The sequence below is a fragment of the Haemorhous mexicanus genome, chromosome 1 (assembly GCF_027477595.1).
Source record: "Haemorhous mexicanus isolate bHaeMex1 chromosome 1, bHaeMex1.pri, whole genome shotgun sequence".
NCBI classification, from domain to species: domain Eukaryota; kingdom Metazoa; phylum Chordata; class Aves; order Passeriformes; family Fringillidae; genus Haemorhous; species Haemorhous mexicanus.
In genome coordinates this window covers 129530743-129652638 of record NC_082341.1, presented here as the reverse complement: position 1 = coordinate 129652638, position 121896 = coordinate 129530743, and the positions used below count along the sequence as shown (strand labels likewise).

Genomic DNA, 121896 nt, shown 5'->3' with positions numbered 1-121896 from the left:
GCGAGGCGGTGGGCGGCGGGGGCCGGCCTGCCCGGCAGCGAAATCCTCCCGCGGCTCCCGGCGAAGGCAGCGCGGCCCCAGCGCCCCGCGCCTGGCGGAGCCGCGGCCGGAGGGAATCCAGTCCGGGTTTTGGCGCCGGGGACCGGCGGCGGCGAGGAAGGGCGAGCGGGAGGGGACCGCGCGCTGCGCCCGACAGCCGGGCCGGGCCGGGCCGGGCGGACAGCCGGCGGAGAAGGAGGGCGCCGGGAGCAGGTGGGCGAGCGGCAGGGCGGCCACGCCGGCTGCGGGCCCGCCTGGCCGCGGTCGCGGGCCCCCATGGCCGCGGCGCGCCCGCCGCACACACCCACCGCCGCCCCCCGGTGAGCGCCGCCGCCGCCCCTTGGGCACCTCGGCGGGGCCGCTGCCCGCGGCCGGGGCTGAGCGCGGCGGGAGGCGGCCGGGCCGGGCCGGCCGGGCGGAGGCACCATGCAGGCGCGGCGCTTGGCCAAGCGCTCCAGCATGGGCAGCCGGCGGCTGAGCGCGGCGGCGCCGCAGGTGGACGCGGTCCGGCCCCCCAAGCCCGAGAGCGCCTGGAGGCCGCCCCGGCGGGAGGGCTCCGCTGCGGCGCTGGAGGAAGAGGACGAAGACGAGGACGTGGTGGTTGAGGTGGAGGAGGAAGAGGAGGAGGAGGAGGGCGGCCTGGGGAGCGCCCCCCCGGCGCTGGCCGGCCACGGCAAGGGCCCCCTCCGGGGTAGCCTTAAGGTGCGTCCCGGGAGGGAGCGGGGCGGGGGCGGTCGAGGGGCCCGGGCCGGGGAGCGGAGCCGGTGAGGCGGGCCGGGCCCGCGAGCGCTGGGGGCGGCCTGGGGCCGGCGGCGGGGCTGGGAGCGGGCTGGCACCGGGAGGCTGCGGAGGACTCCGACGCCGGGCGGGCCGGCCGGCCCTCCGCAAGTCCAGGGCGGCAGGGACGGCTGGCTAAAAGCGGGCGGGGGGCGTGGGGAACCACCGGGGTCTGAAGGAGTTTGAGCATCGGGAGTGGAGATTTGGCGGGGTGAAGCGCGCGGCTGGCGGGGGTTGGAGGATGTTCAAGCCGGCCGTGTGCGCAGAGGTGTTCGGAGAACTGTGCCTGCGGGGCGTGCGGGCTGCCGGGGCCGGACGGGGCTCCTGCGAGCGCGGGTGGCCGTGGTCAGGAGGCCTGGGTGGGCGACCTGTGGAAAGTTTAGGAATGCCGCCCTTCTGTGCAGAGGTCCGATTCAAATCGCATCGAAGCGTGCGCGGGCAATGCGCTGAAATCGGTGCGGTTTGGAACAACCTGATGAACACACCCACTGGCTGAGATCCCGCAAATTTAGGCTTAATGATTTTATTATTAAGCGTTTTCTGTAATTTTTTTTTCTTGGGATAACCAGGGTAGTAGGATTAAGTCTATGTAAAGTACTATAGAGGATTCGTGTGATAGATGTGCACTGATTATAGAAAATAAATGTGTTTGAAAATTTAAAGGGTACCCATTTGAATTGATTTTTACTTTTTCCAATCTAGGTGATAATTCTTACTTAATAGGAGTTCTGGGTTGGATAGTTAGGAGTGCTGTATTACCACTGGGGTCCTTCCTATATCCAGAGATGGGGGGGAAAAGAAGGGAACAAATCCAAAACAGTGCAGAAAGGAAAATAGCAGAAAAGCACGTTATCCCCATTACTTCAGAGCAGTTTTGTTACAACACTGAGAGAATCAGTCAGACTGTAGCTCTTCACTGAGTCTTTTGAATGCCATGAGTTGTGATTATGGTGTCTGGGTCAGACCATCCATGGTACTGAGGCCTGACAGGCTGAAACAGCTTTTTTGCTATAGAACCAGCACTTGACACTTGAGTGGTAGCCTTAGGATGAAGAGCACCATAATGGGCTTCTGGTCCCATCATTCTCCCCTTAGTAATGAAGATCTTAAGTGGTAGAGGAGGCTTAGAGGAACTTCCTGGGTGTACCTAATAGGAAAAAAAGAGTGAAATTCTCAAGTGGAGCACAATGAACTCAAAGATAACTGGATTACATAGGTATAATCTGCATATAACATGGGAGTGTACTGTCCCTTGTCAGCCCTCAACACGCTTTCAAGTAGCAGGACTGTTAGAGGTTGCTGGTATTTCTGCCTTACACCTAGGAGTATGTGTACACGCAAAAATATTGTGTTTGCATGTATTTACTTCCTTGAATAGTAAACCTACTTCATAGGTGAGATTAGTGTAGTAATGCCTGTTAGGCTACATTTAGTGTACATAATAAACTGTCAAGTCACTGTTGATAACCAGGTGCACATATTTACCCTCTGGAGGAATGTTTCTAACTGTCGTTACCTGCTCGGTTTCTGCTTTCTCTGTTTGTGCTTTTGAGTATTATAAACTGAGAGGGCTTAAAATTTAACATTGTAAATAAATTACCTTTGGTTTCTGTGTGTATTTCTTTAGAGATTGTGAGTGTGGGAGTTCTCAAAGCTTAATGGGAGGGTTCTTCCAAGTAATTTTGAAGCAACAGATTAAACTTCTCTGCCTTTGGCGTTGTGTTTCTGGGTGCTTTTAAGCCTGAAGTGACTGAACTGCAAACGTGCTTCCCAAAAGTATCTCTGGCTGTGTGGCCCTGAGTCTGTCAGAAGGTGGGTTTTCCAAGCAGGTTGTGTTTCTATTAATGAGAGAAGCAGGCATAAAATGGATATTGAGGTCCAGCTGGAAAGCACTGGGAGAGTAATAGGACTGGCACAATCTGGTTGAGGTTTGTCAGCTGGAATTCCTTCCAAATGGAGAAGTGGCATGGAGTCAGCAGCATCTGACTCCCAGACACAGACTGCTGAATTAGGGAGTGGAAGCATAGTATATTGAATGGGTGTCCACTCCTGAGAGATGGCATAAATTGTTGCATTGACCTATACCTTCATAATAAGAGAAATCCTAAAGAGCTTCAAAATTTATTTGGACTTGAAAGCAAAGTGATCTGGGCTTTGCAGTGTGTACTATCTAGATAATCCAGTTAAGAAGCATCACACGGTGTTCTGGTGTGTTTTCACATGTGTTCACAAATTCACTTGATGTCTGTGCCCTTGGGTGGAATGGCATTTCAAAGCTAGAGGTTTCGGGGGCTTGTGACAAAGTCACTTCTATGGACTGCCTGTGATACATGGATGAAAGCATCATAGGTTCAGCAGTGGAATTAATATTATTAAAAGGTGCCTGAGAATTTGGTCCACTAGTCAAAATCAGCAAAGAACTGCACTATCAGGTCTTACAGCCATATTCTCTGCTCCAGAAAAAAGTCCACTGTGTGGCCGTGCCTTTGGTAGTCTGGTTTTGACCCTCACTCTTAAGATGGGGATAGAGAGGATGAAGTACCTTATTAAGATAAATATTATTTCTCCAGTTTCTGAAGTCGTGGAAAGAGAGAACATGTATGACAAAAAAGAGAGACTGGTGGTCATGGGGAAGATACAAAAATTGTGTCTGTATGTTGCTGTAGCTGTGTAGCTGTCCAGGAGAACACTGGAGCACATTTTTGTTGCTTGTTCTCCTCTGCTGTGCTACCATGCTGGAAGAGGCACGACTATACTCTGTGTTGCTGGTGGGTCATGGCAGAATAGCCAGAGTGTCTTGGAAAGCCTATAAAGCTTTGTTGAGAAGTGCTGTGTCTTCTTACTTTGTCAGAACTAGTTCATTAATCTCTATATGGAAACAAATTACACCAAGGTGCTGATTATGCAGACTCATTTTGCATGTGAAACCCTTTTTGTGCAGCCCGTATTTGCTTTGGCTGCATCTGGATTTTCAGCCATTCAAAATGAGATGAAAAAGTATAAATAGTATAATTGCTAGTACTTTGTCTTGAGGCGTGGTTAATTTGCAGTCCTGTTTTAATTCATCCTTTGTATGCAGCCTAGTTCAGATAGCACAGCCACGTTAGTACCATGCTGGGGTTGATGTAGTTTGTGGAAACTGCTGAGTTTGATGATGGGGAAAGGAGTTTTGAAGTGGGGTCCAACAGTCTCCAATGCTGACTTTATCAGATACTTAGAAGAAAACCCCACTGCAAGCAGCAGAATTATGCTAATTTGTCTGTAAACCATCAGAGTGCTATGATTGAGAATGTGGGCTAGTAGCGAACATGGGCTTGTGATAACATGCCAGCATGTAGCAATATTTTCTCTGCTGTTATGAATAGTACAGGGTTGGTGCTTTCTTCTGTTCAGCCAGGCTGAGTTGCCAGTCTCCAGCCCAGTTTCTGTCCCCAGGCTGAGAGTATGGACACAGGACATTCCTAATCCAGCTGACTATGGATGCTGCACCTATTCTTCACCCATGGAACTACCTATTCCAAATTCTGGCTTGTTTGTGAGCATCTCTTCGTAGTTCAGAAGGATGAATTTCCCACAAGTAGATTTGATCTTGCAAGTACATTTCCCAAATGATGGAAAATTATCATATGAAGAGTCTGAAAACTAAAGGCCCAGAGAGCTGTGCAGTGATGGTAGAGGAATAAAAAAGCCCAACCAATGAAAACAAGACTTTAACTTCATGCTTGCACTTTACCATTGGGTAAAGTTTCACCCACCTTGTGAAGTGAAATTTATGACAGGTGCAAAGTAAGGAGCATGTACAAGTCTGATCCAGCAGTTTCAGTGTGGAGATGGCACACATTGGTAGGAGTTCATGAAAAATTATACTTTTGGACACCGTTTTTGTGGTTTGTTGTGTTTTGGGTTGATTTTTTCACCCTTTTTTTTTTTTTTTTTTAAGATAAAGACATCTGTATGATATATGGGATGCAGAAGAATCTTTGGAGTTTGTGGAAGAAATCAGTTGCCTTTTAATTATGTGTTGTTCAGCTGCATTGAATTCACTCTCTTCTCTTTTGCTCCTTCTTTCCAAAGCCAGGTGTGAATTCATTGCTGTCCTTTAAATCAGACTTTCAGTTTTGCTGTTTGAATGGGCTATATACTCATTGTGGACAAAAAAAGTGGGTTTTCCTGCTTGATTAGCAAGTGTTATTTAATTTAGCTTTCATGTGTGTGTAAATGTATTTTCAGAGGCAATTTGCAAAATACAAGCTTCAAATACCAGCTTTGCTTAGTGGGAGACCTTGCAAGACACATTAGGAACTTAAGAGGAAAATAAAACGTTTCCTTTCAGACTAATAATGATAATGTTATTTTTATAAATACTGCTAGTTATTAGAAGACCAGAACTCATGTCCTGAACTTGGAGCCTGTTAGGCTAGGCTTTGTACAAATTCAGAACAAGCATGATTCTGGTCTGTTCAATTCTACAAAGAGTAACACGAGATATGAATGGACACTGATGGACTGTGAGGAACAACTAAAGGATGAGATGAGAGAGGCAGATACACACCAGCAGCTTAGCCATATTTTTGTAAGTAGACAAAGTTAAATAATTTTTACATTTCAAACTTCGTTTGGCTGCTTCTTGTTCTTGAGTGAAAACCTGTCCAGTGAAGTTGGTGTGGAAAATTCATGGCTAGACTTGGGATTTTTTTCTTTTTTTCCTTTTGAAAAGTTTTAAAAGTTTGTATATAATATGGATTACTGGAGGCAGAGATGGGGGGAGGTGAGAAAATAAGATAGTATTGTTTCTCCACTCTCCCCTAATAAAGAATGAATGGGACTAATTTGCTGGGTATTTTTTCATGTAATTTTGTTGTTGTTGTTTGGACACAGACCAAACAAAGCCACTTTGCTTCTAAAAGGAATTGTATTAGAAAACTGTAACTACATAAAAGTGAAGCCACTAACAGTTCTGACTTTTATTTGCTATATTCTTTTTGGTCTAGAATGAAGTCATTTGAGAGTGATTAGTTGACAGCCTTCAGGTATTCAGTATGTGTCAGTGGATAGAGATGTGCTTCTCAGTCTCTGTTGTAGAATGCTTGAGTTGGGAGGGGACCCTTGGAGATCACCTGGCCCAACCCCCTGGCTCCAGAAGGGTCATGTCCAGATGGGTTTTGATTATCTTCCAGGAGGGACACTCCACAGCCTGTTTCAGCAACCTGTGCCACTGCTGGGTCACCCTCACAATGAAGAAGTGTTTCCTGATGTTCAGAGGGAACCTCCTGTGGTCCTGGTACTGGGCACTGCTGAGAAGAGCCTGGCTCTCTGTTCTCTCCATTCCCTGTTTCTAGACATTTTTAAGATTCCCCTGAGCCCTCTCTTCTCCTGGCTGAAGAGTTCTATCTCTCCTCGTAGGAGATAATCCAGTCTCTTAGTCACAAAATCATAGACCAGTTTGGAATGGAAAGTACCTTAAAGATCATTCCAAGCCTCTTGCCATGGGCAGGGATGTCACTCACAGACTAGACCAGGTTGCTCAGAGCTCCATCCAACCTGGCCTTGAACACTTCAGGGCTGGGGTATCCACTACTTCTCTGGGCACCTGTTCCAGTGCTTCACCACCCTCTGAGTAAAGAATTTCTTCCTAGCAGCTACTCTAAACGTGCCCTCTTTTCATTTTAAAACCATTGCTTTTTTGTCCTGTCACTATCTGCCCATATAAAAAATCCCTCTCCTTCCTTTGTACCTTGGAAGTACTGGAAGGCTGCAATGAGGTTTCTCCAAAGCCTTTTCTTCTCCATGTTGAAATCATTCTGGTGGCCTTTTGCTACACATTCTTTGGTGTATCCGTGTCTTTCCTGTATTTGGGATCCCAGAACTGACCTGTCATTCTAGGTGTGTCCTCTCCAGTGCCTTAGTAGAGGCAGCAGGATCACCTCCCTCCACCTGCTGTCAGTACTTTGCCTAATGCAGTGCAGGACATGGTTCAGCTTTTTGCCACAAGGACTCAGTGCTGGCTTATGTTCAGTTTCCTGTCCACTGGGAGCCCAGGACCTTTTCTACAAAGCTGTTTTCCAACTGGGTGGTCTCCAGCACAAACTAGTGCCTGAGATTGTTCCTCCCTGGGATTGTCCTTCCTCAGGTCCAGGACTTCACAGTTCCCCTGGTTGGGTTTCTTGAGGTTCCTCTTGGCTCATTTCTCTAACCTGTCAAGGTTTCTCTGAGTGGTACCATGATGTCAGATGTATCAGCCAGCCCTCCTTGTCTTGTGATCCCTTCCCAGGGATCAAGGTGAAGAGGACCAGCCAGCCTGTAGTTCCCTGGTTCTTCCTTGGAGACAGAAGTGACATTTTTTTTCATCTTAAAACTTAAGTATTGAGAAAGTGCTTTTCATGGGCTGGTAATTAACATTTGTAATGTGTCCTGTGACAAGTGCAGATGCACAGACCATCTGTGCCTTTGTTGATCCTGTGCTCTTCCAAGCTTTCTTCAGACCCAAGGTTACAGAAAAGTCTAAGAATCCTGTAAATCAGCTTTGAACCCTCAAGTCCTACTCTGTTTTTCCAGCTGCTAGATTAGAAATTCCAGTGTTACAAGAGCACCGGAGAGCTCTTACAAGACTGTGGGATAAATCGGTGCCTCAAAGATGAGAGTTTGGCTGCTTGGCCAGCCAGGAGCATGCTGGTCCTTGCTGGTGTCTGCTTTGTAAATACTGTGTGGATTGAGCAGTTATGCTTTTTTTTTTGTATTCCCTCAGAATGAGTCCACATTGGCTTTATAATGCTTTCAAGTGATTTATTGAATTGCTTATTTCTAAAAATAGTTTAGCAGCTTGACTAATACTGCAGCTTAAGGCCAGCCCAAAGACTACAGAAGGACAATAGGTCAAAAGAGAAACTCTTAAGTGTTTTTATTTATTTACCAAAATTGAACAGGAAATAGAAGGTGAATGAAAAGAACGTTCATTAGCTCCTCTGGGAATCAGCTTTAATTTCATGAACTTGTGTTCATGTTTTTCACTGTAGCATGTTGCCAAGCAGAGCACACAGGAATTTAATGTTACCACTGCTGCTGCTGAACAATCTGTGATAGGATCACTTTCACTACTCTGGCACCTTGCCAAACTTTCCAATCTCAAATGATTATTGCAGTGACATTTGTCGTATTGTATTAAAAAGTACATGTGTGGGTGGTATTTGTTGTTTGACAACAAAACTAATGAAGACAGGAAACTGAACAACTTCTGTTGCTTGGACTTTGAATAAAAATACAGATCTTTTTATTTGTGTTTTTCAAAACACACAGAATTTAATTTCCATAAAATCCTGACCCAGCTGAAGTTGATGGAAAAGTCCTGCTAGTTTAAGCAGATTTAGGATTTCAGCCCAATTAATTGAACACAAGTATAAATCTACTAGTAGACTAAAACTATTTCATAGTGGTCCTAATAATAGTAAAAGACTGTTATGATCACTAAACATAGAATCAGAGGGAAGGTAAAATGCCTCAGTGATCGGATACTGATGCGTGAAATTATATAGCTTGGTGTTTTACCATCTTTCATGCATTTTTTTACATGGTGGATAAAAGATTATTTGAACTTTAGATGGGCAGTGCTGTTAAAACAAGCAGTCAAAATTGCATGGTTACTTAAATTTTATTTTGTGCTTCAGCAGATAAAGTGACTGATGCCTACATCATACTGACATAGAGAGCAAATTGTACAATCACCTTCTATAAACTGGACTTGGTAAAGCTGGCAAGATAAACATTTGAGCCAGCCTGGTCTTTTATGTATGTATGCATATCCCTTTAAAATGGTATAAAAAAACCTCTCATTGGATCCAAAATGCTTTTTACCTCCTATTTCTCAACAGTTTTCTTTCTATAATGCAGTGATGAGAAATGTGAGTACCTCCAGAGGAAAAAAATCTGATTTTTCTACTTTAAAATGCTTTAAAGAGAAGACTGTGATGCAGGCCTTGCTGCCTTTAGGTCTAGGTCAGGGGTGATCTAAAAGGCCATGGACAGCCGTTCACATCTGATTTACAGAGCTATACAGAAGAAGCAGTGAAATGAGTAAGGGTGAATTGGTGGTTGCTAAGGATTTACAGTGATATTTTGCATCAGTATGTGTGACCAACACTGTTTCAGACAATTGTCCCTACTTTTTCAGAGCAGGAGAGAAGTGCTTGGTCTTGCAGGTGTTTCTTTCTCCATGCTGGTAGGTCCATCTGCTGGAGCAGGAACGTGGATAGCATAGAGCACTTTGTGCCTGGGCACTGGATGTGCCACAAACTGGAGTTTGTGGAGTTTGTGTTCCATCAGTTCCAAAAAGGGTAAAGTATTCCTCTCCTCCAACTCCCAGTTACTCAGGCAGCCTTGTGGTTGTGCCAGAATTCGTTGTGTGCTTTTGTGGGTTACTGAAACAGTGGAAAACACGTGCAGCAGCATCTCTGCTGTCCTTCAGTTATGGTGGATCAAGGAAGAGCTTGCCAAACATCTTGATAGTGCAGAGGAAAAGATGGGATATCTCAGCTAGGACAGGCATATGGAGGAAAGAGGAGGTTAGAAAGGGAGCAAGCCCTCATCCTTTAGAAGCTATGTGGCAATTGGACTGTACTTTACTTTGGGCCTGATGGTCCTTCATGTTCTTTGTGAAGGCTTTTCTACTGTGAGATGTTATTGCATCCCTGTAGTGGTTTGATAGAGGGCTGTTCTCTGGAGCAGCTGGAGAAGGTGGCCTTTCGCCTCTGCATGTTTTTACTGATGTTATTCTGTTGCTTCCAGGGGTAATGAGTTGTAACTCTGTGATACTGTTTATTGTGTAGTCAGACACAAAAATAAACTCTTTTTTGGCACCTTTCCCAATCTGAACAGAAAACCTGCTACATGATTTTGTCTCGAGCTGAACTCATACTTGGGAGAATCTTTTGTTGGAGCAGTGCTTCTTGCTTGTTCTACTCTGCTGAGGGATCGTGCTTTCTACTTCCAGGCTCAAGATCTGTTAGAGAAGATAAGGACTTCTGCTTATTTTTTTTTCTTGTAATATCTCCTCCAGGCTTTCAGCATCAGGGATCAGCATTGGCCCTTTCATTCACAGCACTTATTTAATTCAGATGTTAAAACAGTTGCATACATCTGTGAACTCCCTTGGTTTTATTTCACTGAAATGCCATAATTTAAACAAACAAATAAAAAAGAGCAAAGTTCCAGGATGTAAAGGCAAATGGATTGCATTTCCATATCCTTTTAAGTGATCTAAGATCAGCAGTATCTCATCTCAGCTGGCTGCTTTCAAAGTCAGACAATAACTTTTGACCTCAGAAATCTCACACCTACGTATCTTAATTGCAAGAGATCTTGAAAATAAAGCCAACCTGTTTTTTTTCACTAAAAATATCCTACTGTATATCTCTGTCCAGTCAAGAGGAGGAGGGTTTTCAAATGCAGATGTACCAGTCAAGGGGTTTTTTTGCTGAGTAGCAGTGAGGCTGCATTTCCAAAACCTTCTGCTAAGTGTGGAGAGTTCCCCACTGCCTCTATAGTTTGATTTTTGTAAGCTCTTACTTACTTGATCCTGAATGAGATTGTAGAAGTGCTAGTACTTCTTTGAGCTGCTGCCATCTTTGCTGATCCCAGATCACCAGCAGATGAAGAGAGAAACAGGTGGAGTGTCTTGTACATCTTCAGCAATGGTCTTGAAATAGTTAGAAGAAATTTTATTTGCACATGAAATTCAGCTAGTAAAGGCCATATTTAGTAAGACAGTCCATACACAAGGCTGTATTAAGCTACATAAGCTGGTGTATACAACTTTTTGATCTAGACAATTAAAATTAGGGGCAGCAAAGACAGTAGGTACTTTACCAGTGCGTTCTAGGATCCTTTTTGCATCTCTTACAAGTAAAATCACCATTTCATAGAAAATAGATATTCATAGGCACGCCATAAAAACACTCTGACATAAGGTTTCAGAACTTCAGTCAGTGCAGTGGGAACACCTGGTTTGATGTTGCTCACTGCTTGCAGCTTGTAAGTACATCTAGAAATGCAACAGAGATAAGAACAGAAAAGGTTTATTTGAACTTCCCTGCTGGCCCACATTAGCATGCTTGGTTTTTTTTCTCCTATTCCAGGGTTTTTTAAGCTTCCCCAGAGGTAACCAGCAAGACCCAACTGTATCCTCCTCTTTTCTCCTGTTCTTCTTGACCAGCCCAGGGCAGACATTTCCAGGCCCTCATCTGTGTGGGCACAGGTTGCTCTGGTGGCATTGGGCATTGCTTACACTGCTTTCACTGCAGGAGAGGTGAGAGAAACCTGCTGCCTGGCAGGAACCCTTCCTTCCCACTTGCATGGCCAGGCACGTAGGTCCTTGTGAGAAAAAATATGTGATAATTGGTTTAGTTAATTTTAAATTCATTTTCTGTGCAACCAGTAATTGGGAAGGCAATTATGACTGCCCATTCCTGGCCTGCAAGTCCTGCTAAAAGTGTGGTGGAGTACCAAGCTCTCAGTGGTAAGCATGCTTGGCAAAGATTAAAGCAACAGAATTCCTAAATAAAAAATCAACCTGCTTTTTGCAACTATGACCCTCCACTTTCCTCCTGCTTAAGGCTTTCCAAGGTACTGTCTATATTTTTCGATGTTTAGAGGCAGCATGTTTCTCAGGCACTTGTTTTATTTAAGAAAAGGAAAACAGGGCTGAAATAGCTCTGCTGAGATCCTGCCACTGATGCCAAGCCTGGGGGCCAGTGTTCAGTTGGAACCCAGGTAGTTGGGTTTGCAGGGTGGTCATTTCAGGTCACACTCCTGTGTACCCAGCATAGCCAGGACACAGAACACAGAGTTATTTCTCTGAGACTTAAACATTGCAAGCAAATTTTGAAGATGCACACTTTCAGTGATTAGTAGTAAAATTTGGTAGCTGTTACTGATTGGTGTCTGATAATGTTAGAAGGTATGTCATGTTCTTTTCTGTGAGGAACTTACTATGCCTGTGTATGGGATGGGAAAGAAAGCAACCATACTTCCACATCTTCATTCATTTATTGATGTGGTGGAGAGAAAAAGGCACAAATACCTCTGAATTATTTTTGTTCAGACCTGAAAATGGTGTATGGGAAGGACCATGAATTACCAGTGTTCCTTGCTGTCTCCCCTTGTAATCTTAGTGAGAACTTTCTGTCCAGTTTTAATAACATTTATGCTTCCTGTGCCAGTTAGTGTAGTATTTCAGATGTCAGAAGGTGGTGGTGGTTTTATTTGGGGTACAACAGGTACCTGGCTGGGTACTGGATTTCAAATGTGGGAGTGAAAGTTTCTGTCATTCATCTGGGTAGATGCTCTATAACTCAGAAACACCTTAAACTGGTGGTGGGATATGTGGGTTTTGTAGATGAGTTATGTTCAGCCAGGTAAGTGCTGACATACACGTGAGGGTGATGGGAGGGCAGAAACTTCTTGCTCACTCCAGTTCTTGCTGCATAACACTGTATTGTGAATCCAGGCAAGTTAACATGCTTAGAGTTGTGTTTAATACATAGAAAATATATTCTATGGATGGTTTTCTATGTTTGGTCAGATGAAGATAGAGATTTTGTCCTAGTCTGGTTGAAGATGAATAGTACATTACTGTACATTAATGTGTACTATATATTGTAAGGAACACTTACAGTGACCTTTAAATGCATTATGTTCTATATTGTTCAAGACCAACAATTTATAAATGCTTAGAGTGATTAGATCAACATGATTTATATGTAATGAGCAGCTACTGGTGAAGCGAGTAATTAAATGCAAAGTATACTCAAAAATGTAATAATACATTGAAATTCAGGGCAGATTATTTCCAAGCATCATTACGAAAATCTGTCTTATCTCTTTGTGTTCCAGTATGAATAGAGATTTCTGGCAAAATGGAAATTTGATGCATTCTTTCCTTCCAATGAGGACACTGTTTTTGAATGTCAAAAATTAGAGCCTTTTAATGTAAAAAACCCCCTCTGTTATAGGAATCTGAACTGGAAATATTGTACAAAGCAATATGAGTGAACCAAAATCTTCGTCCTTCCAGAGATTTAATTTAATTCTTTTTTTCTTGCATTTAATTTTGGTAGCAAGTTTGGTGTTTCTCATTTTTGCTTGTTGTGTTTTGTTGTGAACTTTATTCCTGATTTCTTTCTTGTTGAGAAAAGTGGCTTATCCCTGTCCCTGGAGCATTCCCTGGCTGTTCAGGCTGGCCTGAAAAGGGCCTTTTTGAGCTCTTGTTTTGGCTGAACATTTTAAATGTGTGTCATGTTACATATACACATCTCATTCTTGTTTCCCATTAACATGCTAGGCCGAAATATATTGATTCCTTCTTTCACTTCCCCATTGAGCTGCCTGTTTGTTCTGTAATGGATCAAAAATGTTGCTAAAGCCTTGTTTAATTTAAAAAAATCCTGGAACTTTTGTTTTCTTACCAGTTGAGAGTTTTATTGGCAGTCCCAAACACTTAGGGTGATTACATCTATTTCAGAAAAGGGAAAGAGGTGGTCACAAAGCCAGAATCAAAAACCTGTTTATGAAAAGCAGCAGAGTTACACAGCCAGTTGGCTGGTGCTAAACCATCTCATAGCTAATCTGTCTAATCTGGTGTTTTTTTAATTGGTGTTTAATCTAAAGAGTTTTTTGATGGAATTAGATCAGCTGATTACATCATAAATCCGATGGAAACCAAAAATCCACATCCAAAACTGTGTCTTCTTGATCAGCTATGCAGTGTTAATATTGTGCATAGGCCTAGGACTCACTGTTAAAATTATTTATCTGTTGACAATGCAAATAGCCAGAATTGGAGCAGTGATTGCTGGTGAGGTGGGGTTTTTTGATATGTGTTTTTTAATTAGCATGTTACACCCACACACACATACCAGAAAACAGCCACTCCAGAAAACAGCCTAGTGTGCTTGTGAGGGATCTTGTTGCTTTTGGAATGAAGTGACACTGGAGTTGAGTCCAGTTAGAGTGGTGTGTAGGTGAGCTAAAGGAAATACAGCTTTATGGGTTGAGGGAGAAAAAGAAGTTTGTACAAAAATGGATACATGAGAACGGCTTCAGGATTATTAAGAAACGGTGGGATTACCTAAACTAGATTCCCAAAATGTATTTCCACTCGTGTGTTTGTTTATAGGGAGCTTTGGATGCAGTCAGCTTTTCTACAGATAAAAATAGTAAAATAGTAAAATTGCCTTGTAAATAGTTTTATTGTATTTTAGAGGTACTTCATTGCTTTTATTGTAAAATTAGCTTTGTTATCTGTATGGACAAAACATAATGGCACAAAATAGGCCACAGCTGGAAGATTATTTACTTTACAGTCCTCTAGGATTCAAAGTGTGTGTGGAAGGGACATGCTCAGCTTTCTCATATGTCTTAGCCCTTCCAGATCCCAGCAGACATTAAGAGGAGAAATAGAAGTTAGCCAGTGTCCCCCCAGAAGGTTAAGGGGGCCTGCTGGGCTCGCACTGCTGTGCTGCCTGACAGTGAGCTGCAAGCCCCTCTCTGCCGAGGCTGTGGTTGCAGGCCTGTTTTTGGCAGGCAGATGCAGTCACGCTTCTGATAGCATCTTCTTCATCTGGTGTAAATCGGCGTAGCTTCATGGAAGGTACTTCATCGAGTCACAGGGGTGGGAGGCAGTGCTCTGTTGAGCTGGGCAGCTGCCATGTGGAAATCAGCCCTTGAGATGTTGATAAAACTGTCAGCAAAGTAGGCATGGTATGTGGTGTGGCAATTCTTTCAATGCTTTGTTGTATTTACATCTGTCGGTGTAGTCTGTTACAGAGCCTGTTAAAAATTATCTTTCTATTCCTGCTGTGCCCAGCTGAATCCACAGGTGTTGCACCAAAAAATAGGAAATTTGAGAGAATATGGGTAGGAGTCAATTTTCACATTTGAAGATATATTTCCATACAGATGGGTCACAATGCTAATATTCTTGGGAATTCAGTGCTTTCCATTGTGTAGGAAACACAGACATCTTAATGCCTGTTAAATCCTAGTGAGCTACTTGTAAATCAATAACTTCAGTTTTTAAGCAGCAGTGTACCATAAGCAAGGGAAGATGATAAAGTCCAGTCAGGTTATACTCAAGGGGTGACATAATAATCTGTCAAATCTGAGTCTCTGTGTTTCCATATAAATGTGATAGGTCTACTTATTCTAGTGTTTGCTGATCCTTTGAATAGGCAATTCAGTACCCGAGTTGTCTTTTTGATCAATAATTTTTTGTTGTTCAGGGTAAAATGCAAGCTGAAATTTAACTGAAATTGGAGGAGACTGAGGTTTGACTGCAATGTCAGCATCTTATCAGGATGTGCTCTTGGGTAGGGCAGAAATTGACTGCACATAAGTTAAGGCGTAAACTACTGAAAAATTGCAGCCTGTTCATCATTTGTAAGGAATAGTGAAACACTTCTCTAAATCCCCCAGTTTGTGTCCGTGTTAAGCATGCTCATTTTGGACAGGACTTACATTGCAACACATGGCCTTGATGGGGAGTTCAGGACCGGCAATTTGGTTATGACAAAATACCACCATATAAAACTTTCTATAGGCAGGTTAAGATAGGTTTTGCAATGAAAACCTATTAATATACTGCTGAAAATAGTAACTGTGCAAATAATCTAGCTGTCGCATGGATTATTAAACTTTGTTGTTTAATTATAATGAATCAAGCTTTAAAGTAAAACCCTTAACTTAAAACCCTCAATCTGAATATATATGATTGTCTTGACAACTTTGAAACAGAAATTGAAAGGTTTTTTTAGTAAAATTTTTACTTAGAAACCAAAGCAAGAAATGGTTTTCAGTTTTTGCAGGATGATTACTGAATTAGTAACACCGCATCAGACCTCAGCTCTGGCACTGCCCCATGCTTGAGCTCCAGTGGGGAAGGCTTGGGTAATATGGTTGTTTCCAAGGAGCACAGTATCAGAAGTCTCCCTTGCCCAATAGTGATGGGACGGGTGGAATTGACAAAGGCAGGCGGAGGTAACTGCAGAGAGAAACAAAACTATTTTTTTTAATTTGCAGGTGGTTTATAGCTCCTGTTTCTGTGACTGAACTTCCAAGTGATGTGGTTGCCTGAGGCCAGGTTGTAAAGAACTCTGTTGAAAGTTAGCTGAAGGTTGCTAATGGCTTAAGGGTGAAAATACACAGTGAATTGCATAGAAAAACAGCCTATCACTCATACAAGTGGCTTGTATGAGTGATAATTCATCAAGTGCATGAAAAGGACAAAAATTTTACCAGTAGTTGATATTGGAGGCAATAAGATGGCAATATTGGAGAACAAGAAAAGCTGACCCATTCGGGAATAATGTAATCATGGAATTTGAGAACAGCAAAGGATGGAGAAATGTGAAGTATTGGAAGTAAGCTGAAATAAAATGGTGTCAAAGTCTTACGTTCTGTCTGTCTGTGAGACAGGCCTAGATAGGTTTGACTAGATCTTCCACAGAATTTTTGCTGAAACATTCTGGACTTGAAGGATCACTCTAAGACTCAAGTGGATAAAAGAATATTAAGGATCTATGAAAAAAAAAGTTACTGATAAAATATGACAGAATAGTTAGCTATCTGGAAAGATATATGGGGAATTATCTTTATTATCTCTGAGCTATGTGTGCTGGTGAAGCAGAGCTTGAAATCTGAGGTGTCCTGGTCATTAATCAGTGTTTGCCACAAAGTGTGGAACCTGATCATTCAAATGACCATGGCCCTCCGCATTCCTCACATCAATGGCTGCTTGTGTAGGTGGTCGGATTTCCAGCAAAAGACACCATACACTTCCAGACAGGGCAGGTGTCTCAAGGGGAAAGGGCTTCCAGAGACATGGACAAATTAAAAGAGAAAAACTGCGTGTGGAGGAGGAGAAAGCTACTGGAGAAAGCCCACCAAGGAAAACTCTTGGCTTTCTCTCATGATCAGCTGCTTCTACAGCAGAAAAGACTCTTTACATGCAGTCACTCTCAAGGGAAAGTTTAGAAAGAAGTTAGTATTTCCAAGCATCTGTTGAAAATTGAAGGTGAGAAAGAGAATTAGTCTAAGCATTGGATTTGGTCTTCTGCTTTTTCTGGCCATTGGCTGAAGAACCTGAGCTGCTTCTGCAACCTAAGCATTTGCTCTGTGTTTTTTATCTTTCCTCACTTCCATATGTATGCATGGGGCTGACTATTAATTGTGGCATATTGACGTATGAAATGTGTTATAACTGGATGTGGATAAATTCAATATATAAGAATAGATAATCTGGTATCACAGTGAAAATATTCTGCTATTTTTGGTTTTGGCTTTATGTTACAGCTGTAGTCTGAGCCTGCAACCTTCTGGTGTCACTACTTAGGGCTGTAAAGAAAACTCAGCAATGTATGGCACAATATATTTGCTGAAACTGAGTAAAATCCTAAAATTTCATAAATAGAAGACAAAAATACCTTTTTTTTCTTTGGTACAGTCATGCATTTAGTGCATTAAAAGAATAAATAAAACCATGCTGATGAAAGCTGAGTTCAGTCAGGCATGGGAGAGTAGGAAATGAGGGAGGCTGTCCCTCTCCCGTGCTTTAGGCGGCATTTTCCACACTAAGGGTTGTAGAGGGTAAGGAGGCAGCTGCTGGTGCTGCCCAGTACTTGTGACACCAGCATCCCTGCCATGCACAGCAGGGGAGCTGCTCCTGCCCCGCACAGAAGCCTCCTCTGCAGCTGATGAGGTGGAAATCCTGGGCAGGGAGGAAGGGAGGTGTGGTCATGCAAGGGAAGACCATGCAGCAGTGGAGGGGATGGAAATCAAGTCTTATGTAAACCCTTGTTTGGTGTTACATAATTTCTAGGGGCTGGATATTGGAACTTGGGTATTTTCAGGCTTTTTTGTTACTTCATTGCATTACTTATAAGTCAGTTTTAATGAAAATTGAAGGCAACTCAGCATTTCAGTGATTCTCAGGCACTCAGAAAAAGGCTAATTGTAAATCCATGAAGTTTTTAAAAAAGATCATTAAATCAGAATTCAATTTGTGTTGTTTATATGTCTTCTCCTAATTCTGTGTGATCACATGCTGACTGTTTTGTCTTCCAGGCAGATTTTCTTGGTAATGTGTCATCTGTTTGTGTGTGAAGAAGTGTAAAGTGTCTAATTCTTTCTACTGTTTACGTTCATAGAATAATAACTCTTGTTTTGTTCTTGAAGCAACTGCTAAAAGCCCCTCAGTGAAAGCACTAGAAACAATTAAATCATCAGTCCTAAATAGTTATGCATTAATGATGTGATGCACTTTACAGAATACAGCAAAATTACTGTGGCAAGTATCTTTCCTGTGCAACTTAAAGTTGCTTGCACCATTTTTGCACCAACTGCCAAGGTTTGAAATCTACAGAGATCTGTGGGGAGAGGAATATATTTTACTACATAAATATGTACACAAATACATTAATTTGTTGGATGCTGCAAAGGAGGAATAAGTTGGAAGAGTTGACATAGGAATTTCAGTTTATTGGTGCTGTTACTATCTGAGTACAATACAGCTTGGATATCTCCAATGTAAAGATCAGCAATAATTTACAAATATTTTAAAATCCAGTTTGCCAGCTCTCAAAGGCACTTGGATTTCTTTGAGCAAGTGCATGTGGTGTGGAAGTACCTCTGCTCAAGGCAGGAGAAGCTGCCACTTTGTTGGGCCCTATTTTGCTTGGTTGTTTGGGTTGGTTGGAGGGGTCACCTCACAGATAGGTCTGCCCCTGTGGAACTGTGGAAGTGTAGCTGTCCAGGGAATGGATTTCACAGGAAATCTACGTCCTTGTGCTTTGTTTTGCTTGCTGGGAAGATGGAGTGGCTTGGTTCTGATGAGTTTTCGGGGTCTTCCCTGCAGCCCTGTAATAGTTTACTTTATAAACAGCAGCACAACAGTGGTTGTGTATTTGTTAAGACACCTGTTTGCTTGGGAAGTCTTTGCTTGTGGGGAGTGGCAGACCAGGAGATCTGGGAAGTGCTAGCAAAGAGACAACCTGGCATTGCTCCTGCTCTGTGATGGCTCTCACAGAGATCCTGCCGCCATCACTTGCTCCCCTTTGCTTTCTGGCAGATGAGTTGGATTGTAGCAAATTATTTTTCTGCTCCTGGAAAACCCCTGATTTACAAATACAGCTTTTAAAGAATCCAGTATGTGGCTGTAGGAAGCGCTTTAATTTTTTGTTATGTTTAATCTGGAAAAATTCTGAGTTTTTTCCTGCAGTTTTGGGAGGAAGGCAGGTAGGATTTCTTTTGCATAGCTGTGCAGCACAGATGTGTGTGCATTAAAGATATGTTGTTTATAATCTGGTTTCTGACATTCTAATGCAAATACCTTTTTGATTTAACATAAAGAGGTTGATAGCTTTATCAAATGGACAAAAATTGCTTATTTTCCTGGCTAGTCTTCAACATTTTTGAGAAATTAATGGCAGTTTCAGAATTTATGAAGGACAAAGAAATGGTATTCACTAATTCAAATAATTAATTAGAAGCAAATGCCTGTGGGTAGTAGGTTGTTTCCCATTTTAGGCAAATTAAAGGAAAATTTAATAATTGCTTTCAATTTTTCAGGCAGCCAACATCAAGCGTGAAATGACCTTCCATGCATTTCAACAGGAGGATGTAAAAAGTGACATCAGTCGAAAACTGCCAGACCAACAATTTCTCCTGTTCACCACAAAGGAGGAAGATTTAAAAACAGCAGAGACCAAAAAACTTAACAGAGCTCATGAGCATGAAAAGGAAAACACTCGTTCTGTTTGTCTTCTGGAACAGAAGCGCAAGGTTGTTTCTTCAAATATTGATGTGCCTCCAGCAAGGTGAGTTTGATTTTTTGTTGTGCTTTGTTTTAAGCTTTATTCCTTTTTCTTCCATGCCATTTTTTTAATGGAACATTAGATACAAGTTTGGTAAACAACACTATGAACTGCTCAGGCTAGTGTTTGTGTCCAGGCAGTCCAAAGTCAGTCACAACCTTCCTGTTTGAGAGATCTGCTAGGAAATTAAAAACACCAGTAGCAGAAAATGAGAGCATCTGCAGAGTAGGACTTGCTATTGCTTTTGCATTGTTTTTGCTTTTAGAATGTCCTGCAGCTGACATACTTGGAAAAAAGGTTGTGTTTTAAGAGGAAGAGATTGTTGACTCAGCTTCACCCCGAGAAGTAATCTTCTAAATTAGATACAAAATCATCTTACCTGCTAGCAATTTATTTTTCAAATGTTTTACTGTCATACTTGCAGACACTTTATACTCATTGGGTATCCTGTGTTGCAAGATGACAAGTACTTTTTCTTGTTTATGTTAGCATAAGTCTGTCTGTAAAGATTTCTGCTTAATCTACGTGGTAAATTTATTTGCATGTAATTCAGTAAAAGGCCTTTCAAGTTTATGAGGCTACTTAAAAAATTTGTCAAAATTTTGTCAAAACAGATGTTTAGTTTTTCAATTTGTTGGCTTTCTGAAAACCAACATAACCAACAGGTTCTACCATATCATCCCGAGCAGGATCACTTGATGTTTTTCTCTGGCTGTCATAGATGTCACTTGCACTGAGTCCGTGAGCATTTTTACAGGATTTCCCCCCCATATATATGTAGTAAAAAGCTATGTATTACAACCTTGAAAATGTTAGGGTACTTATTTGAGATTTTGACTTGTAATCAACCTTGTAATGTCTGAGTGCCCTTCTCATTCATCCTGTGTGTCTCAAAACAAATAGGATCACAAGAACATATAGGTCAGGAGGGACCTCAGGAAGTCACCTAGGCTAACCTTCTGCTCAAACCATATGTTAGCATTTCCATTTAACAACTCAGGCTGCTAAGGTACAGGGTTTAAGTGCATTTTTGTGTGACTTCATGCAGATAATCTACTTGAAGTAGTAGTCAAGCCCCCATTTTCTGTAGCTACAAGATCATCCTTCCTTGGAGGGATGGATATTTTTTCCCCAATGAGCTGGAAAAGAGGATGAATAAACATCTTTAATGCCTTCTTTCAGCTAATTGTGACACCAGTTGTGAGCACAGGATACTTAAGATGATAGGAAATAAGTTCACTTACAAAGATGTCTTCTAAACTTGTTCTTTTCATCTGCATGTATTTTGTTGGGGGCATAAAAATTACTGTGTTATGTTGTTGTGTATTTTCAGACATGCAGGTTGAGCTCCAGCATTAGCAGAATTAAAGAATGAAGTAGGAAAGAAACCTGGAATTTATGTTCAATAGCATAATAAACATTTTTGTCATTCTTGCTACATATTTCCAGTCAAGCTCAAGTTTTGCTTTGTAGCTGAGGTGAATTATTGGGCCATTTGTCCACAGCTGATGGGTAGAACATGTAAACCTTTGCTTGGAGATCTTAAATATTTGCTGTTGTAATGAAGGGGAGCAGCCAGTCTCTCTTCCTCGGCAGCACAGTTTGATCTCTAAGAAGTGTTCTTCAAGAAGACTCCATGCATTTCTTGTCTCTTTCTAGGCCCCTTCCAGTCTTCTGTCTAGGACTGTGCTGAGAGAGTTGCATGTTCCCCAGAGGTGAATTCCTTGTTCCTTTGCCTCCTGCAGGACTCACTGGGTCAGCTGTCCTCTTCTGATGGGAAAATCCACCCACCTTTGCAGATTTGTTATACCTAGTTGTGGGAGGTCATCTTGAACTAATCAGATAGTGTTTACAATTATGTGGGACAAATAAGGGGTTTAATATGGTCTTATTTTCTTGTTGCTACATATACCCTCTTTACAAAAAAAACCCAAATTTTTTATTTTGTAAAGAGGGCATATGTAGTAATAAGTCAAAGTGAAGCTTTATTTTGTTTTAAAACCTTAGTGGAACTGAGCGGAACCCATCTCACTTCAGATGCCGAAGTGAAAGATACCATAACATTTTGCAGTATCCAGCTAAATCCATTACAATGTTTAAGCGATTTTGAGATAGAAGTTTATCAAAGCTTTGGATTCATTATTAGCAGGGGCATATGAGTATGTCCAAAAGAGCTCTGAAAAAGTGTTTGCAAAAGAGCTGTTAAGAGGTGGATAAATTTACTTCACTTTTTCCACAAAACAAAACAAAGGCCATCCTTTCTTAGCTGTTTTGAGGATCTCAATGAATAAGAATGGAAATCTTTGTGAGGCACTTTATCTAAAATAACTAACAGTTCAGCAAAACACCAGCATAATGTTTCTTGGAGCCATTCAGCTTCAGGGCCTTCATTATTGCTTATGGACTCTGACATTTTAGAAATGTTAAAATATCTTCACTGAGTCCTACTGTTTTGTGTGCCTGGAAATAATAGTGAAATAAATACTTCATTGGATGCAGAATTTTTAAGTTTGTTGTTTACATTTTTATTTCACCTTGTGAAAATACTACAGATGTTTCTCTCTATGTTATGTCCTGTACTGGAAGTGTCTTTTGGACTAAGACAGGAGGAGATCATGACTTTCTCAGAATGATTTTTATTTTTGGGATGCAAGAAATGAAATGACAGTTAACAGCATTAATTCTTCCCTTTTCAGATTTCTTCAGTTGGTAATTTTGAACAAAATCTATCTGAGCTAAATCGCGTTCCTTCTTCTGAAATGCAAATAAGCATAAATGAAACTGTTCAGCTTGAGCAAATGAATTATTTGATATAATGAGGAAACTTGAATTCTTTATTTTTCCTTTAAATATTGAATTTATTGTCCATTTTTATGCATAAAGAACTGCAGTCTTGGAAAAAGTGGTCTGGCTTTGAACTGCAGTTATCTCTGAGAATTGAGGTATTATCTGTAAAAGAGTGAAAAATACACTTTTTGTTGATCTCCAGTTCAAGCAGCAGCAATCAAACACAGCCAGATCCATGGATCTGAGTAGTGAAAGGCCATTTTGTAAAAAGAGAGTGGTGTCACTGTGGGACTAATCACCTTGTCTGGTGGGCAGAAGCAGGCCCAGGTTTGCCAGTATTTCAGCCAGCTATGTCTGTAGAGGTCAAGTGTAATCAGAGAGGATGTTCCCAGTAGGCAGAAGTGTGGAAGTTAACAGGACCTTCTTGCTCATTTGTATTTTCTTCAGTTAATTTCCATCATGGACACATAGTTCCAAAGCGTGTCAGAGAGAAAGACATGAAAGAGCCCGGACTGCTGATACAGTGGGTGTGAGGATGTGAGGAGGGACCCAGTGGAGGCCAAGTACACAGGGAATGGCTTCTACTTCTTGGAAGAAGGAGGATAGAAGGGTGGGTGGTGGAGAGGAGGGGATGAAGTTTCATTTTTTTTAGTAAGATGTGAGAATAAATGTTGGAAAATTATGGTGGTGTTAAAGGCCTTTAAAGACTGAAGTGTTTTGAGCAATGGTAGCTGGAAACACTTCAGAACTTAAATGCAGTAAGGTCAGGGGAGGTCCTGTCAGGTGGTCCAGAAGGCACTAGGCACACATCACTACTACCCCTCTGATGGGTATGTGTGTTTGAATAAAACAACATATTTTCTTTTATTAGTTTTCTGCTGCGTGACCTCAAAATATTGTGAAATTTGTGTTTTCCTCTTGATACATCATCCTCGTTTCCCAAGTCCTCCTGTACTCTGTTGTTTCTGAAGAAAAGAACAAAAGACAAATTTTCTAACTGCCCAACTTTTTCTACATAGTCTGTGCTGCTAAAGTACAAGCCACAGCTAAACATCAGTTGCTTAAAGACTTCCTTAGGGTGTTAAAATAGTTATTGTGCAATAAACCCTAGCTGCTGTGCTCTTCTGTTTCACTGCTGTTAAGCAGTGACATTTGCCATGACAATAATATATAGGATTTTGCTATCTTCTGATGATTTTATATTAGAAAAGCTGCTCTATTACTGTGAAATTAATTTTTATTGCTGTACCTATATTTTATCTGCTAATTAGTTTATAATTTAATGGAAAAATATATGAAATAATTGAAATAAAGTAAATGAAATACCTCTAGGAATTCTCTCCAACATTGTCTCTTTAGTTCTTTGTAGAATAGCTACAGAAAGCTGGGGCAAAATGAATTTCAGTCATGTTTCCTGACCATCATTATAAAGAAATAGTACAGATGGTGATGTATTTTCATCCCTAAATGATTTTCTTGCCTGGTCTCTCCAGGAACATAGCTCTGGGCAGCCTTCTGATTAGAGTGTGTTGTTGATCTGTAAGGCCTGCTGGGCATGATTGATTATGCACCATGCATTCCAATGGAAACATTTGCATATTTTCACAGCCAAAACTCTCCAGGAGCCTGACTTCAAGATCAAAAGCAGTATCTGCTTAACTATGATAACTTCACTGGAAGGACTTCCCAATCTGCTTGTAGAGGGAAGAACCTGCTGATCAAGTTGTGCTTTTCTGTTTATCCAGAGGTGGTGTTTATTCAGAGATTGTCTTCTGTTATTTTTCTCCATCTGTTTTAGACTAGTCCTCAGTTTTCTTGGAGGAGCTTCTTTCCTGTATCTCTCACAATTTTTGCTGAGGGGATTGCTGGGGCAGCTTCACAGGGCATCAGCTATTTGTTGGCTGCTGAGGATTTTCAGCTTAATTGAGTGAAAACAAAAGGCCAAGAAACCAGGCTCTGCTTCAGAGTTACTGACTGTAGCTCTGTGAGCTTCTGAGCCCTCTGAATTTGCCTGCTAGCCCATTAGCTTTTCATGGAGGTGTGATATTTTCTCCCATTTTTTCACAATCCTGTAGGTTGAGTGCCCCTGTTTCTTAAGTTTAATTTTCTGTACTCATGCTACTTAGAAACTTTGATAGCAGTTGTTTTTATAAAACAAAAACTATTCCCAGTGTCATTCCCGTATTTCAGAGCTTCTGTAAAAAATCTGATAGTTGGCAATACCATGCATTTAAAAGTAGCTTCTCCAAAGATATACACCAGTGAATTATTGAAGTAGTAAATTATTGCTTTGTTTACTACACTTGTTTAGTTAAATATGTGTGCAGCTTCATTGAATTTTACCCAATCAGTCATTAAAGCTTGATTATATTTAATATTGATGGTAGTAAACTGCTTGTCATGATCTGCTACAAAATGGTGTGGTGCCTTCTAGGATCAAACTGTTGGAAGGCCATCTTCAGGTTAGTTGCCTAGGTGTGCATAGTGTTTGTTGCCATGATAGCTGAACCAGTTTCTTATGATGTTGAGAGAGATGACAGCATTCCTGACAGCCTGCAAACTGCTGGAAACTCACCTTTCAAGTGGTGAGATGCATCAAGTCTCAAACATGCTGGGGAGCAGAGTTGGGCTGTCCCATTTTAGGTGGGGCTGACCACTGGGAGGGTTAATCTTGCTATAATTAAGCTTTTATTTCCTCGCTGGTGGTATGGACTCAGGCATTACTGTTCAGAAGTCCCCGCTGCCAGAGCACCACAGCAATGTGCTGGATAGGATTTTATTGAAAGAGGTGTAGCATTCCCAGCTGAAGAAAAATTTACTCTGAAATTGTGCATAATGTATCTTTATTTTTCAGTGGACCTTTTGTCAGTTCCCCCATTTCTCTCCTTTGTGCTGTGCTGTGTGCAGATTTGACACTTGCAAGATATTTCATACTTGACTGTGTTACTGATGTCCCCACGACCGTCAGGTTCAATCAGTTGCAGCTTCTAGAGGAACCAGTTATCTGACCAGTACAATTTATTTTCATCACTTGTCTTGGTTATGCTGGGTGGCCTACCCAGGAGGATTTTGCCAGCGTAATTTTCTTTTTAAAGTACAAATTTTGGATTAGTTAATGTTTCTCTTGAGGTATTTTTTCCCCAGTAATGTTTAAAGCAGAAGGAATATTAATGTCCTGAATAAAGAAACATGCTCTTGCTGTTCTTTACTTGTAATGTTTCATATTTGATAATGATTCTCACACAATGGGGCATAATTGCAACTATGTGTGATTGTGGGTTTTGAGCATGGTTTACCATAATTGATTCTGTGAGAGCAGGATGTGATTTAACAGGGGTGGACATAACAAGGATACAACTGAAGCTTACTTCTTATGAAAGAGTGACTCTCTCTTTGGTGGGACCTTTTGTAGCACCTGGTCATCATTTCTGAGTTCATTATTCCCAGATTTCCATAGTATTAATGTTAGAAGAGGGAACTTTAACACCAGCTGGTGACTTTGGCCATCTGGATTTTTGGCCAGTGTTAGTTTCCATTTTTTTTTAACTGTGGACTTGCTATTCAGTGAAAAATACAACGTGTGAAAATTTGATGTTTCAATTAAGTGTGGTAAAGCTAAATTGTTCTACAGACTGACATTGGAGTCTGTATTATTTTAGGTAATTATTATCTTCACATTGAGGCTTTGCTTGTGCATGTGTGTGTATATATATATATACTTATAGAAATTAGTTTCCCATTTCTCTAGGAAATCCTGTATTCAAAGAACTGCTTTGAAGATCTGTCTTCATCTATTGAAGTACACCTACTTCTCCTAAAAATCTTCTTCCACTGGTAGCCAGTACAAAAGGCTACATAATTTTGTCTGTGTGATGGAAGTTGCCAACAGACAGTGATCTCATTACGAAGCAAATTTCAATGAATTCCTCAAAAGTGGCACAGAGGAAAAATGTGTCCCTAATCTGCAGCGACCGTTAAGCGCTGGTTGGTGAAGAGCTGCATTCAGTCAGCTCTGCTGCTCTCTGTGTTAGCCATTGATGTGAATGCACGGCTTGTTCTCAGCTCTTCAGTTCCCTTAAAAAATGGAGTGTCATTTCAAAACACTCCTCAACAGCAGGCAATATTCAATAAGAGTAATTTCTTTGTGGTTTGTGTTAGCTATGGCATAAAAAAATTCCTCTTGAAATGCCATCTGTGCTGAGAAAAAGAAAAAAGTCAATGAGTACATGGTTTGAAACTTGTGTATCTGTGAAAACCGTGCAAGAATGGGCTACTTTATATATGGTTACACAGATTACACACATCATAGCTATGTTCATAGCTATAATTTTATTTAAATGCCATAAAATTAAAATATTCTAGTTTCTTCAGTGTTTGATGTTATATCACTGAGGTCATCAAAAACACAAAGCCTCTTTCTGAGAGAAATCATATCACTGACAGTTATTTGTAAAATATACTTAGAAGTTTTTGTCTTTACTCAATTAGCATCATGTGCATGAAAATGTTCATTTAACACATTTTGGAAAAAGAAGATGTTGCTTTTCTCCATTTATAGTAATATGCTTGCATTGTGTGTATGAGGAGTTATAAATGTTTTGTTTATATCCCTAAGACAACTACACTACAATGAAACTCCTGTGACTGATTCATGTGGTGTGTTAGTTGTATAAGTGGTTAGTATATTTTAGGATGTCTTTTATTAATAACTATAAGAAATATTTATGTTATTATTTATATGCATCAGATACCTGTTCTGCCTATTACTACTTCAGGTTTTGTGACAATAAGGGTGTTGTCAAAGAAGAGAGCACTTAATCACTAAAATATATCAGTATCTAGATTAGTATATGTGTGTAAATTAGTTTTTTCTAAAGGACTGTTTTTATTTGAAGCAGAACCCCATCTTCTTGTGGTTTTACTAATCTGCATAGTTTAATATCATTTAAAACTCTTTCCTCTCAAATTCCTGATCATTTTGAGAACATGGTGAAACTGAAGTGATGCTAGATACACAAGGTCTGCATAAAGCCTCTACAAATTTTTATCAGCTATTAGTCTTTCAAAAAAGATGCCATCTGATCTTGTTACTGAAGCAGCATTGGGTAACATGGTGTGGTATTGCACCACACCTGTGCTATGTGTGGAAAGCCTAGCTCCATACCAAAGCTGCTCTTTGGAAGCTTGCAAAAGTTTAACCTGATCACAGTTTTCTCAAGCCAACAATAAACAATAGTTTCTGTTCTTCAAGTATGATAGTCAAGCTCAATACATAAACAGCTTTGCAATTTTGCATGGGTCTCTATTTTAAATTCAGCCATAAGAATTCCTACAGGTGATCTGATACTGTGACCTCAGCCCATCTGTGCTTGGTACCCAGTGACCAGAACAAAGGTAGTAGCATCTTCAGAGGACTGGGGGAAACTGTGCTTAGAATATTAATTTCTGCTACCAGTTGTCCCAGCAGAGAAGGTTCATCCCAAAGTACTTTGCTTCTTTGCTCTTCCATCAAATGAGCAAAATGAAAATAGATTAGAAATTTCACTAAAAATATTTAACATTCCCAAGCAAATGTATTTTTCCACTCTGCAATAAACCAATGTTTAGAAACATTTGTTTGTTCTCATTTTGGGATAAAACATTCTCTCCTAGTGGCTGCATATGTGATAGCCTCCTTGGGGAATTGAGGAGAAAAGTAAAGAATAAAATTGCCAAAATACAGTAGCAGAGTTCCCTTAATTATACATTCTGCTAAACTCTAGATATCTGAGTGTTGTCCTTCCTTCTCTCCAGTTGTCCTACCATTAGCCCACAAATGGCTGGACAACTGAGCTGGTATCCTATGGAAATAGTTGTCCTCTGCAGCATCAACACCAGCATACTGCACCAAGGCTTCTGCTCAGTTGACATACGTATTTTTTTATAGTAATGGCAATATTCCAGATGGTAAATGGAGTCAACAGCCAATTGATGCTTTTAGTAAATTATTCTTATATTGTAAGTTGTTGTAACTGCTGCTCCTAATTTGATTTGGTTTGTTACCCAAAACTTAATGTCATGGCTGTTTGTTTGAGGAAGAACAGAGGGTGATATTTCCACGAGTAGCAGATGTACTGTCATTATCATCAGCTTTATAATGCACTGTAGAGCATGTGTTTAGGTAATGCTTTCCCCAGGAAAACCTCTGTTAAATACTTTGTAGTCTTAATCTTGTATGTGAAGGACATTTTTCATCCCATCCTGTGTTCCCAAGCTTATGCTCCCTGCTGTGTATGTTAATTTGGATCATGTCTTTGTTTTCATTGTGTATGTCCAATTGGTTCCTCCCTTGAAGGCAGGCAGTGACATAAGGTGTTAAAAAAGGCACTTAGTACTTTCCTATAAACACACACAGTGCCACATACTGTGCTGTCACCTGATGGCTTGGTGTGAGGAGATTTCTCACTTGGCTGGATGAGGAGGGAGAAGATGATGAAGAGGGTGTGCTGGGCTTATTTTGAAGTTTCTTTGTATTGAAAAGTGTCTGTGAAAGAAAGGTTTGATGTCACTTCCTTATAAGCCTGTTCTGATGCTTTAGAAATAATGTTTTGGCTGCTCTTTCCTAGCTTAACTCCTCACGACTTAATGCTGAAGTCATGGGCTGTTCTCAGTGCCCTCTTGGACTAAATGATGTGTTCTTTTCTCTCTAGTAGAAAGGCTAGTATATGGAATGTTTATGTTATCTCTTGCTTCTCAGTGTAGCTTAATTTATTTTATATAATGGTTATGGGGTTCACTGGGCCCTTGGCTCCAAGATTACAGATTAGTAGTTCTCACAGTAAGTGAAGAGTAGCTATTAAATAATTTTTATGGATGTATATACACATGCATAATGTTTATGGATGTGTATACACACACACACACATACATATATATATATACACACATACATATTCTTTATTTTTTTAAATTGGGGATAAGCATTTGTTTAGTGACATACTTGTGTGCTTATATCTAGTATCTAGAGAAATGTCTTACTGATAGTTAATCTTTCAAAGTTAATGTTTCTATTTCAAGTACCTATCTAGAGTACTTTTAGATCACAAGAATAATAACAGCAGTAGTAAAGATCTAATCAATGTTGAAAGTCCTTTAAAATATGTCATATAAAAAGGCTTGTGGTTACACTTATTGTATTTTGTGGTATATATTTGATGATGGTGTTGACAGAAATCCAGGGTATTATAAAGGAAGATACATTACTCTCTTGCTAATCTCTGAATAAATTATTTGCAAGCGAATGCACAATTTTGGCATTTTATTATGTTCTGATCTCAGTAAGAAGCTTGAAGAGAAAATCTGCATTGAATGTATAGGATGAGTCTTACCAAACTAGATACGTATTGCATGTGTAATAAATCCTTAACATTAAAACAGTTCAAAACCAAGCTTTCACATCTTGCTTTAAGACATAATAAACATGTCTTTTATTGGTCCTACAGATAGAAGCTTTGAATTACATTATGCAACAAATGTTCTTAGTTATCTTTGGTTGGGTTTTTCCCCCTTGGGATTTTTTTTGGCAACCTGTCGTGCAGACATCCAAACTGCTCACAGTGTTAATTGAGTTTGCCTGTCATTATTATGGCAGAAGAATATGAGAGACAGCATTTCTGTGAGGAGTTGGATTTGAGAGCCAGGGAAAAATACAGTTGCTGTGAAAGAAACCATGACGACTCAGTAGATGTTCCACCTACCAGTGCTACCCATCTGTCTGTGGCTTCCTTCTATGGGACCAGGATGGAGGTCTCAGCAGCTGCTGCCCCACAGTCATGGTTGCAGCTAAGCCTCTGGAGCAGTTGGAGATGTTGGCTTCATTTCACCAGGAAAATGAGTTGACCTCATTTTACCACCCCCCTGAGATGAAGAGGCTGCCTGGTACAGCTGGGGAGATTCTGGCTCCTAGGTAGTTTTTATTGCATATGCCTGGTGAATTATAGTAACCCTTATAACAGGGCTGCAGTTCATGGCAGTACTTCAGTGTCATCAGTACCTTTTAAACTACTGTTGTTACTTGCTTCTCAGTGGTCTTAGAAGAATGGCTTGCTTACTTGCTACAAATGTATCAGAAACAGGAAATATGGAAGATACAATTTTCAGTTCGACTTCAAAACTGAGAACAAGCTGCCCTTCAGATTATTCATATATTCGGGGCAAATTCTTAGCCATTCTCTGTGTTTCTGTCTTTCTTACCTACTTTTTAAAATTAAAGCTTGTCTGAGCTAAATGTATCCCTTGATGTCATGGGAGTACAGAAAGCATCTGGCCTAGAGTGCCCTCGTGCTTTGTAAGATCTGTTTACTGCACTCTGCAGCCTGCCACCTTTTGCTGTGTATTCTCCTCCTCCCAGTTGCTCTGCCCAGGTTCCATCCGTGGGTATGCTTCTTCTCTGGCAATCCCTTAAGACCACCACTGACTCTCCAAACCTCTTCTTCTTTGGAATACCATTTTTCATGGTCATTCTTCTAAAGCATTCCCTTCAGTTCGAGTGAGGAAAAATATTTTCTTCCACTACAAATACACCTCAAATCATCTTAGGCTTCTGTGATGTATTCTATAAACTGTGTATGGAATATGTTGTATTATTAAGGGATTACACAGTTTCCATATCTTGCACTAACTGTATTTGTGTGCTTGGAAAAATATCCAAGCAGCCTTTCCCTGCCCCACCACAGTGTGAAGGAAGGCTTCTGAGAGCTGTGCAAGCTCATGGAGGGAAGGAAATAGCTGGGAAAAAGCAAATCTGGCTAACTACATACATGAAGCTAGTTGTAACTTTTTTGCTACTATTTTCATGAAATAACTAACATTTGGTATATGATTATACCCAATATTTATTTGGGAGAGAGCAGTGAACAACAGACAAAAGTTCAAAATCTGCTTTGGTTGGTGGGAAGTATCTTCATGTCTGTGAGCTAGCCAAAACTAACAGATTTTAATAAGCAAAGGCAGATGTGTATACATGCTAGGATATGTTTTTACACAATATTAAATCACCAACAGGGTAATTAAAATTTGCTGAGTAACGCCTGTGGTGAGGCCACAAAAAACATGCACATTATTTTCTTTATGTAAGCAGTGAGGGACAAATTGTTTCCTATTTCTGTAAACAGTACAACCTAAAGAAAACACTTGACTTTGAAGAAGCTTATCTTTCTAACTACAAACAAACACAACAAATATAAAAAAACCAACAAACTAAAAAATGCCAAACACAAAATCCCAAACCAAGCCCCACAAGCCAAGTGAAGGATAGGCAGCCAAAAGCCTGGAGAACAACCATTATGAGCACATGGCTAATTTCCTCTGTTCCTAAACCAGTTTTGTCAGTATATATTGCTAAGTTTAATGAATTGGGTTTGTTCACACTATACTTGAGACAAAACACACACACATTATCTCTAGACAATGACAGGAGGCTGCCAGTCTGCCAGTTCTGCACAAATGTGAGTGGGTATCTGTTATGGAAATTATCTTTTATGAGCTTAAAGGTACCTTGTTTCCTCCCAGCACACAAAACTAGGCCCTTTTTGGGCTATTGGGAAGTGTTGTTCATTGTAACTCAGTAAGGAAGACAGGCAGGAGATGGGAGTAAGCAGTGCCACGGTGTGCATGAAGTGGGCTGCTCTTGCTCTGCTGAAGCAGAGGGACTCTGCTGCTGTGCAGCCTCCCTAGTTGATTTCAGTGAAATCAAGGTGTGACCACCATCTGCAGTACCCATCTTGCAGAGAAAGGTTATGGAATTGATAAAAGACTTCACAGAAATCTAGGTGGTAATTGATAAAGATTTCCCTTGGAACAAATCCATATGTATGTGCATAGAGTAAATTCTTTATGCTAGAATTTCTCTTGATGGCAAAATGGATATTCTGTCATTGCTGCAGAGCCTTGCCTTGTTGATAGAGAGAATTGATGTTGTTTTAATGGAAAATATTTGAACAGATTTGAACAGCCTTAAACTCATACCAAGTTCTGTTTAAAAATATGCCCAAACTCTATTGCTTAGGATATGCATGACTGCATATTTATTTTTGGTATATTGCCATATTTCCTGTCTCATCAGCTATGCCAAATAATTGCTCACTTACTAACTGGTAGCTTAAATACTGTTGCCTCAGAGATGTGTTTAGAAGATATGATAGATACTGGCATAATATGATTTATAACATTGGAATAGAATAACCATAGGTTAAAAATCCTCCATGGGGCATTTAGATCATGCAAGATAAGTGGTATTTACACTTTTTGATAACTGTTTGTCTAATCTCTTTTCAAAGTCTGTACCTGTTGGCGTGTCATCATTTGGAAGGGCAGTCAGTTCTAGGATTTAAATATTTTTTTCTGCTGTAATTTTTTTTTTCCAATTACAGGTAAAACCTTCATTGTTTTTGCATGCATTGCCTCTTCTCCGTGCCCCAGTGGGCATGGAAACAATATAACCATCTCTATTTATTTATTTTCTCTGCCATTGTTTCACATATTGGAAGTGACATCCTATATCCAATTGCTTTTAATATAGGTTGCATGAATAAAGTTGAAAATTAGCATCCCATGGGTGATCATCCCATTTCCTTGTGTCATAGATGTTCAGCCTCAGGCCTTCTGCCAAGGGCAAGGGATTGAAGCACCCTCTGGGAAGTTGGGGTAGGTTGGGATGGGGATGGGTTGGAATGGGGATGAGACTGACACCAATCAGCACAGACACACAGTGGCAGAAGCCCTTGAGCACAAGCAGGAACCAAAGATGCCTGTGGTTTCTGTGGTGCTCATAAGGAATTTTGTTGGCCATGCATTTTAAGCATCTGTATTTTCTGTGGTTTTATTATTATTTTTCCCCCTCTGCCTCTTTTCTCCAGTTTTAACACAGAAGGTAAAATAGTGGTAGAGAGGATTAAAGGAGCTCCAGCACTGGTTCAGTACCTGTGTGAGGTCAGTGAGTAGAATAACCAGGTGAGATTGATGGCATTTTAGTGTGCTGATACAAGTAACCTGTTCTGAAACCTGAATCCAGCCCTTGTTTTTCCTCATTGATGCATTGTATGGGCACAGCTTGGACCTCACCCAGTCTGCTGTAGTTCATGTACGGCTGGAAGCCAAGAAAAGCACTTCTGTCCACCAAAGAATGGCACAAGAACTAGTTTTGAGAAGGCATATTTGTTGTTCACTTGCAAAGCAGTAGTCTTATCACCACTGCTAGTTCTTCAATTTAAACTGAGTTGTCTGTTTTTTATAATGCCTAGTATACTTCAGCTGTGCTTTCTGCTCCCTCCTCTTGCTTCTGTGCCCCCCAAAATGTATGTAGGCTCCCAACAGCAGAGTGCTGCTGGAGTGAGAGAGGCTTGCTTTGAGGATTCAGTGCTTTGAAGAGTTTGTTTGCAGCAGGTATAAAGCAGAAGCATTATTTTACACTCTGGAGGAGCAGGGAAGTTGGCAACCATCCATCTGTGCAGCTTTGAAACTTGATTACTATTTGTTTGAATAGTGGTGCACTAGATAGGTTTTGACAAACTCCAGATTGCAAACAGTGTTGATGAAGCACACATTTATGTAAGTGTGTATATGTGTGTATAGAATAGATTAATAGATATGCATGCCTGTAAAGCCTTGTGAACACGAATTCAAAAAGTTTCAGGTTTGTCTCAAGGGTCACTTCTATTTCCCCTTCACCCATCCAAAAATACTTCGATTGTCTTCTGTGGGAATTGCGCTGAAGTTAGTCCTGGGAATTGCTGAGCAGATGACCCAGTGTTAAAAGTGAAGGACCATTACCCAGGTATTTTCAAGTGCATCATGCAGTTCAAACTCATGTCTTCCCGGAATTAATTGCTCTGAGAATGGCTGCTTTACTAACTCCATTTGCTGCGAATCGTTTCCCATTTATTTTCCCTTGTCCATGTCTGCACACAGTTATGTACTGCAGCACAGCTAATTAATGTGTGTGTAGTTTAGAAGAGATGATTTGTTGCTTTTTAACTGAACTTCAGACATGCACAGAGAAATGACTATTTTAGGGAAAAAGGTCCGCTTCGGTGTGTATAGGATAGCAACTGTGCTGACAGTAAAAGTAATAGTTCTTTGTACAGCATTTTTATGATTCAGTGCTGTACAGACACTAATGTGCTCTAAACTGGGAACACTAAGCAAAACCACTTTAAAGATGTCCAAGAAGCAATACAGCAGGAGGAAGTGGCTGCCCAGCAAGGCAGGGGCTGTACTAGGATTAGAAGCGGAGACTTCCTGAAGGCCAGCCCTGCTCCTCTCCTCCTTCTTTTAATTCCCAACAGGCAGCTTCTCTTTCTGACATTTATGCCCCATTTACACTTCTCATCTAAAGTCCATCGTTAAAAATTCTCCCTCAAAGTTGACTTGAAAAATAGGGAAAAACCTCTGATCCAGCCACAAAGCGAAACACCTTCTACTCCATATGAGGTCTTACACACTTCTAAAAAAATCTGTGCCATTCCTGCCTTTATGCCAAATGACCTTGGAAATGTCCTTGGTTTCTCTTAGGTGTTAAATTACCTTTTATTTTCTTGTATTTGGTTTCAAATGATGGTCAAAAGCATCTATTCTGAAAACTTTGTTTATTTATTTAAAGCCCTTTATCTTTGGGTGTTTACACAAATTATGTAAAGTGTGGTTTTGAAGCAACTGAGCATCAAGCTTGCAGTTGTCCCAGGCATTTTGTGGTGAGACTTGCACAGGAGTTTATCAAACTGAATCTCCACTTCCTGAAAATGATGGGCTAAGTGAATTGTCTAGGTTGACACAAGGGAGTTGCTAGCCTTAGCAGTACATTCTGACTCTCTGTCCTGCTGCACCATTGCAATTTTAGATTATTGCCAGTCTCTCTGATCAGTCCAGACAAGGTGTTAAATAGCAAATTTTAACAGTGGTCTGACAATAAAGAACTGAGACGTTTATGTTTTTATCTGGTTTAAAGCCCATTTTGCAGCCATATTGGTCTTCAAACAGAAGAGTGTGATTCACAGCAGCTGAGATTTAAAAGCGGAATAAAGACATCATTCATTCTTTCATTGTAGCTGACTTTATGAAGAGCTTAGTGTCTGTGACACCAACCCTTGCACCTCACCAAATATAAAAGTAAATAGAGTGTACATTTTTGGGGGAAGAAAATACATGTTCATGTGTTTGATATTCTCCACAGCTCAAGCCACAGGAATGAGCTGGATGATTCCTCTGCCTCTATGAGATGGGGGGGACGTTCCAAGCCTGTGTACTGTTCTCAGCAGTTATGCGCTTATGAACCTAAGCTACGTGAAAAATTACTAGAAGTGGGAAAGTTAAAATGGGGTGTAGAGCATGTGTGCACATTTTAAAAGTATATATTTATATATACTTCCTATATAAATAAACAGTACTATAGAAGAATACATGTCAGTCACAGTCACAGTGGTAGAAGTGGCTCTGTTACAGCATCAGTGCTTCCAACACTGTATGTTGCTGGTCTCTTTGCAGTGCTTTGTTTTTGTTCAGCAAGACTCTCCAAATTAAGCATCCTATCATAAGGATTGACTAGCATAAAAATGCTTAAAAGACTCTAATCTCATTAGATAAACTCATCATATTTAGTCCACATAATGGAAGCTTCTGAGACAAAGAAAACAAAATTGTGTTTGAAATATGACTGTCTGCTGTTAAACAAAAAAACCCAGGGATAAATCAGCTGAAGAAAATGTGGCAAATGACTGATGTGATGGTCTGAAGTAGTGTATTAGAGTCCTGCAGTTGTTTATCTAGCAGCAGGTATTAAGTTTGGTGTAATGGTGACCCCCCAAACAGAGTATTGCCTTATCTTATTGCAACTGGAAAAGATGCATTTAACCAATATGAACATTCTCTTGCAGGTGTTAGGGACATGCTGAGCTTAGAAGAGCAGCGAAATCTTTATCCTGATTATGGTGGTGCTATTTAACTGAAGAGTAAGCATATTTAGAACCAACAGTAACTTGATTGTGTTTTACATTGAGTAGAGCTGTGCTTTGGTGAACTGGTGATTTTCCCTGTTTAATCAGACCAACACAAGAACTAAGCTGATTTTCTCTTTGCTCTTTTATCAGTAATATTTAATAGTGCTTCACTAGCACATCGAAGAGAAACTGTATAGGCAAAAAAATTAAATGTCTAGTTTGAAGGTGCAATTTTGTCTTTTCTGATGGTTTCTGAAATCCTGAACTAGCCAGGCAGCCCTTCTGCTCTGCCCATTGGCATTTCAGTACCTCTGCTGGAGCTTCCATGTCTCTTAGAGCTTTGTCCTACAGATTGCATGTTTTGTTTCCTGGAGATCTGTTCATTCCCATTTTCACATCCCTAGTCCACTGGAACCTACACTGGGGTGAAAATTCTGTTCTCAGCCATGATTTTACTTCCACTTGGCACATAACCCTTTGCTCATGATCCTTCTTTGTTGTCCACTTTTGTTTACATTTAATCATCATAGCTCTTGAAGTCTTTCTGGTTATTTAATCCAAAAATCCTTTTCTTGCATATTCTGTATATATTTTCCTTGTACCCAGCTGTGTGTTTTTCATGGCTTGTACAACCAAATCTTTCCAGAGATCTTTAGATATTCCTTGAAGTGCCACTTCTGCCTGATGTTACACCACAGCTTTCCCTCTTCTGGTTTTGGGCATGCCTCTTTTTTGCAGCTGGTATTGATGCACCTGCTCATCTTGCATCTTGTGGATTAGATCCCTGCCTGCGAGAAACTGGCAGCAGTCCTTGGTTCTGAGCTTGTTTTATGCAGATCAAAGAAATGTAAATTAACACATCCCATTATTAAAAAAGGCACATAAGCAAGTTTTGCATGCAATTATGGTACTTCTGGAAGGTTTTTTAAACCATCCTTTAAACCATTGTAAGTTGCATTTGCCTGTACACAGTCCCCGGAAAAGATGTTTTATATTCCACAGATTTACATAATAACTTTTACAGAATTAGATTATTTTTAAAAGGTTAATAACAAGTAATGAAAATGCACCTATCATTTTGACTGTCCAAGTCAATGTCATTCTGTATATCCTTTGAAAGCCACAGAAATAAAAAGTCTTCTATGTCAACAGAATTTTTCCATATTGTAATTCTTCATGTATATATTTTCTGCTTGAAGAGACTTATCAAGCACTAAGGGCTAAAACTTTTTGCCATTAGTCACTAGATTACATTAAATACTTGCTTTGTGCAGATGGAAACAAAATGCCGAAGAGCTTTGGTTAATTTTTTTTTTCTGAATTAGAAAAATAAAATTTCTTTTTTTAGGCAGAAGCATTACTGGCACATTTTGTTACCATCTTCTGGGGCAGAGTGATAGCACAGAGAGATCAAACAATCTGTTGTTTCATCTAGACTTTCTAAAGTTTCTCGTTAGACTTTGTCCAGGTTCCAAGCATCCACATGGGAGCTGAGGGCAGGAGGGAAGCTTGGAGAAGGGAGAGGTACAAGCTGTTTAACAATATGAGTAAATATGGAAGGATAAGTATGTTTCCTCAAACTGAGGTAGAATGAAGCTACAGAATTTGGATCTGGGGGCTAATTGCCAAAGACTTTGATGCTAACATGGGAGATTTCCGATTCTTCATAATACAGAGTCTGTTTAAAAGATTCAAAATCTGCACTTGGATCAGAAGGGATGTTTTGGCTTTTTTTCCTTTGCTGAAATCTCATTTTCTGAAATCTTGAGCATATCAATGTGCAGCTGTTTACATAGGAATGCTAGGCAGGATTCTTTGAGATAGAGATGGAAGGAAGATCCTAAGCATTTGTGCAGGCATTGGTTTATGGCATCCTGTGTTTGTACATGTCCCAAAGTCTATAGCTAAAGTATGGGTTCATTAATGCATTTATTATTTTCTGGGTGTATGTATTTTGGGTTTCTTAATCTTGTATCTGAAAATATAATTGGGACTTGTATTAGTTTGGAATTACAAGGTATCCTGCTCGTTAATGGAGGAATTAGTTCACAATTTATTGAACCTCTTCAGTTTTGTTTTTCTGTTGGTATCTGAAAAAGGTCCTAGTCCAGAATGACACCGCTGTATTCAACACTTAAAAATGCTATGCAAAGTTGTTGTACTGAAGTTCTCTAAGGTAAAAAAGTCCTCTAACCTTATGGACCATTTTACTCCTCTGCTTTCACACCAAGCGGGTTGTGTCAAGCTGTAATGATCCTTTGCCCCTCCGCAACTCCTCTCCAACCCTCCTCTTACCAATTGCTTCTGTTTTTTTCAAGTGCTTCTCAAGCTTTTCTGTCCCTTTGGAAATATCCCAGTTGTATTCCCCAGGGAGCAGCCATGATTCCTGCATGGCCGGGAGACCTCTCGTTTTGTGGCACATCTTTTATCTTGGCTTAGGCCACATGGTAATGACTTCTGGGTGCATCCTGCTGCCTTGCATCCTTCATCACTGTCAAGTGTGCTGCTTCTGCAGTTTGTCTGTGGTTGATTTCTTCTCACTTTCTATTTTTCCTGTGCATTTAAGAAGCTCTACTCTTTTCCTTCTGAGACCTGTTTCAATTCACCTCTGTACTGCTGTCTGCAAAGCTCTTCAGACATCACTGAGAATCACTGTGTGCCTGCTTTCTTTCCTCAAACTATGGATATTAGAGAGCATAGTTCAACAGGCAGGATGAGGCACAGAAAATCCAGGAGTTCAGAAAAAGAACTAGCAGACCTGTAAACCTCCTGCAGCTACATTCTGTCATTCTCACGGGAAGCAGAAACTTGGTTTTGGTCTGGACTAAAAGGTGATACTGCTTGTTAAAACTAAAGTACATAGCTTTGGGTATGTTGACTTCAGTTGTTACAAGGATTTTTATAAAGGGAAAAAAAAAGTGAGATTTCAAAATTGCAGAAAGCATACTTTTTATGTGTTTTCTGAGGAATATGTGATGATAGGGTTTTAAAAATTTCCTTAGATTATGTTTCTTGCCTATTCTCATATGGGAGTTTATATAGTATCCACTTAGTGAGAAGAAAGAAACCTGATCTTGGTGTGGGCTGTTTACCAGACCAGTGGATGCTATGAGACTGAGAGGTGTTCCCAATTTAGTTTCATTGAGTGGTATGCTGGCTGCATCAGACAGCTGAGCTGGGCTTTCTACTGCAATCAGTAATTTTATAAACTTCTCCAGTAAATAATAACTTTAATTATTGAAGAGTATGAAATAGACCTAAATGAGCTTGTTAATATTAATGCTTACTGTACTTTCTGAAATTACTAAGCTTGTTATGGACCTCAGCTAACATATTCATAAAAGTAAACAAATGCAGCTGGCCCTTCTGTTCATGGACAAATAGGAAAACACCTTGGATTTCTGCAGGTTTGTATCAAAATTGTTCCTGGACCATTTCTTTCCCATGCATTATTTTTGTGGGCTTTTTATTAACTGTTCAGTTTATCTGTTACCCACTATTAATCGGTTCTGATTATTCATCTGTGTTGCATATTTTTATATCCGTGCCTCGAGTGTCTGACGACTAATTGAAACAGGCTTAGAGAAATGAGAGATTCCAACAGCATGGCTGTATGAACATTTTCTTTTACAAATACATCTCTTTGAGACCTAGTTTTGAGTGTTTTTGTGATCCAAAGGTCATCTAATTGTGTGCTCTATAAGAAAGCAAGTAGAAGTGGTACTCTGTGAAGTGCTTGTAGATCTTATTCAAAGGCATGTCTCTAATGTTTTTAAAGGGTTTTTTTTCAGCTGGACTGATAAAGATGCAGTTTCATTCTTCTCTAAATAGAAAGATGTATCTTTCTTGTCTGTGCTGGACCTGTAACAGAACAAACCCCAGGATTTTAATGCAGGTCCTCCAGCTTCTGTTCCTTCTCCCTACTTATATCACTACAACGATCTTTCGGGGGGAAAAAAGCTGCGTGAAAAAGTAGGAGAAATCCTGTGCGGGGAGGAGGAGACAGGGAGCAGTGTGAGTGCACCCGCGGCTTGCAAGCATGATGTCATTCTAATTTGCACTGCTAGGGGATGAGCTCATCGGGGAGGGGCCTTGCAGATTTACAGCTGTGCCAATTCATCTCTGGTTTGATTAACATTCTCCAGGCTCCCTCCTTGAACTGAACAACAGGCACTGCATTATGAATTATTTAAAGACCTAGGAGAGCTTCTACTAAATAAAAACAAGCATCAGTGCAAAACAAAAGAGTGAACTCTCTATTTTGCTTCCACAATGTTGTTAGAGAATGGCATGTCTGCCATTCCCAAAAGGATAAGCAGGTTGTTTTTTTCTCCCCCCATTCCTGCTACTTAACATTTTTACACTGCTAGTTTCCAGCAGCAATCTGAGTTACCTTTTGTGGAAGGTGGGTATGTAGACCTAATGTGTGTATGTGTATATGTTTCTTGTTTAGATGCAGTGTAGCTCTGGCAAAGCTGTATTATTCCCCTCAATAACTGAGTTTTAATTTCTAATAGGAGTTTAAATCTAAAACTTGGGCTCTTAGAAAAGAACAAGCATGTTCTATTTCTAGAGTCCATATTAAGACTAATTATTTATTTAACTTTTTTTTTTAAATAACCCACAAGAAAGTGCCTGAGAGCCAAATAGATTTGCCTTTCACTACCTTAAGGAATTTGGCAGTGTTTAATATAGATAGGGTAAGCTTTTCTGTACAGAAAGTAAAAAATAATAAGATAAAAAAAAATTCTAAATCCTAGAATGTCTCACAGTCCAGTCTGGATGTTTGTCAGAAACCATGTCATTTTGCAAATGGGTCAGAGCAGCTGTTTGAAAATCAGTTAAAGTACCTGGGAACTGCATCAGCTGCATTCTGCCTCCTGCCTGGCTCCAGGCTAGAGGTGTTATTGTGTTTGTGTACTTAGGAGTCAGTGAAATTCTCCTCAGAAGTGCATTTTAACAGATATTTCTAAAGATTAAGATGTTAGATTTAGATGTCATTTTCAAAGGGTTAATTGTGCCTATCATTTCTGAAAATACTTCAGGACACCTCTAAGAAGTAAGATAAATCTTCAGCATTATTTTGATTTCTTCTAGGTACCTTGTACCTTCTCCCTTAATGCAACACCTGCCTTCTGAGTTGAGGATGGGGTGAACTGCTAAACTCTAATTATTGCTGCTGTCTGTAACAGCTTTATAGAATTATTAATTCCTGATGTAAGGTGATCTAGCCACTTCTTGTAGATGCATCTGTCTTGGTAGCTGTAGAACAATAAGCAATAAAAATAGAGAGAAATCTGAAATAAAATAGAGGTAAGCAGTGGGGTTTGCTCTAAAAGCCCTGTCCCCCTTTCAGATTTGCATTTAGGTTCTGGGGAGAGACTGAATATCCTGGAAGTGAAGAAAAAGATTAATTATTTGCTGGGGAATAATACTCAAACTTGGGGAAAATAACTCAGTCCAAAGGCCAGGCTTGTTTGTCAGTAGGTTCACCAAAAAGTGGCCCACTAAGAAAATCATTGTTTTCTAAAAATTACTGCAGCCTGTTAGAACATGGCAATTTTGCACTGGCTGTCCTCTTCTCTGAAGGGAAAAGAATATTTTTGGTACACAAAACAGGTATTTCTGCCTTCAGGCGGGTTTTTAAAACCTACCTGAAGGTAGAAATAAAATTCTGCTACTGAGGTTGTGGAAAGACAGTGTAGTTCTTACAGACTCTATAACTTGAACAGATGAAGATGCAGGATACATTTCAACTTCATGAAAATATTCTAGAAGCATGGGCAGCAGGTAACAGCCCTTTAGCACCTATGACATGTTTCAGCTGGGAGCCTGCTAATCCTTCCTTTTCTTCTCCCACTCCAGGAGCATTAAGAAAGTCTGGAGGAAAGCAAACAGACTTGCAGTTTAAGTCCTGGCTTCCTTGTAGTCAGCTTTATCTGTGACAGACAAATTGTATATATGCCAGCTTGTATATTTTCAAAATAGTAATCTTTTAATTTCACACCATGAATGGGAGCAGTGCCAAAATACACTTATTCAGAAGTGAACTCAAAATGACTTCAGGACTAACAACCCAGCATGTCCTTCTGTAAAAAAAACATAATCTTCAATAAACACTTTCTAGTTTCCAGTATTTTACAGCATGTTTTGTACAGCTGTGCTCAAGGATGAACTTAATCTTTGCATTCAGAGACAAAAGCAAAAATAAGCCTTCTACACAGATGTAGAAGTTTTGAGACAAGCCCACACCTTGATTTTGTGGAAGTAAAGTTTAATTGATTGTTTTGCTATGAAATGCTGTTGGGGATGCTGTTGGTTCCAGGAGTAACGAAGGAGGGGGATCTGCTCTGGGTTTCACAACTGAATTGGTAGCACCAGCTGATTGTGGTGGTGTAGCTGATGCTGAGCAAACTCCTTTGTTCTTTTGCCTTTCCATAAGTAAAGTTAGGACTATTTTGCTATACTGAAAAAACTAATTAAGAATGGAATCTTCCTTTCAGAGTGTTGGATATAAGTCTTGTGTAAGCTGTTGTGGTCAGGATATCTCCTCAATATAGAGGCCAGTTGACTTTGAGTTCAGTTCATCTTACCTGAAGGAAACAGGAAGTGGGAGTTGGAGTTGGCCAGCACAAACATCCAGTGCCATGTTAGGGGCCATCAGGTGTTTGAGATGCCCGTGCTGAGCTCTGTGTGTGACTCAGGCAGCAGCTAGTGACTGTGGCGGACAGGGGAGAATATGCTAGAGCATCTCAAAGATGCTGGGTACTTAGATTTAAGCAGGCTCAAGCTTAACTCTGCTGGTAGCATCTACCCTTGTGTTTTGCTAATTATTTGTTGACAGTAACAGGAGTGCAGGCATACAGCACCTGAATCCCACCCTGTGTCAGACAGCTTTGCACGTATTTCTAATGCATCTTTTAACAGAAGCTCCATGTTGTATATCCCATGTATTAATGGTTTTAAAAATCCTCTAAAGGACTATTTTAAACACATACTTTGCTTATGGCAGGAGATTCTAAAACATGCTGATGCATTAAAGACATTTTGTTTCCAAATGTGAAAAGGTTTCTGTGAGAGAAGAATTTCTTGAGAGCAACCAAGACTTTCAGTGCAGGTCCTACAGCTGGAGCAGCCTTGGGTGCTGCACCAACAAGCGCACAGTTCTAAGCACTGAGAATAAAATGTGGAGCTTTCAGCAGAGGTGTGCAGAGGGAGAGGCAGTGCTGCTTTCCTGCTAGTCTTGATAAAGATACAAATTGGTTTCAGAACTGTGACTAAAAAGCATCCTTCAATTACAGTAGTTAAGCATATGGAAACTTACAAATCAAGTGTCGTTGCATGTGGCTTGCAGGAGAGTAATAGTGCTCTCAACCATACCCTTTTTGTACCCAGGAAGCTAAATAATCAAGCTGGAGGCAATATTTTACTACATTTAAAAGCTTAAACACAGACATGGATGTCCTAGATTTGTTACCAAAGCCATCTGAACATTTTTTCTGGGTTTTGCTGTATTTTTTAAGATACTGCTGCGTATAGGTGTAATGGGAAAAGATGGGTTTGAGAGTGGAAGGAGGGAAACCACCAATTGGTTTCATCTATTAACAAACTCAGAAGGGTGCAGTTTTAAAATTTGGGGCTGGATTTGGATTTCCTGAGATGCAGCTGCAATTTCCAGAATCCTGCAGTTTAAGATCTTTGTCTGGAAAAGAGGGGGTGCAAGGTTGAACTTTATCTGCTGGCATTGTGCCCAGTGGTCCCTGCCTGGAACTAATCCTGAGCTGTCATGTTAATGGAAAGCAGCAGTGTTGAGCTGCCTTCTCCCCAGCACCAGACATCTTACTTAGGGGGACTTCAGCTTGTTAACTTGGAGATGACTTGTGTGTCTGTGTGTGTATAAATAAATAAATGCTGTTGTGCAGCTGTATTTTAATTTTAATTTGTGTTCCTGTTTAGTTATTCTTTCAGGAGCTCACATTTTGAAAATGAGCATTTCAGAGTGACCTGATGTGCACGTTTGCATGTGGCCATTTCTAGTACTCAGTTTGCAAAATGGTGTTTTAAATTAATTGGAGCATTTTCTCCTGGTTTAGAAATGCATGGCAATTTATCCACTCAACTGTTGCTTAATTCCACATTTCATTTACGTAAATAGATAAATAAATAAATAAATTTGAAGTAGTTCATCAAACTCCCTTTTATAGGGCTTAAGGCATAATACCTATACATTTTAATCCTATAATAAATGCCAAACAGGCATTTTCTGGGTTGATGGAGGTTCTATTTTAGAGGGGAAAAAAGAAGATTTATTTTGGTAGAATTCCTGGTGTGAACTAAATTTTACAGGATTAAATCCTTGATATTTATGACAACTTGAAGAAAATACATTGTTTTCATTAGCTGACTATTTGATTTCATAAATTGGGAACTTCTTGAAGCATTTAATGCATTGCACTGCTGGTACCCTGTGTTTTGGTTGTTTCCACAAGGCTTGGGATAGCCAGTCATGTGCAAAAACATTGATTTTAGCACATTTAGCTTAAAAACAGCACAGGAAAAGGATTGCTTGGGTAAAGGAGCCAAATATTTCTAGAAACTTCTTGTTGAATCTTTTGTGTTCCCTCCTGGCAGTTTTTCCAGTGGAAAATTAATGGAAATTAAATCAAGTAGCAGGTCACCAGGGCTGTCAGCTGATTTCTGAGTGGAGCAGGTATTTATTTGCACTTTCCACCAATAACTATATTCTTGTTCCCACTATAAATGGATTCTAAAAAGCATTATGCAATCAATTACCATTCCACATTAGCAAGCTGAGGTTTACCTTGTTAAACTTCCCTTGTCAAATTATATTCAAACTAAGAGAAGAAAAAGGCAACAAATAACTTAATGAAGTTTCTTGAGTGCCACTATAGGGGCCAAAAAGAGTGCCCTTTTCATCATGTGTGGTTTTTCTTCAGTATGGAGGACTGTAGGCTACTGAAACAAAATTTCAGCTACTGATTTCTCCCAGCAGTCTAATGTGGAAGAATGCAATCAGTAAATGTGCTGAAATCCTCTGGACTCTCTCTGTAACTATTCAGTGTCATCTTCTAAGATGCAGGATTTTCATCTGACAAAAGCTTCCATGGGAGAAAAAGTTGGGAAAACGAATATTCCAAAGCTGGATTTTAAAGTACAGTAAAAATTCTGGCTGCAAAAAAGCTTCTCTAAATGTTTATTTTTTACTGATTTCTGTTCATACAAGTTGAAGCTGAAGTGAGGCTCAAGTTAACAAAAATAAATATTGACCCCACAGATTTTGTCCCTGTGATTTAGCTTTGGGAACAGACGTTATGCAGATCCGTGCCAGAAATAATTAGATAAAGTCTCTCTCTTTAATAGCAGTTTCTCTTCTACCACTTTTTGAAGCAAATGCTGGTTTTTCTTGACTGATATTGTAATAACCCCCAACCCACTCATAAGGACTCAGAAATACTGGATATTACTTTTGCAAACATTTTGCAGTGTTAGAGAATGTGTTGCACATTTAAAGAGGTATGGTTCCATGTTATATATAGAAGTACGTTCCATGTTAGTGAGAATACAGCCTTTTCTTGCTCTGTTTTACTCTAAACTTAAATTACTCGTGAATGTTTATGTGAATGCCACTTCTAAAGTCACATATTCTTTGATTCTAGTGAATATTCTTTGATTCTTTCAATAATGGTATTTTTTAAAAAATCAGCTGACTAAGACATAACTGCTTATTCTTGAGGAATAAAAAATTAGGAGATAAGTAAAAAAACTAAGGCTGTGATTACTTTTTTGATTACTGCATTCAATTGATCTGAAGTCTTGGCTGTTCACCTTGACAATAATGCCACAGCAGAATTGTGCAAGACTTTTGGGCTTCCCTGAATAACTCAGGCTGAAATGTAAAGCCAGCTTTACTTCTGCATTTCTCTGATTTAAGAGTGATGCATGAAGCTGTGTTGATCACATTGATTACAACAACTGATTGTAATGGGGTTTTGGTTTTGCTTTTAACTTTTTTTGGGAAAGTTTTCACCTAAAGGCTTTTCTGAAAAACTGGTTCTTACATTGCTGTGCTGGGTTGTGTGTCCCAAATTATTGGTTATTCTAGATGAAGCATGAGTGGGGACACATGCAACAGCACAGTTCTATTTTGCTTTAGATTTTCATTAGGTATTTTGAAAAGATAACATTTTTGATAGAGCATCCACCATCAAGTGATTAGGGTGGTTCAGACATGGTCCTCTTGACTGGATACCAAAATAGCATTTGTCTGCTGATGTTGACAGCACATGAGTATATTTAAACAGACCAACACATGTAGCTTTATGGTGCACTTGTCTCTTCTCACATTTTAGTTGATAAATTTGTCTCAGGTATGTTGTTTGGGAATGAGGTGTGCTGAAGGAAGGTGTGAATTACAGTAGCTGGCCAAAGCTTTTTTCTTTCTTTTTTTGTATTTGACTGTGTGTTTGTACCCAGCACTATCCAGTTGAAAGTCTTCAGTTTTTAATTATTCACCTTTGGCTAAAGTGTAGGTGTTACTTAAGAGTGTGCTTATCTAAACACCACTAAACTGGGGACAAATCTTTGCAGTTACCAGCAGTTCTGTTATCTGGGCAGAAATACAGAAACCAGGCCAGTTCAAATGTGTGGGAGTCTTACACATTCCCATGCTGGCAGACCAATGGGAGCAGGAGGGAGCAGCTTTCTCTTTCTCCTCCTAGTCTGGATCTGTGCTCAGCCAGAAACAGGCTTGGTCATCAGATGTCAGCCTGGATGAAGGGTCAGGTAGAATAAAATGCTCAGGGATGAAGCTGTTGCATTTCACCTCCTGTTCTGTTGGGTGTTGTGGGTTTTTGCTGCCTTTCTGCTTTGGAAAGGCAGGATTTTCCCAGTTCCCAGTACTGCAGTCCCAGGGGCAATGCAATTGGTGTTGTACTGCCAGGACTCCGTGCACTGCTCTTCACGAGCCAGGTATGGCAGCGAGGAGTCACACAAACGTCATCCTTGGAGTTATTTAAAGAACAAGGAGAGTCTTTACAAAGCAAGGCTGCTGACACTCTTGGCTTTCCTGAGGCGAGCAGTCAATGCCAGCAGAGGAACCACAGATGGACTCGTTGCATAACAGCCTTGCTGGTCGGCTGGTTGACGTATCCCTTGTGACAGAGCATCCCTTCAGCGCAGCAGTGGGCAGGGAGGGCAGGCGGGAGAGCGGGCGGACGGAAACTGTCACAAGCTCAATCTGCCCTTGAGTATCTCCACATCTTCAAAACAAGTCCCTGGTTACAAACTGAGACCAAGAGAAATCAGTCTGAAAGCATGTGTTATTGTTTTAATAGTACTTTTGCTTGTGAAGTGTTCTTTGGAGGCTGTGTTATTACAGATGCTTGCTTCTAAGTGATTTATCTTGCTCTGCATATTGCTGTTTATAGCTGAATATCTTTTGTTAGGAAATCCATTTCTGGATTGTGTATAGTTACAAACACATGACTATGATTTTTCTTCCAGCTTTGTAAATTAGTGCTTATCTTTTTAAGATATTCCTTTAAAGTGAAGGACAAATATACATTGGGTGCATGATTCTTTATCTTATTTTATATGTAATCAGTGAACAAAAAAAATTCCAACTGTAAGGTTTTAGACAAAAGGATGGAATATGAAATGTAAAACAACAACAAAAAAATTGAGTCATAAAAATGTACTTTTTTGTTTTATGTGCACATGCACGTGCTCTTTTTTTTTGTTCCCATTTTGCTCCAATTTAATCTTGTACATTATCTTGTACTTTATCACAACATGAGTAAAAATGTCCAGCTGTTGTAGTCAATGGCTCTGCCATGTATTTCTTCATGGTTAGCAGTCACCCCTGAAGCACAGAAATGCCTTTTTTTTCCCCAATTTTGTTTGTCACAAATATGGTTTTTATCTGATTTAGTTGGCCAAGTTGCGAGACCTATGGTTCTCAAAGTTCCAAGTCAAGCAGTTTTAATAGTTTTGTCTGGTTGGAGTAGTGCCTGAAGCATACAGTCATTCTGGGAAGGGATCTGTGTGTGCTGTCTGAGATTAATACCTTTGTGACAATGCAGACCAAGGGATGAGTTGAACCTACTGCTGAAGCTGCAGCCACAATGATCAGGGCTGTAAGAGTATCATCATCTTTATTTGCAAACAGGAAACATCCTGCTAACACGGACTTGGTATCACTTGGGCTTCCTTACTCCCAGCATGCTCTAAAGAAAGATGCTGGCCTAAATTTCCATGTCTGCTTAGATCTGCAGTGCAAACAACAAAATCCTGTCTCTATCCTAATAAAGGATAGAGAGCAATTTCTACTGCCCAGGGGAGGAGCTCTTTGCTGTGCTTTGTCAGACACTTCTCCATAGTGACTCATGTCAGGTAGATCATACTGGGGATCCAGGAGTACTTTCCTGCCTACATCCTTTCCTTATGGCAGGTTATGTGAGGACTTCGTGCTGGAGATGGAATAAGGCAAAAATTACCTAAAGTTAGCCAGGGGAATAGTGACCTGCCAAGTTGTGCTTGGTTGGGGAAGAGTCAAGGTTGTGTGTGGACAAGAAAAGATTGTTGAAGGGAAGTGAGAGAGAAATAATATGATTTATCTATTTTAAAAAGCCGAAGGGTGATGGTAGAGATGAGACTGCTATCAGCTCTACTGGAGAGTTGCAGCTTCATTGCAGTTTTTACATCTGTATTGAGATGTGTAATGGAGAAGGCATAAATTCAGTCACCTTCATTTTTCTGTGGGGAAAAACAATCAGAAATTATGGATGTTCTCAAGATAGCTTATTCTTTAAATAAAACTGGCAGATTTTCAAAACGCTGTAGTGTTCAGCAAAGATAGTGTATAGCTGCAGTGCTCCAGCTTGCACAAAAATACAGTGTATCTACAGGATAGTAATGTAATCCCCCGGTGGAAGTGCTCATGTTTGTATTGTATTAAAACCTGCTGTCAGGTGAATGCTGCTTTTAGTGACTCATGAAGAAGAAACTCATTCTCCATGAAGGGTGTGTCTCTTTTGTCCAAAGTAGCAAACACACTAATTGTGGGCTCCCCAGAGAGCAGCAAAGAGGAGGCTGTGGCTCTCCAGGACTGCAGAGAGGACTTAATAAAAGCAGATATTAAGCAGGCACCTGCCAGCTGCTCACAGGCTAGAGCTTCTCGTTTTCATCTGTTTTATGAAAAGATTTACTTATTTTATTTATTTATTTATTTATGTCTTTATTTGCCTTAACCTTAGATTTTTCATTAGATCGTAGGGAGTTTTTTCTCCCTGAAATTCTTTGATGGTTGTTGGAAAAGACAGGGATACTAGGGGAAGTCTGGTGTCAGGAAGAAAATAGAGTGTAGAAAGACTGGAGCAGAGCATCACAGTGGGATTAAGATGAGGGGCAAGGATGTTTGAATTTAGGAAAACTGTGGACAGTCTGCCTGAGAGCGAGCAGAGTGGAATGTGATTGCATTTGCTGTCCTCCCAGCTTTCCAAGCCTCTGTTTCTAGTGGGTATAATTTTAAGAGTAAACTAGTAACAGTGCTCCTCTGAGACTCTGTTCTGAAGAAAGAGGTGCTGTTGTTACATATGGAGAGAATTCCTTAAATAATTTTAGCTAAATGTTTAAAGGTAAATGTCTTTCTGACTATAAATACTCTTAATTCATTTGTGTGGAACATTCCACATGCTTAGCCACTTCTACATTTGTGATCTGAAGACAAAGAAACTAGACCATTAGGCAATTGCAAATTGTATGAAAATAGAAAATAAAAGATGGAAAATGTTGTACTTTATTGACTAAGAGTGGAAAAGAGTCCAGTTCTTTTCTGAGAGGAAGAAGAGAATTGAATTCTGTAATGGAACACTATGCCTTCTTGTCATTAAAGTCTGTATTGTCTTTGAGAGATGGAATCAGAAATAAGGTTTGTAGTATCCAGTGTAACATGGACATTTCAGTAAGCCTTTGATAGATTTTACAACGTGCATCTGCAGAGCACTGCTTGCATAGGACCGTATGGAAAATGAAGATCATGTTTTATGTGGTTTCTTTTGGTGACTTTTACGATGGTTGTACTTCCCTCAGCAGCAGAAGTAACTTTATGGAAGTCTGAGAATGGATAACATGAACATAATGCCAGACCCACAATAAGTGACCAGCTGTTTTATCTCATGGTAGTTATCACTTGTAATATTTGTGAGAGCAGTGTTTTCCTAGACAAAAATAATAATGAAAAATAAAGGTGGTGAGCAGGTTTGCTACCTGATTTGAAAACTACAAGAACGTATTCAGCAACTGAGTCTGTACAGCATTATTGTATTTTGGCTTTCTAAACAGTTTCTAACACAAATACATACATTACCAAGGAAGTGTTTCTATCTAGCAGACCAGACTGGGGAACAAGATGGACCTAACTAACCAGAGGCTGGTTATTCTAACCAGAGGTGGTGTATTCTCAATTTCCCTTTGATACCTGCAGGCCACAGTTTTGGTAGTTCTTGTAATGAAAAAAAGGTTGAATTCAGAGCAAGAACACTAATGACAGCAGAGTTAAACCAGATGCATTCTTCAGCTACCACATATTATGTCAGTGGTTTCATTCTTTTCAATACAAAGTATTCAAGTTAAAAAAAGCTTTTTATTCAATTAAAAAGCAAACATAAACACAACAAAAAGCCCAGGACTCATAAAGCAAATATATTTCATAGCACAGTGAATGTTTAATGTTAAAAGCCTCTTGGAAAAGCATTCAGATCAAGAGTACTTATAAATATTCCCAAAACCTCCCTTCAGTTTTATTCCATCTAAATTGACCATCTTGTATGCTTACAATGCTTTATTAAAAATAAGTTTCATAGGACTTCTTAATCCATCTTCATATCTCCAGATAGTTTATGAAGCTCTGCCTTTATTTCACTTTAAATGTAAATATATATTTTGGTTATTTCCTGTAATGGTATTACAGATCATAGATAAATTGCTTGGAAACAAATGACAGGGAAGGCAATAATATGCAGACTAATTTTGCCCAAATCTCCTACTATACTCATAGAACCATATGTGGTAGTTGCTGCCTCCAGCTTTTTCTGCATCCTCTACCACTTTGGAAGGTGTTTTGTGTATTGCACATTATTGAATATCACCCTTCCTCTGGTCTCGCATTGTGTGTTGTCCACCCTCTGCTTGACTATGCAAGCTCAATTGTTGATGATTTGGTATTTTTGTGTTGCAGTTTTCTCAGTTACAGGGTCAGATTCTAACTTCAGGTCCAATTTGTTCCACCAGGATTGTGGCATGTGTTTTGAAAACATAACCAACATAGCTCTGAGCAACCTGGTCTAGTTAAAGATGTCCCTGCCCATGGCAAGGGCACTGGAACTAGATGATCTTTAGTGTCCCTTCCAACCCAGGCCATTCTATGATAAACTTTTTGTTTGGTTGGTTGGTTTTGGTTTTGGTTTTGGTTTTTTCATTGTCATCTCCCTCTAAAAGGGCAATGTTTTCACTTCCCTCAAAGAAGGGAATCAAAGGTGAAAAACAAGAGTTCAGAAATTTCGTGAGGGACTAAGTGACTTCCCTGTGGCTTCAAAGAAAAACCATTGTGTATCCATAATTGTCAGGAATCATCACTCATACTACTGGTTTTTGAGTGCTACCACTGTTTGTAAGTGAATAAGTCTACTTTAAGAGGTGATGGTGGGATAAAAGGTGAAATGCTAATTTAATTTAGGGTAGATCTGAAGGTCTGATATAGATTCTGTAATGTCACATGGTTTAAGTGAACTGTGGCATCTTGCTTGATGGCCTTAGTGCAGTGTAATGCAAAGTAGAGGTGCATGGTACTGTTTTTCCTGCCATGACAAACGTTTTCAGTTCATGCTATTACAGCAAGAATGATCATTCCCAGCTGCAACTTCACCAGATCTATGTGTGAAATATCCCTTTTCACACTGGGACTTGTACCCATGGTATAGTTTAAATCAAAGCTCTAGGTGTAGTGTTGGGGTTTTTAACACTCATTATTTGGGATGCTGGACACTTAACAATACTACATGAATAAAAAAAAAAATATTACTAATCTGCCACCACTTCTCCTTGCAAACATGTATGAGTTAGAAAATTGTACCCTAGGAGAACATCCTGTGCTGGGAAATACAGAACAATTTAAATTTTCTACAGACTCAGGAGGGGCCTTCTACCTCAGATTATTTTAAATTCATCTTCTCTGGGGTTATTAAGGAGGGGCATCTTCAAAGCAGTAGTTAGTGTTGAGTGGTGAAGAAATATATAGTCATGGAGTCTAATACCTGCTATCAATGAACACTGGCTGCTGTCTAGAATAGATAGTCTAGATGGTCCATACTTCCTCATTTTCTTGTTGATATTACTCTGCTGTACATAAATACATACATTTTGGTGCAGTTATTCCTGCCTGGGATTTCTTTGACAGTCACATGCACATGGTGTACAGTGTACATGCAGGGGACAGTGGTCTTGGAAAGCCCCAACTTCTCCACACACCGACTCTGCAGGTGGCTTGCTCAGCCAAAAAGAAAAAAGAAAGCTGGCAACCATAGTGATGCTTTAACATGGATGTATAGTTAGTGTCAAGCACCTTTGGCTCATGCCTGATAGGCCCTACTCTGCCCAGAAGCTTCAGTGGCATTTCCTTGCTGTCCATTCATCTACTCAAATCTTGTTGGTTTGTAGTCTCTGTTTTCATATCCATAATTTTTAACATATCTTTAGTTCTTATTTCTTTGTTCAGCAAAAGTTTAACTCATGGGATGAGGAGATGGCTGTCAAGAGGTTGTATTTGACTCTTTTGGTAGAAATTAAGTTGTTTTGGACCTTTGAAAAGTTTGAAGAGTTGTTTAAAAACCAAGAAGAAAGATGGATGTTTGATTTAATGTATTTCTTCTTTATAAGAGATGGTTTAGTGAAGAGATGGCTTTGTGCCCTAATTGTTTCAAAGTCAGTTGCCCTTGTTAAAAACACTGTGTTGTTTAGGCTTGGAGATTATCTGGTGGCGATACTTCGCAGTTCAAAATGTCCAGTTGAAATTTCAAGTGCTAAGGAAACAACAGAAACCTCTCATCTGTAATTGTGAATTTATTTTTTTTAAAGGCAACCTATCTGAAAATTCTGAAAGACTTAGTGGTAAACTGTGTGTCACCCAAAACAAGTTTATTTGGTGTAGAGCGTGTACAAGATGGTGATGCTTACCGCACAATGTATTTTTAATGTGGTGGGATTTATTTCAGTCTGTAATCAAGCACTCTCTTTCCTAAAAGAGAAGGACTTGGGCCTCCTTTAGCTCTTCAACACATTGCAGTGTGTTGTCAGAACATCAGTTTGTCTCTTGAGTCATCACGGCATAAAATTGGCAAAGGCAGTTCCTTGACACTGGAATAGCCTCAGGGGCTTCACTTTGTATATCATGTGTAATTCAGAGGAGTTGTGGATTGCTATAAAGTTCATCATTGACATCTCTGGCTGACTGAGACATTTTCATTCCGAAACTCCTCGTTTCAACATTAGGGTGTATCCTGAACTGTGGTTTGATAAACATGGAAGGAGCTTGATGTAAAGAAATACTGAAGTTCCTGGATATACTCACATCAAAAAGGCAATTGATAGGAGGTGATGTCATAACAAATAAAGCAATTATGAGCTTGGAGCTTCTGCTCTCCATGTCTGGTAGCATGAAAACAACAGAACAGTTGCAGAGGTAACTAAATCAAACCTGGTACAAGGCACTGTTTGTCTCCTGAATAATGTAGCTAGATTTCTCTGCGCCTTGCCCTGGAATGTGACTGAAGCCCAGATGTGAGAACAATGTATGGAGGAGGGAGAAAATGGGGAGGAGTATAGCTGATAAAAGAGCCATAGCTGATAGAAGATGTATTGAAATATCTAGAATATATTATTTTTGTGCTTTTCTAATCTGGTCTCAGAGTGTAAAGAAATTTGTAGATCATGGGGATAGGATGATACATCACTTGTGGGAATGTCCCTGTTGCATCTTCCTTTGACACAGTTTGTGCTGACTGCAGAGTACTGCAAGTACTGTGTAGAGTCCCACATATAAGGTATGAGATTTTATGTGTTATTTGTACCATGCACCCTACTGCACTACCTGAAAAATATCTGGAAGTGCTGCTATCTCAATAATGATCTTCCCTGAGAAAATGAAAACCAAGAAAGGAAAAGCATTAAAATCTGGCCTGTAATTAGGCTGGGTTTAAAGATAAATGTCAGTTTCCTTCTAAATACAGTATGTTACTGTATTTAGAAGGAAACATTTTCATCACCTGTTCAAAACAAAAAGTTCATTAGCACCAAATAATTCCAACTTCATTAGTTGTAAACAAGTGATGGAGAGAGCAGCAGTGGGGTTCTACTGTTCCTTACAGGTGACTGAGCTATCCTTGTGAGTCAAATCATAGATTTCAGCAGAACAGGAAAATAACAGTGTTCTTGTAGATGATGTTGACACGACCATGTTAACAACACTTGGAGCACCTTTGCTCATGATGGATGTACTCTTATTAACAAGAGATGAACACAGACTTGTAGGATGGTCAGGGAAATGGAAAGAACCCATCTGAGATGTGTACCTGGATGCTCTCCATGAATGTGTGCATAGACAAAATAGCTTTGAATTAGCTATCACAGGTACTGTAGTCCGTGTAGCCCTGCAGAACTGGCCCAAGGACAGGAGATGAAGGGAATTGGGACTGAAGAGGGCAAGATGAGCTAACTGTGCCTTCCCTGTTCTGAAGCAGGTTTCTAATGGATGGAGAAGGACAGAAATACAGCCAGTTGTGAGGTGGACTGTAGTGTGTGTCTCCTGAATGCCTGCAATAGCAAAGAAACCCTGGAACATAGTTTACAGTGCTGTGACCATTTGGCTTGTGCATGCCATAGAAACAGTGGCTTAATGGTCCCACTCTGAGAGGTACAATCTCACTTTGGTAGGAAGCAGAGAATCCTCTCAGAGGTGTTTCTTGCCTGGAGTCTCCAGATCTCTTTTAGCAGTGCTGGTAGCACTGGCCAGCATTGTCCAGAATCAGTGGCTTTTTATTTACAATTCTCTTTGCTTCTTGCTTGAAACAAATAATTATTTCCAAATAATTGGAAAGTGCAGAAAGAATTACATGTAAATATTAGCAATAAACAGAAACTGACCCTTGGGTCATTTTTGAGATTGACTTGATTTCAGCAAAGCATTCACATTAGTGACAGAACAACATGCCTGTGCTCTTTGATTTGGTGAGATGAGGACTTGCAGGTTTTATCAAGTGCTTCATCAATGTATATTTTATTACCAAAAAATTATACTTTAATGGATGGCAGAAAAAAAGTTAAATATTATTTTAAACTTGACTTACAGCAACTGTCTGGAGACAAATTGTGCTAGGCAAATTACCCATGTATGTGCATTAGGACTGTATATATGCAGTAATATTATAAAACATATTTTGGGAATATTCATACAGTGTAGGAATCACACTGTTTGCAATAAATAAGCGGGGAAGAAGGAAAAGCAAAACATTTTTGATCTTGCATTTTCTCTTACTTTGGGAAAGACAAAGTTCCTGTAGCATCTGCTGTAAGGATATCTTCAGCTAATCATTCTTCTCAAAAATTAAGGAAGACTTATGGACTTTTTGCTTTGTTTCTTTTCCATCTTTTTTCATGTTCAGCGTGGTAATTTGTATTGCATTGAGCAAGTGGTCCAGCCCTTTTCCCTGAGGAAAGCATCAGAAGTGTGAAGTTTTCTTTCTGTAAACAGTACCCTGTCAAAGTGATCTCATTTATGAGTGGGGATGTACCTGTGAACAAACTAGAACAGTAGCATATGGGACAGGCAGGAAAGGGATGGAACATGAATATTTTGGATAAATTTGGAATAACTAATCTGTTGCTTCATAGCACTGTTGAGGCTTGGTTTGCAGACAGAGTTATTTGTTGCATCAGCAAGTGGCCTTTAAAGTAGAAAAAATGGAACAGAAAATCTTCCCCAAAAATCCTCAAGATTTGTGGATGACCATAAGGGATAACCATTCTCTGCAGGGTTCTGTTATTCCTTTCTTAATTTAATTTTTGCTTTGCACTCATAATCTATCAAGAGATTACCCTTTATTTGGTTGCTCTGTTTTGAAGCAGACAATTTCTGTGTCATACTTCTACTTAATCTTCAGTCACTGCCCCAAGGGCTCTCCACCAGATAAGTTTTCCTGATAGGTTGCAGCTGTTTGAAAAGTAAAAATTATTCATTGGATTGATCTTTTCAATATATAGAATAAGTTGTTCCTGTAAACTGCAGCTTATCTCCTAGTGTGGAATTTGGCTTGCCTCACTGCTCCTGTTTATGCAGAGCATTTAAAACTGGAGATCTTATCACCAGCCAATAATGAGAGCAGTGTTTTACTACCCATCTTCTCCCTCCCTACTCCCAGCACACTGCATCCCATATTTTATAAATCAGATAGTAAGATCTAGAGTTCAATCCTGTTTCCATATGGCTAGGATAGGTTTGAAATTTCAGTTTTCTTTAAGGAAGTCAGACAAGTTGCTCAAAAAGCAGTAATAAAAAGGTTTCCATGAAAAAGGCATTTTCCATCTGTTTTGCAAAACTTAAGCAACCTTTCCTGGGGAGCCTTTTGGGGGCAAAGCAGCTATTCCTTCCACTGGGTTGCAGAGGGGGCAGCAGGAGCAGAGCATCTCCATGGGATGTGTTTACATCAGAAATCACAGTAAATTTAACATCCTGTTTATTGCTGATGCAGCTCTGCCAGCACTCATGGAGAGGCCTGGTGTGGTGATAGGCTCCAGGGCAGCCTGGGTATCACCACTGGATTGTACCTCCTCTAGGGGGAGGGGGCACTGGGAAAGGGTGCTCCGGGTACTCCTGGGGACACACCTGGCTTGGGAAGCCACCTAGCTTGAGAAGGTGGCTGGGGCAGCAGAGACAAGGGAGAGCCCTGTGTGTGGGAGAGTACGTCAGCCAACCTTTGGAACAAAATACTGCAATTTCTTGGATATCTACACCTGCAAATTGGTAGTAAAAATGAATGGATTATCTTCTGTCAAGTTTTAGTGGTTTTAGTGAAAATGGAGACAATAGAGAAATAGGTGTTTGTAAAAACAGGCCCATTCCTTGTGGAACAATGCTAGATGCAACTTCAAATAAAACACTTTGAGAAACCTGCCTGTGTTACCACTTTCTCTTCAGTTCTGTTAAATTGTATTTTCTGCTCCAGGATGCTGAGAACCACTCTGTGAATGTCTCCCATCTCTTAGGACTGATGTGCAGAGACTTTTTATTATCTTTAAGCCGTTACAATCCAAATGGAAAGTCAGTGTCTCAGTTACTGAGGACTCTGTCAAGTGCTCTCAAGCTCTAACACACCAGCCAGACTTCCAAAGGCTCTTTGGATAACTGAACCACAAAATGCATTAGCTTGGCCAGGAGGAGGTGGAGAACTTTGAGATGATCTTTGATGCATTCTTCTTTTGTTCCTTGAGAAGTTCAGGTATATATATTTTTTTAGAAGAAAAGTTCTTATATTTGTATTTTTATCTGAACTAATTCTAGTCACTGTCAGTATAAAAAATGCTTGTGTATAACAAGGACAGCAGAAACAAAGAAGGGCCTTTGTTCTGCATATGAATTAGTCTGCAAATATGAAGCTAGCATGGAAAATGTTAATTTTATGTTTGACCACTATGAGCAAAGGCAGAAATCCCTAATTTCTAATTAGTGCATTATTAGTGTATCTCTCTTTTAAATATCAAGCACCAGTTCTCTTTTTAAATATGTAAACAGTAATGCTCTCAATGTGCTGAGATATATCATTCTAGTACTGTGCTGATTTAATATAATATTTGGAAATATTTTCCTTTGCTTTTTGCTTTGTTGTGAAAGTTATGGCTTTTACTAAAGAGCACTGAAGACCTTGGACTATTTGTATTGATTATTCTCTCTGTAATTTTTGGTTTTGTGTTTGGCAAGAGAGTAATTTTTAATCTCCATAATCAACAACCAAACACAAGAGCAAAAGGTAAGATAATTTATCTGTACTGTCAGTATTTTGAGTTATTACATGGTAACCAAGTATTATGGTAAATGCAAAATCTTATATGGACTAAGAATATTTTGTAGCATGAAGAAGATCTTTACAGAAGAGTGGTTGTAGGTACTTTCAATACATGGAGTCACAGTCATGTTCATGTATTTTCTTGCTGGTTCATTGTTGGGATGTTGGTTTTTGCCTTTAATGATGAACTGAAGAAAATAAAAATATTTTTATTTTCCCTGTAAAATGTAATTTAGGATTTTCACTTCAGAAGTGCTTCTGTTATTACTAGTATACTGATGATGATGATTCATTATATGATGAATCATATTTTTGGTGTTCAAAGCTTCTAACAACATGTTTATCAGTATTGATGCAGTGCTCAGTATGACATTATCAGTGTGATGTGGCTATAGTCAAGTGACCAGACTCAGGTTTCAGAGGTTTCTTTATGAGAATTTAGCACATGTAAGTATGGGAAGGAGAGAGCAATTTAAATATAGTGTTATTTTGTCCCAGTTATAGCTTATTAAAGCACACATATTTATATGGTACTTCTTACAAAAGGTCCAGGTGTTTTGTGAACCACTGCCATAACCTGAATTTTGGATGGAGGACAGTAGACAGTTAACATGGAATAATAGCATTTTTGTGCTTTACTGCTTCTCTTCTTATCAATCCTAGTTAATGATTTTATTTTCTTTGCTTGAAGTAAACTTGATTGTGTTCTTCAATAGGGTCAACTTTATCAAAAGCACCTGCTACCACTACCACTTTCTCTGCTCTGAGAATATTCTCCAGTACCCTTAAAATGTGCTTGGGTAAAGTAATGACTTAAAATGCAGTCTTTCCAAGAGGAAGAACTGCAGGCTTTTTTGATCTAAGCCAAGCAAGTAATAAAGAGTAGTCTAAAGACTGAAAAACTAGAGTAAAATTTGTATTTTTAGGATTTATTTAAGAGCAAGCCTTAAAAATAGAAAAAAAAAATAGAACTATCATATAGGTGTGTCCAGATGGGAATAATACATAGGAGGGAGTTTGAAGGTAACAGTGGCCAGGAGCTGGCAGAAGAAATGGGACAGTAGGAGATTGGACTCTGCATTGATTTGGAACAGTTGCATAGCCTCGGACTTGTCTGGGACCCTCCTTTTCTCATCTCTTGCAGCTTAAACCCAGCCTTTCCTTGTAGAGAGTTTTGACTGGGGAAACTGTGTTTGGTGGTTAACATTGATAAATTATTATCAAAAATGCAATCAGTTCATCAGCAAAATCAAAGAAAGGATTTGTCAAAAGTAACCAAGTCTGGTTGGCCTTGACTGTTAAAGAAAAGGACACTTAATTGGCAGGCTGGCTAGATCAGTGTATTGCAGGGATCCAGTGAAACCACTCCCCCTGCTGAGGAGGCAGGGAGACATGAAACAAAGAGACCTGGGGTGTTGGTCAAAGGTCTGCCTCCAAGGGCCTGTAACTTCTGCTGCTAATATCTCAGCTGATTCATTGTAATTCGGCTATTTTTCATGTGTTTGGCTTTATAAGCACTTAGAAGGAAAGGATCCAAAACTGCTTGGTTCCCTAATGCAGAGTGGGCTGACACAAATACATCTGTACAGAAATTGGGAGATGGAATTTGAAGACTGGGATGTGAGGTTAGAGAAAAGAAGAAATCTTCATAGTTGATGTAGTAGATGATCTTACAACTGATTTAAATTTCATTGCACCTAATAGCAGTAACATCAGGGCTTATGATTTCAGTCCACAGAAAATCGCCTTAGCAATGGTGAGATAAATGTTTTGGGAACAATCAATGTGTAACAAGTTATTCTCCCCTCTGAGTCCAAATAGTGTTGAACAGCTGCGTGCAGGTTCAGCTTTCCTGTAAAGAAAGCTGGAAAATACTGGGGAAATCTTAAGGCATGAACTCACATGTGATTCTGACTAAATGCAGATGGCTTTAGTGGTTGCAGTCTTCAGTTTTATGCCTTTCCTGTATCTCAAAGGCTGCTCCTGCTGCTGCAGTACTGGCTGTCTGATATATGAAATATGTGTGTTTATATTTATGAGCCAAACTGTAAAAATGGAACAAGTCACATAACTTGTAGCTGCTAAAATTCTTGTGGCTGGGAAGTATGAGCAGAGTGTTCTTGCTTGCTGGATGCAGCTGAGGAGCAGTAAATAGTAAAAATGACTGTCATTCAGAATGGGCAGAGAGAAAGTCCAAAGTTCATTTTATTTGGGCTGTTATCCTGTAAATCAGGATAACAGCCCAAATCAGGAAGAAAAAAGGATTCCATTAATTGCAGGAGTGTGGTTTAGCATGGCTGGAAATGGCAAGGATTCTCATGACTATTCCTTTTCTTTGCCTGCTTGTGAAGACTTCCGCCTTAAGCACAGATGCCAGTGCTGACAATCTTGGGACATCGTAAAATTATTTGGAGCAAGGGCTAGATTTTCAGAACAGCAGTGCTTATCATTATAGAGGAGAGGAAAAAATCAAAATAACTAGAAGAAGTTAGTTATAAACTGCTTGGGGAAACTTTGTGATTAGCTCCTGGTTTAGACTCTGACATCTTGACACCAACTTGGCAAACACTTGCAACAACTGCTGTAGTGTGATTTCGCAATTCTGGAGAGGCCTGGATGGGAATATGTTAGTCCTGTTGCCACACAGGCAGAAGAGCTTTGTTGGAAGGCTGATTGCAAACACTAGGGATCAGCTTCTCCATCTTATCAGGAACTTCTGCTCATTTTGTCCTCATATGTTGCAGAAAGGCAGATAGTAATGGTTCATTCACAGCTGGATAGTCACAGTTGGTGTAGTCTGGCAGGAATGGGCTACAGAACAGGTGAAGCCTTCTCAGAAACTAGATTTTCATACTGGGATATTGGGTAATTGGAAAATCATCTGGCAGTGTTGGTCTTGAGAAAGTGTAGCGTCTCCATGTCAACCCTGAGGAAGGGTCTTCTGAGCCCAGAGGAGTTTGGCATTCTGAGTGAAACACTCCTCTGCAGGCATGAGGAGCTCATGGGTGACAGATTAGGAATTCAGCTGATTATAGCAGACATCCAAGACCTTTCCAATACTTGATGATGACCATATGGCTGCTGTGCTCTTTGCAGAAGCCTTGGCTGGAGGAAAGAAGGGTTTCTACAGATATAATCAGAATGCAGCAGGAACCATCATCAGTGTTTCAGCTCCAGGCACTGATGTGTTGCAAAAGACAGTTGTGAGAGTTAAGCCATTCTGCAGCGTGGGAGAGTGTTCATCAGCATCTGTGTGGGTCCTTGCATCAGCCAGAAAGCAGCTGTGAACCTTTTCATGGGCAAGTTCACGGTTTGCTCACTGAAATATCAAGAGCCTTTCACTGTAGTATAGTTTCCAGTTAATGAACCTTCCACCTGATGTGTGAGATAGGATTCCAGAAAAGGGAGTGCACCCAGCACATCCTGTTCCTCTTGGTGACTTACTGACCAACAGTTGATGGGAAACAGCAGGTAGCTGACCACTTATTATCTTGGGCTTTAAATTAGACTCAGCCTGATCTGCTCAGTAGAGCTAAAGCAGACAAGGCACAGAGATATCTCTAGAGACCTAGAAAGCAGAATACGGGGTGGGGGGGAAGTGTCCTTTTGTAAGAACAAAATTAACTTGATCTCTAGGAATTGAGAAGATGATTTTGGATGATCAGTCATATGTTTGAAAGCAAACATTTTCAAAAAATTGTCTGTTTTGATTCCACCTACAAGGTGGAAATCCCACAAGGATTTCCAGCCCAAAAGGGTGGAAAGCAAAAGTCTGCTAATGTAGTGGGTTTGGTAGTTTTATTTTGGTGCATTGACTTCTCAGAAATTTTACGTTGTGAGAGAGTTACTCTTGGGTAAAAAAGACAGAATATAATTTTTACAGACAAAAAAAAAATTCCTTCCTTGCCTAAAAACCCCCCCATGACTCCTTGAGCAATGGATCACTGAATCCTGGTTCCTGGTGGCATTTGGCATTGTCCAAATCTTCTCTTCCTTTCACTGAAAAGCTGGATGCTCTCCTTTCCCTTATTACTCCTTCTCCATGTCCTCTCCTCTAATTTACACAGGTTCCCATGGAGACCAGGCTGAGGCAGCAGTGGGCCCCTGTGCCATCATGCTGGTTCAGGCATCCATCACACCTGCAAAACAACCTCCTCTCCCTCCCTCCCTCTCTCCCTCTCCCTCTCCCTCTCTCCCTCTGCCTTTCTCTCCCCTACCCTCCTACCCTTCCTGTATCATTTTTATGCCAGTTTCCTAATTACTTAAAATATTTGGGTTTTAATCTGACCAGGAAAAATTTAGGATCAGTTTTTGGGGGAGAGTATGGGAATGTTAATAATGTTAAGCAGAAGCAACGAACTCTCATCTTTTCATTCCAGTTCACAATTTTTCTTTACCCTACAGAGACTAATATATGTTTGATAATGTTGCTAGTAATCTCACCCAACTTTACATCTCTGTCTTTATCCAAGAAAACTGCCTTAAGAACACACTTTGCTCTAAGAATATGAATAGCTGAAATTCTGAAAAATAAAAAAGGAACAAAGCCAAAGTTATAGAGAGTCACAGTAATCCTGAAAATTTTATACAAAGATGTATTCTTTTTTCCCACTTCTTTTCCTGAGTTAGTTTGCTTATAGAAGCCTCTTGATATGCTCAGATTGCCAGAAAACCAATGCTTGGAGAACTCTGTGCAGTGGCTTGTTTTTGTTACTGTGCTGTGCTGGCTTAGGATTTGAGCTGGTATTAAAACAAAAAAAAAAAACCACACTAAAAAAAAAAGGAATTTTTGTTGATGTGTTTCCTGCCTCCCACTCACTGTGTTTCAGGAAATCTTCGGAAGAACTGGACATGGATAAAGTAACAGCAGCCATGGTACTCACCAGTTTATCCACCAGCCCTTTGGTCCGCAGCCCTCCTGTCCGACCCAACGGTAAGCCTTTGGAGCCAGGGGCTGTGGGAAGGGGTGCCGGGGCCCTTTATTGGGGGGCTTGTTTCCAGCAGTTGTGGCCATGGTGGAGAACAAAGGGTGAGTGGCTGTCTTCTGTGTGTTGGGGATCATACTGAGCTTTGCTCTAACCTAGTCAAAGTCTTTGGTGCAGCACTGGCAGAAATTAAAAGAAACATTTTCTTTAACTCTAGAGCAGCCTGGTTTATGAAATGGGAGATGCCCGTTCCATAAATGGGATATAAGTGCTTCAAACAGTCTCTTCACATCACCGAAACACTTAATTTTTCAAAGAGTTTGTTTGTATTTGCACACATACAGTCCTAGAATTGTAGAATGGTTAGGATTGGGAAAGACCTCTGAGATCACCAAGTCCAACCATCAGCCTGGCACCACCACCATGTTCACCTCTAAACCATGTCCTGAGTGCCATATCCAGGAAACATGATAGCAGTTGTTCCTGTCATCCACTCCATGGAAATGAGATCAGATTTTACCCAAAGCCACAATAAGGCAAAGCACTTCCAGATCACAGCCCTTGGCTGAGAGGCCGTGCAGTAGCAATCTGCATAGTATGCAGTGTGCTTCCCCCTGCACCTCCAGTTCCTGTGCTGTGTGTAATTCTCTGCTGCTCTTGCATCAAATCCATAATCTGTTTAAAGACCACTTCATTCATGGTATGGCAGGAGACACAAATAAAAACAAATATAAAAAGTTTCAGGTAATGAGGAGATTGATTATGAAAAATAATTGATCTATGCAAGATTGACTGGAGTTACAATAATTTTTTAGGAGTGTTTTACTTTAAGGAATAATTTAAATTAGGGTACCCTTGTTAGGGTACCTCAGCATTGTTTGTAGGACTGACTTTTCTTACTTGTAACTGCTAAAAAAACCACTAGATGCTCTCCTATTGCCAGTAATTGTGAAGATTTAGGAATACTTGCTTTTCTTCATGGAAGCAGGCATGATCCACTGTATGATGTTCTTAAAGGAATTCATAGCAAATGTCAATGCTGTGGTATTTCCATTTATTTTCAGAAAATGTAAGTTTTATCCATTTAGTTGGAATTCTGGCTGTGAACATCCATGGCCTTTGTTCATGTGCTTTCCAGTGTTGAAAGCCAGAAGTGTTTACTGGAGTGCCACTGCTCTGAGGAGCACTGGGAAACCTCAGGCAGTGACATCCCTGGTGACTGTCACACCTCAGGACAGGATGTTGCCAGCCCCTGGGAAAGGCCAGCAGAAGCGTAAAAGCACACCTGCTCTCCAGCTGCTCAGCTCACAGACAAAACCACAGCTGAAGATGGATCTGTGCTTGATGTGGCAGGCAGGGATTTGGTGTGGCCAAGGCATACACATGTCCCCTGCTGCATCCCTGTCCTGGGGAGCTGCTCTGCTGTGGGTGAAGCAGTAGCTGCCACCTTAGACAGTGTGAGCAGGTGACACTTGCCAGGAGCAGCAGTGCACATTAGCTGCAGCTGTTGATTGGAAAGATCTTCCAAACAAGCCCTTTTGAATTGCTAATAGGCAAATGGTGGCTGTTTAACTGCCTTTGATATTTCTCAGCATAGTCTGAGTGCTCTTTGATATTTCTTCATATAGCTTGTCTCCTTGTTTCCCAAAATCTGGGAAGACTAGCCTGAAAATGTAATTCACATGTTTTCAATAGTCACAGACAAGATTTTGAAGCTGGTTTTGGGCACCTTTTCCCTGAATATCTTAGTTTTGCCTTAGTCAAGGCTTACTAAAGAATTGAAGTGTAAAGACTGGATCATTTGAAGCTTATTTGGTGTTGCAAGGCTAGGCTCTGATCCTAGTAATACAAGCAACAAATGTATTAGTGATTAGTTTTTTCTACATGCTTTTCCAAAAAAGGGCAATAAGTAGCAGTATAATTAAAGGACCGTTTGTTAAAACAAATGGAATTTTGCCTAGAAACAAAAAAAAAAAAAAAAAAAATTACATTAGCATTAATATTAAAGTCAGATCTGTGCTGGAATTCCTGGGAATGATCACCCATGTAAACTGGATCAGAGTTTGGCCCTTGTTTCTCTGCAGTTGAATAATATTTGGTCTGGTTCTCTTTCACGCAACTCCAGCAGTGTGAAAAGAGCCCCAAAATAAGAGTAAGTTGCATTTATTTATATATTAAACCTCTTTACATTAACAGATTTGTTAGTATGAATGAGAACCAGTGTTTGGTTTTTTCCTGTTGTTAACCTCATTCAGTCTTTTCCATGCTACTTAAAAAATGCTCTTGATTTGCATCTCTTTCTCAGCAAGGTGAGGAGAAGCTGTACACACTTGAGAATACAAATAGCACCATAACTGTTTCAGAAAGTAGTAGCTGAAAGAGTGTTCCTTTGTTTTTCTGAAGACATGAAAATTTTAAGCTATGCTAAGGTCACAAGTTGATACCAGATGTAATTTTTGGCTTTGGCACAAGACTGAAGTACCAAATATATAAAAGAAACAAAACCCACCTTCATTACAGCACATGAAGGTTGTAATCATGAGACAAAACATGACATTTTCATATGTTAACTTCGGAGCTGCCAGAATGTGTATGTTTGTCCTTTGCCAAAGAGGAGTTGGGTAGGGTGGAGGGAGAGGATCAATTCCATTTATGCTGTGTGGTCCTGATCAGTAAATCAGTACTACTGTAGCAGCTGCTTACTCAAGGGGGCACTGCGTTCTATTTTTTTGAGCAGCTGATGTTAGTCATTAAGGATTTTGCCCAAAACCAACTCCATTAGGAGAAAAAAACGCCAAAAATTTACTGGTTTGGGGGTAAGCTTTTGAGAGCTCACTTTCTTGCCAATATCATTAGTTAAATTTATCTGTAAGAAATTGAGAAGGAATGAAGGAGTGACTTCTGCAGATCTTTTAAAGACAGGCACTGGCTTGAAAGGACTTGTCTCACACTTACTGTTTCATGAACAGATAAGATGTTATTTGCTTGCCAGTTCCAAAGTCAGGTGTTGCACAATGCTCAGGCACCTGCAGTGTCATTGGGAAAAGCTTCCAATGCCTGAGTTAGGGAGAAGCTGCACCTAAACAGTCCCTGCACATTTCCCAAGCCCTGTGAGAACCTGAGGGCTCTGGCAGAGTGGCCTGTGGCTGCACCCTGCATGTGCTCGGGCCATGCCTGCCCTGAGCTGATGACCTGCATGCTCCTCTGCTGCCAGCAGCCCTTAGGGACAGGGACAGTGACAGTGACAAGCTGACAGTGACATGCCAGCGTCTAAAGCCTGAGGACCTCTGCATGTGAATGAAGCGTGGCTGGAGCCGTGCCTCAGACTGCACAGGCAGTGCTGGTACTCCCAGCCATGGTGCTGCAGAGTGTAGGCTGTTAGTTCCAGTGTTTTAGCATGTAATGGATGGGGAGCTGCAGCACTGAGGAGGCAGTTCCTCCAGCGAGTGGGTGTGGAGGTGAGCCAGTGTCTGTGTGTTCCACTTGTGATGCCTGCCCACCTGTGTATCCCAAGGGATACATAACACCTCACGTAGAGGTTCAGATTAGGCAGAGGCAGGTGTATTGAGAGACTGTAAGAACACAGAGTGTAACTATGGTTTCCTTTGGTGTTTTAGTACTGGGAAGATGGTCATGTTGTTGTGGATCTGCTTACTGTTTTGGGGCTCAGAGTGTGTGTACACTTCCCAGGGGATCTCCTCTTGGCAATTTGGTGACTTGGAGCTTGCCTTGGTGCTGCACCAGAGTCACATGTTCCTGTTGGAAGTTGAGGATGTATTTAGAATCATAGAATAGTTTGGGTTTGCAGGGACCTTTAAAGGTCAATTTAAATGTTTTTCTTAAATCATGCATGCAATATCTGACAGTTTATCACTGTTTATGCTTCAGAACAGGTTATCTTTTCAAATGCAACATTTCTTTTTAGAAAAATACTTTGCTGCTTTTGGTTTTTTGTTTTAAATAAAGTAAATATCAAGCGTGGAATACGTAATTTGTGTGCCCCGAGTTAGATATGGTTGTCCTCTCTACATCCAATGCTTTCACATTCCTTTACTGAATGTGCAGTTAATTACCAGACATCTAAACCTTAGAAAAAAGAGCTCCTTAGCCCTCTCACGATGATACTGTTGTAATAACAGCTTTTGTTGTTCTTGACAGAGTCCCTGAATGGATCTTGGAAAGAAGGAGGATTTGTGCCTTCTAGTACCAGCAGCAGTGGATACTGGAGCTGGAACGCTCCCAGTGACCAGTCCAACCCATCCACCCCATCTCCACCTCTGTCAGCTGACAGCTTCAAAGCTTTTCGGACATCTTCCCAGCCAGATGATGGTATTGATGAAGGGGAAACAAGCAACCTTCTCTTTGATGAACCCATTCCTAGGAAGAGAAAGGTTAGCCTTGTGTTAAATTCCACATCCATGGGTAGATAGGATGTTGGTAGGCTTATTTTGTTGTAAGACAGGAACAGGTCACCCAAATACCTCTGCTTGTGTATCCTCCCTTGGCATGCATTTAACATAGGGACTTCACGTAGTCACTGTGTCTCATTCAGCGTGGTCACCTCCTGCACAACCATGCTGCCATCAGCACCACATATTTCCTGCCAGGTGGTGAGGTACTCAGAAAACACTAGAGGGATTTCCAGAAGGTGTTGCCTCTGGCCATTCAAGGGTTTTCTGTCCTACTTTGACAAATTCTCCGTGTGCAGGATGCAACAGGCAGCCTTTACATGTCATCACAAAAACTGACTATGGCCTTAATAGTCCTTGTTCCCTGAAAGTGCTGTTTGTCTGACAGCGTGTCAGGTACCTTAATACTGTGAAGGTTTCTCTGCACAAACATATGGAGTGAAAATGGAGAGAGCGAGCTCAAACCCATGGCTTTTGATATAGTATTAGCATTAGCCAAATTTATCCTTAGTTGGAGTGCAAAAGCAGGCTAAATAAAACATGACATAAAAAAAAGGTCCAAAACTAACCCCAAAAAAGCACCATTGCTAGCCAGCAAGCTTCTCTGGAAGAAAAAGAAAACAAAGAGATGGCACTAGTCCAAGTTTCCTTCCCTCCCAACACAACAGGACAGATTTTGTATAGCAAGATGCAAAAGGGCTTTTTGTAAGGAGAAAAAACAGGGAATTTATTCCCTTAGTGAATTTGTTTCTGGCTCAGTCTGAGACAGTTAATTGCTTCATCACCAGCAGGAAGAAGTTTTAATGATTGTTTAAACCTGTTCAGATTTATCCTCTTGCTCCAGAAGCTGCTTATTTGCTGACCCATGCAATTGTTTCCTTGTTCATGGGAAAGGGGTGAAAATGTTTGTGCATCTTGCTAAGAAGGAAAAAAGTATTTTGGAGGACACCTTTGTTATAATAAATTAGAAGTTAGAGCTGAGCATTGCACTAAACAGAGAGACAGTTTGGGGGGTGTGGGGCAGGAGGAGCAGGAGTGCAAAAGTGTTCTGGTTTGCCTTTTACTTCTCAGTTAACTTTCATCTTATTAGCACCACTCTTACTGCTCAGCTGTGATGAGACAGATGGGTTTGCAGCTGCCATTTTTATTGTTTTCGAAGTTGCTTTCAAATATTTCTCTTTATGTACCCACTATAGGTCTATTACACTATCTGTTCTGGTTCACAAGGATTTGGCTTTGTATGGCAAATGTTCTATTTAGATAAACAGTAACATTCCATGCCAAACTTGGTTTTATAAATGAACTTGCTTTCCTGCAGTTTTTTTTCTTTATTCTGGTTCCAGCATGGTATTTGATCTGAGTACAGGTTAGCACCTTTAAAAGCTGAAACAAAACTGTTCAAAATTTCTTCTTCAGGGCTGCAAAAGTCAGAAGGAGTGAACCTGGAAATAGAGTGATTGGTAACCTTACTATTTGCTTTAAAGTTTCCTCTAAGGTAGTTATTCCTCACCAAACCATTTATGTTCCAGTATTTTCTTAAATAAAACGTTAAACCTGAATAGGTAATTTTTGGAAAGGAAATGGAAGAAATGTAAGCACATTTCTGCTGAGTGAGCTTTCACTTGATTATGTTAAAAGTGCGTGGGTTTTTGCAAACTCTTACCAGTGACAATAAATCCAAAACCACAGTGGAGCTAAGGAGACTGATTTTACCATCAAACTGGGGATGGATGTTAAACCATTCTGTGTTCAGAAAGATGCTTATGATGTTTATGATGTCATATTGGAATTCCTAGGATGTCAGTTATAAACATGGCCTTCATCTTGTTGACATAGTTGGTGGTTGGTTTTGTGGTTTTGAGCTGATAATAGTATTTAGTATTATATTATGGAAGTAAGAAAAGTATGAATCAGAATTGCTAGATGGATTATATTTAATTTGAGAAAAGAAAGAGTTCTGTATCTGTTTGGCTGATAGTTGTATTATCAAATAAAAAATAGTCAATTTATGTGCAATTTATTCCAAACAGAAGTTTTTCATACAACCAGTATGATCAGGTACCTCAAATCTCAAAGCCCTAAGCACACATGCATTAAAACATGAGATGTTAGACTGCAGGGAGCTATGAGAACATGCTACTACAATCAACTTGTATTTTAAAAAGCTCATCCGCTGAGATTTTTTTTTTAAGTTACATTCTGATCATCATCTTTCTAACAAATGCTGAAACCATCTACTGGCATGCAGTTCCAAAGGGTCCAAATTGAAGAAAGAACCAAGTCAGCTTTTATTCAAGGCACAGTGAAATGAACTTAACCCTAAGGATGTACTTGTTCTCTCCCTTTTTTTTTAAATTGAGTTTTATATGAAGATATTAATTTAATCTTATATGTAACAGAAATTATAGAATTATAATACAGTATTTTGATGCTCTTCCTCCTGTTAATAATGTGTTCTGTAATAATAGAGAAAATTATTTTTAAGAATTACAAGCTATTCAGAATTTTTTTTTAATTTAAACTGTACAAAATCAGTTTTATTTTAGGGTAAAATTAGCTTTTAAATATCTTTAGAGTTTGTAACATCTGTGTTGTTTTAAGACTACTTTTCTCCATAGTCTTCAAAATGTTGAAGATTGGCCTTGTGATAGCCTGGTTGGGTGTGCTCTAAATCAGTGATAACTCAGTAGGGATCAATGAAGTTATATTAAAGAATATAAAAAATATTTAAATGAAATTATACCTGTATTTTTAAAATATTGAACACAGACTCTTGAATGAGATAACTTCTCATTCTCTTGTCTGAGTAAGGTCTAGAGCAGCTTCTGAGTGAAACAAAAGCATGTTGTGCCCACTCATGGCGAATATGGACATAACAGAAGCTAGGTTTTTCTGGCACAATATTTTTTTGTGCTGCAAATATCATGAGCAAAAACATTGATAAGAGCTTGCTTTGGAAAGATCTTAATTTAAGAAGGCACCTTGGATAAAGTAAGAAGTCCTCATTAGGGTTTTTTTTTTGAAAGAAGTATAGGAAGTTTTTATATCATCTGCCTCCCTTAGTGGAGGAACTGAAAAATGGGAAAGTGTTGCCAATGAACAGAGAGTGGTTAAGTTTTGTCACAAAATGCTCCTGCAGCTTTTCACTGGATTCTCTTGAATACAGTAGGGTGTTATATTTGACAAGAGACTATTAGATCGTTATGAATTTGAGTCAAAGGCTCTTGAATCTTCACAGTGTTTTGTAACTGTTTATCTGGTTTGGGTTTTTTTCTACCTTCCCAGAATTACAGAGTCACAGAAATTTTCAGCCCTTAACCCAGCACTGCCAAGTCCAGCACTAAACCATGTCCCCAGGCAACACATCTACAAGTCCTTTAAATACCTCCAGGGTTGGTGACTCAGCCATTTCTCTGGGCAATGCTTGACAGCCCTTTCAGGGAAGAAATTTTTCCTAATATCCCTACAACTTCCATACAATTAATGTTGCTTTACTCATAATTTTCAGAACTCCATGAAGGTGATGTTCAAATGCCTGTGGAAGAACTGTGGGAAGGTACTGAGCACAGCTGCAGGGATTCAGAAACACATACGGACCATTCACCTTGGGTAAGAGAGCAGTCTTTTTGTGAGTCTAAAGGATTTGGTATAGAAGAGGAGCAATTGCCCTCGGCTGGAGACATGAACTGGATTGTCCTTGGCTTCTGTTGTCTGATATCCCTGTGTTTCTGAGGAAATTGTGGAATAGTGCATCAAGGTGAATGAGCACTTATTCCAGCAGCGAGGCACTTTCTTTCCTGAAATTCTGTCAGCTTTGCTAGAAGGTCAAATAGAGCTTGAGGTTACACTGCACTTCCCTGTCAGCTGCACAGCTCAGTGCCATGACATCATGTGTGCTGTCTGCACATCATGTCTGGGATGACACTCTGTGGTAGACAGGTTCAGGGTCTTGCATGAATGCTTTTCAGCTTTGTTTCACATGTGGTCAGGTGCTTGTGCCAGTTCTGAGTTGAATTAATGCCAAAAAGATTATTAATGCCAAAACCCCACCAAAACCACAAACCACATAAGAAACCTAAAAATAAAAGGAAATGGAGCTGCATGTTGTCATGGTTTAAAGTACCACAAAGCTGTTCACTCACCATCCCCTTCTTTCCCTGGAAGAATCAAAGGAATAAAGAGTAAACCTCCTGGGTTGAGCCCAGAACAGTTTAATGGCTTAAATAAAGTTAAACACTGATGATAATAATAACAGTAATACTAGTGACTCTAATACTTCTAAGGAAAGGGGAGAGAGAGAGAAACAGAACTGAAGAGAAATGAGTGATGCACATTACAGTTTCTCACCACCTGCTGACCAATGGCCAGCCTGTCCCCAAGTAGTGATCAGCACCTCCCAGCTAGCTCCCTCCAGTGTATTTACTGAACATAGTCTATGGTATGGACTATCCCTCTGTCCTGGCTGTGCTTCCTCCCAGCCTCTGGTGCCCCTGCTCCAGGGGCAGAGCATGGGAAACAGAAAAGTTCTTGATTTAGAGTAAGCACTGCTCAACATCAACTGAAACATCAGTGTGTTATCAACCTCTTCTCATCCTAAATCCAAAAGACATCTCTGGGCCAGTTACTTGGAAGAAAATTAACTCCAGGCCAGACAAAACCAGGACACAGGCGTGTGTTACTTGGACTAGAAGCAAAAGCAAATTGATCTTTTAGGAGACAAGTTTATTTCAGAGCTGTTGTTTGCTGAACTGAACTCTCCTGTGTAATTCACTGAGTGATGTACCTGTCTCATTCATAATTACAGTTGGGACTCATGGTCTTCACCTGTTAGGTGAAAATACATCTCTGTTCTGTAGGTCTGTGTTACCCACAGCCTAAAAATTAAAGCCACCCCAAGAAAGATCTGGAGCTCAGGATGGTCTTGAAGAGGTCAACAATTACCGTTGGGCTTAAGAGTAAGGCTGTGGGAAACAGAAAGTCTCTCTCAAAATGCAGCTAGAATGTTGATTTGTGCTTTATATTATGGGGATATCCCCTCTGTGGTGTGGGAGAGGCAGAAACAAACAGCAGAACCTTTCTGGAATTTGCTGGAGCTAGAAACTTTTCTGGAAAGAGTAGTTTTGGTGAGTGACTGGCATGCATTCTGATGAATGGTACCTCTGGTGGAGCCTTTCAAACCTGCTGGACATGTGTTCTCTCAGCACCTTCTGGTTTGGACTTCAAGATAACGTGTAGTCTACTGGGAGCTACTGCTTTGACTGGGTGGCTTCACTGTTAGCACTTGTGCTCAAATGCACATCAGATGAAACTTTAAGGCAATTAAACCTCCTACATGCCCTCCTTCAATAAGTCTGCCTCTGGAGAGCAGGACCAGAAAGTCCTGGCTGTGGCAAGCTAGCCCGTATGAGTGCTTTCTCTGTGTCAGAGTGAGTTGCATGGTTAGACTGTTTTCTAGCAAATTCTTCTGTTATGTTACAGAAAGTTACAGTGAATGGCAGCCATAAGTATATTTGGTATCATTAAGTAACTTCTGATAAGATTGCATATTGTTTGCTGTAACATGAGTGAAGTGTATCTTTGTCTGTGTCTATTATCTTTGCTGTGACTTTCGAAGACAGAGTGCATTGAGATTCTTGTTAACTTTACAATAGTTACAGATGAGAAGCTGATACTTGATCTCAGGGAGTCAAGCATCTACTCCAAGGTGAAAAATCGGTCAAGAATAACACAGAGAGAGGAAAAAAAGTAATTCCTACTTCTTTTCCCTTCAGATTAGATGATTTTCCTCTTCCCCTTACCTGCAGTCAGAATGCAGATAAAGTAGGAAGGGTTGAAACTGCAAATATTAATTTATTGACTATATGAATATATTCATTCATGCATCTAGAACTTAAAATTTACCTCTAGGTTCTTGCTTTCAATCAATTCCTACTTCTTTCTCTTGATACAGACGTGTAGGAGAGTCTGACTACAGTGATGGAGAGGAGGATTTTTACTATACAGAAATCAGGCTCAACACGGACTCAGTAGCTGATGGCTTAAGCAGTCTTTCCCCAGTGTCTCCATCTTTAGCATCTCCTCCTTCCTTTCCCACCCAAGACGCCATCCGTCCTGAAACTTCCTGTGCCAAAACCGAGACTAAAGTGATGACACCTCTGAGCCGCTCAGCTCCTACCAACCTCTACCTCGTACACACGGACCATGCTTACCAGGTAACACCAGTGGTATGAGCTCCAGGGATTACACTAGTGTCACTAATGTGTAAAGAAATGTCACATCACAGTGTTTGGGTTCTAATGGGCTGAAAGGTGTTCAGAGCAGTCAAAGGCATTTTTTAAATTTAAACTGGGATGTATTCTTCTGAGCTCATTGTTTGTTGGTTTATGTGCCCGCCACAGCTGGTGGATTTTGGGGTGCTGTTCATCCAGCCATACATTGGTGCATACTTCAGGTTGAGAAGAATTGATCTGTGTATCCCACTGCCTACATCAGTTCAATTTTCACTGACCATAAGGAGAACCTTAGGTGGTGTGCTCAGATGGGGTTTCCTGCATTGTAAAAATTCCCATCCAGTCAGCTGAATCCCTCCCAGAGTCTTCATTTCAGCTTTGTTTTTATTAAATAAGTACAAGCTCTACTTGAAGTGTCAACAAGCGTAAGACTGAACTCAAGGATGCCAGGAACAATTCATTTCCTGTTTTTGTACTGTGTGAGATGTCAGTTTGCAGTTGTAAAGTAGAGCAGGAAGAATGAAAAAACAAACATGGTACCTTCCTATTTTTGGAGGTGATGCTTTTCAAATGGCAAAAACTGCTGTCCTAGAACATTCCAGCTAAGTTTTGACAGAGAGCATTAATTATAAAACTGCACTAAAACTTGACGTGTTTTGGTCTGGATACCATAAGATAAAAGAAGATTAGAGGCTTTGAAGTAGTGTGGTCCGTGACCTGTGTATGCACTGGAGAGCTGAACTCTGTTAAATTCTTCAGATTCAATAACTATCATATATAGTGTTGTGCAGATAAAACTTTAGTGGTGTGTTTGGAGCCCACCTACTAAAAGGTCAGAGAGAGCTATAGAAAATTCACAGGCTTGTTTTAGACTTTTGTGCTTGTTGAAAAGCATGGGTGGAAGCTTGGCATTGCAGGTGGAAGCTGCATCAGGTAGGATGCCAACCTGGGGACTGATTAAGCCAGCTGGGAGAAAGACTTCTCAGTGTAGCTTAAGCCTTGCCTTAGTGAGTGAGGCAACAAGTCTAGGCTGATGACAAGTTTTGCTTCATTTGGGATTTGCAGTCATGACAGTCTGCCCTGCTGTTTGGAGACCCACTCAACCCTTTTTTACAAGCAGCCTCTGAGTAAAGCACTTGGCTAAGGAAATCCTAATTCAAGTGTTTAAAGTCCTTGAATTGGATTAGAATTGATGTATTCCATGACACAAGACTACAAGTGCCTGAGCCCCGTGGGCTTTTCAGGTTGCTCTGGTGTCAATGCTTAATTTCATCAGTGAGAAGTGACACAGTCCCCACTGATCACAGCTTGCTAATTGGAAGCAGGAGGCAGGGTCCCTGCTCAAGCATTCAGCCTGTCCTGGCAAAGGAAGCAGCTTCCGTAGAGAAGGTCAGTGGCATCCTCTGCCAGGATCCCTTCTGCCCTGAAAGAAGGGCCAGGAGGCAGGGTGGAGATTCAGATCTCACCAGCCAGAGGAGAAAGTGGACATTACTTCATTGGGAGTAGCTCAAGGAACTTGCACAAGGGAGGCTGAATATTGTTCATCACAGGATTCCTGTTAAAAAAAAAAAGGGGGGAAAATACAGAACCCAAAGTTCAGTCGCAAGAATCCTGAAGAGATCTGTTAATTGCCATTCCCTCTGTGACTGGAAAACATCAAATAGACTACTTTTAGTGAGAAAGATATGAGGAAACTGGGGAAAGTCCTGATGCTCTTCCCTGACCCCATCCTATGGGTGAGAAATTATTTAGAAAAATAATTGAAGAAATTCTGGAAAGTACAGCACTTGAGGCAAATGCACTGGGGAGCCCCAGAGAAAGATGACACTAGAACAATACAGGAAGCAAAAGAAAAATCCCTCTGGATTCAAGAAGAGCATTTGATCTTAAAACATGTAGGCAGTATTTGTTCAGCAAGAGATTAAATTTAGTGTAGGAGAAGGAGCTGGAAAGTCACAGAGAACAGCAGTGAGTTATTTTGAAAGGGCCTTTGAATGTCATTAGTGGAGTTAAATGAAAAGCTGTTCTTGGCCCTGATCTCACTTTCATTAAATCATTTTGGTAATACACAAATACTATAATAAACTTCACTGATAATAAACCTGGGAGACATCAGCAGTAAGGGAGTTACAGATCAGGATTACATGACCGGGTGATCTTAAGAATAATAGGTTTTGGATGCAGTTTAATGTCAGAACATGCAAGGTCCTGCATCTAAGGAACTAATGAGATTTTTTTTTTTGCTATAAACTAGGGTAGTTAGAAAATTATGTAAGAAGGAAGCCTATATTCATTAATCCATCACAGAATGACTGTGAGCCAACAAACAACAGAGCTGTGAAAGGGGGAAAAAATAGTTGTCAGCTCTCTTGGATAAGAAATACCTGGGAGAGAGAGGGGTTTTTAATGCCATTATACAAGAACCCCATATAACTTCAGCTGAAATCCTGAATTAGAATTCTGGTCAGCCAAATTTGATGTGATGGGCTTCAGCCAGAAGAAGTAGAAAGAGGACATGGGCAGCCTCTCCAGTCCTGGAACTGATACCTAAGGCAAAGCAAGGGACAAGAAGAAGATGTAATTGCTGTCTGGGAAGAAAGTGAAAGGACAGGCACGAGAGGGGAAGAGGATGAGCATGGGCTATTTCAGATATAAGGGTAATGGTGGCACAAATAAATGCAAATTATTCGTTAATATATCTTGATTGGCAATTAGGTGGAGGTCTCTAAGCAAATTAAAGTTGGGGTATAGAAATTCTTCAGTTGGTTGTAATCTTGTAGTTGCTTACTTTATGGAAGAGATTCACTAAAATGTTAGCCTGAAAAAGCAGACTGTGCTTGATGAGCAAAGATGCACATCTGGGAAACAAGTGAACAAGGTGATTGATATCTAAGTCTGATCATGTCTGAGGTAGATCTTCAGGCACTGAGAAAAAGGAATTGAGCACTGTGGTGTTTTAAGAAACTGCCAATTATGTCAGTTTTAAACTTCATGTTTCTTTACAAAACTATTGCCTGTACCTGTTAAATTTAACTACAGAGAAGCTACAGACAGGCTCTTTCAGCACCTAGGATTTCCCTTCCAGGTCTTACTCAAATACCTGAGGAAGTTGCTGAGCTGACCATGGGATTGAGCTGCTATCCTTGTGGGATGCTGAGCAGAGGCAGTGCTGCCTCACTGCTCATCCAGCTCTCTCCAGTTCTTTCTGTCTGGAGCTCTGTGGTCATTCGCTCCTTCGCATTTGAACAACTACTGGTACCATCTGAAGCTGCCAAATTGTTCTTGACACCTTTCAGAGAGGTTTTTATATTTTATGGAGCTCAGTGGATGTTTGCTCTGCATGTCTGTGTGGATTTTCTTGGAGCTGTCAGCAGCTTGGCAGCCCACAGAGCATCGCTGTCATACACAGAGGCCTCTGGTGGTCTCACCTTCCTTTTCTTGGAAAGGCTGTAGGGGATTGCTTCAGCCCTTGTTTACTTGTAAGATTATCTTTAATGGGGACTATCAGGTTGTAGTTTGTCATCACTCCTCTCTGCCTGGTGGCTCAAGGAAGCACTCTCTTCCTGAACCAGTGCGACAATTTCAGCAGCCCCAAACACAAACACTACTTAAATGAGTGTATTGTGTTGTTGTCACGTACTGTCAACTGAAAGGCAGAAGTGAAAACTCATTTTAGCAAATTATTTGTAAGTTTAAACCAAGGAGGGTTCTTTTTTGTGGTGATAGCTTGAAATTCAAGGGTCAAAGTGAGCCTTTGTTCATGCTGGCTGCTCACGCTCCTGCTAGGCAGGGTAGCTACACAACTATGAATTTCATGATTCTGAAAATTAAATGGGATTAAAAAAGAGGCAGGGAAGAATTCATGGAAATTCATAACCCAGTGAGAAAACCAAAGGAAAGGCACAAGATGAAAAATGCTCAACAGCCTAAGCTCAGGTTATCGCCCTTGTACCCCAGGGCAGCACTGGGTATTACAGCCTGGATGGGAAGAGCATAGGAGGTCAATAAGCCCAAATGCTTGCTTCAGTTTAGTATTTCAAGAGCCGTTTTTTGAATCCCAAGGATGATTTACAGCTTCTTACAGTTATTAATAGGAAAAACTGTTTTAATTGGGATGACTCTAAACATTTTTCTGATAAATGAGAAATGACCAACATTTACTGTTAATCCCTTCCATCCAAGAAGCCTTGCTGTCCACACTAAAGTTGTGTAAAACAGCTGCCATGAGTTTAAGTATGGCCTTGTTTATCACTGTGGAACAGGTGATCATCTGTGAAGTAGTTTTTGCTTCTTGCTGGCATTATTTTAAAAGTTACTTGTATGTGACTTTTGATTTTGTCTTGTTTTTTCAACAGATCTAGTTCTTAAAAGTTTTCTATGGATTCTTTTGAGAGCAATCATCTTTCTTTAAACAAGGTTCAGGAACACTGATGTATATATATAGCTCTGTCCCTTCCTTACTAGCTTATCCATGATTATCCCTCTCACAAGGGTAAAATGCTTGTCACCATGGAGTTTTTTTTATGCCTTAGAAAATCTCTCACATATTTACCATTTCAAGGAATGAAAGATCCTTTGGAAGAGGAATGGTTCTTCTTGCTGGAATAATACTTTCTTTTCACACAGGCCACTCCTCCGGTGAACATTCCAGGGTCAGCAAAATTCACTCCCAATGGCAGTAGCTTTAGCATCTCTTGGCAGTCGCCTCCAGTTACCTTCACCGGCATTCCAGTAAGTGCACATCAAAAAAGGAAAGAAGGGGAGAAAAAAGGTTTTTTAGATCTTTTTGCTTTGTTTCACAGTCTGTAATTATGGAATTAAATGTGACACAACAGATACCAAAAGGAAACAAATAAAACGTGTACCTGAATTTGCCAGCATGGCTGTTTTTAACACCTTTATAACTCTATCAGTGCAGTTAGGTTATTTTTGCATCAGCATCTATAAGCAGACAATTTAATCTATAGTATCTATAGTATATATTTTTTTTTAAACTATATGCTTACAAAGAACATTCTGATAGGTGCAGAGCTTGGCACTATGTGCTTCATTTCTGTACCACTAAGAGATTTCTTAAAAAACTAGATGGAACTAGATGGAAAATCAGCCTGGTGATGGTTATGCTAACAGGCCAGTTGGATTCAGGCAGTGGGGCTGTTACCTAAATGAACTCTGAAGGTGAAGCATTTTTGAAAGACAGCTGAAAGAAACAATAAAATGAAATGCAAAGTCCCATTTTAGGAGGCTTTGCAGTATGTAGCCTCTACTGATAGCAGGAAAATGTTGTTTTATACAGAAAACATGTTCAGTATATATTGCATTTTGTTATTAATACATATTGCAGTTTGATAGCTTTTTAATGAGTATGTATTAGATGGAAATTCAACACTGACCATTTCTTCAAAAAAGCTGGCATACAAGGACTAATTCTGTGAACAGTGATGCTAAAATGCTAAGGCATCAACAGGACTGCAGAAATGTGGTATTTGCTTAAACACAGAATTGCAATGATTCTAAACGTGTAGTACACCACAGTGTAGGTGTGGTACTGGGGGGGAGTGAAAAACCTTCATGAAGAGTTGCAAGGGATTCGGCTTGTAGTGTCTGGTGTGGGGACTGCTGAAAGTAAATGCAAATCCCTGTTTATGAGTAATGGGAAATCTTCCCTATGATTAATAGAAATAAATATTAATGTAAAGTACCTTCATTTATTGGAAAGCACTGTTTTGGTGATAAATTGATATTCTCTAATCATAAACCTTTTTGATATCATAACATCTCATTTAATATTACACTTTATGAATTTATGAATCTTTAAAGTGTGTTATATAAGGCACATTGCTCATCCAAAGAATCATATAGCTTTTTTTCTCCTGACAGTGAATATTAGACAAGGCGATAAGAGATACTATTTCCCTCCCTTCTCTTCACCAAGTGAATCTCCAAAGCTTCTTACTGTCAACCTTTGGCAAATCTTGGAGATTTTCTGCAGAAGCTGTGGCATCCTGCAGAGCTGATAAAAATGAAAGTGACTGAATCAATTACACTGCACTCTGCCAATGAATATTTATTAAATTCCATCAAGGAACAACTAACAGTGAAAGACATCATGCTGGCAGCAATTTCAGCAAGAGTGCCTTGACAGAGTGTGCTATCCGCAGAGTTCCCTGAGAATTTGATTTCCCAACAATGGGGTTGATACGGAGTATTTATGAAACTGGCTCCTTTTGTGAAGTAGCAGAAACTGGTGCCAGGAGTGTTGGGAATCTAAAAACGCAATTAGTCACATTGTAAATCAGACACTTAAGAGGACAGGATTAGACACGTATGCGTCGAGTTTACTTGTTCAGGCAACAATGCTGATCTATAGCTGTAGAGTGGAGAGTTCTCAATAGAATTTAAGAAATGCTAAATCACTTTCTGAGAATTCGATGGAGATGGCAATGATTTAAGTACAATTTGAAAGACATCCCAATACAAAAACCTGGGGAAGCAGTGATGCAGAATTATAAACTGCTCAGGGAACTGTTTGAACTGCCATTATAGCTCTAACAACATTTATAAGGCTGTTTAACAGAGAAAAAATAATAATAAGAAAAAATCTTCCAGGTTTGCACACATTTGACTACTTTGTCATCAGTGTGATCATTTACGAATTACAGAGGCTTGCTTGCAGTGAGAAATTATGTGCAGTAAGTCAGGGTGCAAATGCGAATTTATGTTAAATACCTGTATATTAAATGAAAGTTTTATTTCTGTTTCAAAGTAAATTAGATATTACTTTACAAAATCAGGGATCTGCCAATTCCCACCCTTACACTCAGTGTAGATACTTCACCTACATTCAGACTCTCCTTTTCTGATGGGGTTTATTTAAGACCAGACTATGTGACAGAGCCAGCATAACAAACTCAGACAATTGTGACATGCACGGTCCCTGAGATGAGACACAAATTTGTAGCACCCAAGAGAGCCTCAGAGAGTAAGTCCAAACCTGTTACTTTTTGCCTGACTCTTAAATTTTAAGCAAGCAATTTTCTAAAATGGCTTTGGAATACTTTTCTGGCCTGGACAAACCACTGAACAGGAAAAGATTAGGTACAGATTTGAAAAAGTGCATAGGCCTACATATTTTCAATATAGTCTCCTTTCACATTTATTTTTTGACACATTCTGTTTCCCCCTTTCATTTCTGTGGACATTGAATTTCCATGACATTGAGCACTTCTGCTTTCTGTCCTGGGAACTGGGGTGTTCAAACACCATGAGTTGCATTAAGTCCTTATTTTCAGAAAGTCTTTAACAGAGTAGCACTGAAAGGTCTTTGTGACTCTGGGTGTACTTATCAGCAAGTAACTGAGCACTTCAAAGCAGCCCATATATGCTGCTGGATCAGTTGGGCTCAGTATGTTGCTGCTCTAGGCTCAGGAGTGTTCACAACATCTAAACACAGGCATTTATTTAGACATCTTGTAGTCATAAGGGAGGAGAAGTGGCCAAGGTCACTTGGTCTGTTCCTCCTGGAGAGGAGGAGACTGAGGGGAGAGTCATTGCAATCTACAACTTCCTTGTGAGGGGAAGAGATGGGGCAGGTACTGATCTCTGCTCTGTGGTGACCAGGGCCAGCACCCGAGGGAATGGCCTGAGGTTGTATCAGAGGAGGTTTAGGTTCAGATATTAGAAAAAGATTCTTCCCCAAGAGGGTGTTTGGGCACTGAACAGGCTCCCCAGGGAAGTGGTCACAGCAGCAGCTGGCAGAGTTCAAGGAGTGTTTGGACAGTGCTGTCAGGCACTGGTCATGGTGTCATGGTGTGACTCTTGGAGATGTTCTGTGCAGGGCCAGGAGTTGGACTCAATGATCCTTGTGGGTCCCTTCCAACTCAGGTTATTCTGTGGTTCTGTAAAAAGGGGAACCTCCAAAGCCCCAAAGCTCTGAATCATTCACAGGTTAGATTCCAACGCAGATGGGAAATACACTTTTTCATAACATTTTTCTAAGATAACTTTGCAGCTGAAAGGTTGAATGTTGGAACAGTTATGAGCCACTGTAAGATGTTGTTCTTTGCATGAAGCAGAAAGGACAGACTGATTGTTCTACCAATGGAGGCTGAATTAGGAGACTAAATCAGCCACATCCTAGGGATGTGTGAGGAGAGTGAATTAAATGATACAAATGAGATGAGCCATGGTGAAGTCCATATGTCTTGGTACTGAAGGACTTAACATAATGACCATGTACTTCCTACTTCTATGTAATGTATGGTAAAAGTCAGTGTGATCTCCACTGTCTGATACTTACATCTGCCTGCTGTAAGACCCAAAAAGGTTGAACAGGCAAGTTCTTTGATAATCTGATGTTTACAGATGACAAATCTTCTCTGTAACCACAGTTTCCCCCCCAGGAGTTGTAATGGGAAATTCCAGGCCCTTTCTTCAAGCAAACAGCGTTATTTCACTCTGCATTAGACAGTGCTTCAGACATGAAAAGCCTCCAAGGGCAAGGATTGCCTTCTCAGGGCTTGCTCTTAATCTGCTCTTAGTGTTCAGGTCTAAACTGGTATTGTTTAGACCTGCTGCAGGTCTAATACTAGTCTAATACTATTGTTTAGACCTTTGGTAAACAATACCAGTCTAATACTATTGTTTAGACCTTTGCAGCAGGTCTAAACTGGTATTGTTTAGACCTGCTGCAAAGCCTGTCAAAATACACTACAGCTCAGCTTCATTGCTGTGTGGCTGCCTTGGTGTACCAGTCTGGGGAACCATCGTGCAGAGACCCTCTCAGGAGAATGCAAGGGAGGAGTCTGCATGCTGTAATTACTGCTCCAGCCTGATCTCTGTTTGGAAATAAGCAAGATAATTGCTTATAACATAGGAGGCCATCCAAGTAGTCTTCTGTTCAATGACAGGCAGCTAATATATTGAGTGCCAGTTACTCGTGGTAGATGTAGAATAACTTCTGTTTTTCAAAATGTTTCTGAACCCTAGCACAATGACTGGAGATCTCTGGTTACTGGTAATGACTGGAAGACTGTACAGTGTCTGGTGAATGCAAAATAGCACAAAAGTGCTATTGCTTTGCATTTTGTCTTCAGTGTTTCAATCATTCTTAGGTAAAACAAGGAATGTGGTTGATAAAAATTTGGAAAAAAGTAGCAGAGAACAAGCTGCCCTTAGAATTCTGGAGGGATAGAACAAAAGGAGCTAATGTGGTCTTTGGATGTACAAAACATGGTAAGCTGGCAGAGAGAGAAGACATTTCTTCCAAGTTTTGCAGGTATATTTTGTATATCAGTAATGGTCTAAGTTTGTCCAGAGGTCCACATAAGCAGTTAAATCAAAAATTTCTCCTGCTACTAGCCAAGAGTAAAAGTTGAAAGAGTGTCTGCCCTCAATTACAAGCATTAGTGTTTTGCTACTATGGAGTAGCTTCAGAATAGACTCTGCATCAAAAATCAAAGCACATACAGTAATTCTCTTCAAGTGAGGTCAGTCAGTTCCCTCTCTTCCAGATATTGTAAGACTTGAAAAGGGCAGGAGGGCAGGACTTGAAAAGTCATAGCAGTGCAGAGAACTACGACCACATCTGCAGTTCCTGGCAGCAGGAGGCTGACTGTGCAGTAGATGCTACATTCAATATACAACAAAAAAAAAAGAGTGTTCAGAATTTTTTTCTGGTATTTTAGATGTAAAGTGATTGTGGCCATTACACAGGAGCAAAATAAGACCATAGCAAAATAATTTAGGTATTATTTAAGGCCAAGCTTTATGCCTTGTGATCACGTGAATGATGTTGCCAAGCCCCATGCTCATGTAGGAGACTTCTTTGGAAAGTCTCAGAAGACCAAACTACACCCTTCCCTTGGAAACATTCACAAAGAGGAGACCTGCTGAGAAGGTTTACTGTGCGGAGTAAGGAGATAGATCTTGTTAGCAGCTTTGATCAGAAGGGCTGCATTGTGCTCCCTGCCTGTTAAACCTCGAGGGGCCCCACTGGAAGTGCTCTTCAACAAACCCTCTTCTCCAAGGGTGTCTCTCCACAAAGAGTGCCAAGTGACAGACAAGAGCAACAAGTGCAATCCCTTTATTTCATAGGAGATTATTGGTATTGATCTCAGCACAGGACAGAGTTTATTTTTCCAGTTATTTTCTTTGCTTAAATTGGAGAAGATTTTCATAAGAGCTATTCAGAGTTTTTAAATAAGAATGAATGGATTTCTTATCTTTTTCAAAACCTTCAGTGATGCTGATCTGTATTTTGGATTGGTCTAGGAGGATGACTGGAAATACAGGAAACAAAGAGAAGCTAATGTAATGTACCTAATGCTAAATAAAATTTTCGCTTTCTTACTTTTGTATGTTATATATAGTCGCCTTTCCTGGGTATCCTTGCCGCCATGCAGGATAATTTGCACTTTCTTGGAAAAAGTATTTATACTGCATTCGTATGTGTATGTTCTTTGTAAGCAGCTTTTTTGTCTGTATTGACAGGTCTCACCAACCCATAATCGTGCTGCAGGGAGTGGAGAGCAGAAGCAGTCCCACACAGTTCTTTCATCACCGCCTAGAGTAGCATTTGGCTTGAGGTATGGGACCATTAGCTCCTGCTGACACTACAGCCTCACAACCTGGAGGGTATTCAGTAAATAAGTTGTCAGTGGCCAGAGGATCAGAAAAAGCCCACCACCACTCCTGATTGCACTTGTCAGGCAGGTTCTTGCTAGAGCTCTTCAAAGTAAGCGTTCAGAACCTATTTTTCTTTTCACTACTATCAAAGGTAAAGTTCAGCTGCACTGTCTGGTTTTGCACTTTTCCCTAAAAGGCTGAACTGTCTTATGTGTTTATCACCATTCAGTCAGAATGACATTTGGCTTTGATTGAACTATAAGAAGCTCTGTCTTACAATAAATTAGATTAAGGCAAAGCTTTTTATGCCTTGTCTTCCTAGACATAAGCTGCATCCATTACCACTAAATGTAACTGATATTTGACCACAATCTACTTTTAAAGTCTTCAAAAAGTTAGGTTAAAAAATCAGATTGTAATGCTAAATTTCTTACAATAAAGAAACTCTTATTTCTCATAGTCCTAAAGGTTAATGTACCCTAAAATGAGGCAAAAAGAAGATTTCATGGTTTTCGTTTTCTTCATGACTCTCAGATCATTGCAAATGCTACAAACCAAACTTGGGATCTTCCCAATTCATGGACTGTGCCCATTAATTAATGTTCAGTAATCAGAAAATACGTGGGTATGCAAGAAAGGAATCCCATGTGTGCCATGCAACATGTAAAACAGGTATTAAACAGTTCTGTTGGTACAGTTACTTTATTTAAAGATTCTGGGACAGGCGGCATTGCAGTAGTGAACATTGGATTGCTTGGTGAAGCATTGTTCCTCAGGTTTGCTGTCTTGCGGTGTGTTGAATTAAAAAATCCATTTTAACAGTTACTTGGATCATTTTCTAAACTTGTGACCTTTCAAGTTTGGTTGTAAGATGGAAAACTGGACAATTGTTACAGCTTTAAAAGCAGGTGCTGCCCACCTTGCTGGCTTTGGGCACCACAGAGAAGCTGCACACAAGAATGTGCTGCAAGTGAGAGCAGAGTTAAAACTTCCCACTCACTTTGTTGTTTTTCAGTCAACGAGCTCAGAGCAAACTGCAGGAAGGACCAGCAAGGTTAGGAGCTGGTAGCTTTTCTCTGCTTTGGCATAGCTGATACCTGTTGATGGTCCAAGTCTGCTGCTCTGAGCTGTTCCAGATATTTTACCACAGCTCTGCAGCACTTCAGCCTGCCATGGCCTGGCCTGTATTGTGGAACAGCTTTGGCTGCCCATTACAGCTTGGCACTTCATGTGGCTAAAGTATAGTGAACTAAGTCCAGGTTTAGTTGCTGGTTAAAGTCAGGGCAGTATGTTCCTAGGATCATCCCAGGAGCGGAGGAGCAGGCTCAGCAGCTGCTGCAGAAGCTGTGAAAGCCCGGCAAGGAGAAGGCCTGGTCCCTGGGAGTGATGGAGTCACAGCCATACATGTGGCTGTCACTTCATCAGCTCCCAGGTGGAACGAAACCAACCCAAATCCCATGAAAGGCCATGGGTTCTCTGCCTCCTGCACTCCACTGAGTTTGTTGTCCTGGTCTTAGGGTGAAAAACAAAACTACTAAAGCATCTCGTTAACGAGCTTCCCTTTCTCTCTGACAGGAAGCCTAGAGGGGAGGGGAAAAAGTGTCGGAAGGTCTATGGGATGGAGAACAGAGATATGTGGTGCACTGCCTGCCGATGGAAGAAGGCCTGCCAAAGGTTCATCGACTAACCATTGAAATTATGCAGAGGATTTGGGGAGGGGGAGGACAACAGCAGAAGCAGATTGCTGCAGCTGCTCTGTATCACTTCCCATTTTCCCCTCCAGTGATGTGGTGTTGGGGGTTTTGATTTTTTGGGGTGGGGTTTTTTTGTTTGTTTGTTTTGGTGTTTTGTTTTTTTTAAGAGCTTTGTATTTCAAAATGAAGCACTTGTAGCCAAGGAGAAGCACTAATTAAAACCTGTGTGGAGCAATAGAGGAAAAAAAAAAAGCAAAACCAAGACCACACAACAAAATCTGTCTCAGTAAGTGTGGAAACCAGAGCAGCTATTAGTGATCTTCTGTAAAAGAAAGGAAAATGTTAATTATTTTGCTAACTCTGTGAGCTGCTTGCTCCCTAGGATCATTTTTAACCATTTCAGTCTTTCTGCTGTGAACATCTGTATTTGCTAAACTGAACAATTTTTCTTTTCCTGAAACGAAGATCTCTTTTTGAAAGCTTTCTATTAAACACTTCAGAGTCATATAAGCTACAGTTTTCTCAACAAAAGCTGTACTAAGACTGGAGACTGCTAAATAATTCTCCTAATACAAATGATCGTGATTATATTTTTGAAAAGGGCATGTGGGGAAGAGTTGGGATTTTCATTTGATTGCTTATGGGAGAAAAGCAAAGCTGATTTTGCAAGAAGGACAAGCAGCACTCCTGGAAGTTTTTTAAAAGAGGCACAGACCAGTGGAGTGGAACAAAGTAATTTAAGTACCAAATTGGATTTTGATCCTCTAGAGGAAGAAAAGCAGCAATGGCAAGTCACCAGCAGATACTGTCACGAGAAGTCTGAGGGGAAGAAATACGATGATGCTTGATTGAAACCCACAAGGATGTAAGGGGACTCCAGTAGCTTTTCTTATTACTCTGCCCTTTCTGAGGGGGGGTGAACAGTTGGACCAGCACAGCTGTTGCTGCAGGAGGCCTGTGAAGAACTGGTAAATACAGCCACTAGGATTATATGTAATACCTAATTCAGGGAAATGATCCAGCCCAGCAGTTCTGCTTTTGCTTCCTTTTCTCTTATTTCAAAGATTGTTGTTAAGATAATGGTTCGTTCAGCTTTTTCTTTTAAAGTTACTAAGATTTATTTGATGCAAAAAATTGGTAGAGAAACAACATCATCTCAGAAAAAGAAGTACAACAGCAAAGGAGCAACATATTTGTGGTAAAAGACCATTTCTTAACTGATTTTGATAGATGAATTAACGAGTTTCTCTATTTGCAGTACTTGGATTGATTTGGGTATTTCAGTTTCTCTGTCCATTAGGAAGTAAACACTGGAGTGTGGCAACCTGGTGTTCTGTGTCCACTTGTATCAAATTACTGTTAATTAATGATTATTTCGATGCAAAAATAAAGGAAGGATTTACTAGGAAGTGAATGTATATGGCGAAATAATACTTATACACCTTAAAAAAATCAAATAAACAGAAGCAAAACTTTGCCTATTAATAGAGCTGAAGGGCCACAAATGCCTGGATTATGTTTTTTCATAACATTTGAACCAATTGAAATTAGACCAAATATTTTTCTAATTTTTTTTATTGTCTAAGCTGGCTCATTCTCTTAAGAGGACTTTTAAGTATCTAAACAACTTTCTAAAATCTGGTCCAAAGTTCACTTGATAGCTTTATTAAGTGTGCAGTGCTGCTTGTGTCTGTGTAAAAGCACAAAATAACAATGCAGTTGTTTGGAACACTGTGGATTCCATAGGGTAGCAGTGAAAAGAAGAATCTATAATAGGAGCTACTGAAGGTTATCATCTGATTTTCTGTGAACAAGTTAATTGGGCAATCAGGTGCCTAATTTGAGCATGCTATTTCTGCAGTTATTTACAAATTGTATAATTTACATGCACAAGTGGCAAGATACGCTTGCATGCATGCAATTACTTGATTTTTTTGCCCAGTTGTGTTCTCTAAGTCACAAAAAAAAAAGAAAAACAGACTCTGAAATCCAGTAAGACCCTGAGATATATACACATGTGAGTGTGTATGAGTATTTTGTATGTGTGTATGTATATACATGTAAAACTATGTATATTACATAGTTTGTATGTGTATATAAAATCTGAAATTAACAGGGAAGAGAAAGATTGTTTTCTTTACAAATAGGAAAAAAAGGCACTAAGGGTCAGTGGATATACATAGACACTGTAGTATCTTCTTTCCTCTTAGTAAAACATGGATTTTCTTTACATGTTGTATTTTTTCAATTTCCACGGTTAAATACCTCATAGTAATTCATAGACATTTCATCTTCAAACACTGGGTTTGCTGATGGTGTACTTACTTGGATAAAACTTAAAAAATTTGCTATTTTCCCAAGATATTCCTGCCAATTTGTTCCCTGCCTCCCATTTTAAAGACACTCTAAGACTATAAAGTGTTCCATAATTCGACTGTTGTTAGACTAACAGTATTTGCCTATATATTTGTTGTTCACCTCCTTTTTGCTTTGGAGGATTTTTTTGAAAATAATGTGTATCAGATTGTATGTTGTTTCTATAATGTCATGGCATTGTGAGCAACTTTCCCAAGGGCACTTTAGGAATTATTACAATAAGATTATTCTTTATAAATTTCTGCAGAGAAGAATGGTTTTGTTGCCAGACCACATTGCCCTCTGGTACAAATTGAATATGGATTACATAAAGGACTAAAGCCACAAACCATCAAAGTTGGAGAGAAAGTTGGTGTTAACGAGTCAGAAGTATTGGTAAATCCTGCAGGACAAAGCTAAATTACCAGTAGTTTTCCTCAACCTTTAATCAGTGGTTTATATTAAATCAGTTTTGGATCTTCTGGCTGTGGCATTTTGATTCACAAGCAGGCACCTGGCGAGGTGCCGTGTCTGAGGCAAGGCCGGCGCTGCACAGAGCGTTCTGCAGTCACTTTGTGCTGTGAGCTCCAGTTAACTCGTGTTGCACGAGCAGCTCAGCGCCTGCCGAGATCCCCTCTGTGATCCTCACACAGCCAGCAAGAACGGAAATGTCAGCTAAGCCTTCCTTCTGCTGGCAGTACTGATCATAATCTGGAGTAATCGCTTCCATGTTTCAGTCTCTTGCTTCTGTGTTGCTTTGGGCTGTGTCGCTGTCCTCCTGACACCTGATTTATCTCACACTTCTGCCCTGACCAGTCCAAAACAGTCAGATTTCTTTGTTCTCCTGAGGAGGAGCTAGCCTGAGTGCTGTGGTCATTTATTGTCATCACTACATGTGATGACAGTTCCAGTTTTTGGTTTCTCTGTGGGAGGTAGGTCATTGTCTCTGACCCCCCAGAGAAGTCGTAAGGACACATCATGCAGTGTCTGTGTGCTACAGGGAATTGGATGGGGGTTCATCTATGTCTAGAGCCAGAACTTGATATAAAAATTTAAGGATCTGTTTTATTGTTAATATTATTGACATTGGTAACAGAAATTGCCAGCATTAGTATCAGAGCGGAGATCAACCATACTCATGCCAAATATTTTTCTTTAGGAGAAGAAAAATATTTTGTTGTTAAAACAAAGCTATTTCCCAATTCCCCATTCACCCCATTCCCCAAAAGATCTGGAAAACAAGATAATTTTAGAAGTGGGAAATTTTAATGGCAATTTTTGATATTGACTGTGCTCCAGCTGCTCCTCTATGAAGCTATTGAACATTAAAACTCAGATCATCTTAGTCATAAAAAGGTTTCCACACAAAACAATGTGCCTGATTCTCTAGTGCCTTGCACAAACACAACAGGATATACAAAATGCAAAGTGAGTAAAACTTCTGTTCCAATTTGCAAGTTTACACTTTTAACCAATACCAGTCATCACCTAGCACATACCTGTTGGCAGGTCAGCCCTGCTTGTGTGAGTAAGCTGAGCAGAATGCCTGTCTGTCAAATGACTTTTCCCAAATCCTTAGCCTGGTATGAATGTTAGCTGTCTAGTTATCTACAAATTCCTTGCAGTTGTTGGCTATCTTTATTCCTTGTCCCTTTTGTTTTTCACCATAATGACTAGATAGGCAGCACAACAGGAGGTAAAGCTTTAGCCAAAAGCTCTTGTAGAACCTGCACAATAGATTCCAGCACCATGCAGTGTCCCAGATGTTCTTGGCACTAATTTCATTTTGTCATTCATTCTGATCCAGTACATTGGGGTGGATCTCTATTGCTTGCTGTGGCCTGGGACCAGCTAAAATGGCCCTGTTGAGAATCCAGGACAATCTCTGCAAGTGTCACACTGCAAAGTGATTTCTTTCTTCTGCTGCCTGTAAATGTGTTGGAAGATGATCTTGGAAGCAGGACATGGAATTAGAGGCTTGCTAGCCATTTGCAGAGATGTTGGAGGTTGCCAGTGAGGCTTCCTTCTATTGGTTGAAAGTTAGAGGCATCTCCTGGAGACAGTTGTGCTGCACCTTTTCTTAGAAATATTTTGATACAGAAACGTTTGTAAAGCCTCATCTTGATTTTATATTTATATTTTATTCAATCTCCCTGTGAGGTGGTGGCACTGGAACTGAGAGCAGTATGGAGTTTGGGCTTGAATCTGCATTGTCAGGTTTTTCTAGTACATAACTTGGCAGGTATAAGGTATCATAGTGTAGATTTTTTTCTAATATGAGTTCAGCAGAGTTTTATGGCACCTTTGGAAAATACCTAGAAGGAAGTCGTGGACAGAAATCGAGCTGAGCATTTAAATATACTCTCTGTCTGCTAGATGGGAGCAGCCTTTCTTTGCATCCATATTGAGCTGGAAAATCTTAACAGCCAATGTACTCCTACACTTGAGAGTGCCCACTTGAGCTGCTCTTTCCATCTTGGACTGCAGTGCTTTCACACTGACCGTGCTCTCAGTTCTATCCAAATGTGGGATTTAAGGAGGTGTGTGTCTCCACTTGCAACTTTTTGAGCTTATTCCTCAATTCAGAAAGCACTCATCATGTTCTTTGTGCTTCACACAGACCATTTGTGAAAGCAATGCAGAAAGACTGGGAACAGGGAAATCAGCCTGTTTCTGATGGCAGCAGCCAGAAGAAAGTACAGGTTGCTCTGGTGTTTCCTCACATTCACAGCAAGAATTTTTTCAGCTGATGAAACAGAAGAGAATAGATAAATTTAGTAACAAGCTAGTGTTCTGCTAGTTTTTGACACATCTTGACACCTAGAATTTTCTCCTTGTGTATTTGAATCTGAATGTGAGATCTCATATACCCTTGAGGGAAATAAATTTAGCAATATAAATGCTCTTTCAGCATTAAATCTGAATTCTTTATGTAATTAAAACTAAAGATGGGCTCGAACATTCAAAAATGTTTGAGTCTTGGTATTTACTGCTTGCCAATCCTGTTAAAGATTCAGGTTTGATTCTAGAGTCCTTAACATAGTATGTGATACCCAGCATCAATTAATATATGATGTTTAATGGTAATGGCCAGATTAACAAAAGTTACTAAAATGTTTATAAAAAGCTGTCTCTGGAAGACAGGAAAAAAGAAAACAGTTGAAACAGATTTCCTCAGGGAACATGAGAGGGCTGTAAAAGCAGGATGCAAGTTTGTTTGAATGGAAGATATCTAAGAATGTTTTTTTTTTTTTCTATTTTAGGCAAAATAGAAAAAGCAATATGTCACTACTTGAATTATTAAAATTAGAATGAAGCACTAATTGATGAACATGATCTTAATGCTGTAGCTTAAGAAGTTCCAAATACAAAAAAAATTACATAAAAATACAGAAAATTAGCTTAAAACATAACAAATTTTAATGTAAATCTATACATTTGTGTAAATCTTTTCAGGATCTAGTGTAAGTATAAGGGCTTCTACAAAGTTGCTTGGTCAAAACATTCTTTGTCTGTAATTGAATTATTTCTTACCAAATGACTTCAGCAAGCAAAAAAGCAGTATGTCAGCATGATATCCTGGAGAGTTGTGTACTGCACTTTGCAAAGGGCTAGTTCTACATGAAATGAAAACATGTCATCACATATTTTTTGTCATATCTGCAAAGGTATCAGCTCCAGTAAACCCAAGGTTTTGAATTGGGCTGTCTAGGATTTTGAAATTCTACAAGTTTTGCAAATTCTCAATTTTGCTTTATTTTTACACAGAAAAATCCTGTTTGAGCCATAATACTCTTTTCCTATCAATTCTTTTTTCTGTGTCCAGGCACTCTGTTTTGCAACTGCCCAGATGTTTATAATGAAGTGGATAAAAATCAGCATCCTCAGTATTAGGAGCTACAAATGTAAATAGCATTTACGTGTATCAGAATTTTCAGTATCAGTGTTTAACTGTAGTAATTAATTCTTTAAGTGATGCCAACAAATCTTTCAGGGAAGGGGAGCACATAGTGTGTGAATTACAAAGTACAACTGCACAGACATGGAACTGCTGGTATTACAAGGATAAAATGTAGGCTCAGGTTCATCAGAGCACTCGAGTATGTGTTTACCTCCACCTGTGGAGTTTGTTAATGAGACTCCTCCTGCTCCTAAAGTTTGGCACACGTTTTTGAGCTCTTCTGAAATCAGGCCTTGGCAAGAGCAGATAAACCAATAGCTTTGTCTGAAGTATGCACTTTGTGGGACAATCTACCTTTCCCTGGAGTTATGCAGTTTATCTTGTGTTTAGAAGGCCAGACAAATTTACAGAATTTTTTTATTAGGTTTTTTTGCATTGCAGAAGGGAAGGTGAGAAAGAGATGAGTTCAGCTGTACATTTCACCATGTGAAAGCATTGTTTAAGTTTGTAAAAGGTGTGTATTTGACATCAAGCTCAAAGAAATCTATTTGAGCTCGCTGAAAAAGAAAAACCATGATAAGCAGGTCACATTAAATAAATTTCTCTTGTTCCATCTATATTTCCTGTACACTCAACACTCCTCCAGGCAACTGGAGGCATAGGAGCTCTGAGTATGCAAGGAAATAAATGAGTTTACCTAAAAACTTTAGGAATACTATGTTTTTAAGCCACACATGATGTTGCCTATGTGTAATTTTTAGTGTTAGAAGAAAATAGACTATAGCCTTATTAACCAGGTGCAATACTTACAAAGGGCTAAATTAGGGAAACAAGTGATGTGTGTTTGTGCATCACTGCAAGCATGCATTCTCTGAAAATGAACTTTTATAGCACTGGGATCTTAATACCTCTCTGAAATTATAATGTTGGTATAATTTTATAACTGCTTATTATACATTATGAAACAGGATTTGGGAATTCCTAAGAACCAAAAGGAGTAGAGAGAAGTTGTAAATCACATAGACTAGTGATATGCTACTTTCCATGACAAAAGTAAATTAAAACACCTTTACAAAGCCATACAAATTCTGGATCATTGGAAGAAAAAAAAATCTACTTCCCTTGGTTACAGAGATAGTTTAGTCTGAAATTCCCCTTGATTTGTCTCTTGCATTTTCTCAACGTTTTGGGGTTTTTTTTGTATTCTGATGGTGAAAACATTCCTAAATTTACCAGTATTTGGCTCGAATAGTATAATTTTGAAAAAGAACTTTTAAAATTGAGTTCTTTGTGATACTGTACAGTCTGAATGAGATCATGCAACATGATCTGCTCCAGCTTAAGTAGAGAGTTCATACAAGCAGAAGATTACAGGAAAGGATTGCATTGAGCATTCACTGTTCAGTCATGAGAAAGATCTGAACAATCAAACTAAAAACTCCGCTCATGTATTTCTTTATCTGCACTGCAGGGTTGATGGAATACAGGCTGCCATGTACATTGTATCTGGCTATCTCACCCCTGTTCAGGGATTTTTTTTTGCTGATAAATAATGAAATACAGATCATCTTCTCATCTCTCTTACTGTTTTTGTCTTGTGCTCCGAGTCCGCAATTAACTGAAAGACAGAAATAATCAGGTCCATTGAACAGAGACTGTTTGGTTCTTTCCCTGTTTGACAGACTTGTAACAAAGGGACAAAGTACAAATGCAGAGACAGTAGTCAAAAGGGGTTTGAGCCAGTCAGACAAGACCTGAAAAAAATTTCTCAGAATTGGATCCCAGTAGGAGGAAACTAGTCTTAAGCAGTCAATTACAGACGTTCTGTGATTGATTTTTGGTGGTTTGGGGGTCTTTTTTGTGAATTACAAGTCTGGTAAAAAGTGTTATTACACAATTAAGAGCAGAATGCAGATCACATTGTAACAGGCTGAGCCCTCACAGCAGTACAGGTTTTCTCAGGAGAGTTCAGTTATTCCCATGAATAACTTCATTGACCAGGGCTGTTCACACAGGTAATGGTTGTAGAACAAAGGCATGTGGGTTTTCCTCTGTGTACTTTCCACTGGGATTGGGAGCATGAAAGTGTTAATTGCCCTTTCTGAGGGCTTGAGAATTGTGCATTCAGCTTTGTGAGAGGGATGGATACAGTGGATACCTCTGCACATGTGCAGAGCTCTTGGAAGAGTTTCTAGTAATACCAAAGTGGCAGTACTCTGGATGTGTTACCTAGTGACAGATTGAAGAGCTGTTAGGCTGGTGGTATTCAGCTTGTAATCTGTCCTACTGACACCAGCCCCAGGGAGAAGGGGGTTTCTCAGTATGGGATCCAGGATAGCCAGCCCCTTGTGAAAGGAGTCACCACCACCATAGTCCATGTGCTGTTGGCTCAAGTGCTGCCTTTGCTGTGTCCAGCTTGAGGGAGGTTGGTCATCCACCTGCATTCATGACCTGTTCATAGTACAGAACACTTTTGAAGAGAAAGAGTCTCTTTTTCAGCTATTAAAATAAAACTGTGAGATAGCTTTTATGTTACAGAAAGTTGCTGAATGAGTCCCATCATTGTCAGACTTTGAATCAGGCATAGTTGTGTCCCTCCTTCCAGAGCCATGCTGCAGCTCCCATGGGGGCTCTCACAGATCCCTGGAACCTTAAGCAAGATTTTCCCAAACATTTGCTGGAACCCAGCACTGAGCCCTAAACCAAGTTGGACCCCCAATAAAGGAGGCTCTTTCCAGCTCTTTCCCAACTCTTTCCCAGCTCTTAGACTCCCTAAGTTAGTATTTCATTAGTAGACCTTTGTAAAGGGGACATTGCCCCATCGCTTGCCTTTGGCATTTCTAACACAGCACCATCCACTGCTGCATTTGCAAAGAGCCAGACATCATCTTGGTCAGTCATGGAGTTTGGGGATATTATTTTAGATTTAGACCTCTGCATCCTGCATCAGGCTGCAGTTCCACAGCAGGTTAAGGTGACATGAGCTTGTGCTGCTGTTGAAAAAGCTCTTTCTACCCTCAGCAGAGACATTTCTAGAGAGAAGTTTCCTGAGTTGTGCTGGCTTGTGCCAGCCCTGTAAGTGTAGGTCTGTATAAAACGCTATGGCCTGCTGGGTCTGTGTCCCTGCTCTGTCATGGAGCAGGCAGGTAATACTGCCTTTATCCCACTCTGTCTTGTCTAGAGTCTCATTAAGGACCTGAACTTGCACATACCCCTACAGCATTAAACTCAGGAGAGCTCCACCTATGGCTGGTGGCATTGATTTTGGTATGAAATTAAATATATGGGGGAAAAGAGAGGAATTAGATCAATAACTGTACATCCAATGCATCTTAAGACTGCATCTTAACTGCACCATGATTTTGCTAAGCAGATATAGGAGGAGTTAAGGGATGTGAAAAACAACATTACCGGACCCTGTTCCTCCCTGGAACCAGTCTGGAATTATTCACGGTAATCTCAGGCAAGGCTCATTAAGGGGTTTGGAAGTCATGACCTCTGTAAATCTCTGGGCTACAGAGAACCAGGGTATACTTCTTATCCAGACGTGGTAACAACTAGGAATGATCCTCAGCTGCTTTGCTAGTGCAGAGTTTCGGCCTCATTTTTTTACAGCTTCAGTTTAAGAGTGATGGGAATGCTGGGCAAGAGGTAAAGGGTCATCAGGTAACTGAAGAAAGAGGACATCAGCATCCATTGCACTGTGGGGTTTTTTTAACCCTCTGAAACAACAAGCATGTATTCTTGTCACCTGCTATTCATGTTTTCTCATGTAAAGAAAGTATTTCCATCATAGAAAGGGGTAAATTTAGCACAGAGTAAGCAGCTGTAGGAAACTAAATTCCCAATTGCCTAGTTTTTATGAGTAAGGGATTTCTAAAACATTCTGCTCGCAGAAGACTGCAGTATTTATATCCACACATCCTTTTTTTTTTGCTTCAGTCACAGAAGGGAACATACCTGCCTGCATACATTGTTCTTCCTTTGTTTCCTATCAAATCTTGTTTCAGAGAGTATAAAGTAAGTTCCAGTTCTTTTTTAAAAACATTTTTTCTGAATTATTATTTTTAGAAGCTATTTCCTCTTTCACTTCAGTGTAAAATTATGGAGCTTTAATTTGCTCTGCATTGCACTTTATATATTTTTTTTCACTCTTTGGGCCATGTATTTTTGATACACAGAACAGTAAAGTTTTTATTAATCTAGTTTTAACTTGAAATTAACCATGAAACGAAGATGTTTTTATAAAAATGCAAATTCCCTAAAATACAGTAAATTTGTTTGGGTCAGAGACTTTTTTTAATGATACATTGAGAAATATTATAGCTTCTGAAATTATTTATCATTTGGTAAATTCAATACATTAATGGATATCATGGTTTAAAGTGGAATGTGAATGTGAAGGACACAAAGTTCTAGATGGTAGAATTCCTTATATGCTAAACCTGCATTAGTTTAATTGATAAGGGTTTTAAAAAATAGCCTAATCTAGTTTAAAGAAGTGTGAAACTGTTTAAAAGGCAAGTTTAAAATGCCAGGAGCTCACAGAAATTTGGAAATGAGTTTAAGTTAAGCACCCAGGAGCCGTTTCTCCCCGTGCTGTGCAGTGGGCAGCCTGGGAAGCTCCTGGGCTCTGCAGGAGGTGAACTCCTCCTGGTACAGGGCAGCAGCAGAAGCCATAGGAGAGTGTGGATTTTCTTGCTTTAAACAGCCACTCTCCCAACTTGCAGGGCCACTGCCAGGTTGGCAGTAGTATTTCCATTTGGTTTTTCCTGACTTCATCCCCACTGGTTTTGGGAACTGGTGTCCTAAAGACAATCCTTTTGTTCCTAAGTGAATTAATGAACTCATCTTCCCCTGGTTTTGGTGTTAAGCTTGCAGCACTCACGCTATTGCACATAGTTTGTCTTAATTTGTAGATGCCAGGTTCAGCATTTTAAACAAAGAACAGCTACTCTGCCCCAGCACAGAATCCTTTTATATCTTATGGAGCATGCTGAAAAATAAAGACCTTTTTGACATTTACTTTGTCCAAGCTCTTTATTCCAAATCAGACAAAGAAAAGTGGGGAAAACAAGGCACATGGCAGTGAAGAGGGGAGAGAGAGAGACAGACAGCAATGCTCATTTCCTTCCCAGGGTGAATCATTCCTGGGCTCCCCTCTCCCAGGCTGAGTGTGTGTGTGCATGGACCATGCACAGCTCGGAAGTCATGTAAAATGCATCCTTGCAAAAGCTCTTAGTTGGCCACCTCCCAGAGACCCCAGCTCCTTTTCAGAGGCTTCCAGACATTCTGCTCATTTCTGCATCCATAGGTAAAAGTAAAAGCTACCTGCTGCTCCAATAGCCTGGGTATAGTTTCCCCTTGGACTGCAAATGTATCACCTTGCCATTTTTAATCAAGCTGCAGTTCTTCCTGCAAAAGGTGGGCGTGATCCAGGTATTTGTGTGTGCTGCAAAGCTGTTGTGTCCTTCAGGAGCAATGCGAGCACACTGCCAGTGGTGTGCAAGCCTGGTGCTTAACATCAGTGGTACCTGTGCTGAAGAGAAGAGGGGCTGCTGTCACCTGTCCATCCCACCACAGAAATGAGGGCTGCACAGCATAGCTCAGCTCTTGGAATTATGGGGCAAAGCAAGCTTAAAACCTTTATAGTGAGCACAGGGTGTCTGTGTTTGGCTGAGGAGCAAGAGCAGTGACAGGCCCTGTCCAAGGTGGTGTTCTGTCAGGCAGCACAAATAACAGCTCTGTGGCCCAGTTGGTTGCTGTATTTCCATGTATGTATGAATGAAGGCTTAGAAGAGAAGGCTTGCAGATGCTATTCCTTCACAGTTTGGTTTGGTTCTGTGCTCTGGGGGCAGCCTATGGGCTGGCACAGCACATTTAGGTAAGGGGCTTCCACTAACAGTAACTTAGACATAGAAAAAAACTGTTTCTTGTAAGGAGCAGGTGCTTTTCTCATTCTTACAACATTAAAAACACAAAACAAAATGCCACCATTTGACTTTTGTCAAATTCTTGCAGTCTCCTGTAGCACCAGCAGCTGGGGAGAACTCGAGAATTCAGAGGACCTTGGCCATTACTCATCAAAAAACCTCTGCACTCCGTTGCCACCGAAAACGATTTAATGCTGGATCAAAGCCACCCAGACTTGGGCCCTGCAAAATTCCTCTGAGAATTTTGCTGTTATTTCATATGAAAAGAAGTGTTAAAATCTTTGTGTCAGCATATGAGTCAGTTCTGCCTGCTGAACCAAGAGTACTTCCAGTGGACTTCAGATATCTTGGGAATCATTCTCAGTACAAGTCAGGACACTCCAAACATTTCAGTTGTTTTTCTGAAATTAGAAACATTTGCAAAATTAGCAATATGCATATTAATGCCTAAAAGTTGATAAAAATAATTAAGGTACTGAGAAGTATTTGCTTGCACCTGAAACTTTAAAGAATGACTACTGAATTTGTGATGTGCTAAGCACGAGCTCCTGAGTTTCATCAACACAGCAAACCAGCTTTGTACACAGTAGTTTTAGAAAAATTTAGAAGGTTTGTTTTTTTCTCAAGTTACTCAAGTAGTTCAGGTAATGAATAATTTGTTTCTGATCAATGCATTTTAGAATGAGCTAATCTTATCCTCTTGCACTTCTAATATTCATTGTTTGTATGGAAAAAAACCCTTTACTACTTTTCCATTTCCCAGTGAATGATCAGTTCACTAAGCAACAGGCAATGTTTCTTGACTTTAGATGGCAAAATATGCTTACATAATTTTACTCTCCTCCATGTGAATCTGGTTATATGAGACTCTTACTTTTTTCTAGCCTTCAAAAATGCTTTTGTGCAATTTCCATTGATACGGTTGAATAAAAATTGCAAGGAAGAATCTAAGTCAAATGCTAAGTAAAAATCAAGTACATGAAACAAACATGAAGATAAAGTCTCATGAGAAAAGTCAATCCATTGCTGAATTAAATATTTATAGAACACACTGATTAGCAGAAAGTACTGATCTGTGTTAAAATTACATTTAGAAGCAGACCCCACTGTGTTTTAGTGCCACAAGTGACAAAGGAGTTTTTCTTCAGAAAAAGTGCAAATGGAGAAAAATAATAAAATAGATCATTTAGACCAAGATTTTCTCAATTTAAGCCTATCCTGCCTGTTACATTACTGTTGTATGTTCAGGAATGCTCAGGACAACAGACATTCCTCACAGGAAGCAGCTAGGTTCCAAAGTGTCAACTAAATAAAAAGAAAGTGAGCAAACTCATAGGATTTTCTTAGTACTAGCTCAGCTATTGTAAAAAAAAGGACCAAAAACAAAACAGCAAAAAAGCACTACTCACTACTGAACTAGAATTGCAGCAGTTTAAAAGAACCATGTTTCGATCTAGTTCACACACCATAGCTAAACCCAGGTTTCTGTTGGTTTGCTTGTTTGTCTTTTGGGGTTTTTACTTCTTAACAGCCTACAAAGCAGGGTCTGTCATTGCTGAGATGACCACAGTTGAATAGGAATCTCTTGAAATCCTAAAACACTTGATTAGAGAAACAACAGACTTCAAATTAGAAAGTACTTAAAAATTATCTCAAAAAAGCAAAAAGAAAAGTTAATTCCCTGTTTGGGAAATGCCATTCAGCTACCATTAACTCCCAGGTTGTGTGTTTAACTGACATCCTGTAGCTTTGTCAGCTCACATTTTTGTTAAAAGCAGATGGTGATTAAACTACATAGCAAAGGACCTTCCTTTGGTCTTTGTAAATGAATGTATACATACAAACTATGCATTTTCACACAGCTGCTTACTGTATCTTGAATCACTTCAACCTTTCCCCAGCTTAGAAACCCCCAGACTTAAGGAGCAGAAGGTGTTCCCACCTCCTTTGGCAGATATTTGTCTGCTGTCTTGTTTCTGCTCTCCAAAAACCTTAGGTGCAGGACAGAGCAGTGCTGAGCTGCACAGCCCAAGGAGCAGAGGGGCTGGGGGCCTGTGGCCAAGTCAAGAACTTGGCATGCCCTGGGGGACCAGTTTGGGCTGCCAGGCCCAGTGTGGCCAAGCAGAGGTGTGGTAGCTGTGCTCCCTCTGCCAGAGCTGCTCCAGCCCCAGCACCTCTCACACCTCTCAGCATCCCGGGCCCTGGGGCGGCTGAACCGGGCCAGCAGCTGCTCTCAGCCGGGCTCAGGGGGAGTTTGCAGCCACACCCAGCCCAGCTGTGCCAAGGAGAGGCCACTGCCCCTGGGCTGGCAGATGCCATCCTGCCCCTCGGGACAGCCTTTGCAGCCATCCCTGCAGCCCGGGTTCCTTCTGACTTTCCCTTCCCCACCGTGCAAGGCAGGGATGGCTCCTCAGGGGTTGTGGTCTCACTGCTGGGACCTCCCCCAGGAGATGCCGTGCCCAAAGTGCTCAGCCCTTCATCCTAATCACTGGGGGACTTCAGGGCTGGGGTGTGCAAGGGACAAAGGATCAGAGCTTGGGTTTAGGGTATCTTCTGTTAGAAGGGAGCAGAAAAGATGGAAAATGGATGTCTTGTTCTTGTAGCTGATGTAACTAAATGTTGGAAAAAGATACTGCATGCAACATTTCTTACTTAAATTTTGGGTTGTCGCTGTAATATACATCAGCCCAGTCTACTCAATGAAGTGTGTTTCTTATGCTTTATTCTACAGGAAGAAAGACCAAAAAAGTAGAAGTAATAAGAATATCCTTGCTTTAGACTAAAGCAAGCATGGACTCAACAACAAAGAAAGATTTTGTTTATATGCAAGCTGTTTAAATATTTGATACCAGTATGAGTATGAAGGTAGTCATATTCTTATGTATCCAGAGATTTGCACTCATCTAGGTTATGTTAATTAAAAATATTTTTGCGGTATGTGTTTGTATTTGAGGGGCCAAGTTTTTAATTTTATATTCTTTACAAGAATTAGTGTGGCGATTACGTTTTTCCATTTCTTGAGCTACCTGCCCACCCATGCTAGTTGTTCATTTGCATAAAGAATATTTCCACTACTTCAGAGGTTTTTGGGTGGTTGTTTTCAAAGGGACCCTGCCCCAGAGAGTTCCACAGGATTGTCCAGTGTGAGTGGAGGCTCTCTGGAGCAGCAGGTCACCCTTACCAGGACGTGGCCTGTCACTGCAACAGACACACATGGATTCATTTCCCTGCAATCTGCAACTGCCCTGTGGGCCTGGGGTAGCTCCAGCTGCAGTCCCTCAAATCAAAGCTCTGACTGACCCTGTCAGTCCTTTGCTGTCACTTACTATCACAAAGTTAACTTTTTACAACAAGGAAGAGCTTCCAACTCTGGCACTGATGGAAATACTGAATACTTTTAATATATATATATATATATATTTGGAAAGTATTTGAACAGTGTTTTGTCTTTTTTTATACAACTTTTAGCCAAATAGAAAAATTCTGATTATTACTTCTGTGGATACCTGTCCACCTGTAAATAAACTCATATATTCAGGTACATGAACCTGAAGAAAAAAATAATAAAGACTGTTCAGGGGCTACGCGCTTTGCTAGCTCCTGGTTCCTTTGTACATAAGAGGTAACTGTTTAAATGTTGGGTGGGATTTTTTTTTTAATTTACCTGTTGTTCCTCTAAAGAAAGAAGAAGAAAAAAACTTTTGACTTAGTTTTCTCTTTTCTGAGTTAATACAAAGATTTTCTAACTTTTTACTGCAGAAATGGATAAATACCTGGTGCTAAGTGAATGTGAGTCAAACTGGCCATAGCAGACACACCAGTTAGAATGCACTTTTCCTGTGGCACACAATGTATTTTCTCAGAAGGGACCTTCAAAGGACTGTCAGATGTTTACATTTCTTCTCGTTGCCCCAAATAGTTTTGAATATTCAAATAACTTCCAAAAATAAAGTCATGGTCCATTACTGATGCGACAAATCCTTACATTTAAGTATCTACAACAGCTTTGTACAAATACCATTTTAGAGATAGTTGAAATATTGGGCTTTCATACTTTGTAATGCTTTGATGTGACAATAAATATGCTGTTGCTATCTAGTCTAACCTCATTGTAGACCTGTAACTCCCTGTTTCTGGTTATGTCATGAATTGCACTGGCTTGAATTCAGCCAATACTGACTGTTCAGCTGAAATATTCCGACTGTTATGATGTCCACAAAACATTAATTAAATGCACTTGTATCTGACTACCATGGAGTATGTCACATTATTCCTGTAATAAATCTCTTGTGTATAACTTTTTTTAGTTGTTTATGTGAACCTCAGTTCTTTCACAGCCATGAATGCCTGTGCCTCAACCAAGGACCAGCTGGAGTCAGTCAGTGATAACCTGAGCATTGACTTTGTTACGAGCAGGGCTGATTCCCTTCCCTTTCATCAGAGGGATGATGTTTTACACACTGTGAGCAAAGACACACAGGACAGGGATGTTGGACTGAGTTTTGCCCCTGTCAATTTGAAGTTCAGCCTTTAGCTGGTGACTGTGGTTTCCCACTTCCAGGCTCACCCTGCTCCTCCTGATGCATTCTGCAAGCAACACTTCCCCTGTCCTGCTCCCGCCTGGCAGCTTCCCTGGGCACAGCAAGGAGCAATCCTGGCAGCAAAGGATTGTTTGGCCAGGATATGTATTCTCCACAGGAAAGCTGATGAAGCTATTGCCTGAAGCTTGCAAGCTGGAGAGTCATTCTTGAAAAAGGGAGTAGTTTCTTGGGGGGGGTGGGGAAGGGGAAGTATAAACTAATACCATTTCTGTCCAAATTCTTGACTCCCCTTCCAGCTTTGTTAGGTCATATTTAGATTTTCCTTTGGCTAATGTGTTCCTACCTACTGCTGCAATGCCAAGTCCTGTAGTATTGTCCACAAGGGTCCCAGGATGAGGGAAGAGACGAGACAGTCTCTCCATTTATCAGAAAGCTTGATTTATTATTTTATGATAGATAATATATTAAAACTATACTAAAAGAACAGAAGAAGGGATTTCATCAGAAGGCTAAGCTAAGAATAGAAAAGGAATGAATGACAAAGGCTTGTCTCTGACCGAGACAGTCTGCCCAGGTGATCTGTGATTGTCCCTTAATTCCAAACAACCAGATGAGACCAATCACAGATTCCCCCTGTTGCATTCCACAGCAACAGATAAGAATTGTTTACAGTTTGTTCCTGAGGCCTCTCAGCTTCTCAGGAGGGAAAAATCCTAAGGAAAGGATTTTTCATAAAACACGTCGGTGACAAAGTCCAATGTAAATAGCAAGGCTATTAAACTGAATGAGTGATTTAATCACTCTTCTTGTGCTCGCATTTTCCACCCTCCAAGCAGCACCTCCCCGCTACACACGCCCGCACTCGGTCACCTCTCCAGCAGAGGAAATCCGTGAACAAACCTCTTATCTGAGCCAGAGGCGGAGCAGCTCTGGCCGAAAGGCTCCGCCCTGCTGCCCAACAAGAGGTACCGGTGCCGGTGTCCCGCCGTCCCTCCGCCCCCAGGGATGCTGCAGCCCCCGGCACTGCTGGAGCGCTCCTCGTAGCTGCTGCTGGAGGAGGCAGCTGTCTCACAGCCCCGTTCCTGGCACGCAGGTACTCAGAGCTGTCTGACTTGCATCATTAGAGTGGGAATCCTATGGCTGACTCCTGCAGATATAAAAAGGAAGGGATTTGAAGTCATATAATTACCAAAGAAGCATTTAAGTGATATTTCAGACTAAATTCCACTAATTAAATGCCACTTTAAGAGATAATAATCTCTGCTGTAATTGATGTTTCTGAAGACAGATGGGCTGTCTTCAGAATTAGAGTTCTTATCATGTTTTCTACATTAAAGGGATTCCATTTTAGACCAAAATTCAATACTTGTGCTTCCCTCCCTCCACTTCTGCACAGGCTTTGTCTCTTTTTTGTCTCATGTACTTCCCATAGAAAATTTTGAGACTGAATGATTCAGTCTCTGCCTGCATCAGTAACTTCCTCTAACCTCATTCCTTGTAGTAAAATAATTCACTAGATTCAAATTTAGACTTCAAATAATCTTAGCTGCAAGAAAACAATTTCTGTTTCAATGACCTGTGTGTTCTGGACTGTGCATGCTGCCATCATCCTGCTTTATTCTACTACATTTGAGACCTGTTCTCCAAATGTGGCCTTATAATATTACTTCTGATGTGAGGTCCTCATGGAAATCTGCTGCACCAGAAGCAACTTTTTAGCAATGCAAGTATCACTTAGAGAACAATAATATTATTTTGGTGCCCTTAACCCAACATATTATTTTCCAGTTTATTTGCTTAAACTGCCAACTTTTTTCTCCCTCTCCCACACACTCATCCCTATGATGCCAAGAAAAATATTTATGTTATAAAAATTGTTTGAAGACTAAGCTACACTTCTCTTTCTGGCTTACCAAAAAAAAAAAAAAAAAAAAAAAAACTAACATTATGCTAAGATTTATGTTCTAAAATTAACTTTGGAGAGGAAAAAGAATTTGCACCTTCCTGAATTATATTTTGCCTGTTTATCCCCAGAAGATACCACTGTGGAGAGACACAGCTCTTTTTTTCTTTCTTTTATAGTTTCTGGGGAAGGAAAAGAGTTTTCAAACACATTTATTTCAATGCAAGGCAAATGTCAAGCAAATTTCTCATTACTCTATCTTTGCTTTGCCTTGTGATACCTATTGTAAAGTCTTGCTCTGAGACAAGACTTCATTGATTTTTTTTTTTCCAAGTTGTAAAAAGCCAAAAGTTATGAGGGTGAGAAAGGGAGGAACCACTACCAAGGGCTGGATTAAACCACCAAGGCTGTTTTTAACCAAACAAGGGCCATAGCTCCAAGTGTCTTGTTTGACTCTGACAATCACTAGTCCACCAAACATTCATTTCAGTATTTTTCCGTAATATGTGAACATTCCCCTTTGGCTATTGGCTAAAAGCAAATTTACCCATCCTTCTCAGGCTTTCAAACTGTTAGCTTTGCAGGCTTTTTAGCTTTCCTTCTAAATACTATAAGCAGTATATCTATAAAAGATAGTGTGTGTGTGTGTGTGTGTGTGTGTGTTTCAGAGATGCTTTTCACAAAATTAATTTTCATAGTGACAACATCCAGAAAAAGGGAGGGAAAAACCTATAAACTAGCCCTTATTAGAAAAGATGAGAATAAAAAATATGCGCAGCCTAAAACTATATTAGATACAACTGATACCAAAAGCAAGACCACGTTTGTTGAAGCAGGTGGGAACTGCACGGTCTCGAGATCGAGACACATTTTTTCTACGCACTCAGTGGAAGTAAAAACTTATCCCATGCTGACCTCCTGTGGTACCTAAGGAATCTGCAGTCGCCAAAAATAGTAGCCAGAAGTCAAGAGCACGGCGAGGTCGGAGAAATGCCGATAGGCTGGTCCTCCAATCCCAGGCTGGGAACGCAGGGAACACAAGGAGCACATCCCAGAGGACACACATCCCACACCCCTTTAAACTTTGGTATTTAACTCTTATGCACACAAAATCCTACATCTTAACCAATATTTAAACATGGTGAATTAATCAGGTAAAAACAGTTCCTAAATTTGAGAAGGGTTGTTCTAAATTCCTTGCAAAGAAATACAAGCAGCTTTAGTTTGGAATCTTGTCCTTCATCCTTGCAGGCCAGAGGTGTGTTTGCGTCATCATCAACACTGAGTTATCTCACTGTGTACAAGGCATGGAGCATCCCTCTCTCACAACTTGTGGTTGAGACCATTTGACTAATTAATCTGTGAAAGACCAAGTCTTTTGTCTCACTTCTGATACCTTTGCTGTTGTCCATTCCCCACCAGCAGCACGGTGCACAGCACAGCTGTCCAAGGGAGGTGACACACATGCTCTGCAGCTCAGTATTCACTCCTCTATGGGCTTGTTCACATCATTCGAATCACTCATTCCATTTAGACTCCAGAGGAGCAGAAAATGAGTCAGTAGGTGGGAACCCAAATATATTTAACACCATCCTTCAGTGGTGAGCCCATTTAAGGTCACAGGAAACAGACACTACTAGCTCTGCCAGGAGTGAACTGTCTGAGCCTGAGGGCTGGGACAAGACCAGGATTATCATATTCTTACCCCACCCTGAAGTCCAGTTGCACTAGGTACCCTGTTTGGTACCTAGTGCATTTTGGTACACCTGTACCTGTCCCACTAGGCCTGCGTCCCTGTCCCTGGGATACACCTCACCTACTCTCCAGATGATGCAGGGCATTCCCTACCCTCACACACACAAGGCTCTGACCAACAGTGCCCATAAAAGTGTTCAGTAAAAAGGGAGCTCTGAGTCCTGCCTCAGAAGAGGGAACAAATTTATTCCTGCAGCCTTGCTCTTTTGTCACTGGCAGAAGCAGCACTGTGTATAAAGCAGGCCTTCCCAGTGCACCCTCTGAAACCAGAGCACACCAAGGATGCCTTCATCTTACCACACAGCTGGAACGGCTACTCAAACACAAACACAGAATCCTCCTAGCTGCAGATCCTGTGCTTTCAAGTCCCGCCCCCGCACAGTGAGCAAGCCACCCCCAGAAATCACTGCCAGATATGCTTTTAAGTCCTTTTCAGGCCATCAACACACCTTGTAGCCATCGTGGAGGAGAAACTGGCACTTTATTTTTGCTTCTCGTTATTTGTCCCCTCTTCTCTGCTCTGGTGTCTCTCAGCATCACCGCCGCTGCTCCGTCGTGCCTGCGGTATGAAGTCAGTGCAGTGGTGACTCACAGAACCAAGTTTAGCCTGAGTTTTTAGCCAGGGCTGACCAGGCTTTCTGCAGTGCTGCAGGGCAGAGATTTCTGTTGGGAGACTTAAATGACATCCTCTTTAGCAAAGGGCTGGTTCCTTCCTTCTGGTCACAGACCTCTTGACCTATGAAACTAAACAGGATACAGAAAAAGGGAAGGAAGGAGGAAGGAAAATGTTTTTTACTTCCGCAGCTTTGGTAAAAAACAGAAAATTTCAAAAATATTTGCGAAATCCCACTCCCAGGCTGCTTCTTTTTTGTGTTGTCTTTTCTTCAAATATTTGTGTTTTCCCCCAGAATGGTGGTGAGGGGGTTTGGCATTTCAGGCTGAACTTAGACCATTTGGCTCGCTACATGTGCTCATTTTCTGCATTCCTCCCCCTGCCAGCTTTGTTGCTTCCCAAAGTCAGCAGCAAAATGAGAAGCACAATCCCTCACTGAAGATGTTTCGTATTTAGAACCAGCACTTTATGACAAAGACACGTCCTGCACTGCACTGCTATCAGACATGTGGAGAGAGGCAGAGTGGGTATGGTGTCAGGGCAGGGGAACTAGAAAGCTATCAGAGGAAAGCAAGATGAAAGTGGAAGGGAAATGAAGTAAGTGGGTGATAAAATAATTCTGTTATATAGGAGCAAGCCAGAAGGATCAAAGGATCTCTTATATTTGCATTTTATCCTCATTTCTGTTCCTTGCCATTTCCTTCCTCTGCTGTATATTATTATCACCTCTATTATAAAACTTTCTGGTTGCTTGCAATTATCCCCCCTTTAATCTCATGCTAGGCTCTTCCTCTTTGATCCATGCCTTCTTTCCATATGAGTGATTGTGTGACTGCTGCATATATATGTAAAAACCTACATTTATTTCAACTTCATTTCCCCATTGTGTCTCCAGTTAAGCTGTGTGTCCTTCCACAATCCTTTCTGCTTACCTCAGTTAGGAGGCTTGATTCAGCTCCTGGTGCCCAAAGAGGCTGCCTAGAACAGAGGCTAGACAGAGTTAAAGGAATAAAGTAAGTATTTGTTAAAGGAATAAAGTAGGTATTTATTAAAGGAATAAAGTAGGTATTTATTAAAAGGCTTTTAAAGGATACACCTTGGGCAGTACAAGAGCCTGGCCGTGGCTCCACCCAGAATGGACTCCGAGACACGAGTTTTCACACTTTTATAAGTTTTGGTCCATTTATATATTGGGGTTAATTGTCTAATTGCAGCTTCAGGTTATGAAGGCCTGTCTTCCTAGATTGCTTTCATCAATTCACTGTTGTTCATACTCTTTGGGCCTGAGCTGCAATGGTGTCCTTGGTTCTCAGGCTGAAAAAGATTGCTTTGTCTGACTAAACTGTGAAGAGAGCTTGCTAACACTTCATATGAAGTTCAGAGTTACATACTAATGCAGTACAGAATCTGAAAAACATGAAAGCTAAAACTTAAGGCATCACTCCCAGTAAAAATGTTGCAAATGGAAAGCTCCTTCTAATGTCTTCATTTCATTTCTGCACAAGTTACAGTTACAATTTTTTACAATAAAGAACTCAATCTACAGAGAGGAAGGCCTAAGTACTCTCTTCATGGCAAGGCTAAGCACAGAAAATAAACAAACCTGTGACTGGCAGCCTCTTGATTCTTTCTTTTTTTTTTAACTTCTGAAAAAAAAAAACCCACCTTTTTTTTTTCTGTTCATCCCCTTGCCTCCCTTCTGCCAGCCTGTCCTGGGACCCCTCCATCCCCTGTCCCTGCAGACCAGGCTTGCTGGCAGGGCTGAAGCATTCCCTGAGCTGACGGGGAGTTGAGCAGAATAGTTGGAAATGTCAGAATGGAGCAGAGTCAGCTGGAAAGTCAAGAGGGAAGATGCTCCTTCTCCCAAGGACAAGCTGGGGCTGCCTCCTCTGGTGGGAAGCAGGAGGCAAAGCAGGGCTGCCCAGCCCGAGCTGGCCCCATCCCTCTGCAAGGGTAGGGCAGGTCCCACACACGAGAGCAGCCTCTCTCTCACAGGGCTGACACCAGGCAAGAACACCTGAAGCCCTGTGCACGTTTTCTCTCCTTCTCACTGGTTTTAAGCAACATTATTTTAGCTGTGGTAACTCCTTTTGAGTGTATGAAGTACACTGGCCCTGGATGGCAAGAAAATCTTGTCTTCATTCTTTTTCTCTAAAGGAAACACTAAAGGAATGGCCTGGATAGTCTGAAGTAGTCAACTGCATGTACTCTATACTTACGAATGTGATAAGGAGTGTCAAAAAATACCAAACTCCACAAAATATTTAATAAGCTTGTAGCATGAATATTGTTAATTAAACCTCTTGATTTTAAAAGAAACAGAACATGATGGAAAAATTATTCTTTCCCTTGATCCCTGAATTCCTGTCAAGCACCTAAAAATAAGCACCCCAAGAGCTCAGGGGAAAAAAGAGCCACTGAAAGGAGCCATAGAAAGGAACAAGGAGAGCACCTAAACTCTTATTTTCATTCTGACCTACATTAATCTTCTATGAAGCAACACATCTTCTAGAAAAATCCAGCTTGTATTCTCTATGGCTTCGTGTCCTCCAGAGTACCAGCCCCATGATGTCCTCACTATCCCCTTCCTTGGGAAGAGAGTTATTTGAGATTCTAGCAGAGCAACAAGTGATTTCATTTTGTTTTCCTTCATGTGAGTTTTGTGCTAATAAGCACTCAACAAAGCATCTGCAGAGATGAGAGTGACAAAATGCATTTAAGTTTTTTAGCTTTAAGCTCTTGCACATGCAGCACTGCCTCTCTGAAATTAAATGGGACCATGGTTGTTTCTTATACTGCTCTGTATTCAAATAGATCCATTAGTAAGATGGATTTATTTGAATACAGAGCAGTATAAGATGCAGCACCTCATTGTTTTGTATTCTTAGATCACAACATGACCTTCAACGTTTCCACTGCCACCCTTACAGGCTACACTGCAGACACACAAATGATTTGCATGTTATTGCACTAGAAAAGAGACCTCAGGATGTTGCTACCTCACATCCTTCACCTGCACTAATCTCCTCAACACACCATCACATCTCATGTGATGCAGCTCAGCCTTCTCTCTCTGTTTTAAAATCTTTAACAGCAGCAAGTTAATTGATGCCCCCTGTGTTCCCTGCTGATCAATTACAATTAATCACAAAAGCCCCACTCTCCAGCCCCAGTGATTAATTATACTTCCCTCTCAGGAATATATTCATATATTGCTGAAGATTGAGAGCAAGAAACTGGATCTTGCTCTGAAGAACTGAAAAGCCCTGAACTAAAACACCTTTTGCAGCTGTGAGTATCAACACCCACTCACCACGTTGCATTTTCAACCTTCTCTTTAGTAAGCTGCATTAGTCAGACTCCTGAAATAAGCACCTTCAGGGCTTATTTTCTGTTCTTGTGGTTCTTCTTTGAACTCAAGCCAGCCAGTGCCTTCCCAAAACATTAACAACTGTGGTAATAAATACATCTGATAAGAGTTCACAGAGCATTAGCATCAGCAAGCCAACAAATGGCTACCAAGTGTTGGAGAGTGTTATATGCTGGGGATATATCACAGACCAAGGAGGCTCTTTGAGACCCCCAAAGGGCAGCTGCCCTCCTGGGGGGTGTGGATGGGCACAGCTGACATGAATTGACTCACAGGACTGTATGTCCCAGCCTCAAAGGCTTCAAAAGCTTCTAGTTTGGGAGAGGAATATATTGTTTGTCTTGGTGATTCAAGTTTCTTACGATTCCCTAGAGAGAAACAGATAGAAGGCCTGACTGACTCTGATTTTGTTGGGTTTGTTGTTTTTGGGGTTTTTTTTCTGGGTAGTGGTGTTCTGATTTCCTAGGCTTTAAGAGAGAAATGGTGTTTTGCATGTATGGCTACTGAAATAACAGTGTAACAGTTCTCTCAGTGGGCTGGTGAGAGATGTGTTGAGCAGTCAGTCTGCTAGCTCACAGCATGAACAAGAAGATGTGGACAGATGGTGGAGCTGGACCCAGAATTAGCAGACCACTGATGAAATGTGTGTGCAAATGTGCTCTTTGTCTGATGTGGTGATGTGCTTGACACCCACAGATAGGTTAGGGGAACTTTCTGCTTTTGCTCCCATGAGATGTGGGCTCTGGGGTTCTCTGCTTAGCCTGCACTGTGTTACCAGTACGAAGCAGAAGGGCTCTCTCTCTTAAGCCATTCTGGCAGCTTGAATTTCCTGGGGTGTCAGAACTTCCTGGGCAGCCTTCTGCCACCAGGAGCCCCAAGTTGTGCTGCAGAGGTCCGACTCGGGTTTTGATGTTTTTCTCCTCTGATCTTAAGGTGTGATCCAGAGTGTGTGGTGCACATTTCATCAGGGATCAGGTTTCAGGAGCAGATGTAAGGGCTTTTCTTTTTTCATAGACTGAAGACTCAAGGCTGTGCTCAGTCTGTTCAGATGCTGTTTATTTTTCATCAGATACACAAAGGCTATCCACTATCTTCTTGCTGAACTGTATCTCAATCACGCAAGAAACTACATGGCAAGCTCTAGTGGGAAGTGAATTGTGCACTGTGTCTAGTTAAATCTGCAGAGGAGATACAGACAAACCTAGTGTTATTATCCAAAGTGGAAGCTGGACAGAGCTCGAGTCCATGACTCCTCCTTGTTACTCCAGGTTTCATCGGGGGAAGGGGAGAGTGTGCAGGCAACAGTAATCCCTCAGTCCAGAAAGGAGGCTCTGCAGTGTGTACTGTTCACTTGCTGACTTCAAACACTGTGTCAGAGCACAGGTACAAAGGCTGTGGGGGAGAAGGATGCATGTGGACTTCAGAGGAAACACTTGACTACCACAGCTCTTCAGACAGACAGATGGGAAGAATTTTTGAATTCTCATTGTAGAGACCTTAACTGCAGGTGTCACTGGGAAATTTGGTACAGTGTCTAAAGACACAGACCAAGACAAACCAAACTAGGAAAGCAATACCACCAACTGAGGTACAGTCAGCAGTGAGGTTCTCTGAACAGGAATTGACATTTCTAATGAAATGTGACAGAAAATGAAAATGCAGGTTTTATGTAGTGAAAGCCGCAGTATTGAGGACTTCTGCTTCAATTTCACCCAACATTTCCCTGCCATTTGGTCTATTTTTGACTAATTTGGCTTCTTGCATCTTCTGAATAGTGTCCTTCAACCTCAGCCCTTCTTCTGGGACTATATTTTTATTCCGAGCTGACGATTTCTGACCAAGCTGATTTTGTTCTTTCACAACAGAGCTCTTTTTCTTGTACTGCAGGCAGTACTCACTGACTGGAGGGGATCATCAACACTGGGGGAGAATCAGGTTGGAAGTGACATTTCCATCTAGGAAAAATATGGTAGAGATTAATCCAATTTATAGTAGTACTGTTCAGTAAACATCTGGATACATTCTTTCCTAACCAAAACTTTGAAGAGTTGAATCTGGATTTCTTTAGTCTACATTAAAGTCTCTAAATAAGAGGATAATTGTCAAAATATATCACATTTTACAGCTGCTTTAAAACTTGCACCAAAACAATTTTTATAGGAAAATGCAGCTGTGAAGAAGTTGACTTTTTTTCCCTAGAAGAATGAACAATTTCATCAATGACTATCATCTCAAATCAAACATGTCTTGTTGGAGCATACAAGAAACAAGTTTGGAATGGTGGTTCTTATCAAGGTGGGGTTTTTCCCCCACACTGCATTCTCTTTTCTGGCTGGAGTGGAGCATGAGGAGAACTGTGACAGTGTTGAGTAGATATAGATCCCAAGGACTGAAAAGCAGCAAAATCACCTGTAAGGATACTTCTCCATGTGAAACAAAGCCAAAATTAACTGGTTTGAATTGAAAGATTTCAAAATGAAACTTTCCACATGAAAGCATTTCTATATATTTCACTGGGGGATGGGGGTAATTTTTTTTTCAGTTTTCATCCTGAACATGAGAAAAAAACATTGTGTTGAAATAATAGAACTGAAACTGTTCCAGTTACTTGTTTAGCACAGCAAAGGCCAGTGTGCATGTGAACCATTTCTGAGGATATCAGAATCCTGGCCTGGCAGGTTACAGCAAGCAGAGAATTTTATGTTTTAAACTGAGCAAACTACTATCTCTGAGGACAAGCCACCAGACATTTTAAGTTTCTGTTTTTAAATAAAAAACTAGGTCTTTCTAAAATCTGTCAAAGATGTCTGGTGGCAACTCCTTTGATCTGTCCCTGATCAAACACAATTCAAGGTGTTGAATTAAGTCTAGATGGGAGGCAATGTATGGTGTTAGGGAGAAAGTGGTGGTGCAGATACAGGACTAGGGTTACATGTCCAAGGTGCCTATCTTGTTTGTTCAGGTAATCACAATTACTACTCTGAGAACACTTCTCTTCATTACTAGTGCCATTCATATGAATGTAATTCACATCTTAGTACAGTTTACAATTCTCAGTTTGCTTAGGAGGGGAAGGAGGCACCGTTTTGTTGGCCCTGCTTTTTGAAAGGCTGGTGCTTGTTAGCCTGCTGCAAAGATGAATTTCTGAGTCCTTCTAATGCACTTGATTATACCTTAATAGCTGGATCCTGGTTTTGGAACAAGATGAGGAAGAAAATTGAAAAATGGGCTTGTAGTGACAGCAGCCACAGGGAAGGAACAGAAAAATGATAGGACAGTCTGTGCTCATCAAGAGTTGTGCTTAGATGCAGTGGAGATGTTTTAAACTGGCAACAATTTCTCCTTTGATCTGCCAATGTACAGTTGAGGGAAATGTAAGAAGAGAGGCTTCAAAACTGGAGGCATTCTAATGTAGGAATTTCTAAAATATTTTAAAAGTATTGGAGAGATATGGTCAGACTCAGAAGGGTAAAGGGCTAAAAGGTAGTGGACAGCTAACAAGTACCATGTGTGGAGTAAAGGGAAGAGAGAGGAGGAACTTTCCAAGAGGGTGCAGTTGAAGGAGGGAAAGACAGTGAAATCTTTGGCTTAGCTGGCAATGTCAGTGAGTAGGGTGGAAGCCAAGATTTTTTAAGGGTCTGGCTGACAAACTCTGTAAAGTACTGCCACAAAACCCAGCATCGTAAAGTAGGCACATGAGTGCTTTGCTGAAAGGGTCTTAAACCAGTTTTCTGTTGGTTTGTTTTTTTTGTTTCTTCAGCCTTTCTGTACCATCTTTTGCCATCTTCCATATATGTTGGCTACGTAGCGCACTGTAGTTTTTCCCTTTACCATGTTCAGGCCTTCTGTCCTTGCCACTCCCTTTCACATGTCATGAAACTCCACAGAAAGAGTTTAACAAGTTCAGCCCACTGGCCTTTTAAAAGAGGGATGGGAGAGGTTGCTACTGCCTAAAATGTGGGCTGTTCCAAGGGGCTGGTGGCTCGGCCCAATAATGTAAAGGAGTGTTATTTCTGTAAAGGGCAGATGGAATTGACTCAGGTCTGAAAGAAGTCAGCAAATAAACAAGATAAACAAAGCACAAGTATCATTTAGTTTCTTTCAATTCAGTGCCTAATACACTTAATTTCACCACACAAAATACAAGCTGTTGCAATTACCCCAGGAATTAAGAAAAAGGAGAAACAGGAGTGTTTTCTTTTAGAAGTGGTTTTCATGTGAAGTTACAAAGATGAAGTGCATTTCTAGCTACTGATTAGCTTTAAAACTATGCTATTCAAAAATCCACTTGAATTTTCTGTAAGATATTCTTTAACTTCATAAACAGATTTTTCTACAGTTTTCATATTTGATTTCTAGAACTGCTTGGGGAAATTGAACCATATTTCTGTACTCTGAGATTCTGAGAAAAGACTGAAATGAAAAGGGGAACAGGGAGTTATGTGGCTGTAGACTTTGGGCTGGAGGTTTTTGACACTTATAAGGCCAGGCACAGAAAGCATTCCACTTAAGAGCATAGCAAAAGCAGTGACAACTCATTTCTGAAGCACTGAAAGTATCTTTGGGTCAAGCCAAGGATGGCCCTGCTTGTAAGATAGAGTAGTATCAACAAATATTTCAGGGTGCTTTTCCTCCTCCATGCTAATGAGGAAAGCCTAGTACCTTTAAATCCAATTTACAACACAGTGGTTGGAGCTGTTCAAGAATCATAGAATGGTTTGGGTTGGAAGGAACCTTAAAGACTATTTCATTCCAACCCCACTGCTGTGCAGGGACACCTTCCACTAGACTAGGTTGCTCGACACCCCACCCAAACTGGCCTTGAACACTCCCAGGGATCTGGCATTACACCATTCTTGCTGAAATGCTGCACAGCTATGGGAGCTGGGACCACACATTGGCATTGCTTTGAGTCATAGAATTATTACTCAGAATCTCTGAGCTCTTCTCTTTGTGCCTTAACAGTACTTAAGCACACTGGTACCACTGCAAATTGAATACCTAAATCCAAGAGGCACCTTTGGCCATAAGAACTCTCAAGAAAAAGGTGTATGTGAATTCAGCACATTATCTGTGCAAATCTGGACTGCTCCATCCTGATTCCACACACATCCAACTCTGCGCTGGAAATAGCTCTCCTTCACTATTGTATGCATAGAGTCATAGAGTTGGAAGAGACTCACAGGGATCATCAAGCCCAATTCCTGGCCCTGCACAGAACCATCCTCAAGAGTCACACCATGTGCCTGAGAGCATTGTCCAAACATTTACTGAATTCTGTCAAGCTTGGTGCAGTGACCACTTCCCTGGGGAGCCTTTTCCAGTGCCCAAACACCCTCTGGGTGAAGAATCTTTTTCTAATATCCAGTCTAAACCTCCCCTGACACAGCTTCAGGCCATTCCCTTGGGCCCTCCTCTTCCCCTCACAATGAAGCTCTAAACTGCAATGAGGTCTCTCCTCAGTCTCCTCTTCTCCAGGCTGAACAGACCAAGTATCCTCAGCTGCTCATTGCCCCCAAGGCCCTTCACCATCATCACTCTGCTCTCTTCTGGATGCTCTGGAACAGCTTCTTTATATTGTGGTGCCCCAAGCTGTACACAATACTTCATGCATATTACCTTTTCTTTAACATTTGTATTTTCCCTGCCGTAAAAAAGACCTGTCTTGAGTATGTAGCAGGTGAGCTTGCTAATTGATTTTAAAGACTTGTCAACCACACAACCCACCTGGTCTTGTACAGACAGCTGCTGCAGGCTATAAGGATACTGCTCTGATGAAGCTTCAGGTCATCAACACACTTGATGATGACCAACACACTTATCCAGGGAAACTCTGTGATTTAAAATCCTCAGGTATTCATACAGCCTAACAGGAGGAGCAAGGAGCAAAACCTCAGGGATTTTAAGGCACAAATATTTTACAAGTGAGAGCTCGCATTCACCATCTTGTTTTTAAGGAAGGCAGTTTTAAAGGTGCACACAGGTCCTCATGTTCTGTTTCCCAGTTCAACTGGACTTTACTGTTTTCAGATGTGACAACCCATGGATCGGACTAACTAAATGTCTTGAAATTAACTGCATAGGCAGACTTTATGCCTGAACAAACATATTCAACCCTAAATGTGGTCTTGGCCCTGTGAAAATGTCAGTAATTGCTTTCAGTCTTAAGTGATGTGATAGCTCAGGATGAAGTACTGCCTGGCTTTTCCCTGACACTCTGCTCAGGCTACTTAGTAAAAGGACAGCTCTAGGTGAGGCCTCTCCTCTCCTCTGCTCTTTTTTTCCATTCCCTATTTCTATTCTTATTATCACAAAGCACTGAAGGAACACAGTCATTCCTACAAAATTACTGTGGTAAGTGGAAACTTTGCAAATAACCTAAATGGGTGACCACAGACATTATTTAGGGAGAACCCAGGGGGCTTGGGGAGGGAGAGGAAGGGAAGCTGGAATTTATTTTGTTGTTTTACACCTAAATCCCTAAGTTTAGTGGCTGAACAGCTGAAGTGACATGCTGAAGGAGACAGGTTCCTGACATCTCCTTTCTCCATCTCCTTCCAATTCCTCTCTCACAGAGAAATGCTGGAAGGCTTAGCAGCAACATCTGAGGCAAGAAAGTGCCCAGCTGACATGACACTCACTGCCAGAGGTTACAAACTTCTAGTAGAAGAAAACACAAATTACATCCATCTTTTTTCTCCCTTTACCTTGTAGTTTATATTTCACCGCCTAGAAGAAACACACATTTTTTGATAAAAAGAAGACTCCTCAGATACATCTGGTGCTGCTGAAATCTATATTTTTTAACTTAAGATAGTACATACTCTATAAAGAATCCAAGCAAGCAGCCCCATGCACCCTGCATGTTCTACCAGCTTGAGACCCTCCTAGCAGATTCTGCAGAGGACCAGAATCATTACACAGGACAGCTAGGTTCGTAATGAAGCTGAAATTTGTGTTGGTTTTTCTTCTAGTTACCTGATCACAGTTACATCTGTATTACACTGAACAGGTTTAGTGCCTGTCCTCTGACTCTAAAGGCCAGTGGTACTGCCCAGCCTGTGTCCATGTGGCAGTATTTTCCCTGTCTCCTAAAACAAGTCTCCACGATGTCTCCTGGGAACAGTTTCTGGCTTGTGTCTGGGCACTGACTGAGAAGTATGGGCTGCATGGACCAAAGCCATCCCAAGAAGCATGCTGTCAGCATGAACTCATCAGTCACCACTTGTGCCATGTTTAGCTCATTATTTTTATATTGTAGTTATTAAAAAAAGGGAAGTGCTCTTAAGAAGAGAACAAAGTAGTTATGAAAACAATTCATTTGAATACAGACTTACAGGCAACTGTGCAACAGGGAAGCAGAGTATGGGGTGCTATGGGGACACAATGACCCAGTCCTTCCAAAACCATGCAGCAGTTCAGTCTGCATTTTGGGAGTTTTTAGACCATGATTTTAGGGGAAAAGGAAAAGGAAAAGGAAAAGGAAAAGGAAAAGGAAAAGGAAAAGGAAAAGGAAAAGGAAAAGGAAAAGGAAAAGGAAAAGGAAAAGGAAAAGGAAAAGGAAAGGAAAAGAATCCCCAAAACAAAGTAACCATGCCTGGCAGCCCAACTCTTGCTTACTGTGAACTGTAAAATAAACTCTGGAGGCAATGTTATGTTCTTAAGGAGTCACTGTCAAATTAAAAACAATAGAAAACACACTTGCATTTCAAATCTATTTGTCTCCTGGTATTGTATGTCACACAAACTTCAAAACAGATGCTATTAGTAGTATTTTATTCTTTCGCCTGGTGCGTTGGCAATCTTCAGAGCTATTTTGGTGGCTCTTCCAACCAGCAACAGGAATGAGAAAACATTTTTGAAAGTGTGATTGTAAAACCACAAAATACTGGCTTGGGAACTTGGTCACTTGTCCCTGAAGCTGCCCTTATTTCAAACCAATAGGAACTCAAAAGACATGCACTAAACTTTCTAGATTCCCCACCCTTACTAGTCACCATTTCCTCAGCTATACACAAACTTAAAACAGTCTGGTTTAAAACTGTCACTGCTGCATGGGTTGTGCTACTCTGTAAATAAGGAGGTTTTCCCCTTCTCTATATCCAGAATCCTTAAGCCTATTTGCTTGTCTATTTTTTCCACAAGACAAACAGAACAAAGGAAATTTCTGGCTCTGCCAGCGCCTGCTCCCCGGTTTGCTGAAGCATATTGATCTCTGGCTGGGCAAGCCATCCTCTCACAGGACCCAGCTGCCCTGTTCTCTCACTGCCCTCCAGCAAGTCTCCTGCAGCAAATCAATAACGTATCCCAGAGCCTGCCTTCTCCCGGGGAATGCAGCCTGCCTCTCTCCACCCGTGCAGCTCAGGGGAAGGAAATGAAGGCAGCAGCCGGGGCTGGCTGAAGCGATAGGCTGGGCTGGGTTGCCCCAGCAACAGGTAGCACTTGGAATGCCAAATCAGCTCACTGTCACTCCTCGGGCTCCAGGATGCTTCTCACAGCCTGCAGCACCCTGCCAGGTGCCTCAGTCCAACAGGTTGAAATGGAAAAACAGCCACTCCGACCAGGTCTGAATGGGAAGAGAGGCATTTTTGGAAAAACAGAGTATCTCAAAGGATATTACTATTTTAGTCAAATGCTGGTTTAGAACTGTGACTCTTGCACAACTATGTGAAGATGCAGCCTGTAATTACATGAGATGTTCTAAGGTGTTTTTTTTCCTGTGGGATTCTAGCATCATTTGGTGAGCAGAAAAGCCAGTGACCACTTGGTGAGTGCCTGCTCAGTAATTTGATTTCTCTTCTGTTCTGCCTGTGTTTGTGCATCTTCCTAAGCCAAATGTTGCCCCAGCTGTGTTCTGCACAGAGGATTATTCATCGGTGTTCCTCAGGGGCTCAGAGGGCACAGTTTCTCGCCAACACTAATGTGGATGTTGTTAGACACCTACAGGAGCAGAGGTGTAAGTTTTCACACCAGTGTTACTACCTGAGCAATGATGAACTCACAATGTTGTTACAGGAAAATTTCCTCCCATAGCAAAAGCAGACAAAGACATCCTCTCTTGGTTCCTGTCTCCAGCTTCCCACTCCCACTCTGGCAGCACAGTTGGCTGCCTCCATAGTAGCACTGACACAATCATTTACAAGGCTGGCCTGTAAATCATCTGCACTGCAAGCCCACAGACAGTTTAACTAGCGCATTTGTGGAGCTGGTAGCTTCTACACAGAGCAGGGAACAGCGTAAGGGCAGAAGTGACATGAAGGAACTGAACTTTGAGAGAAAATCTTCATTTAACTAAACCTTATGGCTGAGAGAGAACATGAACAAGGGACATGGTACTTTGGATTCTCAGTCTGAGACACCTCCAACTTTTTTTTTGCTTACTTTTTCAAAGTATTTAGCTTTTTTTTTGAGGAGGGACTAGAAGTCTGGTGATCTCAGCTATAGACGTGACAATGCAGGTTGGTTACCTGAGAATGGGGCACATACCTGCAGTGGCCAGCAAGCTGGAGTTTAAGCTGCTGCCCAGAGTTGTGTAAGCAGCTCTGTCATGCATGCCAAGTGGTATTTAACTATATTGCTCCTGAGACCATCCCATCTCTATCATGCCTCTCCCACATCACCCACTGTACATGGTCCAGTTTTTGCAAAACAAAAACAGGAGCCACCCAGATAACATCCCTCTAAGTGCCCACCTACGATTCATCCCCACAGCACCATCCACCTCGAGCACTGAGGAACAGAGGCACCCTGTGGAAAACAACACACAATCTACCATTACAACCTGCAACATGCTGAATATATGCAGGAGGAGGATAAATTAAGAACAAGCCCTGTAGCATAATCTTTCAGATCATATTTAAAGCAAAGAGAGGACACCCATCATCAGAATTCATGTATGTCACCACAAGATCATTAGCAGGCTTGATGAATGCTGTAACTCCACAACATGGCCTTCTGCCATTTGAGCTGAAGGATTAACCTATGCCAGTGGCAAATTGCCATCTTCTACAGAGATGAACAGTGCAAGAGCTTGATGGTTTCTCACTGTTATTTACTGACAGCAGAGGAACAGCAAATTGCAGGCTCAGCTCCACGTTTCCAGCCCGGCTGTTCCACGGGCAGAGGACATCCCACTGCCCTCAGCTCTGCAGCAGCGACGAACCCCTCCATTGCTCTGCTTCCTTACCCTGGCTGTGGGCAGGATGAGCAGAGGGCAGTGCAGGGGATGAAGAGGGATGGAGGCAGAGGTGTACGCTGCAGTGTCCCTGGGGCCACACCGGCGGGCCACACCGGCTGTGCACCGTCGGCCTCCGAGCGGTAATGGGCCCTCCTCCAAGCTCGGGTGGAATTGATGAACAGTACTCCTGCTGCCTTTGTACTTCCCAGGCACACTTTAGATCCCTCCCCTCCAACCCACTGGGTATCCCTGCCTTGCTCAGAAACCCTGATTTTACATTCTGGCGTCCGTGCCTGCCACTCCCCGCACACCCGGTCCCTCCAGGCAGCTGCAGCCGCCACACTCCGCTCTCGCCAGACACCGGAGGAGGAGACTTACGGCACCACCCGCCTCCCGGGGCTCCCGCTCGCCCTTCCAGCCGCCCTGTCCCGCCTCATGCTCTCTCCAGCCCCGTCACCTCCCGCCCGCCCTTCCAGCCGCCCTGTCCCGCCTCATGCTCTCTCCAGCCCCGTCACCTCCCGCCCGCCCTTCCAGCCGCCCTGTCCCGCCTCATGCTCTCTCCAGCCCCGTCACCTCCCGCCCGCCCTTCCAGCCGCCCTGTCCCGCCTCATGCTCTCTCCAGCCCCGTCACCTCCCGCCCGCCCTTCCAGCCGCCCTGTCCTGCCTCATGCTCTCTCCAGCCCCGTCACCTCCCGCCCGCCCTTCCAGCCGCCCTGTCCCGCCTCATGCTCTCTCCAGCCCCGTCACCTCCCCCCGCTCAATTCCTCCTCTTTCACCCAAGGGAAAAACCCGCCAGCTCGGCCCGCTGCCGCTTTCCTATGTTAATTAAATTCAATAAATATAACAAATGGTGACTAAATGCTGACTACACTTGGACGATTCTTCCCCACCTCGAAAAAAACCC

General features: G+C 40.8%; 1 protein-coding gene across 1 annotated transcript; it reads left to right on the top strand.

Annotated features, from left to right (window-relative positions):
* The first annotated feature begins 463 nt into the window (after nt 1-463).
* On the top strand, nt 464-102880 carry ZNF704 (zinc finger protein 704). The gene is made up of 9 exons (XM_059862845.1): nt 464-741; nt 19429-19676; nt 63390-63493; nt 67644-67876; nt 71403-71503; nt 73845-74106; nt 78751-78855; nt 84616-84710; nt 86326-102880. The coding sequence occupies exons 1-9, from the start codon at nt 466-468 to the stop codon at nt 86435-86437; spliced, it is 1536 nt and encodes a 511-aa protein (XP_059718828.1). The 5' UTR covers nt 464-465; the 3' UTR covers nt 86438-102880.
* The last annotated feature ends 19016 nt before the right edge of the window (nt 102881-121896 follow it).

Bases quoted from the DNA above. Each gene is read 5' to 3' on its own strand.
- ZNF704 (XM_059862845.1), top strand. From the start codon at position 466: ATGCAGGCGCGGCGCTTGGCCAAGCGCTCCAGCATGGGCAGCCGGCGG. The intron at 63,494-67,643 runs GTAAGCCTTTGG...TGTTCTTGACAG, and splicing joins CCCTCCTGTCCGACCCAACG to AGTCCCTGAATGGATCTTGG. The intron at 84,711-86,325 runs GTATGGGACCAT...TCTCTCTGACAG, and splicing joins AGAGTAGCATTTGGCTTGAG to GAAGCCTAGAGGGGAGGGGA.